Raw genomic sequence first — 126,566 nt, 5'->3', positions numbered from 1 at the left:
TATTGCTTAGCTACAATATTAGATCCTAGGATTAGGAAAGATGGTCTAGATATTTTACTTGAAACATATTGTAAAAATATGAATATTGAAATTGGAAATAAAAAAAGAAGAAATTAATAGTTTATTATTTGAAATGTACAATTTATATGAATTTGAAGTAATAGGAAGTAATTCTACAAGTTGTATAGTTGCATCTTCCACTTCTGAACTTGAACCCTGTAGTAGATGAGAAAAACTTTTTTATTTAATAAGTATATGACATAAATATACTTCAACAACAAGTTCATCTACTGAACTTAATTTTTATTTACAAGTAGGAGTGGAAATTTTTCACACAATCCACTGAACCCACCCAACCAGCCCATTTACTTAGTGGGTTGTGTGATCAACCCATCACCCAACCCGCCCATTTAAATGGGTTGGATTGTGGATAACCATTGGATTAACCATTAGAAACATAAGTATTAATTCCTTAGCCTTTTTTTTTATTTTCTTCATTTGAATTAAGTAATTTATAATTAATGTGTTAATTTTCTATTAATTATTGACTAAATTTAGTTTTGTCTTGAATCAACACACTTCATCCAACATAAATGCAAATCAATTTGACCCGAGTCTGGACCAGTTCAACGTGATCTAACTCGATCTAGCATATACTGATCTAGATCGACCCAAATCCAAAATAAACGTCGAGGTGGAATGGTTCGGTATTGCTTGCTTTGCTCAGTTTGGGTCGTTCGGTCCATCCATCATTCACACAGCCCGACCAGGTACAAACCAATCTGGGTCAACCTGACCGGAATCCAGACAAGCCCGATTTACTTACATTGGTCCACTTCGATTACTTGGATCGGTCCCAAATCCGTGCACAAACCTGATTTGGTCTGGTCCAAGTCAATCCACCATTGACTGAACCGATTTCTGATCGGACTAATCCGGACCTAAACGGTTCAACCACTTTATTGTGATTAGCTCAAAGATAATTCAATTAGATAGTTCAAGTTGGTCTGACCGGTTTGAACCTAAGTGGTTCGATCAAACCCAAAATCCGAACATAATCAAATGGCTTCACCACTTATATAAAAATAACATGCATGTAATGTGATTTGAACATTCACTACTTGTGTAAATAGTAACTACAATTACCACCAAGCTATGACTAACTTATTTGTTAAGAAAGAGTTAGTTTGTTTTTTAAGTCCATAAATATAAGATTAATGGGTTTGGGCGGGTTGGATTGGGTTAAAGCAGGTTTGGGTTGAATCCAACCCATTTAATTTTATATAACTGGGTCATTAATGGGTTGGTGGATTAGATGGGTTGGGTTGAAGCTCAACCCAAACCAAATACAACCCAACCCTCCCAATTGCCACCACTGTTAACAAGCAAATTTTTTCTATTTCAGGTGAGGGAACAAATAATTTTGATATTTAGTCTAGTGGAGTGAATATTCAAAAAATTATCCAATTCTCATCGCCATGGCACATGATCTACTAACCCCTCTGGTGTTTACAATTCCATTGGAGTCTTGTTTTAGTGCAAATACTAGGGTGTTGTATGATAAGAGAAGTTGTATGAATGATGAAAGTATAGAGATGTGCATCTGCTTTAAAGATTGGCTGGATGCTGAAGACAAATTACAAGACAAAGGAGGGCATGACACTACACTCGATACTTCACCTATGCAGATGATGAAAGTCATGAACAATAGGAGAAAGTCAGAAAATGATGAAATCAATATTTTTTCTATACTCACTCAATAGTCGTATAGCATTTTTTCAAATTATTGTAATTTTTTTATTTTTTTAATTTATTTGCTATTTTTTAACAATGTAATTTTGTATTTTCAATTTGTAACTATATTATATTTTTTATATTTTATTAATTTATTTCATTTTCGAATTTTCATATTTCATTCATCCAAGTATCCAACCATTGTATGCTTCGTAATTTGTATAATTTAAATTTAAATAAAATAAAATCCCTATTTTTCTTCCAATTTTTTATTCCATTCTTATTTGGTTAAGTATTTTTTTTCATTTATTTGTTAGATTTATCATTTCTTATTTTTTCAAATAGTTCCCAAAACCTAAATGAAAGTTAAATAATTTTAGTTTTACACTTTTACTTAGAAAATAAATAAAAAATAAAAATGTCAAAAAAACAAAAAAAGGTAAAAAACTAGTCTGGCCCAGTTTGACCCACTTTCAAGGCCTGGCCAGTGGCCTAGCCCGGCATGGCCCAGGCCCATGGCGTGGCCTGCAGCTTGCTTGGCCTAGGCCTATGGCACGACATAGGCCCACATGGGCTTGGGCCGTATCGGGCTGACCCCCCAAGTTATCCTAGGGGTGGGTGGCACGTTTGTGCAGGCCACCTGTGGGCCATGTCGTGCCAGCCCGGCATGGTCCAATTTACACCTCTCATGGGATTATTGTGGGCAGGAGATCTGAATCCTAATAAAACTCTCAACGCTGTCCCATAGGGCACTGAAAGATGCTCCCAATGCATGGCTGCAATGGTTTGTTGAGATGTTGTTAGGGTATGTGTTGGTAGCTGATTTGAATTCCTGAAACCCAATAGAAATATGCACATACGATAACTGTTCAAAACACAAATTTATCGATTAGATCATAAAGCTCATTGTGTGCATTTTTGGGAGGGCTTAACTAATCTTAGCATGCAACTTGTAAATAGTTATTTTGGTGATGTTGTTTTACATATATAAAAACCGATGCAGGAACTGACCTGTTTTTCTCTCTCTGTTGTGGGTCAGTGGTTCAACTGTCCAGATCGAATGAATTGACCCATGAGGTTCACCAGGGTCAGTGAATTGCTAACCAAGTCAATGGGTTTTTCATGTTTTTCCGGTTTTTAAGTTAACCAAGGCAAGAATCATGACCGGTTGAAAACACTATTAAAAGGGGTTTCAAACACAATTTTGTCTCTAATGGTTTTTTACCAAACTAGTAAGTGTGCATGTGCTTTATACGTGGTAATTGTTTTATGATGATTGTGATATTAAATAATATGTTTCCAAAGTTTTTGTACAATTTTTATATACTTATGCATATAAAAATTATATTTATTTATCACACATTTTTGTTTAGTATGACAAAAATACAATATTAGAGATGTGTCTAAATGTTTCTACATTTTGTTTTGTATTTTTTTGTACTTTTGTGTGTTTTCATCTTTTTTATTTTTTATTGTTATTCAATTATGACATCTAGAGTTGACACATTTGATCTAAAAAGTTGAATGGTTGACTTGCCATTTTTGCATTAATTTTAAAATTATATTTTATTTCTATCTTCAATAAACAATTGTCTAGTCTCACTTATTTTTCTTTAATATATGGTTAATTAATATAAATTCCAATGAAGAACGAAAGTTAAATACCCTAAATATAAGACTTAATGAAAGGGTAATTTAATAAGGAGAAAAGTAGTAGTTAAAATTACATTTTGTAGTCTCACAATTAGAGAGTGGCCAAATTCAGAAATAGGGTATTCTAGTTAAGAATAGGATTTCATGAATATTAATGGGAAATTGGGAATTCATACCATAAATATAAAACTTAATGAGAAGGATTTGAATGAGGAAAAAAGTGATTGTTCATATTATATTTTTGTCTATATATATGATATTTATAAGTGGCCCCCCATCCCATAAAAAGAAGAACCACACCATGAAAACCTTCCCAAATGGGTCATTCACTCTTTGAGGAGGGCCTTGACGTAGTGGGCGTGGCTTCTTGCTTTAGGAGGTACGCCGCACCTGAAGTCCTGAACAGCCTAAAAACAGTATTGGTGAAAACCCTATATATTCCAAAATAGCTATCTTATAGCCAAAAAATATGGCTTTATATTGAGAGTTCATTTAAAATTGAACCATTTGGAAGGAGATTGATTCAGTCCTCACAAGATCATGTTCACACCATCCTCACAGTCACTTGCAAACGTGTATCCACACTATATATTTTTATTCATAGAATTCCCAATATACAGCTACAATTGGCTGTGAGGATGGTATGAGCATGGTCTTGTGAGGATTGAATCCGAGTTCATTTGGGTGGAGTTTCCCACGGCGGTTCATGAATTTACAAGGTGGGCCAGCTAGGGGTGCTCGTCCGAAACCACAAACCGAACTGCAACCGACAATTCAAATGGAAAAAATCTGATTGTGTTTTTTTTTTCCACAATTTTGGCTTTTTGGTTCAGTTTCACAAATATGAAAAAACCGAAAGGTTCGGTTTGATTTTAAAATTATGCACATGGTTGGATTAACTTAACCGTGAGCACCCCTACCCTGACAGCCTATAACACTGTTTATTAAAAGCAGTTCCAATTCGCTGTCCTTCAATCAAAAAATGATTTTTCTGTTGAAACTTCTCTGACTAATATAACTGATATTCTTTAATATCTAAATAAATTAGAAAGAAAAATGATTTAAAATAAAAAAAAATTTGGAGTAAACAGCTTATTTATAAATTATTTTACTTTGGGTTAATGACATTAAGACCTCAACTTTCATATCTATTAATGATATGTTTGGTTTGAAGGAAAATGTAGGGAAAAGAAGGAAAAGAGGTAGGGAAACCTTAACAAATCTTGTATTGATTTTCCTATCTTTCCCTTCCTTTCCCTACTTTTTCCTTCAAACCAAACATAACCTAATATCTACTAGTTAAATAATTGTGAATAAAAACTTGATTCTCAAACGGGCCCTTAGAACTTAAAAGTAAAAAATAATTAGAAGATTTAGATTTAATTAGAGGGAAGTGCCAAGACCACATCCCTCTCTATAAGTGATAGCACACCACGTGCTAGAGGGAAATGAGTGGATCCCATGTGTCTCTAAGGCTGCATTTGGCATCCCTTGTTTTAAGGGCTTTTCTCCTTTTAGAGTTAAAATGTCCCTATATTGAGTTTTTAACAGCAAAGTCCTTAAAACAAGGAATGCCAAATACAGCCTAAAGTTTTTCTTTTTCTTCTTTTGTAGGGGTAGAAAGAAAGAGATCTAAAATGTTTAGGAATTAATGATTTTCTGCTCAATCAGTCCGCTGCTCCCGAAGGAATGTTAAGTTTATGATAAGTATGGGAGATATTCTCAATGCATGCTGAGATGTGCATGTGGGGTGTGCTCTATGGGGCACCAATCTAAACTCTAGGTTTACAGCCCTAAAGCATTTTGCCCATTAGATGCCTAAAACCTAGCGAATGGCTTGTATGCAAAGGGCAATACAACTACAAGATGGCTATTGCAAGTGTTGGTTACCTCCAAAATCAAAAGACAAATAATACACAAAGAAAAGAGATCGAGAAAGTCTTGTTTCAAAATCTGCACGAATAAGATTTTTCTACCTTCCATGTGAAGGTGAGTCTTGGTGCAATGGTTGGGTTGCTCCATTGTGACCCAAGTGATTAGGATTTAAAGTTTGGAAAGAGCCTCTTTGTGTTTCTATAGGCGTAAGGTTGCATACATCTGTCCCTCCCTAAACCCCGCTTCCGAGGGAATCTCGTGCACTAAGGGTAGCTACCCTTTTAGATAGATAGATGGATGAATATAAATAAATACATAGTAAAGCCTCTTAAAATTAATATATTTTTTTTAAATGGATAGCCCCTATGATCTAACAAAATTTTGAGGAAGCAACTTAGTTCCAAAGATTATAATTAATATTCTCTAATATCTACTAAATAATGATTTTTAAGAAATCTCGTGTATATTTGAATGTATACTACTTATATATATATATATATATATATATATATATATATTTATGGTAAATAAATGTAGTTAATTTGTCTTTATATATAACATTGACTTAATCTAAGAATAGTAAATTAGGATAAGTTCCTTGAGGAACTTATTCTTTATATAAAACTAGTGTGAGGGCACATTCTATGTAGGTAACAATATATTATCAAATTTAGGCGGTGTTTGGCATTGATGCCGTTGCTCTAGAAAACGGTGATACATCAGCACCACGTTGGAAAAATCGGTGTTCTAGAAAATGATACCATGTTTGCAACCGTTTTTCCATAAAAAACAATGCTCCAGACTACGCATTGGAAATCGATAAAGTGTGTCCTGGGAAAATGCCAAATTTGACATTTTCTCAATTTGGAGCTAGTTGTTGCCAATGAGAACATGATGTGGCAGTGACGTTGACTTCTTATAATGGGTACCAGTGCTGAAAACATATATGGAGCACTAGTACCAGATAGAAGGTGTTGTTGTTGCCCTAGAAAATGTCCTATCTGACAGCATTGTTTCCAAACAAAAAAAAAAGACATCATTTGCTTCCAACCCACACATATACAGCACCATTTTCTCACCATTGATGATCCAAACGAAGGCATGTGTCTACTTTATAATAGGATATACTAACATTTATTTATTTTGAAAATTGACATCATAAAAGAATAAAAGAAGTTGGAAAAAATTAACCCATTTATCTTATGTTGCTTTGTCATCTCAATTGAGAATAAGTAAAGAAAAGAGGCAAAAATATTTCTACTTCCAAGACCTACCAACTGACCCACTATATCCTACTTTTACCCTTTAATTTGTTCTTTGTTCATCATTTCAGTTGTTTTTTTGCTGCTATTAATTTATATTATTTTGATTTATGTATATCTATGATACTACAAAAAAAGTGAGAATGAAGTAGTCTTAGATTAATTTCTGAACTTTTCCTTGATTGAAATATTCTATTTCCTTTTATTATGTCTCATATTTAAGGTATTAATTTTTGTTCCATGGCATTGAATCCTATATTTATTAAGGTATTTTTGTTTCTCATCATTAAATTTCACTAATTAAATACATATAGGCGGCAAGTAAGCAGTTAGATCATTTGGGTTAAATGGGTTTAAATAATACAAATTTAAAATAGATAAAAAAATCACAAATATATAGAAAATAAAGAAATGTTAAAGAAAACAATGGATACATTTCTAGTATTGTATAATTGTTATATTAAACAAAAAATAAGTATGATAAACAATAAATATTTTTATGAAGACAGAATTTAAAACTCACTAGAAAATCATATCATTATTTTTTTTGTCTAGTCAATGGTTTAACCATTCAACTGAAAATGGGTCAACATGACAACATAGTAAATTTTTTGAAAGCAAAAAAGTATAAAGAATTATAAAAAATAGGTATTTTTACAAAAAAAATTAATAAAGTTTCATGAATTTGCAAATTTTGATACATTTTGAAATATATTAGGAAAATGGTAAGCGAGACTTTTTTTGACCAAATTGCCCCTTTTCATTGAATTGATGAAAAGGAAGGCAGAACTTACTATTCATCTTCTTCCTCCTCATGAACTGATCTTAGTACTTTTTTATACCTAATCGAGAACAGAGGTGGATGAAAAGTCATTTTTCGTTTGTTTCGATCTACAGAAAAATCCATTTAATAGGAAATCGAATCCCAAGCTTAATTCCGGTTCCGATGAGAGAGAGAGAGAGATAACTGGTTCTGATTGGGAAGTCGAATCCAAATCGAGGGTATGATTGCACCTTTAATATGGGGGCTCCCTTTCTCAGAGCTTGGTGAGAGAGAGAGATTGTCTTCCTAAATGAATCTGAACTTTGAACTAAAACTGTATATCTGTACACAAGAACTTTTAAGTCCTTTATAGTAACGGTTACACGGGCTTTATCAGCTTCTCTTGGCGATGGATTCACAGGAACCAGTTCCTCTCTCTTACTTGCAATTTCTTTTCTTCTGTTCGACTTGAACTTAAGACCAGACTTGAACTCGGAACCAAACTCGAAGTGAACTCTTGTCTCTTGCTTCTTCCCTTCTACCATTCTCCCTGACTTTCCCAACTGATGATACTGATGCATTCATCTCTCATGATTCCTTATCCCCACTGCCACTGACCGGAAACTCGGCTAGCAATTTGGGGTCCATCTCCCAATGGGTCTGTGGACTAATCTTTTAGTTGGGGGTATTTTAGTCTAGAAAAAAAAGCAAAACTGCTCCTGCTCATTGTTTTGGTTGTTTTTTTGAAAGCATATATGATTTTTCTAAATGACTAAACTTCATAATTTTTTATGTAAAAAACCCTAAAAATTGCAAAATATTCATCTAAATATTTGGGCAGGTTTATCATTGTAGAAACCCCATTTTAACCCTCCTTTGGCCCTTGCATGTACTGTCTCTTAGGGACATTTGAAATACGTTGTCTAACAACATCGTGGTCAACGTTAACACATTTAGATGGAGGAAGTTTGGAACCACTTTGGCCACAAATTGTGTCAACAGTTCAATCACCCAAGTTAAACAATTCAAACCTTTGAATTTGAGTTACCTTTATTTTATACTCAACATTTTAGGTCAAATGGGTCAATCCAAGAGGTCAAGGAATGGCAATAGGGTGGGTCAGGGCTTCGGAACCACACCCCATCCCTACCAACTAGATCATGGACTTCCCCATCCCTATCCCCGCAGGGATTCCCACTCCCTACTAGGGGTGGCCACAAGCCGAGCTGATCACGATCTATTCGAGCTTGGCTTGCTCTAAACCAAGCTTCGAGCCGAACTCAAGCCTAATATATAGGCTCGTTTGATAATCAGCTGAGCTCAAGCTTAATAAAGCTTGACTCGTGAGGCTCATGAGCCTATGTCACCTCGTCTTGACACCACGACCACTGAGGGTGACCTCGACTCAACACCTTGACAACTAAGGGAGACCTTAGCTTGGCACCTTGACAACTAAGGGAGACCTAGCTTGGCACCTTGGCTGCTAGGGAAACCTTAACTCGATACTCAGTAGTTGAGGGAGACCTCGGCTTGTCACCTCGACTGCTAGGGGGACCTTGGCTACTAGGGTGACCTCAGTGTGGCACTTTGATAGCTAAGGGAGACCTTCAATCAAAGGTAGCCGAGCTTGAGCTGAGCCGACCTCAAGCTCAAATCTCTAATTCAAATCAAGCTCGAGCTCGAGCCTGATAGTTTATGAGCGAGCCGAGCTCAAATAGCCAGATATTCAGCCCGGCTCGACTCAAATCCACCCCTACTCCCTACCATTTTCTATGATGGAAAATTAACTTTCTCTTTTATTTTTTACTTCATTATTTTTAAATAAAATAATTACAATTTACAATCCTATAAAAATAGATTCAAGTGTATTTAAACATATTCAACCATATTTTGCAAGGTGCCAACCAAATAGTTGGTAAGGTCTCCTACTGATTGTAGTGGAAACTTGGGATTGAATCCCGCCTGCACCTGGGTTGGGGGATGGGCTACCCCCCATTGTGTAGCCCTTTAAAAGGTATCGGTAAAAAAAGATATCAGAAACCATATTTTTAAAGATATTAACACAAATTCATTAGCTAGTTCATAAGAAAAACACAAATACTCAACACAAATCCCAATATTTTGGAACTCAAAGCCTTAAACCCATTTATCAACAATTCTTGTGGGGTGGGGAGTTCTCTCCCCGTCACTACTAACATGAATGGAAATTTCCCCATCCTTATCCTTATGGGTGAAAAATCATCCCCATCCCACCCCATTCGAGGTTGATCCTATAGAAATATAAAAGTTTAAAAAATATATAGGAACACAAAAAGTTATAAAAATAGAGTTTAGGCACATCTCTAATATTATATTTGTCATATAAAAAAGTGAGTCTAATGTGTGACCCATTGACTGGGTCAACAAGTTAAATCGTTCAATTAGCTAGGTCACTATGTTGTTAACCAAGTTAATTTCTTTTGGAAGCAATTTTCTGATAAATGGACTTAGAATCCTAGTTGAGAGTTAATTAAGTTGACAAGTCCAATTAGTTGATTTGACCATGGATAAAAAACACTAACAAAAACCCACGCTATTAAAATCAAACAAGCTAACTTGAGAGGTTATAAATTAAACAGTAGAAATATAGAAATTTTGAGTATTACATTCATCAGATTAGGCAAAAGTGTGATAGAAGGGACTTATTGTTGTTAATGATGGTAATGGCTGAAAATAAAATAAAAAAGGAGAATTAATGTCTTGCTTATGGCCCAATGTCTTTGTAAAATGGATCAACGGTTTAGCTAATAAGGTCATTTGGTTCTTAACCAAGTCAATAGTTTCTTGTAACAAAGTGGTTTGGGATGAAACATACTAAAACATTTTTCTAGTTAACAGGTTAACCAATTTAGCTGTCTAATTCAACCATAATTTGAAAAGGTTGATATAAACCACACGTACGAATATTTGAAGCGAGGTCTTTGGACTGAAAAGCAACAAATCCACTAGTAGACTATGCTTTGATTACTTGGCTTTGTTACATGGGTTCCAATGAGACAACTAAAATTATTTTCATAATCATCATCAATTGTAATTGCCATCTACAATGAACGTGTCATTTACTAGTTAATTGTATGGAAAAGTACGGACAGGCCTAATGCAGATTTCTGAATTCCTTTGCAAATCTATAAACATTCAAAAGGTCAAAAATCCACACTCTATGCACCCATACACCCACCCATGAATTGGCATCAATTCCGAACTGGCACCTACCCCAACTGTACTTTGGGCAGATGAATTCTAACCCTGGGCTGAACGGTCATTCTCCCTTAATTCTAAGAGAGAGAGAGAGTATGGTCTTCCTTACTTTTGGACTGGATTATAGCATTGAGTCAATTTGTAATAAGATATGCCCTATGTTGGGTGTATTTTATTGTATCTTTTGTTCAATGGTACACCTATTTTAGGGCATTTTAGGGAACTCTTTGTTTTAATAAGTAAATAATAGACCTGGCAAAAAATTGACCCAACCCACGAATCCGACCCAACCCAACCCGAAAAAATAGGGTTAGGGTCTCATATTTAGCTACTTGAATGTAAGAATGACCTGACCCGACCCGACCCAGAAAAACTGGGTTGGGTTGGGTCATGGGTCAACCTGCTGACCCGATTGTCAAGTATAATTGGGACTATTTATGCAGTTTTAGAAATTTCCACTCTTTAATTTTTTCTATTTAGTCTTTACTCTTTATTGTTTACTCTTTAAATTGTTAGATGTTCAAGTTTTTTTATTTTATATTTGGAATTTTAAGGTTTAATTCCTTTAATCTTGGCATTTTTCATGTAGTTTTTCTTTATTTTTTTGGATGACCCGAATTGACCCATGGGTCAACCCTAACCCGAACATTTAGGGTTAGGGTCTAGCATTAAATAACCCAACCCGAATTCCACCTGTTCCGAAATCAACCCGTGTCTAGACCCAACCCGAACCCGACCCACCCAACCCAATTGCGAGGTCTAGTAAATAACATAAAATGGCCCTATAATGAAATTTTGAAAAAAAAAACTAAAAAAAATAAAAGTATGAGATTCAAAGTAGTGATACACCCCTTACTAAAAAAATCAATAGTATAATAGCAAGAGCTATAGGGTTAATAGTTAACGGGTATAGAACAATAAAACCAAATAACTTTTAATAAGAAGATAGCAACTAAAATAAAATATAACAATTAAATGTATAGCTTGCTATCATGTTAATGGATATAGAACAATAAAGTCAAACAACTTCTAATGAGAAGATAGAAAATGAAATAAAATATAACAATCAAATGTATAGCCTGTGTGTTAGTGGTAATGTCAGGGAAATTGTTTAAAACTCACCATGAGTTTTCAGCATTCCTCTTAAACACACCACAATTTTTCAAAATGTCTAAAACTCACCATGTCACTAACTTGACATTAAAAAGACTAACGGTGTTAATATATTATCATTTTAATATTTAGACATGAAAAAAGAAAAAGTTCAAAAAAATATTTTCAAATATAAAATACATAAAAACATAGAAATTACAAAAAATATAAAAAAATGCAAACAAAATAGAAAATTATTTTCAAATTATAGAAACTATAGAAATTGAAAAACAAAATCAGAAAATAAAAATTGTAGAAAAAACACCAAAAATTATAGAAAAACACAAAAATTGCAATTAAATAACAAAAAATACAGAAAATTTTATAGATTGTAGAAAATATAAAAATGTAAAACAAAAAGAAATTATAAAAAAACATTGGAAATTATAACAAAACACTAAAAATGCAAAAAAAAACAAGAAAATTGAAAACTGAAAAAGATCATTTTTCCTCTAACTCACCATTCAAGGGTAATTTGGTAATGAAAATTGTTATTTATGCTGACATGGACACCTCTATTAAAAAGCATTAACAGTGCACTAACGGAAGGTGAGCTTTAGAAAATAAAACTTATTGACATGGTGAGTTTTAGACATTTTGAAAAGTTGTGGTGAGTTTAAGAGAAATGTTGAAAATGCATGGTGAGTTTTAGACAGTTTTCCTTAAATAAATAATAACTATTGAAAGTAAATAACTACAAAATATAAAGGGCAGGTGAAAGTAAATAGACATAAATGTAATGGCAGTTGTAGAAATGATGTGTGCCTAAATTAGTAGCTAGAGAGAGAGGATCAACTACTTATAGGTAATTAAGAAAAGGACCAGTTACAAGAAAGTAGTTATGAAAATTAAGGATCAACTACTCAAGTGATATCAACTTGAAGTTCAAGTAGTTGTTAGACTGATACCAAAATCTAAAGGACAAATTTAATTGTAAAAGTTAAATGATACAATTGAATAATAAATGAACAATAAAGATAAGAAATTGTAAATATAAATGTAAAAGTAAAGCAATTTGAATAAATGGTTAGTAGTTGGAAATGTTAGTAAGCTATAAAGTCCAAACTAGTAAACCACTGAGTTAGTGCAATTAGTAAAGTTAGTAATACAAGAACTGCACTATGAAATCTATATCTTTCATATGTAAAGAAATTAAACAAAATAAAGTGCAAATTCTATAAGATAACTAGATGTTCAAGTTTTGCAATTGCAAAGATGTTAGTAAGGGACACAAGATTTATAGAGGTTTGATTGACCATGACTATGTCCTCTACCTAATACCATCACTAAGGATTTCCACTAACCAATTAGACTTCCCAAGTGCCACCAAAGCATTTACAATTAACAAGACTTTTGGGTGCTTATAATACCTTAACCAATTGGACTTCATGGGTGCTAATAAGACATTACCGACAAGACTTTTGAGTGCTTGCAAGATCTTGTAATTGAGCTTAACAAAAGTGGCAAAAAGACCTTAATGGTATTCAAACTTGAATACCTCCCTACCTACTTGTAAGATGTTACAAATATAGCAAAGTAGCAAGTTTACAAAAAGAGACCTCTCAGTAGGTAGATATTACAAAACAAACTTAAATTATTTTAGTTGCAAGAGTTTCTCAAAAGATGCTCAACCTAGTGAAAAGATCTACAATAGACGAGTGAGATTATACAAGTTCAAAGGCTTTCAACTTTTCTCACATCTAAAACTATTGAGGCTTAGGAATCTCTTCTATGTACAAGGAAAACACAGGTTGTTTTTCCCTTGATCATCTTACTTGCTTATAATTAAGTTGAGCTCCTCTATTTATAGAGTATTTGAGAGCAAGTGTCCATTTTCTAGTCATTGGATTCTATTCTTGATAATGATTTAAAATTGCTCCAACTTGGTAGAAGGCTTTTCAAAGAAGGTAGTAGCCATTAGAGCCTTCAAATGGTTAATTTTTCTTAGAAGTTGTTGATTATCAAAAGGGCAAATTTCTTAAACTACCTCTAATACTTAGCTAATTGACAAACGGTACCCTTACTGTTTACATATTGTCTTAAAGTACCCTTACATATTGTCTATTAGTGTTTCATCAAAATCCATATACACGTGACACTACTTGACGCATAATTTAAAAAAAAACCAATATTACCCTTCATCCCTCTCCTGTAAGTTGGCAATCCCTCCGTATCTCATGGCTTGTCTGCTGAAGAAAACAACTTCATGAAAACCAACGTAGATGTGGTGGTCGCCAATCGTGACGGCTTGTCCAGAATTAGGCTTTAGGGTTTCGGCGTTGCCATTGAGGATGATGTGGATGATTTCCTTTACGAGCTTCGATTCATCTTTGGTGAGCTTCGGTTCCTCTTTAAGGGTTGCAATTTGCCCATCAGGCTTTGAAGGAGACTGTCGAAGTTGTAATTGTGAGAAGCCATCTTCTGTGTGTTGTTTTTCGGTTCATAAGGGAATATGTAGAAATGGGAAGTTGGGAACTGGTGATGGGCAATTGAGAGAGGAGGGTTTTAACAAGGGTTTAGTACTGTTGCAAGGCTGGTGGTGAAAGAAGAGGAATTGGTTCCAGGCATGGCAATTATAGAAGGAGAGTAGAGGGATGGCTGGCTGGAATTATAGAAACAGAGGAGGATTTACGAACAGGGTTCACTTCTGTCATTTCTACTTGTTTTTGTTGGGGATTTTGAAGCTATCTGCAGGTCTTTGCACCTTGGTCCAGCAAGTTTGCTAGATTGTAGTAGTAAAGGAAAACCATGGGCGAGACTGGATGTTGGTACCCCAATAAACATCAAAGTCTCCTTCAGTGGCAACGGACTACATGAACACTTCTGGAAACTCTAGCCGTGAGCGGATAGAGAAGCTATCCGCTGATCGATATGCAGATCCACGCGAAACACTTGGCCATGAGTGGATAGAGAAGTTATTCTCTGTTCTAACAACTCTGGTTGATGCTGTTGAAGTAGTTCATGTGCAGACCCAGGTTGTTCTGCGCCAAGCATGGATAGAGAAGCTAATCGGTTGTAGAGGATTGTTCATGAAGCTATTCTCTGTTCTAGTAACACAACAAGCTACACTATTTTAGGCATCGATCTGTCAGAGACACTACAGTAAACCCCTCTGTTCTGGTCACACTTTATCGGAGTGAAGTCCATCAAAATCAACGGCAAGTCTCGATCAACAATAGAGAAGGCATTGGAGGTTTGCGTTGACGCAACTGTCAGAGGGCCGAGGCATCCGGGATTGAACAAACTGGTAGCGGGCTCAGCCCGCACAACCTTGTCTCTGTCGCTTTTGGCACTACGATCACTGTCTCTGTCATTTCCGACACGACGAGCAGGTGGTCGACACTCCTACCATCCCTCCTCACAAATTCCCACTCCCTACAACTACTCCAATTCAGGTCCTGTTACAATCCCTTTGATTTCCTTCCTCAAACATGTACAAGAGACGCTCTTTGTTCTTTGGTGACTCAAACTTCATTCCAGGGAGGCTCTCCGCTCCTTCTCCCTAGTAGATCGATGGCATCATCGGTCACGTAATCGTAGGTCAAGCAATAACCATGCTCATGAGTCCTGGTGAGCATAGTAGAGGTGAAATCGCTGTGGGGTTTGACACCGGACAGAGATCCAAAAGATCCTCAACAATGACTTCGTTCAAATTTTTATTAATTGGGTTTTATTTTGAAATTTTGAGAAATAGTGGAGGGAAAATAAAACATTTTATTTTTTCCATTAATACTTAACAATCATATCGATCGTTTAGAAATAGTAAGAGTACTTTAAGACAATATGTAAATAGTAAGAATACAGTTTGTTAAGTAGGGATAATTTAAGAATTTTTCCTTATCAAAATGACTAATTGTCTACTTGATGAAGGGAGGTATCTTTTTTAAGTCAAACAAAACCTAAGAACCAAACCTATTCTAGCCATTGGTCTCTCAGGTTGCCTAACCCGAGTTCAGTTTTGTTGAGCATCAAAGAGTGTAGTTGTTACATCAAGTTCCTAAAGAGATTGATACAATTAAAGCATGACTTGTGCAGTCTTCCTCGTTGTAGCGGATAGTCAGTTATAGCACTCCAATTGGAGCTTTTTTAGTTGAAGAGATTTGGTGGTGGTGATGAAATCATGAGGCTTAGGTAGTTGACTCAACAAAGCTTCCATTTCTTCATCTTTGTTAGCATACTTACTTTAATTCAATTTAGGGACTAGAGAAGCTTTCTTAAAATAGATGCATACTTGGTCACACCATTAATATTCTCAATGAATTTGTTATTACAAAAACGTATAGGGCCTACACTAACATGCATATTTATATAGAGTTACACATACTTGGTCACACCATTAATATCCTCTTTAAATCTACTCTTAATTTGAGCTACAATTCTGGCCTATTGATTCCTTTCTTAGGGAGCTACCTACCCCTCTTGCCTTATTAACCTCATTGATACATTGTTTGATAAAGAATATCAACATTTCTTTGTTTCTCCAACAAGCTCAACTACAGTCTTCACATGGCATTCCTAATATGCAAACCAACAACAACTAACATGTATATCATATTTATATTGTATGTATTTATATTTATACTTTTATTTATTTAATACTTATTAGTTTTATTTTATAGTAATAAATTAATATTATAATTTGTATTAACAATTTACATTCACTTTTATTTTTTATTCTTACATTTTAGTAGTATACTTTATTAAATAAATGTTATATGTTATTTATGTAATTATTATTTTATAATAATTATTACTTTGTACTTAATTGTTATTATTATGTTTATATTTGTATTTTTATATAAGCATTTGGCATATATAATATAATATGTGTGAGGAGGTGGTTATGAACCCTGATGCCAAATGACTGAAGACAATCTTTAAGGTTTGACTTGATTGTAGGGATTTACAAACAAACAAATACTTCACTTTAAACCCATTGTAGTTTCTGGGGCATACCTTCAATCCATTGCTATAAGATGTGGTAAAAAATGGCCCAAATTCTACCTTTGTCTGCCATTAACCTTCCAATAAACAGGAAAAAGCATTGGACTTAGGGGGAACAAAGGGAGGCAGAAAAAACAGCCCAGATCTCTACTTAGAATGCAGATCTACTTTTGTTCATCAGCCAGTCAACATCCATAGGTTGCTTTGCCCAATGCAGCGTAGCCACTGAAAGTGGAGATGGGTAGGGTCCACCAAATGTAATGTCCTTTTATATCATGAGGGGTAATCTAAAGGAAATAGGGGGAAGGTTTGAGGGCAAAATGGATATTCAAAAAATTAGTTAAAAGACATAAGAGGTGCGTTAAGAGGGTGTCATTGACCCGGATGGTTGAACTGTTACATCTGGGAATTGACCATCATTTAAGAAAAAAAACGATTGATCTGGTCTAATTGTCTAATTATTCCACCTAGACAGCAATTTGTGATTTGATGGCAAGCGTTGACGGTTGGTTGGGGAGGGAAAAAGAGAGAGGGCAGACGAGGAGAGAGATCTGATCAGGTGCTCACTTCTTTTTCTTTTACTTTCTTTCTCAGACAGTTTTTGGGAACTCAGTCTCTCTTATCTAATAATTCATATATATGACCCATATATCTAAGTAACCTAACCCTATATTTTAATCTAATGGTTAGGATGCAATTTAGACCGCAAACTGAACTTAAATGTTTTAACCTAGTCGATTCATATGGTTGAATTGTTTAATTAGGTATTAAGGAAAAAACTGGGTCAGTTTTCAAAATATTGATTCAGTTAGGGTTATTCATAAGAAGATCCAATCCGACCAAATCAATCAATCCGGGCCGACTTAACCTGAGTCGACCGGGTTTTCTTTAGCATTGGTTGGTTTTGGGTTGTAAAAAATTATAAATTGATAGTTCGGGTTGGTTTTGGTTTTTACATATGAAAATCGAAACCAAATTGAATCAAATCGACTTAGTAGTTAGTAGTTAATTCCTAGTTAGTAATTACAACCTACTTAGTTCCTACTTAACTAAGTTATCTCTATCGTAGTTACAACCTAACTTAATTTCTAGTCTTCTAGTTAGGAATGACATTAATGGCAAGTATTGTAAGACAACTAGACAAGGAATTTTTTTGGAAAAGTTTAAAGAAAAAAATCAAATGATCCTAGTATTTGTGGTCTTTTACACCAAATAGGCAACCAACTACAATTAGAATTATGTGTCATTTTTTACTTAGATTAGAAGGTTTCTTGAAATATACAAATTTCAGTCTTTTTTTCTCTAATACATTTTGACTTTCTATTTTCTTGATAACTTCTATTCTAACTTGGTCCGCCCCCTACCAATTTCAGTCTTCTTTCTCTAATAGAATTAGGTGTCATTTTTTACATTAAATTTCAGTCTTCTTTTTCCAATCTACCAATTTATTACCATGTTGAACTTAGAGCCAAAACTGACCCAATCTGACCAACCAGGTCAGTTTTGCTTAACACAGGGTCGATTTTGGTTTCAATTTCAGGTAATCCGACCAGGTCGGGTCGGTTGGAAAAATCTCAGTAAACCGACCCGACCTGACCCGTAAACAGCCCTAAATTCAGTATTAAGAGATCCGTTGGTTTAATTTAATAAATCATTTTTTACCAAAAAAAATGATAAAACAGATGCCTTAGACAATTTGCCCAAGAATTTTCTTGTTGTGAAATTCAATAATAAATCAAAACCATTTGTTTAAGAAATTGGTTATTGAAATGAAAACAAAGAGAGCATTAGAAAACATATTGTTGATTGTAGATTGTATATATGTTTTCATCTTATGATCCTATATCATGTTTCATAACACATGATATCCATTTTCCACAATTTGTCTTTGTTTTAAAACTATTATTGGATTCAAAAACATGAAAACGTTTTTTTCTTTGAAACAAAACCAACTTATTTTTACGCTGTGATTCAAGAATGTATTTCAATTTTTTTACCAGCAGTTTTAAAATCAAAATGAGAGGAAAAGCATTCATTTGGTTGAACGCCCCATTAATTTGTGGAAATTTCCATTAAATTCATTATAAATAGAATAATAAAATCACTCCAAAATTTTATCAAATAAGAGAAGGGTAAAGTGCTCCTCTTTTGAATAGGTTAAGGGGGTGTTCTCTAATGTGAATAAAAAACAGGTAACCAGCTAGTTTGAAAACAAATTGGTTCTTGAAACAAAAACACAGAAAACATGTTCTTTGATATACATGTCTTTTGCTTTCAAAATGGAAACAAATAATGTGTTATTGAATTTCTGGTTTATAGAATATGTTTTCTTCTGGTTATTTAATACCATGTTCCGTAAATCACAAAATTGTGTTAATTTTGTAAATCATTGTTTTGATGGTCCCAAAAGACTCAAAAATGTGTTTTGTGTTTTTTATTTTTTCTGATATGATAATTTCAAAAACAAATGAAAACAAAAACATTCATGCATATTTTATAAAAGATAGCACAAACAATATGAGATAGAAGTTGGGAGAACTTTCAGCGCACACTCGATCAGGTTTTAGTCAAATTGGATGGGGTTAATTCCACATCCAATCTGATTATTAATTAGATGCAAGTTCTAACATCCATATCTGCAGTAATTGGATTGAATGCCAAATCACATATCAGATTTTTTGAGTTCATTAACAGCCTTAGATTTAGAGTCCTTTGTGTAATAATAACAAGCAATAGTTTATTTATTTATTTATTTTATATAATACTTACCACCTAGGTGCCTATATATGTAAACTTGGTGACTATACACCCCGGCCCATGTAACCCAAAACTAGCTGGGGTGAGCAAATGGGTCAATTCTACCCAGAACCAATTGAAATCGGCCTTGGTAAAACTGGTTTCAATTGGTTCTTGGGTAGGGTCCAGTTCTAAATTCTTGAAATCGACCCCCATCTAGACCAGTTCTAGGGTTTGGGGGTTTATCCTACTCAAACTCACCCAAAAAATTGGTCTTCATTGGCTTTGGTGGAACTAGTTTTGATTGGCCTTGTTTGGGTTGATTGAGAAGTGTGTTCTTTTTTTGTACTAAGATTGCATTTAACTAAATTGTTGAATGTGTGTGAAGTTGAATTATGGATTAATAATGATTATGTGATATTATATAGGATAAATTATAAAGACCCCTTATACCTTTTTTTTTTGTGACAAAGACCCCCTTGAACATTTATGTTGCAACAAATACTTCCTTGGTCATTAAGTTAGATGATGATAATGTTAAATTATCAAAATACCCCACTAAAGTTTCTCTATTTTTTTTTTTTTGTCATTCTCTCTTAAAACCTAATTAACCCATAAATACCTTTAATCGTAGTTGGAAAAGAAAAACCTAACATACTCATCTATCAAAACCACCATGGTCCAATCCAGCTCAAGCTCTTACCTTCACTCCTTTTCATCCTTCCACTCTTCTTCTTCTTCCTGATTAGTGGCTTTTTGGGTAAGAAGTGCCCACCATTTAAATCAGTATGTGTGAAATTGTGAATGGCGTCACTGCCCACTGCCACCATTTAATTTGGTCCCCCTACTAGTGCTAGATGTCCTACCCATTGAATGGTTGTGAACAAGGTTCAAAATTTCGTCACGTATCAGTCAGTACGTATCATTTTTTTGGGTTTTTGGTACGGAAAACGGTTCTAAATCAATGGTACCATTTCTTTTCGTCGTGCCGAAGGCGTGTATCGACCCTGTATCATCCACGTATTGGAATGTTTCGATGAGTTTTGGACGCGTATCGTTCGATATGCTACTGATACGGTAGCTTATCGGTCGATTTTATTGTTACTGGAACATAAATAAAAATGACTTTGAAAGAGAGTTTCTAAACCCATTTTAGAGGCCCTCTTTATTTCTCCAACCCTACAGAAAGCTTTTTAACCTTCCTAGCGAATCAAATCTAGCAAAAATCCATAAAACATTTACAAAATTGAAAGATTCAACAAGTTTTTCAAGGTTGTGAAAAAAGGAGAAAAAATAGGTATGTTTTTTCAAAATTTTTTACATTTGCAGTCAATGTTTTTGGGTTTTTTTTTAGTTTGGATACTTGGTGCAAAAAATATCACTTATTTTGCTATTATATGTAGATAGGGGTGTAAATGGATCGAATTCAAATCGAATTAGGCAATATCCGAATTCAAATCCGATTAAATATTCGAATATTCGATTCGATTAATTAATTATTTTAAATAATTAATAAATATAAAAATAAATATTTTATTGATATAAAGTATATAAATATATAAATTATTTATATAACTTAATTATTATATAAATTGTATAAATATTTTGTATATTATATATAAGAATTAAATAATCGGTCGAATTCAGATATTTATCGAATCAAAATAGGTCATATCCAAATTCGAATCCGATTAACTATTCGGTAAGAATAGGATATTCGAATTATCTGAATTTGATTCGATTATGTCGAATATCGAATTCGAAATCAGATTTTCGAATACCGTTGACACCCCTATATGTAGATCTTTGAGAATATTTGAAGAAATTTCAGAATAGTAAAAAATTTGAAAAAAAAATGAAAGTTTTAGGTTTTTCTTGTGATCTACCTCTAGAAATTGATTATGTTGTAGATGTATGGATGATCTACCATGTCTTTAGATTTTTTTAATTTTTGAAATAATATATATATATATGTATATGTATATATATAATTCTTTAATTTTATGTGACCTAACCCTATAGGCTAAGTATGTTGTAGAGATAAAGCAGATCTAACATGGTTCATAATTCATACATCAATATATTCAAATATCATGTGAAAATTTTAATTTGTTTTTTTTTTTAATTTTTAATTTTTAGATTATAAATATTTATTTATTTCTCTAATTTTTTGCTATGATCTAAATTTTACTAATAAATATTTACAGTAAATATATGGATGATCTATTATGTCCATATTCCATAAACCCATTCTAATTTTTTGTTACATATTTACTTTTTTAATTTTAGTTTAATTTTTAGAATAAAACATGCAAAATAATTATTTGAATAAAAATAAATAATTATTTAGTTTGTAGAAAATTAGAATGAAACATGCAAAATAATACTTGATCTATTATGTTCATAAATCCATTCAATTTTTCTGTTACATATTTACTTTTCTTAATTTTAATTTAATTTTTAGAATAAAACATACAAAACAATTATTTAAAAAAAATAATTATTTAGCTTTTTAGAAAATTAGAATAAAACATGCAAAATAATCACTTGATCTATTATGTCCATAACTCCATTCAATTTTAGAAAATTAGAATGGAACTTGGAAGATTGGAGTTGAATTAAGTACTTTATTAGATAATATGTTTCTATTCTCGTATATTGATTATAATATGTTTTCTTTTCATAAAACCCACTAAAACGTGTTTTTCTATGCATGAATGGCTCATTCATGTCTTATATTTAGTGATATTGATGTTTACTTAGGATTTATTGAAATATTTATAGCATATCCATGTGTATCTTAATTTTTTTTAGTATTCATGAATATCCAAAACGTATCCTGATATGTCTCTTAAATTTGTCTTTCTGATACATATAACATTTCCGATACTTTGAATCTTCCCTGTGAGCATTCGATGCGCGATAGTATATGACAGAAAGGAAGAAAAATAGAAAACAGTCTATAATTAATAAAAGATTTCTTCAGAATTTAAAGATTTGACATAATTTTCTTCAGAATTTAAAGGTTTTCTTTGAAAAACAGTCTGTAATTATAGAAAGCTGTGTTTTCTTAATTAAGAAATCTTAGCTCGGCAAGAAGTTTTCTTATATGTAATTAGGAAAACTTAGCTGGGATCAATTCATTTACTGATCAGGGGTTAAAGGCTTGGCAAGAAGAAGATTTCTTCAGAATTTAAAAGAAACCTTTACCATGAAATAAAATGTGTAATATATGCATATGTTTTGCACGTTTTCAATCAAGCACAATTCATTGTATGCAAGACCCAGAAATCATTGTTATGCTGCGAAGGTTATTTTATATGGATTTTTAAACTGTACTTCCCTCAGAATTCTGATTTGAACTCTAGAGCTACAATAATTTAAATTTATAAACAGTCCCACCTATAACACTCATACCCGTTCATGAATTGGCATCAATTTCGAATTGGCATCTATCCTGAATTGTACAGTTGAGTTAGAATTTCTGGGGTGGATTGAACGGTAAAAACCCTTATTTTATATATCAAAGAGTTAAAGCAGCAAACCTCAGAGATTCCCGAACTCAAACTATTTCCTTCCAAGACCGACGAGATCACTGTATTCCTGGGTGATTTTTCTGGTACACGGAGGGGTTTTTGTCTAACGACCAAAGTTCAGGAACATATTTATCACAGAAAGAAAGTATAGGAGGTCTTTGTGTATTATTTTCTTTGAAGTCGAATGACTACATGGATTGAAATATAGAATGTTTATGATAGATTGTCATCTAAGGTCAAACCTTTGAAAGGAAAAAATAAAAAAAAAAACAGTATATTATTTTATTTATTTAAACAACAGATTTCATAAATAAATTTTAAAACCGACCTCCAAACCACCAGGCCCAGAATCAATCTTGGATCCAATCTTGATAAGGTAAGTTCTGGTTCTAAAAACTTGAAATTGGCTCCTGTAAGACACGTTTCAAGTTTTGTGCCTTGGAATCGAACGAAAGTGACCCATGCCCTACCCAAAATCAACAAAGACGCCTTGACAACTATAGATTGAGAGTGAGTGGACCCACCCTAGAGTCTTTTTTGTTCTCTACTTTGAACCCGCCCAAACTGCAGCCCTATCTGATACTCATGGAATTAGTATTTAGTTACTAACCGACATTGTGACACTAAATGTCATGGTTTTTAAAAACGAACCGGTGACCAAAGCGGTCAGGGGTCCGGTTATTGGTTTGAACGGTCTGACTGTTTGATTGATAAAAAAAATTAAAAAATTAAAAAAACGATTAAAACCGTTCAAATGGTTAACCGGCTGGTTCAGCTGTTTGCTGACCAAAATCAATGGTTTCGAGGGGAAAAGCGGTTTTGGAGAAAAACAGAACCAGCCAGGTGATCGGTTCCCAGTTTTTCCGGTCCAGTCCGGTCCGGTTTTAAAAACAGTGCTAAATGTTCAACAGGGGTTCCATCGTTATAGGTTGACTGGTTTATTGCTATATATCATTCGAGTCCGAATCTTCTGCCCACGTCTACCCACATAACATCACAACCACACATGGAGAACATCTCATCCTCTTACATATGATGTTGGATTTTAATCTCATAAGAGATTAAATCCAATGGGTTTGATTGGTCAATTATATGAGAAATTGCACCTATACACTTGATTGAAAAATTAGTTTTTCTCTTGCAAAAGTTTTGAACTTGTCCCACATTGAAAAATTATAAGCTTTGTTTTCAGTATTTTAATAGGAGTTGATTTACACTCCTTAGAAATAGTAGAGGAGAGTATGGGGGTTTGACACCGCGCAATGCGCGCACATGCGTGTGTGCAGCACAATGAGGCGCTTTAGAGGCGCGCTTTGCTCGCACCCGCGTGATTCGCGAAGGGCGGCTTTAGTTTTGGTGCGATGTTGACCGTTGATCTCATCAACGGTCACGATTCAATCGGGTGTGATCAAGAGGCACAATTCAAAGTTAACAGTCATTAACTGTTAATTACTTTTTAAACAGTCACAATATTTGAATTTGTGATTGTTCAAGGTGCCTTTTCTGAACCAGCACCTACCTTTTCTTCATACCTCTTCATAAACTATTTAATGAGTATGAATCAGATTTCAAAAACATACATTTTCGAAATTCACTCTCTCTCTCTCTCTCTCTCCCAGTCTAGTCTGCTACAGTCTCACAAAAGGTTTCTCCGGAGATTCTTCAACTTTGCTGATTGCAGATTCTCGCCCAAGGCTCTGTTATATCCTAGAAACGGATTTACCTGTAACCCAACAGCAAACTTAGTAAAACTGAGTGGGGGCAAATAACGTTCTAAAGATAGTATCTTCAGACCCGCCTTAGAGTTTCTCCTCCAAATTTACAATGACCCAATTTTCTAACATATGATGTTAATGATGTTCCCGAGTAGTATTCTGTGGGTAGACGTGAACAGAGTAATCGTGGGCAATGATAATAAGGGAAAGGGTTGGAAAGGACTCAAAAACTCGAAAGCAAGGTATTATCCCGGTCATATGGGGCAGTAGTTCTTTCATACGAAAGGACGAGGGTCATAAATGATTTTGGACTTTAGGGACCCTTTGTCTGGAACAAATTGTGGTATCTAGATGATCATTGAACGTCTCTGGTATTGCTGAATGCTGACCAAACAAATTATTAAGTACATTCGCAAGAGAATAAGGACTTTTTTTTGCATGATTTCGTTGTCTAAAAACTAAAACATGGTAGCGGAAAAAAGTTGTTTAAAAGGATTTATTATTTTTATTGTCGTTATCTTATAAGGTCTGAGGTTCATATCATGCTGGAATAGCACGACAAAACAGGGAGGGTGATCCGACACTTTATTTTTCATGAAGGAAAAAAAATATATATGTAGGCTATGCCAGAGGACAATTTGGTGCTCACACTGTTCGAGCAGCCCTTGCAATCTTTTGGGAATATCTCCCATGAAATAAATCATACAAGTATAAAGATATTTCTAATATAAGACTGTAAAAGTTGTTGGAACAGGCTTTATCCTGACTAAAGCCGGACTCACCCTGCCATGGACTGTGTAGCCTGTGGGTCTCAATTTGAGCCCAGCCCAGCTTGGGGGTGTGGGCATGCCGGTCCACTTTTACAATATAGGGCATGCCCGGATGCATTGACCAAGAATTTTAGGGTCTGTTTGGTTTATAGTTAGAATTGGAATCGGAATCAGAATGAGAATCTTTTGAAATCAGAATCGAAATGGTCTGTTCACATAGTCTGTTTGGTTCAGACAAGAAAGGAAATAAGAATTGGAATGAGCAGGAATGAGATTTCATTCCCAAGAGAGAGGTAGAGAATGACTATTTCCTCAAATGGGGAATACCATTCCCACAAGAATGGGAATGAGATTCCAATTCTACCCAACCAAACAGTTGGATATTCCGATTCTGATTCAAACCCCTATTCCCACAAACCAAACGGGGCCTTAATAATGAAGTTCAGAGTTTAGACCTACATTATTAATTTCGTTCTATCTTCTTGCTTCTTTATGTTGGTTGATTTTCTTCTTTCATCTCTGTGATCAGCCTTAAAAAGCTATTGCCCAATGTTGGTTTTTTTAATAGTTTTCAGTGAAAATGGGATTTGCTTTTCATAGAGTGTACCTATACTGATCTCACAGCCCCATTCCATCATGTAGTGCAAATAAAATCTTCCCATAAATAACAATACAAAACATGGAAGATATTCCCAATATATGGCTGAGACGCATCGTGAGATTGGTGTGAGGAGTATATCCAGACTCATCTCCAAGTCCGAAGCGGGATAGAGATGTTGGTGGGTCAGTTTATGCTCTGATCTGCTTGACCTGATCTCTCTCTAGTCATTCTGGCGTACGCATTGAATGTTGGGACAGGTGAGGCTGTGCTTGGGGGTGCAATGGTAAAACTACAGACCGACAAGTGTCAGAAGACTCAGAACACAAATTCCAACTTGTGTGGCCGCTTGTGTAAAAATGCCAAATGACAGGTCACGAAGAGAGGAAAGAGCACGGGTGCAAATAAGTATTAATCAATTCCATTTAACTAAAATCCCAAATCAATCATTAAATTTATAAGGTTTTGATAAACGAGCCCAGTTAAGATGAGTTGGATATTTGAAAATTGTCGCAAAATTTGTCATTTATATATTATATGATATTTGGATTTAATTTTTATGACTTAATTTATAGAATGCAATTGATTGGAATCATTTTGAAGTTCTAGATGAAGCAGGAGTTTGTGGTGAGTTGCTCTTCATACAGGGCCCTTCACACCGATTTCGCATATACATTCTACCATGCATTGAGAACATCTCCCGTACTTATAAATTGTTATTCATGTATGAAGAATAAATCTCGGTTTCGTTAGAATTTCTTGACTCTTCTATTTTTCTATAATTAGACCTATTCACAGACTGAGCTCCTTCAGATTTTGGCAAAATCTCAGTGTGAAAGAGACCTTTAGTAAAGAGATTTACTATTTGATCATCAATGTGGATATGCCAAATTTGTAGTTGGCCAAATGTGACCCTTTATTGCTCATGAAATGAAAAATTGAAAATCAATCTCTCCATGCTTGATACTTCTATGATATACGGGATTAGCGGTCAGATACGTTGCACTAACATTAGGCTATTTGATAATCTTATGCATCAATACATGGTTTTAGCCCTACACTAAAATTATGTCATAGCAGAAATGAACTCGAAAACAAATTGATGTGGTCCCCACTTTAATTATATGAGAGAGAATTAACGTAGGAACAAAATGATGCAATTTTTACATTTTTTATAATAAAGGGAAAAAAAATTTGCATCAGTTTTTAAATGTAAACTTTGCATTGTCAATGAGTGCAAATGAGACAAAAAGTGCAAATTTTGCATCTGATGTAAGTGTAAAACATAATTGAACCGAGTCAAGATTTGCATCTAGTTCGGATTTGCTTTGCAAACAAATGAAGCCTAAGGCTCAGTATGGAAGGAGTACACAAATACAAATTTGTAGAGTACAAAACCATATATTTTATGTTATTTTGTATGTATTTGTACTGTACATATTTGTATTTGTACTCCTTCCAAATTGAGCCCAATAAACAAATTCTTTGTTTTTTTTTTTGAAATTCATGACATATAATTTATAGGTCAAATGAATAAATAAAGAATAGCTATTTGGTGTGTAATTTAGGGTTGAGGCCTAAGGGGAATATAATAAGGGTGCAGGTTGGGCATGCTGGCCAGGTTTTAGTTCAACCCAAGTCCAATCCTAAGAATTAAGCCTAAAGCTCGAGCCCGAGGTCAAGTTCAAATTATTTAGCCCGATATAGCCCCACTAAACTTCGATGCACTTGATTTGGGCTCGGGCCTGGGCCAAAATAGGGTTGGGCGATCAATTAGCCCACATTAAAAATTGATATATATATATATATATGTGTGTATGTGTGTATGCATATTATGTATAATTTATTTAAAAAATATACATATATACATATAAATGCAAATATGTGTCTATATATGCATATATACATGTATATAATCGAGCAAGTTCGCATTGGGATAGGATTGGACTAGGTTCAGACTTCCTCAAGGCTAAGCATGAACCCAATTTAAAAAAATTAAAAACCCAAAACTTTTGAACCCAAACCTAACCCGAGAACCGGACATTTAAGTCCAACCCATATAAAATTGTGTATTGCATCACTGCAGGCTTGGGTTGCCAAGTTGCACCCTTGCAATGTAAAACTACAAATTTGGATCACTGAATGGATGAACAGTTGATTTGTCATTTCAGCCCTCAACATAGTTCAAAGCCCGTGAATGTGGGGATGGTACTCTTTTGCCTTTTCCTTTTGACAGTTCTTTGCAATTTCTGAAGGAATCCTGACAATATAATAGCCATGAAAAGTAGGTAGTAGAGATCCTGACAATGGTAACTTTGTTTTATTCATATAAAAGTAAGCTCATCTTGGGAAGAGTGCAAATGTAAATATGTACAGTACAAATACAAGATTTTTTACTTTGTATTTACACTCTTTTTGGGTCCTACTTGTTTCAGCTTAATGAATGGTTTTAGTAACAGCAGCTGTACCATTAAAAGGCTTCTAGTTATATCTGCAACCTAAACCCCTAAACTAATTGTTTCTTGTCTATACTCACTTGTTATATTATAAAGATAACCAGCTAACTGATTGGTTTGTTGTGATTGATGAACCATCCAAAATCTCCAAAATTCTTTTCCTTTTTTTTTTGGGTTTACTCTTAATACAATGAAGCTAAATTCGTGTTTGATTGCAATGCAATTTTATTTGTATGGGAGTGTAAATAAAAAAAATGCAAAATTTGATTTAATTTTGTTTTGGATTTTTACTTTATTCTGTTTTAGGTTTTATTTTACTTCATCTGTACTATAACCAAACAAAATAAGGTAAAATTTGAAACAAAATTTAATCAAAATTTACACCGAAAACATTTGCACTGCCATAGTTTTGCATCAGTGCAAATAAGCTTGCACTGCAATCAAACACAGCATAAGCAATGGACTGTGGAAATAGACAAAAGATGTCAAATGGAGATTAACAACTAATAACTGCTACAAATCTCAGAAAATATGAGAAAAAGAAAACGAGAGAATGGACAAGAAAAAGAAAATATTTACGACTAGAACGATTCCCCTTGTCCCCAATTATAGCAAATTAGCAACAATACCAGCCTGGCCAATAATGGCGCCATCTCATTCTGGGTTAGGATGGAGGCACAGAGCCCATTTTCAGCAGATAACCCAACAACCGGCCAATCAATGTAAACAAATAGATCGATTTTAGCCTTGCAAGTGTTTGAAGTTGTTTCCAAATACTCATCTTAACATCTTCAATCTAGTCCTTTTCTACTAAACTTAACCTGAACCAATGGATCATATCAAGTAAGGTTTTTAAAATCGGACTGGATATGAAACCGTTTTAGGGATCGGTTCTTGGGTCAAACAGCCCAACCATTTGGTTTGAACAGACGGTCCTTTTTGATTTAAGAAAAAATAAAAATAAAAAATGGTCAAAAACCATTATCTGGGTCAACAGTTCGATCGCTCAGGTCTGTGGGTTGCTGACCAAACCAACGGTTTTTTTTTTTTATCCAAAAAGTGGTTTTAAAGTAAAATAGAACTGGTTACCTGATTGGTTCTCGGGTTTTCCAGTCCGACCATCCGGTCTGATCTGGTTTTCAAAACCATGCTATCAGGTATTAATAGCAGAATGGGATAGTAGCGGTGATCCGCCTGTCCCAGAAATTCCAACCAGCTTTGGCCATACATCTGTCCCTCCCCAGATCCCACATCTGCAGAAACCTTGTAAACACACATACATGGTTTTGAAAACTGGACCAAAAATAAAACTGTTTTGGCCACTGATTTCTGGGTTAAATGGTCTGACTGTCCAGTCCATAAGCCCAGCCCGATTGAACGGTTTTGGGGTCTAAAACGAGACCTGGAGCCATGAAATCAGGGCTGGGCCTATATTTTCAAGCCTAGAACTAGACCCTAGGTTATAATCCATATCACATGTGCAAATCCCGGCCCAGCCCGGCTCATGCTCACTCCTTACCAGTACTTACCACAAAAAGTTATTATTGCCAAGGTCCTGTAATTAAGCCCAATAACCAACTTTCTCGGCCCAAGAGCTAAAATAAAAAGTGAGCTTGGCGAAAAGTTCATTAGATGAGTCCGACCCATTAACCTCTTTGCCAATTAACTGCCGTCATTTTGTTGTTTCAGACAGTATTTTCAACTCGTTGGTTCGGATACTTGAACCCTTGACTCATCTGACCCGTTCAATGGGTTGTCGTTTTTTTTGTATTGTTTTATTTTTGAATTTTTATATATGATCAAATTATAAAATTGCCTTAAGTGGATCAGACTCAAATACGAATTTGGACAACTGTATATCACTTTTTATCAGTATTTTTCATCTTTTTTCATTTAATTTTTTTCCATTTGATATTTTCACCTGATGCAATCAATAGGTTATCGGTTTTTTGTATTATTAGTATAAATTTATATATATCATAGTTAAGATAGAAATTCAAAATTAATAAAAGTAACAATATGATTAAAAATAAACTTAAATATTTATACTAAATGTGCACTTGCACAAATTTTAAATTACAATAATAATAACAATTATTATTATTAAAATAAAAATTACTACTACTACTACTACTACTACTAAATTTTGTATTCCATTTTTGTTTTAAATCAAAATAATTTTATTTTAATAATTATTTTTATTTAATATGATGACTATACAACATTAGAAAAGTTCCAAAATTTATTTGACAAAACTCTGTACTTTTTTATTTTTTGTGTTTTATCTTTTTTTAAATATTTATTATTCATTTATGACATCATGGATTTTTTTGAAAAGTTAACAAAATAGCTTTGCTTTTAGATCAGTTCAATTTCAAATTGTATATTTCATCAACATTCTATAAATAATTTTTACTTATCACACTTAGTTTTTGTTTGACATAATTAATATATAATTTTAATATATTCTTTTGATTACATTATATCTTATGTATAGTATTTATTTTTGTGATTCTTTGTGTTTTCTATTTTTAAAAATTTTATTATCATTTCTAGGTTGATTTTAATTTTGACATTCCATTTTAATCATTTTTAAAAATACTTCTTACATTTCATACTTATTTTTATTCAATATAATGAATATACAATATTAGTGGTGTGCCCAGTTCTTTTTATTTTTTATTTTTTGTATTACATGTTTTATTTATTTTAATTTTTTATTATTTAATTATGACATTATTTATTAACGCATTTGACCCCAAATGGTTGAATTGCTTACCCATCACTGAGAGGGAAGAAAATGGTTTTGTTTTTTAAATTATTTTTCAAAATATTTATTTTTATATTATTAAAACTAATGTTGTCGATTTAATTAGTAGAATTTCATGATGAGAAAAATATATCTTAAATATAGGATTTAATAAGATAATATACATTAGATATGGGATTTAATGAGAGATAATAGGAAAATAGTTCTACTTCCAAATTCCAATTGGTTTTTAAATTTTCAATCCATTTCCATCATTAATAAAAACATTAAAACTTCTGGTAGTCAGAACTTTGCACTTTGCTTTCCGATTGGTGATTGTAGTACTCTTTTTTTTTTAGTAACTTTTCAAGATCTATACGTCCCAAAGGCCTTAGGTGCCTTGCTTTGCTATTTTTGTGAAAACCCCCTTTTTTTGGCTTAAATTGCAAATTTTAATATTTTTATAAATAAAAAATAAAAAACTGAATTAAAAAAAAATAAACAAGTGTAACACAATACATATATTATATGTAATTAATATATGTAAAACATAATTATACTATTTATTGATAAAATATGTATTTTTACACACATGCACACGCACATAGTGTTGATATAGAGCGGTTTGACTCGTTTGACTTTAATAGTCAAACCAATGACCTATGACCCGAAGGCAAAAATGGGTCAGCCTTCGGGTCGGTTTTTAATACATTGTTTAATATGTCAAATATATGATGTTAAAAACATTCCCATTTTTTTTTAATTTCTATATTTTTTGTATTTTATATATTTTTAAATTTTAGTATTTAATTGTGTCAACATGGATTGGCCCATTTGACCCAAATGGTTTAATTTCTTACCACTACCTAGATGAAAACACTATTTTTTCCAGGTGGATTTCTACTCTTCATGAGATATTTCCACCACCTCAGTTGTTTGCTAAATAGCCAACAGGTTACACAAAGATACAAGAAAACATATTGTCGCTTCTCTTGTTTTAATAAACTTTAATGCATTATTTCCATTGATAGATGCCACTTCACATACATAAAACATAAAATTAGAGTATAGAAATGGATCAATAATAGTGGTTTTTTTTTTGGGGGGTTGTTATCATATTAATTGTACAGATAAGCGTTCACGTGTGAGGCTTTCCAGATCAGCAGTGATTTTGAATAGAAATTGGAGGTTTCTGAGTCATCCCAAGCAGGACTATCTTGGTTTTCTCTCTCAAAAAAGTAATGGAAACTCAACTCTGATTCTTTGTTTCTACGTCAGCATTGATTTTCAATTAATTGAAGCCAGATGTTCATCACTAATAATTTGAAACTAGGAATACTTTTATCCGGGATTCCAGTGAAAGGTAGTGATGGAGACTGAGATTAGTTTATGTGATTAAGGAAAATTTCCTTGGTCTCATCCTTGGACATCTAGCTCATTCTATAGTTTTTAGATTGGCAGAAAAGATAATAGGTGTATTCTCTTGCCAGAAGAGTTCCAGGACAGGTGAATATATATGCCTATATGATATTTTTATTAATCTATTATTGTGCAAATTCCATACTATGGATACACTTCAACATTTTGTAGAAAATGATTTAGTAGGTCGGTTTAAGCGGTAAATCCATCTTGACCCAAGTAGGGGTGTAAACGGATCGAATTCGAATAGAATTAGACAATTTATGAATTCGAATCGAATAAGGAAATATTTGAATTCAAATCTGATTATAAAATTCAATATTTAAATTCGATTTGATATCCGATGGATATTAAAAAATAGTATTCGAATTTGAATTCAATTAAATATTCGAATATTTGATTATTTAGTTATTTTAGGTAATTAATAAATATATATAATAAATATTTTACTTATATAAAGAGTGTGTGTATATATAAATTATATAAAACATTTAAATATCTTATATAAGAATTAAATAATTGGTTGATTTCGGATATTTATAGAATCGAATTAGGTCATATCTAAATTTAACTGATTAGATAATGGAATTATCCGAATTCGATTTGACTATGTCAAATATTGAATTCAAAATCGGATTTTCAAATACTGTTAGACCCAAGGATCAAAGTATTGGTATCGTGCATAGTATTGGTAAGCTTGGATACAAATACAGATACACTTTGAAAATACATGGAAATGGTGGAAAGATATAGATACACTTAGAGACATTAGAGAAATTGCAATAAATCCTACAGATACATGAATAACACTAAATTTAAGGTTGAAATAATCACAAATAAGGTATAAATACATAAGAAATGTATTTTTTAATGATACGTATAAGAAATACATTACAATTAACATAGCGGGATAAGCATATAACATTCTGTTTTATTAATAAAACATTAAATTTCAACTATTTTATAATCAATATTTTTATTTTCTTTTTAAATTACAAATATGTTGTAATTAAAATATTATGTATTCATTCAACCATAAAAATATATAATCTTAACTTTAAAATATATCAATTCCTTTAAGATTTCTAAAATACATTTCATATGAAAATTCATAAATTTTAATTACTAAAATAATTATTTTTATTCCTATAGTTTTTGAGTTTGAAAATATATTTTTTTTATATAAATGTGGATTTAATAGATTATTCATTTCACTAACATTTGTAAAATACTAGCTTTGAAGATTATTCTTTTTAATTTTTAGTTGAACATAATTATACATTATTATTTGTTTGGGTTACATCTAGACACTAAATTAAATTAAATTTATTTTATTTCAATTGTTAGCATGAGAGGGTAAGTTGGTCTAACTAGTTGAACATAGTTATAGATTATTATTTATTTTATTTTATTTCAATTTGTTTTTTTAAATAGAGTTATGGTACACAATTTGAAATTCAAATGTAAAGTTTGAAATTTCAATTGTGTATCGTCACTATGTTATGAAGGGAAGGGATATCCATCACATGGATGCCCAAGTCTTGTGGAATGGACTGGGCGAATTTCAAAAAAAAAAATTCTCCCATCTTTGCAGAGAATCGGATTCCCTATTTTAGAAAACAAATTTTCAAAGATCAATCTTGAACCATGAACCAAATCAGATCTGAACTAAAAGGAGTAGGAGGGAGGATGTACCTAATACGGAGAAACAATATCTCCCAATGAAGGTTTTCACGACCAAGGAAGGATCCAAAATCTGCTCCCACTGAAGATGGCACAGTGCAGGATGGAGCAGAATCAGCAATGTTCTTCCAAAAGAACTTGACCCTTTGCAAGAATCAACTGGATGGCTGGTGAGTACAGCTCCAACCAATCTTTTGGAAAAAGATTGGAATCAAGATCAGATCTTGATTTCTCCCAAGAACTGGAGATCGAACTGAAGGTGATGGTGGCGGCAGGAAGGAGGCGGCAAGAGAGAATTTGCAGGGTGCAGAAATCTCTCTTCTTGTGATTTTCAGCTCTGAAGAGAATTGAACATCAATCACTAACTGTCTCGCCCCTTTCTTTCTTTCATAATCTTAAAGGGATCAGCTCCTAATCCCATTAGGAGTTGCTAATCCAAATCATATTTGGATTAGAAGTCCCTTTAAGTGATAAGGAATAACTCTTATCTTATATGCAGATCAGATCAGCCATCTCCTAATCTAATTAGGAGGCTTCAAGATCTAAATCTCATTTAGATCTTGGGCTCTCTAAGTGGATAGGGTCTAGACCCAATCCTATCAGTTGATCCATATTAGAATTCGCCCCTTTTAATTGACTGATCGAATCAATCGAGTTCGAAATGGGCTTAAGGCCCATTAAAGGTTATGTACTCACTTAGCCTTCCAAACTACTACCCAGTTGGACTTTCTTGTATGGCGTGGGACCCAAACATTGATCTACACATCAGCCACATGGGTTCAGCCCAGCCTTTGTTACAAGGCCTGGCCGAATACACTGTTATGGACAGTGCACCCCCTGAAACCCATCTTATAGGCTCTATGGGCCCAACACTTACCCTAAGTGGTCCCTGGGCCAAGCCACCTTATAACACCCAGGGACTGTGAGCAGATGCAAGATTAACCCATCAGGTATTATCCTCAATGGTCTTACACTTAACCTCTCAGCCCATAATGATCAAACACTGCCCGACAAGGGAGGACCTCTCTCTCGACTGCAAGGAACAGTGTTGCACTCTCTGCTTACATGGATCCCGGGAATTAAAACCTTTTGCAAATCATTTCGAAATCATAATATATATATATATATATATATATATATATATATATATATATCTTTATATATAAATATATTTTGCAAAACAAAATCTCAATTGAAATCGGTTGCCGGCAGTCTTGGTTTCGATAAGAGAGAGTGCATCCCCGATCATTACCTTTGTTCGACAAAGGGGCTGATCCTGTCACTATGATTACCCACTTAGATGAATTCTTGGATTGTCCCAACATACCCAGGTTTTGACCCCCGCTAAGGATCTCACTGATTGGTACATCAAAGACAGCCCAATCCAACACCTAGTGCAGTATCATAATCGAGTCTAGGGGTCAGGTGTAACTTTCTAATTCTGCCCATCTATCTCCAAGGTCCAGGGCAATACTGGAAATCTGGCCCGGTTCAAAGGTTCTATTAATCCTACACTGCATGTGCTTCGTGTTTCACCCTGGTAGCTGAGACAAGTCACCCCAACAGTTGGCCGCACATCAGTGTTAGCTTTGGTAGGAAAAATCTCCCCAGACTTACCCAATGGCTGTGAACATTCTAAACTAACACAAATCTCATTAAGTGTCTAGTTTAAGGGTATTACATAGAAACACACCACAAGAACATGAATCAAATGAGTACTTTATTCATTTACAATAAATTCATAATGTACATAATTCTGATTGAAGCTAAGGGCATACAACTGTCTAACAGCTCCCACTTGCACTTAGGTCCAATCTGGTATAAGCCGGAGCCCATACTTTTCACGTGTTTCTCGAACACTTTCTGTGTTAGTGGCTTAGTCAATGGGTCTGCTACATTCTCTGCTGATGCTACCTTCTGAATCAAGATATCCCCTCTACCAACAATCTCCCGGAGTGCACAACATGGCATACATGATGCTCCCTACGGCTGAGGCATAGGGAACGTCTTTCATGCTCTCGATCTCCTCAGAGGTCTTTGGAGACATCTTCTTGGAGAGATTGACTCCATGCCTGAAAGGAACATTTCATTTCTTGGAGTTTTCCATGTTGTATCTCTTGACTATTTTGTCAATATAAGCAGATTGAGATAATCCTATTATCCGCTTCGATCTATCTCTATATAGTCGAAGACCCAGTATATCTCCAAGGTCTTTCATTGATAATTGCTGTGATAGCCATACTTTTATCGTAGTTAACATTCCTACATCATTCCCAATGAGCAGAATGTCATCTACATACAGAACTAGAAACGTAACCTTGTCACCACTGGTCTTCCTGTAAACACAGGGTTCATCCGGATTTTGCTCAAAATCAAACCTTTTGACCGTAGAGTCAAATCGGATGTTCCAACTTCTAGAAGCTTTCTTGAGTCCATATATGGATCTATTCAACTTACAGACCATGTGTTCCTGACCCGCAGCTATAAAACCTTGCGGTTGCTGCGTATAGATATCTTCAGTAAGATCTCCATTCAGGAACGCAGTTTTGACATCCATCTGCCAAATCTCATAGTCATAGTAAGCTGCTACAGATAGCATGATCCTAATGGATTTAAGCATGGCCACGGGCGAAAAGGTTTCCTCATAATCGATGCCTTCTTTCTGAGTGTATCTTTTCACCACCAGATGAGCTTTGTAAGTCTCAACCCTGCCATCGGGGCCCTTCTTCCTCTTGTAGATCCATTTGCAACCAATTGCTTTTACCCCGGAGGGCGGATCCACTAGAGTCCAAACTCCATTGGTCTCCATTGAGTCCATCTCAGCTTTCATGACATCTACCCATTTAAGGGAGTCTATGTCCAACATAGCTTCCGTATAAGTTACAGGATCCTCTTCATTAGTCAAGGTTTCGACCAGGTAACTATCCTGATCGTAGCCAAAATGGACCGGTGGTCTGGACACCCGGGTAGATCTTCTAGGTTGGTCACTACCTGGAACTTGTAGGACACCTCCCACTACATCTGAGCTCTCCTCATTAAGAACAATTTCCTGATGAAGATTGTCCAGGATGTAGTCATTTTCCAAGAATTGCGCATTCCGACTGCAGAACACCTTCTGCTCACTTGGATCATAGAATAGGTAGCTCACTGAGCCCTTTGGGTAGCCTACGAATAGGCAACGACTGGTCTTGGATTCCAATTTGTTTGGATTAGTTCTTTTAACGTGAGCCAGACAACCCCAAATCTTCAAGTGTCGTACACTTGGTTTCTTTCTGGTCCAAAGTTCATAGGGAGTCTTAGGAACCGATTTGGTTGGAACCCTGTTCAGCACGTATATCGCAATCTCTAATGCGTATCCCTAAAAGGATGTGGGTAACTCTGAATGGATGAGAAGTGACCGGACCATATCTAATAGGGTCCTATTCCTCCTCTCTAAAACACCGTTAAGTTGTGGTGTAACAGGAGGAGCTAACTGTGTTACTATCCCGTTTTCCTTCAAGTAGTCCCTGAATTCGTTAGAGAGATATTCGCTGCCTCGATCTGATCGAAGGGACTTAATTTCTCTCCCTAACTGTTTCTCGACCTCTTGTCTGAACTCTTTGAACTTTTCAAAGGATTCAGACTTATGTCTCATTAGGTACACGCAACCATACCGAGAATAGTCATCGGTGAATGTAATGAAATACACATGTTGGTTACGGGTCCTAACACTCAGGGGACCACATACATCAGTATGTATAAGGTCAAGCGTGCCTGTACATCTTTCAGGCTTACCGATAAATGGCCTTTTTGTCATCTTACCCCGAAGGCAATGCTCACAAGTGGGAAGATCTTCTACAGTTAGAAAATCCAAAGGACCATCCTTTACCAGTCTTGTGATTCGGTCAATACTGATATGGCCAAGTCGGTAATGCCATAGGCACGTGGAATTAACTATATCACGTGCTCTTTTCTTGGGGATTTCGGCCGACGTAGTTTCGACTATGTTAGTTTCTAGAGAAGGATGTAGAACATAGAGACCGTTCTCCAGTTCCCCATATGCGATGAATTTATTGTTTCTTTTAATAGTAATCGTATTATTGAAAAAGACAGAATATCTATCCGCACATAGTTTTGAGACAGAAATTAAATTTCTTCTTAGATTTTGCACAAAAAGACAATCTTTAAGTACAATATTTCCTTCTCTAAATTTTAATTCTACGGTGCCTATTGCCGTAGCTGCAACGCTTGCAGAAGTCCCCAAGTAGAGCATCACTTCTCCATCATTTAGCCTTCTGCTTACCTTGAACCCCTGCAGTGAGTTACACACATGAGTTGAAGCCCCGGAGTCAATACACCAGGACGCAGAAGCCACCAATAAGTTAGTTTCTATGACACAAGATTCGAAATTACCTTTCTTGGATTCCAGGTACTGAGGACAGTTCCTCTTCCAGTGGCTGGTTTGTTTGTAGAAGTGACATGCATCTGCTGTCCTATCCTTCTTTTGCTTCTTAGGCTTGGTAGTCTTCTTCTGAGGCTTCTTTGCCTTCCTCTTTTTCTTGCCCGTTTTGTTAGCTTCAACAAGCTTCACCACAGGCTCATCCTTCTTAAGTAAGTCATCGGCCCTTTGCAACATATTGCTCAGTTCTTGGACGCTGACATTCAGCTTGTTCATATTGTAGTTTAATATGAACCCATTGAAGGAAGAGGGCAAGGAGTTCAGAATGGCATCTACTTGAGTGCCAAGATCTAGCCCGGATCCAAGGGCTTCCAGCTCGTTAATGTATCCCATCATCCGAAGACAATGGTCATGAACTTTCTGCCCCTTGGACATCTGAGCGGTCATGAACATTTTCAAGACCTTCTGCCGAGTAGAACGGTTCTGCTCTTCGTACATTGTTTTCAGACTGTCCAATATGTCCTTAGCGAGTTTGATCTGATCAAACTGCCTCTGTATTGAGTTGTCCAAAGAAGCAACAACATAGCAGCGGGCTAGGGAGTTTTTATCCTCCCAATCTTGGAATTCTTTCCTACGGGCTTTAGAAGCCCTATCACCCGGATGTTCCGGGGCAGGAGACTTGACTACCTTGTCCAATTTTTTAGATGTTAAAACCAGCATTAGGTTACGGTACCAGTCGGCATAGTTTGGGCCCTTAAGGTTGTTGTCGTCAAGAAGCTTTGCAAATTGTCCGTTTGCTATTTTCTGATAAAACAACAAATATCAGTCCACAACCATATTTGATTCATGTTCAAATCATAGACATGGATTTTAATCTATGTTCTATTCCCATTTGTTCATCTCTGAGTTTTTCCTCCTGCTCAGGGATGGAGACAGCGACTTGTTTCTAGAAATGTGGGAAACCACGTAGGGTGCATGGAGCCAACTGTTTCAACTGCAAAACCCCACCACCTTTCTGTGAAGGATCATATGCACTCATCATATGAGTTTTCCCTTTGGCCTCTGTCAGACAAGGTTCAGAGCTGTTTTCAGGTAAACCTTTCTGTCTAGTGAGTGCTCACCCATCATATTCGTGAATGCCAAGGTATCGTGAGAGATTTCCCATTTTCTGGTGAAGCCCCTCTCACATCGGTCTATGACGCCCCTATCATCTTATGAAACACTTAGACAAGCTCAACAGCAATTGGATAGCCCATTTTCTAGTGCGTTTCCTCATTACTGAAGGACCCATCCTCATGCTAATGATGGAAGGCCTTTAGAGAGTTCATCACATGAATCTCCCTATCACGTGCACTCATATTTACTGGAGGAACAAGAATTACGCCCTAGTTTATTTTAGGTCAAACCAAAGTGTCTCCCACTAACTTTCATAAAGCCAGATTTCGGTGGGCCTAAATCGGCTAGGGTTTCGCACGTAACCTCTTCAGGAGGTGTGGGGCCCACCATTGAGGGAGGTCATCCAATGACCAAGAGGGACACCATGGCAATGATGTGCATTCAGCCATGGTGTGCGCAAGAGCCACTATCGAATCTGCATGGGCCAAGCACTTATGGCCTATGAACGTAGCACATCACACATCCATACATCACATGTAGGGAGGAATTGATCCAATCAATTAATTATCTGTAAAAGCCCATTTGAAGCCCATTTTAATCCATAATATTAACAATTAATATCATCTAGGTATATGGGCTGAATTAGGGTTACCAAGTTCGGCCCATATAGCTTGTTCTTTTAAAGTGGGCTTTTGGAAGTTTTAACAATTTAAAATTGGGCCTTACAGGTTGAGCCGAATTAAATATCCAATTAATTATCAATCCTTAGGCCCATTTGAACAAAAATTGGGGCTGATATACAACCTTAATCGAACCCTAGATTCGGTTCAAACAATTTGGACCAATCTTGGTTCGAATGGGTCTAGGGTTTGATTTTTAATTAAATCTTTAATTCAAGAAAATAATCTGAAATTAAAGAACTGATAAAAGAAAACAAGAATCAGTCAATCCAGGGCTGTTCGTACAATCCATCCTGCAAAACAGAGGTTAGATCACAAAATGCAGTTTCACAAACTGCAAATCGCAGGTAGCGAATGTCCCATCTGCAAAATCTCCTTCCTTGCGCCGCCATCTTCGATCCAAAAATAAAATAAATAGAAAACCTAATTTCTATTATATTTACATCAGATCGAATACCTAATACATTGAGTGTAAAAATAAAAAAATTATTTACAGACCAAATGTAATGAATAAATCAAGAAACTGCAAATCTTGCAGGTTCCCTGCGCAAACCTAGAATTCGATCTCTTGTACGAATAGCCCATAAATCAAGAAAATCATAAAGAACTATTCTAAACAATAATCAGATTTATATAAAATTAATTTCAGATTATTCGCCCATTAATTTTGGGAACAAATTTCCCAAAACCCATATCTGCGCAAATGGGTAGAACTTATACCCATTTGCGTAGGTTCAGATCTGAATTAAATTGATTCAAGATTTGAACCAGGCTCTAATACCACTGAAGGGATGGGATATCCATCACATGGACGCCCAAGTCTTGCAGAATGGATTGCAAGGAACAGTGTTGCACTCTCCTTTTACATGGATCCCGGGAATTAAAACCTTTTGCAAATCATTTCGAAACCATAACATATGTATATCTTTATATATAAATATATTTTGCAAAACAAAATCTCAACAATTGAAATCGGTTGCCGGCAGTCTTGGTTTCCATCAGAGAGAGTGCATCCCTGATCATTATCTTTGTCTGACAAAGGGGTTGATCCTGTCACTATGATCACCCACTCAGATGAATTCTCGGACTGTCCCAACATACCCAGGTTTTGACCCCCGCTAAGGATCTCACTGATTGGTACATCAAAGACAACCCAATCCAACACCTAGTGTAGTATCATAATCGAGTCTAGGGGTCAGGTGTAACTTTCCAGTTTTGCCCATCTATCTCCAAGGTCCAGGGCAATACTAGAAATCTGGTCCGGTTCAGAGGTTCTATTAATCCTACACTGCATGTGCTTCGGGTCTCACCCTGGTAGCTGAGACAAGCCACCCCAAAAGTTGGCCGCACATCAGTGTCAGCCTTGGCAGGATAAATCTCCCCAGACTTACCCAATGGCTGTGAACATTCTAAACTAACACAAGTCTCATTAAGTGTCCAGTTTAAGGGTATTACACAGAAACACACCACAAGAACATGAATCAATTGAGTACTTTATTCATTTACAATAAATTCATAATGTACATAATTCTGATTGAAGCTAAGGGCATACAATTGTCTAACATGTTATTGGTTCCATATGCATCAATACAATGCAAAATAGGTCAATGCATGCTATGAAAAGGCAGAAGCATGCCGGGCGTAGCGTTTTGGGTTTTGGGTCAGGTTGAGATTGAGATAGGTCTATGCCAATACCAACCTGTAGCCTTCCTTTAGAACAGGGGCACTTTTCATGAGATTTAGTGGGTTGGATTCCACATCTCATTTTATTTAGTCGGATCAGGTTAGGGTTAGGGTTAGGGATGGCACTTTTTCTCATATTGGTTGGAATGGTTTCATTGGGTTTGGGTTGAACAAATCCCATAACAAACCCGACCCACTTGCATCCCTACCCTTAAATGAGGTTTTGGTTGACTGGTTAATGTGGTTTAGTGATTTAGTCTTTTCGCTAGGGATGTACCCATTTAATCAAAACTAGGAATTGCTTTAGCCACTCATCTCTTTATTCAAAAAGGAAGATCAACTCATCCCTATTCTTCTATGTGAGGATTTGTTACCATGACCATAAGCCTGGTGAAGGTATTAGTGAAGAAGTTGATATTTTTGAGCATGGCATCCTATGGTTCAAGGACGTGTGGCACATTCTCATATTACGCGAATGGTGCGTGCGTGAACTCTTGCCCTAATAGATGTCGGACTCCCCTTGAACCGGTCAAAACTCCGATACACTCTTTGTTGTGGCGTATCAGAATGCTCCTAATACGATACGTATTGGCCGATATGGGCCGAGACCCCTCCGATATGCCCCTACAATCGGTGTATTGGAGGTTTGACTGGTTTAGGGGTAGAGGAGACCTAAACCACCCCCTAAACCGGTTACAGAAAAAAAAGCAACCAAAATGTGTATTGATTCGCCCGATATGCCCCTATCGGCGTATTGGGTGTATCAATATTTTGAACCTTGATCGAAACTATAGTTGATAACACATGAAAATGCTTACAATCCAAGTGTCACAACCAACTTGAAAATAAACCACCTGAATAGTCTCTTGGTTAACAATTTGATTTTGAAAACCTTTAAACAAGATTCAAAGTATCGACATGCATCAGCCCGTATCAGCTGATACGTATCGTTCCGGGACCCCTCTGATACACTCCTACAGTGGGTGTATCGGGGGTCTGACCGGTTTAGGGGGTGGAGGAGTCCTAAACCGACCCCCCTAAACCGGTTTTGAAGAAAAAAGGCACCAAAATGCCCAACAGTCGATACGCCTTTACCGATGTATCGGGCGTATCAATATTTTAAACTTACCTTTAAAAGAAACAGATTTTGGTTGGTTCAAAAGTTTTGAGTTTGAGTAACCACTAACCACACTTATTTTGAAGTACACATTTATATGTGATGATCACATGAGTGCAAGTATCTATTACCAAGAAGAGAAAGTAAGACTTGGTAACCAATTCTACAAATATTTACAATAGAGAGATGCACTCTTGTGAACTATTTTTCCAAGTAACTTTAATTTGTCTTTCAATCTTTGTGCAATCATTCTTTTCCACCGAGTAATTGATTCGTCCTCAATTGGGTTTGGACAATGGCGATGAATTCCCATAAATATTTGCTTTTATGAAAATGCATTCATTTAAACTATGGAATTTCATCTTGTCTTTGTTCATCACATATATCACATCTTGTCTTTGACTTTCATACCTCCTCTAACGGCTTAAGTTCAAAATATCAGGACCATGTATTGTATTGATATGATGAGCTTGGAAATGGATATGCATCACAATAGGGCTCAGATCTGTTGCCCACGAGTTCCCACATCTCTACCCACAAAACATTACAGCTGTGCATTGGGAATATCTCCCTTGTCATCAATAGGAAAATGTTTCTAATACATGGCGGTAGTGTTATGTGGGTAGAGATGTAGGAACAATTTGTGGGTAACAGATCCGGAGTGACCACAATATGCTTTGGGTACATATGGAAAAATATGGGTATGCTTGAATACAGTAGGAATTGGTAAATCAAGGAACATTGCTAAAAGAAATTGAAAGAACTGTGTTTTTACGAAGAAGAAGAATAGAGAATGAGACAAGGAACAAAGAAGGAGAAGCAAAAATGTCTGATAGATGCCTCTTCCAATTCTACTTATATGTTATTCTTGCAATGCAAAAGACTTAGCAGCCCATAATAGGGCGGGTTTTAGCCCATAAACTAACTAAAAGAACAAATGAACATAAAAGAAAACTAGGCCCACAAAGCTGTCTGCCAACTAGCTGAACTGTCAATACTCCCCCTCAATTAGGGAGAAAATGTCAAATCATTCATAATTTGCATAAATCATGTTGTAGCTTGTTATTTGCAACTCCTTTAACAAAGACATCTGCTAACTGCAACTAATAAACTACAGAATCTAATAAATCCTACAAATACATTAATAGTACTAAACCTTAAAATAACTCTGAATAGAATATACATATTTCAATAGTTTATATGAAGAAATACATAGAACACAGAGATATCGAACACCTGTATTAATAATAATGCATCGATCAGGAGTCCACGATATTGGAAATGCGAAGAGTTGAATAGGGAACCACTTTAAGAGACATATTTGGATACACTTGGACATGGTTTTTAAAAATGAACCGGTGACCGAACTGGTCAGGGGTCCGGTTACTGGTTCGAACGGTCCGGTCGTTCCACCCAAATGGCCGGCCCATTCTGACAAAAAAAAAAAATGGAAAACAGTCAAAACCGTTCGAATAGTTCGAGCAGTTAACCGGCCGGTTCAGCAGTTTGCTGACCAAAATCAACGGTTTTGGGGGAAAATAGAACCGGTCAGATGACTGGTTCCCAATTTTTCCGGTCCGGTCCGGTTTTGAAAACCATGACTTTGGATATGCATGAGTATAGTGGAAAAATTAAGATTATATTAAGAAATTCAAATAAATCCTAAAATATATGAATTATAAACTATATAGGTACATGTATTTTGAATTTGGACAGGCGCTTTTGAGCATATATTATCCATAAGTTAAAATTTTCAATTTTGCATATTTTTGTACGTGCCATGTTAAGACAATGCCATAGCAGATCAGGTATCTGTAGCTACTCGTCTACAAAGGAAAACTTGTTTTGTACGAACATCCCTTCCCCTCATAGCAGAAATTTAATTTAGTTTGGGGGAAGCTTATAAGTAAGACATTAGTGCTCTCTTGTAATATTATATCGTTTTGATTAAAAAAAAAATCAAATACCAAGAGAAAAGATATAACATATCAGGGCTTTGATCAATCATGTACAGTAAAAGAAGCCTGGGTCTATCATATTTCATGGAAGAAACATATGAAATCTTACCAATATTCCACATAAGTTCGCTGAAAACCACCCTGCAATTTCTCCCTTTATGTATTGCAAGCCAAAAATATAGGAATAAATAAAGAACTGTGAATATATTTACAGACTGGCCAATGCTAATTAGCAAAAGAAACAATTATGAATGGACACCAATTAATTGACAAGAAAATGAATAAATCATACAAAAATTTGAGTAATATCTATAAATAAATTAAAAGAAAAACCTAACAAAGAAATGCTATTTGATTCCTTTTAATCTTCAAGTAGGTATCTGTTTCTTCTTGCGCCAAAAGCAAGTCTCTGGGCACAAACAAGAAAAATGAATGAAGAAGAAAAATATAAGTTTCCAGTACATTCAGAAGAAAAAGGATAAAGCTTGGTAAATTTATTCAAGGAAAGAAAAATACCGAAAACATGTAGTTGAAAACAACTTAACTGAAAATATCTGGGAGTAGGCTTTAAACCCAGTCAGGAAACGAATGTAAGTGGGCTTCATGGATCCATTGGTTGGGATGGATCTGATGCTTGGAACAAGATATTCAGCTACCTATATGAAGAACAATTAAAAACAGAACGTCATACACTTGGTTATAATTACATGCGTGTTCATTAGTTTGAGTCTCCCCATTAACATTCAATAATTGTGTATATTTGCATCTTTGATTCAAGTACTGAACATACAATAGTTTTGATGCATGAAAAGCCATGATAATAAAGCCCCACGCAGGAAGAATCCTCACAACTAGAATAAAATCTATATCTTCCACGCATTTATTTTATTCATGTAGGCAGTCTAATATAAAAAAGAAAGGCAGCCCAATGCATGAGGCTCCTGCCAATGCAGGGTTTGGGGAGGGACAGATGTACACAGCCTTACCCCTGGCACATACAGAGAGGCTGTTTCCAAGATTTGAACTCTGGTCACCCAGGTTGCAATGGAGCAACCCAACCATTGCGTCAAGGTCCATCCTCTAGGCAGTCTATTACAACTATAAACAAAAATGTGTTCCCAATCATCATATATTGTATTATAACATCATGAATATCAGGTTAGAAATTTTGGTTGTGGTCGTTCTAGATAGGGTCTCCAACAGAAAATTAGGTGCATATTGTGAAAATACAAGGAACATGGGCTTCAGGCTGGGCCCATTTGAAATTTGGCAAAAGCTCAGCCCGAGCCCAGTCCATGAACAGGTCTATTGATGAGCAAGGCAAAGTTTTTTTTAACATTGAGGTATAACATGCATTGTGACACTTTGTTGTAATGGATTATCGAACCAAATTAATAGAAGAGGCCAAATTGAGATATCCCTGGGTCTCCAATACTAAGTGCACCTTGATTTCCACTCCTATTATTATTAAATTTATATTGCATATATTCTTTTTAGTCCTTATTTTAAATTCTCTTGTTTCTAAGGTATATGTCCATAGATCCAATTTTGTAACTAATCCTTCTTTAGTTTGATCAATTAATACTGTCATCAGCAAATAACATACACGATAGGACCTCCTCTAAAATTTGTTCGGTCAATTCATCCATGACCAGAAAAAGGTCATTGCCCAGTACTGGTCCTAGGCTCCTAGCTTTCTGAAGGGTAGAGTGGATACAGTCATAACCTATGATTAGTGCAAATCGGCCTTGGTGAAGTCCCATCATGACTGGAAACTGTCCTGTGTCTTCCATAGGCGTTCTAACATTGGTTATTGATCCCTATTACCTGTCCTTACATAGGTCAACATACCTATTTGGTACTCTTTTCTTTTCCAAAATCCACCATATTACCTCTCTAAGAAATACCATATGAGATCTCTCCTCTTTGAACTTTCTATCAACAAGAAGATAGTTTCCATGGTTCATCTCCATGACATGAAACCAAATTGCTTTCTAGTATACTTGTTTCATGTTGTAACCTCTTCTCACTTTCTCAGTTACTCTCTTCCAAAGTTTGATAATGTAACTCATGAGTTAAATCCCATGATGATTACTAGAACTTTTATATCATCTACTTTTTTAACAATAACCACCATAGTGTCATTTCTCCCTTCATTTGGCATCTTTTTTGTTTTCATTATGTTATTAAATAGTTTAGTTAGCCATAACAGGCCTACCTAATGTAGAGGCTGGTAGATAGAAGACAAGGTTAATGAGTTACCTTGCTTCAAAATCTCACAAAGTAGGATCTCTAGGGAAAATCTAGAGAATAGTTGCTGGTTTTCTTCTAGCAGTAAAGAATACTAGTGCACCCTCTATTGTCACCTAACCAGTTCGTACTAGAGAGAACACAAGAAATCAGGGGTGTCTAGAGAATGAATCAACCCCCACCCCATAGAAGAAGAAGAAGAAGATATGTAGCATGTGAAGAATAAAACAAGGACTGCGGTAGTGCACCCTAAATCAGGGGTGTCTAAAGAATGAGTCAACCCCCACCCCAAAGAAGAAGGACTACGGTAATATAGTACAACATAAAAAATGTTGGCAATTTGCATATCTAAGGTGACATGAGGGAGAGAAATAGAACCAGCAAGAAAAGTTTCTAATAAAGTGGTAATCCACCTGAATATGCTTCAGCCTCTTATGAAAGGCAGGGTTAGAAGCAATCTTATAGCACTAGTGTTGTCTGCATATAGAGGGATAGGTGTAGAGGGAGGAAGACCAAGATCCTCAAATAGTGATCGAAGCCAAACAAACTCGTTGCACACAGATGACATTTCCCTATACCTTTGTAGATGACTTGGACACAGTTTGTTGTTTCTTGCATTTCCATGAGATGAGGGAATCACCCATGAAGACATACCTCTGAAATGCTGAGTGTCGAGGCAGCCTGCCCAATCTGCACCAACATAGGCCCTCAATTGGATAGGAGATAATGAAGTGAAGAATAGTCCTTGTGATAAAGTGCCACGAACATAGCAAATAATCCAGTGACAACATTCAAATGGGGTTGGCGAGGGGCAAAAACAAATTAACTAACGACCTAAACCACATGAGAAATGTTAGGACGAGTCATAGTGAGATAGATAAGAGACCCCACAAGTTGTCAATCCTTTGTGGTTAGGATTAATACCCCACAAAGGCTCACATAATAGATTGAGCAGAAAGTTTAGAATGCTCACGAGAAGGAAGATGCACAAAACATAAGCATCCATAAACATGAAGATTAGACAAATTTTGAGGAGTGTCTGGACAACTTCGTTGAACTTGTATTCCATGATTCTTCAAATAGGCTAGAAAATCTCCATCACAGTATTCTCCCCCTGAATCTGAGTGAAGGATCCATAAACTTGATTGAAACCAAACTTGAATTATAGCACGAAACAGTAGAAAGGTTGGAAAAACTTTTGACTTGTGTTTGAGAAAGTAGATCCAAGTGTACTTGGTATAATCATCAAGGAACAACACAAAATACTTGTATCCCAATTGTGACTGTTGAAATAATTTAGTTATTTGTGTTAGGGTATGTTTGGCTAGTTAAAGCCTTTTTTTTTATTTTCTGTTATTGTACTCACTTACAGCAGGGGCACAAGAGTCTTTTCCCTTCTTATTTCTGCCGCCCTATATAATATAATAGAAGCTGGTGCCACCAGAACTGTTCCATTGCTCCAAACCTTTTCTTCTTCCTTTCTTTCTTCTTCTCTTCTCTCTTCTTCCCTTCTCTTCTCTACTTCCTCATATTTCAATCGGATTTATTGCCAAGATGGTATTAGAACAAGGCTACTGAATCTGGGCGACCAAGTTTTCTCTTCAAGTTGCTGAATCTGGGCGGAACAGAGGATTGAATCTAGGCTGATCAAATCAGATCTGCAACTGGTACAACCCTAAAGTTTTTTTTCTTCTTTTATTTCTTTCCTTGGTCGTGTACCAAATGGAGAACAAATGAATCCAAACCACTGAATGTCGGCAGACTTTTGTAAGGGTTATACCTCTTTTATTTGTTGGATCGTGTGATCCTGTACCTGTGAAAAGGTGACTGTAGGTCATAAATGACCTGTTTTCTCTGCTCATTAGTCTGATTTCATGTGTGGTGGGATCTCTCTTATTGATTAATGCTGTGGTGGAACTTACTGGAAAACCAGTAGGCTGGGACTGTTCTTGTAGATCTGCAAATCAGTCTCGTCATAGTTCTTCTTTGGAAATTGGTGCTGTTTTTTGTGCTCAGATTAAGTCCAGAACTGAATTGTTGTGTGTGGAGCTTTTGTCGATATAAGGAGGGATCCTAAGTTGAGAGTTTAGATAAAAAAAACTGTGTTTACCATGCCATCTGAGAATTCTGCTACTTCAGAGATTTCAGGGAGCCACTATGGAGTGAGTGGGGGAATGGATATGAATTTCCCCATGGCTGTTATTCCCTTTGATGGTCTGAACTACCTTGAGTGGTCTAGGGGAATAAAACTCTATATCACTGCTAGTGGGAAAATAGGATACATCAATGGGAGAGTGAAGGAACCGAAGAACGGAAGTTCTGAATATGATAGGTGGAACCAAGAGAATAGTATGGTGATGTCATGGTTCTTGGTTTCCATGCTGCCATAGGTAAGGAAGACTTTTATGTGGGCTGAAACTGCTTGTGAGATATGGGAACAAGCAAAGTCCACCTATTCAGAGTAGAGACACTATGCCAAGATATACCAATTGCAAGCTGAATCCTCTACTTGCAAGCAGGGGGAGAGGAGTCTCTCGATGTACTATTCTGATTTGACATCGATATGGAAAGAACTTGATCACTATCAGAATGTGAATTGGAAGTGTGATAAAGATGCAAAGGCGTATAAGTCACTTGTATCTCAGCAACGGGTCTTTGCCTTCCTCCTAGGGCTGAATCTTTCATATGAGTCCATCAAGGTGCAGATCTTGGGTAGTAAAGACTTGCCATCAGTTCAGGAAGTGTATGCCTTAGTGCAGTCAGAAGAGAGTAGAAGAAGTGTGATGAATTGTGTAGAGGGGGAGTCAGTTGCCCTAGCTGTTTGGGGAAATTTAGATACAAATGTCGGAGGTGCTTTTAAGAAAGGTGACTCTCAGAAGAGAACAGATGATAAGAGTAAACTTTGGTGCACTTACTACCAAAAGACAAGACAAACCAGAGATACATGTTGGGATCTCCATGGAAAACCTAAATGGGCACAGGATTTGGGTAAGAAGTCAACACCTGATCAAGGCAAGAAACCAAGTCAGCAGAATCAGAAAAAGTATAACTTAGCTAATATGGCATCTCCAGAGACTGGTCCATTGGTAACTTAGGAGAGGCATTCCAGTTGTGACCCTAAGGAAGAAATTATCAATTCCTTTCGTGACCATTTGGAATTGTATGGTAGGTCTCTCTGCCAGATGGATTCTGGTCCTACTCCCTCTACCTCTTTCGTGTCTACATCGGGTAACGCTGCCACTACCTTCCATGTGTCATCTCATACCACTGATTCTCCTTGGGTTATTGACTCCGGAGCCTCAAACCACATGACCGGTAAGTCAAATTTATTTCAGACATATAACCTTCTCTCTTGAAGAGATAAGGTGAGACTAGCTGATGGTTCTTTCTCTACCATAACTGGCCAAGGTACCATACCTCTCCCACTCGGCCTTACCCTTTCTAATGTACTGCATGTTCCGAAATTACCTATAAATTTGCTGTCCATTAGTAGTATAACTCACTCATTGAACTGTTCAGTCACTTTCTTTTCGTCTTCATGTTTGTTTCAGGATTTGGCCTCGAGGAAGACGATTGGTAAGAGGAAGCATGGTGGATGGTCTCTATGTGTTGGAGAATAATGCTGGTCTTGTGGCTACAGAGTCCATGAGTTTGTCCAGTGAGAGTCAAGCTTATTTATGGCACAGTCATCTTAGTCATCTTTCTTTTGAGTCATTAAAAGTTATGTTCCCAAAGTTATTTGAGTCCTTGTCAGTGAGCCAGTTACAGTGTCAGACATGTCAATTGAGTAAACATTGTAGAAGTTTTTTTCCTTTGAGAAATAAAAGATCTGAATTTCCATTTCATATTGTTTATTCTGATGTTTGGGGCCCTGTTACTCTACCTACTGAGGCTGGATATAAGTACTTCATTACCTTGATTGATGATTACTCTAGATACACTTGGGTTTACCCTATGCGATCTAGAGATGAAGTGCCAAAAATTGTGAAAGACTTTCAACGCATGGTGTTCACTCAGTTCCAAACTGAAATCCATATCTTCCAGTCGGACAATGCAAAGGAATACTTCCATAGTGATCTCACGGAGTTTTTTGCTTCGAGTGGGTCACTTCAATGAAGCTCTTGTGCTAGGACACCCCAACAAAACGGTATTGCTGAACGAAAGAACCATCACCTTCTCGAAGTAGCTCGTGGCTTATTAATTCATATGAATGTGCCAAAACGTTTTTGGATGGATGCAGTTTTGTGTGCTACATACATCATCAACCGTATGCCATCTCGGTTACTAGAGTATAAGGCCCCACATCAGCTTCTGTTTCCTATAGCTCCGTTGTCCACCCTTCCGATGTGTGTTTTTGGGTGTCGTTGCTTTGTCCATAACTTGCCCCCTACTCGAGGTAAGCTTGATCCTCGGGCTATTCCTTGTGTTTTCCTTGTTTACCCTTTATCTCAAAAGGGGTATCGTTGCTATGATCCTACCTCTCGCAAGTACTATGTCTCCATTGATGTATCCTTCTTTGAGAATCAACCTTTCTTCCTGGTTTCTCCTCAGGGGGAGAGTAGGGTTGAGGAGAAACAAGCAGCTCAAACTCAACTACCTCCTTTACCCTATCCTCCTCCATTCCATGTCTTTCATCGTCGCCATAAAAGCCAGCAGAGTTCAAGAGCCGTGGAACCTGACACTATGCAACCAGCATCATCGGATTCGCCAGAGGTAGATCCTTCTCATCAGCCAGGTACACTTGCTTCTATTGATATGCCTGTTCCTCTCAATGTTGATTCCCCTGTCATCAATGATCTTGATGTTCCTATTACTAAGAGAAAGGGTGTTAGATCTTTTACCACTAATCATCCTATCTCTAATTTTGTGTCCTATGATCACATTTCACCTTCATTCCGTGCATTCCTCTCTTCTGTGGACAGTGTCCCCGTTCCTAAGAATGTGGCAGAAGCTTTATCTAAACCTGAATGGACAGATGCAATGCAGGAAGAAATTGATGCATTACACAAAAATGGCACTTGGGAGTTGGTGGATCTTCCTGAAGGGAATGAACCAGTGGGTTGCAAGTGGGTGTTCACAGTGAAACACAAGGCTGATGGAACTGTTGAAAGGTACAAGGCTAGACTGGTAGCAAGAGGTTTTACACAGGTATATGGAGTGGACTATGCAGAGACTTTTGCTCCAGTAGCCAAGATGAACTCTATCAGGATTCTTCTTTCATTGGCAGCAAATCTTGATTGGGAACTTCACCAATTGGACATAAAAAATTCTTTCTTGAATGGTGACTTAGAAGAGGAAGTGTACATGACCTAACCTCCAGGTTTTTGTGCCAAAGGCAGTGAACAAAAAGTGTGCAGGTTAAAAAAAATCTTTATATGGGTTGAAACAATCACCTTGGGCTTGGTTTAGTAAGTTCCACTTAGCAGTTCAACAGATGAGGTTCAAACAATGCCAATCAGATCACACTCTATTTGTGAAAAAAGATGAAGAGAAAATTGCAACTCTAATTGTGTATGTGGATGACATAGTGATCATAGGAGATTGGGAGGTTGAAATACGGAGACTAAAAAAATTCTTAGCCACTCAATTTGAGGTGAAAGATCTAGGCCCCTTACGTTATTTCCTTGGAATTGAAGTTGCCCTCTCTTACAAGGGCATCTTTATTTCCCAACGGAAATATGTACTAGATCTACTAGAAGATACAGGCAAGTTGGGGGTAAAACCAATTGACTCACCAATTGAATTTAATCATCAGCTGGGAGATAGTCAGGGAGAGTTTTTGAAAGATGTGAAGAAGTTCCAGAGACTCGTAGGGAGACTCTTGTATTTGTCTATGACCAGGCCTGATATTGCTTATGCAGTGGGTGTTCTTAGTCAGTTCATGCACAATTGTAGGACAACTCACTTTGAAACTGTAGAGAGGATCCTTAGATACCTCAAGAAGTTTCCCAGAGCTGGTTTGTTGTTCCAGAAACATGGACACTTAAAGGTGGAAGTATATACTGATGCTGATTGGGCAGGAGCAGTTGATGACCGAAAGTCTACCAGTGGGTATTGTGCCTTTGTACAAGGAAACCTGATCACATGGAGAAGTAAAAAACAAAGTGTGGTGGCTAGATCTAGTGCTGAAGCAGAACATAGAGTGACGTCTCATGGGGTTGCTGAAATCATGTGGATAAGAAATCTGTTAGGTGAACTGGGTTTTGTAGTGAGCAACCCTATGCCACTCTACTGTGACAATAAAGCTACCATCACTATTGCTGCTAATCGAATCCTACATGATAGGACGAAACACATTGAAGTGGACAAGCATTTTATTAGAGAGAAACTTGTAAATGGAGAAGTGTGTACTCCATATGTCAGCTCAGAAGAACAACTTGCAGATTTCTTCACCAAAGGTCTTCATCATGTGCGGCACAATGATTTGTGTGACAAGTTGGGCATGATTGACATCTATGCTCCAACTTGAGGGGGAGTGTTGAAATAATTTAGTTATTTGTGTTAGGGTCTGTTTGGCTAGTTAAAGCCTTTTTTTATTTTCTGTTATTGTACTCACTTACAACAGGGGCACAAGAGTCTTTTCCCTTCTTATTTCTGCCGCCCTATATAATATAATAGAAGCTGGCGCCGCCAGAACTGTTCCATTACTCCAAACCTTTTCTTCTTCCTTTCTTTCTTCTTCTCTTCTCTCTTCTTTCCTTCTCTTCTCTACTTCCTCATATTTCAATCGGATTTATTGCCAAGAGTGACATAGCAAATGAAGTCCATACATCACTATGTATAATTTCAAAAGGAGAGGTAGCAGTTTAGATGTGTAAGAAAATGGCAAAGTACAACTTTTACTCAAACAACAAATAACACAAGATGTATCAAAAGTTTGTAGAAAAAGGAATTTTATTTCTAATGAAACCGAAGTCAAACAAAAACTTTCAAAGTTGGAGTGACCCAAACGTATATGCCATAAATTCCAAACATTATTTCTTTGATTCTACTATTTGAGATTTCTCAAACTCCAGGGCAAACAAGCGGCCCAACATATGCCCTTTCCCTTTCACCTTCCTAGTGTATTGGTCCTGAATCAAACAACCTTTAGAAGTAAAAGTTAGAATGTGACCTTCATCAACCAGTTAAGCAACTGAAACAAGGTTAGTAGTAAGATTGGAAACAAAGAAGATTTTGGTAATGAAAAAGGAAGTCGAGGGTGAGAGCTTAAGGCATAAATCATTACTCCCAATGATATTTAGTTTCTTACCAATGACAATAACAATGTGTTTATGGTGGGGTCTCAGAAAATTTACTTGAAGGTTTAGGGTAGGCTCCAATCACATGACTGGTAGCCACAAAATCAATTATCCAAACACTGAGAGGGAGAAGTGCAGTAACCAAGAACTCACTAGATAAGCCAATAACAGAAAATGTAGATAAGCCAACTGTCGTATCTTTTCCTCATTCATAGAAGTAGAAGATTCACCTTTGGAAGTAGAGGCATCAATCATTTATCCCTCACTAACTTGATATGCTTGTGGCTGATTCTTTTTTGTAGTACCCTTTGATGGTCAAGCAGGGCAATCTGGAATAATATGACCATATTGTTTATTATCCAGGCAAAGGCTTCCACCCTTGGGGGGCACTGGTTTCCCCCACACTCCCCGAATTGAATTGGCTTCCACTAGATTTCTGATCAGTACATTGACTGTAAATTTCCCATCCTTGCATTCCTTCAACCATCTGATGTCAGCCACTACGGATTAATCTCCAAAGATTGCAGTTCTGAAGTCAATGGACTCTGAGGAGTCTGACAGATCAATATTTTCTTGATAAATTGGACTAATAGTAAACCTTCTTCAATTAGGTATATCTCATAGGCTATTCACATTCTTCTCATGGGTACAACAGTGTGAGATACAATTGAACACATTCTTCTCATCAGGTTTAGTAATTGTCCCATTCAAATAGCCTTCAAGCCCTTTTTCTTCAACAAAGAAATCAAAATGGAACTTCCCCATGCTGTAGTTGGTTCAATCAAATTTCATTGGAATAATATCAATCTTTTCAGCCATTCCAAATAAGAGATACAGTCCAGAGAACAAAATGGCAGCACTGAAATTGATTTTTCAAGGTTGTTAATCACTCAACTTGATAAAGAAACAGTCCAAATACTGAAATCAGTATCACAACACCCACACAAGGGGATTTCTCAAAAGGACTCTTGACAGCAAGGCCAAAATGATAATATAGAGAAATAGTATAGAGAAATCAAGTCCAAAAAAGTAATAAAATCAATCAACTTCAGTTCAAGAAGCCATAGATATGTTCCACCATAGAAAGAAATTGAAATCCTCCGGAAAAAAAAATATATCAAACCAACTACAACCAACTGATACTTAGTGTTGATAGTCTAAACCAGTAGGGTTTCGGGACTGTCGAACTAAGAAAAGGGATCAAAACCCTCTAGAACCAATCTAGAATCTCAACTAAGTCACTGAGGAGCAAGAAGACCCTAGGGCGACACCAAATTTAGGATCGCAAGAGGAAAGAAATAGCCGATTGAGAAAAAAAAAAGAGATTCACCAACCTGTTAGGTGATTATTCCAAGAAAACTGTGCTACTTTGTGCTGATTGAAACAGCCTTCAAATGACCTCCAAGGGCTTGAAGATAGATGTTGAAGGCCTAGTGAATACCCTTCAAACTGGAACAATAACCTGAGATTTAAGCTGATATCCATGACTTGCTCTGATACCATGTCACCTAACCAGTTGGTACTAGAGAGAACACAAGAAATCAGGGATGCTAAAGAATGAATTGACCCCCACCCTAAAGAAGAAGAAAACAAAGAAATAAAGAATATGTACCACGTCAAACATACAACAGGGATTACGGTAATTGGTGAGAACCCAGAGGCTGACCCAAGTCCAGCCCGCTATGCCAATGGACCACGACCACCAATCACAATGGTGTATACACGGAAGAGGAAACCCTGCCCAGTACCAGAGCAGCTCTAGGCCACACTCGATGGAATCTCAACTAATTCTATTATCATAACCGAGTTGGTTATTCTGCAGTGTAACGGCCAGCTACTACTTGTATAAGATGTGCCTTCTATCAATCGAAAATAAGAAGAATACTGAGTTCACTCTCTCTCTCACTCACTCACTCTCTCTCTCTCTCTCTCTCTCTCTCTCTCTCTGGAGGACAGTTCCCCTCAAAGGAACCCTGAGATAGGCAGTGACCTATCATCTGGTATCAGAGCCTCTTCGTTCACCATGCCTAACACACAATCAGCCTTTGTAGACAATTGGATGGATCGTCTGGAAATCGACATGCACCGGGTGACAGAGGAACTAAAGGAGTTGGAGGAGGTGCTGTCCGTGGTAGCTTCCCAGCAATGGGAGAAGTCGGTGGCGGCGAGCAGGGATAATGAATTGGAGGAGTCCAGCAGCAGCGGAGGAAGACGTCCGAGAATCTACGGGGGAAGATATGCTAAGCTTGACTTTTCAGCGTTTTTTGGAGGAGATCCCATTCCATGGATTTTCAAGGCAGAACAATACTTCGAGTATCATGAAACCCCTGGTCATCAGCGGGTGACTGTCGCCTCCTTCCATCTCGACGGTGACGCCATCCTTTGGTTCAAGTGGTTCCAGAGGTCACGCCCACAAATCTCATGGCAAGACTTCACCGATGCTCTCTGTGTATGCTTCGGACCGGCAGCCTACGATGACTGCGATGAGGTTCTTTCGAAGCTGAAACAGATGGGAACGGTTTGGGAGTACCAGGTCGAATTTGAGAGGCTCGCGACCCTGTTGACAGCTGGACAGAGAAGGCACTGGTTGGGAGCTTCGTCGGAGGGCTCAAAGAAGACATCAGGGTGGAAGTTAAAGTGTGGAGACCTTCGACCTTATTGGTAGTGGTCGGGTTAGCCCGTCTTCAGGAAGAACGCCTGGATCGGCCCAGGAGAGTAAATCGAGCCACTGGACCAATTCTTAAGCCTCCGCCCCCCAAGTCAGATGAGCTTTTTCCCCTGCCCAATAACGGGCTAGACACAGCCACCTCCCAACGGCCCAAAATGCCTTTTCGGTGCCTGTCCTGGGCTGAAATGCAGGCAATAGGAGAAGAGTTTGTGTTATAATTGTGAGGAAAAATTTGGACCAGGCCATAGATGCAAAGCCCAGTAGGTGTTCCTCTTGCAAACGGAAGATTCAGAAGGAGAAATGGAGGTTCCCGCCCCTGGTGAAGATGAGCCTGTGATTCCTGAAACAGAACCGGAGATCTCTCTCAATGCATTAAATGGTTCGGCATTGTTAAGATGTGCCGAATAGGGGTAGTTTAGTCTTCTTCTGTTTATTAAGTAACTTGCTTATGTGGCTGTGTTATTAGAGTTACTCTGCCCCACACTTAAGTAAGGGCATTTCTGTCTTTGTAAACATGATTAGAATCTAATATAGATTAAGGGGGTCAACTGGATGGGAAAACCATCAGATTTTCGACAGACCCTTCTTCTTCTCTTCCTCTTCTTCTTCTTCTTCTTCTTCTTCTTCTTCTTCTTCTTCTTCTTCTCCTCTTCCTGTTCGGACTACTGTAGCAGCAGTCGAAACATGGTATCAGAGCAAGGTTCCTGATCTAAGTCAGTTGGTAAAGCACCTCAGCATTGTTCGTGACTCTTCACCTTCGTTTCTGGTCAGTCGATGGAGAGGACTGGTTCGCCCTAGGTCAGAAACATTACAGCTTGTCTCTCTGCTGTGCATAACCCTCTTCAACAAGGAAAGTGACTTCAGCAGTGAATGAGTGATTGATATTCTCAAAGGAAGGTCGGTTCTCTCTTCTTCTAGTGTCACTTATATTTCTGGGTAGAAACCCTACAAGAAGCTGTTAGTATTGAGTAGAACCTAGAGAACTAGGTTCATTGTTGCCCTAGGAAGGGCTGTGTGTGCAGTAGCCGAATGGTGTAGGGCTGTTGTAAGTTGTTGAATGGTGTTAGGGCTGCTGTAAGTGGCTGAGTGGTGTAAGGTAGAATGCAGTGACCTTGCCGAACTCCTTGTGGTTGTGTAATGCCCTCTTAAGTGTGTTAAACAAGTCTGAACTGGGTGCAGCAGATTTGGCTGTGTTGTGGTGCTTGAGTGGTTGTAAGAGGGCCTCTACTTGTGATTAGTGAATGGTAAACTGATGCTTATGTGGGACGTAAGTGTGTGAAGTCAGCAGTAGTGTGAATAAGAACAAGTGTGTGCTTCCACTGTGGTGTTTAGAGACTGCAATAGGTGCTGAAATATCAAACTGTGAACAACATCAATCAGCTTGTAGCTGAGAAGTAAAGTTAGAGACAACTGTGAAAGAGTACAATGGCAACAATAGGAGATGGCTACAATGATCAGAAACCTAGTGTAGTAATTTCCTCCGACTACCTAGGGGTACAAATGACCTCTATTAAGCTAAATGGAGAGAACTATGTTCCATGGGCTAAATCAGTGGAAGTTTTTCTCAAAGCAAAGAAGAAAGTAAAGCATGTAAGAGATGAGAAGCCACCGGTTGACTCTCCAGGGTTTGATGATTGGGAACAAGAAGATGCTCAAATCATGACTTGGCTGTGGAATAGTATGGAACCCAAAATCAGTGCCAACTTCATGTTCCTTGATACGGCTAAGGATATATGGGAGCATGCTAAGAAGCTATATTCTGGACAAGACAACACAACAAGAGTATATCAGCTGTATCAGGAGTACTTTGATCTACAACAAGGAACCAAAACACTAGAAGAGTACTATGCCTGTATGAAGAATATAAGGAATGAACTCAATGTCTATCATCCCCTTACTCTAGATATTCAAGTTCAGCAATAGCAAAAGGAGCAACTTGATGTTACAAGATTTTTAGTGGGGCTGAAGTCAGAATATAAACCAGTTAGAGCTCAAATATTGGGGGGCTCTACTCTTCCTACACTTGAGGAAGTATTCTCAAGACTTCGTAGAATTTCTTTGGGCCAGACAGAGAACCCCACATAGTATGATAGATCAGCACTTGTGACAGCTAGAGGTGGTGGACATAGTACAAGAGGAGGAGGTCATTCCAGAGGGGGCCGTGGCAATTCCATGATTGGTCGGGGTGGCCGTGATTCAAGGGGAGGCCGTGGTAGAGAAAAAAATAACTCTACAAGGAAATGTACTCATTGTGGTAGGGATGGACACACAGTGAATTTCTGTTATACCTACATGGCCCTCCCTCTAAATGGGCTAATCATGCTGTAGCAGGCGAGGTTGCTATTAGTGACAGTAAACTGGCAGACCGAACACCTCCCACATCTACATCTACTTCTAGGAGGGAGATGGTGAGTGTTCCGCGTGATGAGTATGAACGGTTCCTTCAAACTACTTCACAGCATACCACTACCACATATGCCCAATCAGGTATTGCTTGCATGTCATCTAAAACTCCTTCCTGGATTATTGACTTTGGAGCCTCAGATCATATGACCGGGACTCCAGGTGTGTTCTCTTCTCTTTCTGAAACCTCCACATCACAAACTGTTACACTTGCCAATGGGTCCTCATCTCCCATTTGTGGTGTTGGTAATGTTGACTTGGTTTCTGTCCCCTTATCATCTGTTTTATATGTACCTAAGTTTCCATTCAATCTTATGTCTGTTAGTAAAATAACCAAAGCTCTTAACTGTTCTGTTACCTTCTTTCCTTCCACTTGTGTTTTTCAGGATCTCAAGACGGGGAAGAAGATTGGTGGGGGGCATGAAGCTGGTGGATTGTATTACCTTGACGGCGGTGGATCTTCAATTGCACTTCAGACCTCCCTTACTCCTCTACAATGGCATTGCCGACTGGGACATCCATCTCTCAAGGTTCTCAAGATGTTGGTTCCATCATTGCATCAGTTGTCAATTTTACAATGTGAGTCATGTCAGTTTGGTAAACACCGTCGTGTGTCCTTTAGTCCAAGAGTTGAGAGTCGCATGTTGAGTCCTTTTTCTTTGGTTCATTCAGATGTTTGGGGTCCAATCAAAATTGAGTCTTACAATGGGTACAACTATTTTGTCTCCTTTATTGATGATTGTTCAAGAATGACATGGATTTACTTAATGAAAGAAAGAAGTGAATTATTTTCCATTTTTCAAAAATTTCATGCTGAAATACGTACACAATTTGGTGTTCCAATCAAAGTTCTCCGTTCAGATAATGGTCGTGAATATTTTCTTACTGCATTTCAACAGTATTTAGAACAGCATGGCATTATTCATCAGACATCATGTGCTTTCACCCCTCAACAAAATGGGGTGGCTGAACGGAAGAATCGTCATCTTCTTGAAATTGCTCGGTCTATGCTTCACCACATGAATGTTCCTAAACGGTTTTGGAGTGATGCTGTACTCACTGCATGTTTTCTCATTAATCGGATACCCTCTTTTATTCTTCATGGTTGGTCCCCCTTCTCCATCTTGTTTCCCACTTTATCTCCGTTTCCATTAACTCCTCGTGTCTTTGGTTGTGTGTGCTTTGTTCATAATCTGAGTCCTGGAATAGACAAGCTAGATGCACGCTCAATTAAATGTGTCTTCCTTGGCTACTCTCGGACTCAAAAAAGGGTACAAGTGTTATAATCCCATTGCCCGAAAGTGCTATGTCTGCCCTGATGTCACCTTTTTTGAGTTTGTTCCCTTCTTCTCCCGTCCTGAAGCACCCTTGTCCTCATCCTTACCTCCTCTTCCTCTTCCTGTCAGTGATTCAGTTCTAGAGGCTGTTGTTGGAGTAGACTCATCTCCTCATCCAGTGCAGGTCACCACTGAACGATCACCGATCCGACAAGTGTATACACGTCGAACGACACCGGCCCCTCCTCCTACTTCTACCTCGTCTGCGGATCCTCTCATGGCTCCTATTGCTGAACCTTCAGATCTTGACCTACCCATTGCCTTACGGAAAGGTAAACGTAGTTCTACACTCCATCCCCTTTCCAATTTTGTTTCATTATCTCGTCTTTCTACCTCACATCGCCAGTTTGTTTCACTTTTGTCTTCTATTTTCATACCTAACAATGTTCAAGAAGCTCTTAGTTCACCTGGATGGCGGCGGGCAATGGAGGAGGAACTTTCTGCTCTTCAACATACTCAAACGTGGGAACTCACTACTCTCCCACTTGGGAAGCATGCTGTGGGCTGTAAATGGGTGTATACTGTGAAATACTTGCCAGATGGTAGTGTGGAGCGTCTGAAGGCCAGACTTGTTGCTAAAGGTTACTCACAGTTGTATGGTGTGGACTACATGGAGACATTCTCTCCGGTGGCTAAAATTGGTTCCGTTCGTGTCCTAGCTTCTTTGGCAGTTATGTATGATTGGCCTCTCCTTCAACTTGACATAAAGAATGCCTTCCTCCATGGTGATCTAGTGGAGGAAGTATATATGGAGCAACCACCTGGGTTTGTTGCTCAGGGGGAGGGTGGTAAGGTGTGCAAGCTGAAGAAAGCAATTTATGGGTTGAAACAATCTCCACGTGCTTGGTTTGGGAAGTTCAGTGAAGTGGTGAAGAGTTTTGGAATGAAGCAATGCCAAGTTGATCACTCAGTGTTCAACTATGACTCAGAAGCTGGGAAGATTTTATTAGTGGTCTATGTGGATGATATTGTCATCATTGGTAGTGATAAATTGGGGATTGGCAAACTAAAGGCATTTCTGCAAAATCATTTTCAAACAAAGGACCTTGGAACATTAAAGTATTTCTTGGGAATAGAGGTTGCCAAGTCAAAACAAGGTGTGAATCTGTGTCAAAGGAAATATGTCCTTGATCTATTGGAAGAAACAGGACTATTAGGTGCAAAACCGGCTGAGACCCCTATGGAACCAAATGTTAAGTTGAGCAGTGATACAGGAGAAGTATTTGAAGATCCTGGAAGGTATAGACGACTAGTGGGAAAGCTGAACTATCTGACTATCACGAGACCCGACATCTCCTTTGCAGTCAGTGTGGTGAGCCAATTCATGCAGAACCCTCATATACCTCACTGGGATGCAGTCCTTAGAATTGTGAGGTATCTGAAAGGAGCTCCAGGCCGTGGGCTATTGTATAAACCAGGAGGAAAACTTGAAGTAGTTGGGTATACAAATGCAGACTGGGCAGGCTCAGTGAGTGACAGAAGATCTACTACAGGCTATTGCACATTTCTGGGAGGAAACCTTGTGACATGGAAGAGTAAAAAGCAGACGGTTGTAGCCAGAAGCAGTGCTGAAGCCGAATATAGGGCCATGGCTCACACTACCTGTGAATTAGTGTGGCTGAGGAATCTTCTACAAGAAATTGGGTTTCACATGGATAAACCTATGAAATTGTACTGTGACAACCAAGCTGCACTCCATATCTCTTCCAATCCTGTCTTTCATGAGAGAACAAAGCACATAGAGGTTGATTGCCACTTTGTGAGAGAGAAGGTTCTTGCCGGAGAGATAAATACAGAACATGTGGGCTCCAATGACCAGTGGGCAGATTTGTTTACAAAAGCTCTAAGCTCAGGGAAAGTGAACTATCTATGTAACAAGCTGGGATTATATGACATATATTCTCCAGCTTGAGGGGGAGTGTTAAGATGTGCCGAATAGGGGTAGTTTAGTCTTCTTCTGTTTATTAAGTAACTTGCTTATGTGGCTGTGTTATTAGAGTTACTCTGCCCCACACTTAAGTAAGGGCATTTCTGTCTTTGTAAACATGATTAGAATCTAATATAGATTAAGGGGGTCGACTGGATGGGAAAACCATCAGATTTTCGACAGACCCTTCTTCTTCTCTTCCTCTTCTTCTTCTTCTTCTTCTTCTTCTCCTCTTCCTGTTCGGACTACTGTAGCAGCAGTCGAAACAGGCATCTACAGGGGTTATGAAGGTTACAGGACAACTTTGGGGGAATCCGTTGACTGTTCTAATAGACAGCGACAGCACCCTCAACTTTGTGGCTCGGATTCTAGCCCATCAACTAGGTATGGCTGTCCATTATTATCCTTCCTTTCCTGTTCATGTTGCGGACGGAAACAAAATAGTATGTGATGATATTTGTAGAAATGAGAAGTTGTTCATTCAGGGCCATCAATTTACCGTGGACCTCCACCCCCTAGAGTTTAGTGGGGAAGATGTTGTGTTAGGTGTTCAGTGGTTGTGCCAATTAGGCTCAGTAAGGAGTAACTGGGTCCAAATGACCATGGATTTTGAGATAGGGGGAACTCCCTACCATCTATAAGGCTTGGGACCCCCGACCCTTAAATCTGGTGATGCCCTAACCCTCTTAAAGCTGAGCCACGGGAAGGGGTGTCCGGCACTCATGCATATGGGTCATGAATCCCTAGGCCCAACTCTCAGCCTAGACCCAAATCAGCAACTCAACAATCAGGATGTGGCCCACTTGCAAGACCTTCTGAACCATTATATGGATGTGTTTGGGGAACCTGATCATCTACCCCTTGCCTGAGCACAAGACCACCGTATACCCTTACTACCAGGGGCAACACCCACTAATGTACGCCCCTACCGTTACCCCTACTACCAAAAGACAGAAATAGAAAAAAATTGTGAAGGAGTTGATGGAGAAGAAACACACACAGCCGAGCACCAGCCCATTCTCTTCTCCCGTGTTATTGGTTAAAAAGATGGATGGATCCTGGAGGTTTTGTGTGGATTACAAGGCCCTAAATAAAATTACCATCAAGGATCGGTTTCTGATTCCTATAATGGAAGAGCTTCTGGGTGAATTGGAAGGGGCCCAGATCTTCTCCAAAATGGACTTGCGGTCAGGATACCACCAGATAAGGGTCCACTTGGAAGACATACCCAAGACGGCTTTTCGTACCCACAGTGGCCATTATGAATTTCGAGTTATGCCATTTGGGCTAACCAATGCACCCTCTACTTTTCAGTCCATTATGAACGACATATTTAGGCCTTTCCTAAGGCATTTCATACTGGTATTCTTTGATAATATTCTGATTTACAGCCGTGATTGGCCCACACACTTGCAGCATCTTGAAAGAACCTTGGAGGTATTGCGAGAAAATGAGTTCTATGCCAAATTGTCTAAGTGCACATTTGGCCAGACTAGGGTCCATTATTTGGGCCATATAGTTATAGCAGGTCAGGTTGTGGCCGACCCAGGGAAGATCTCTTGTATTCAGGCCTGGCCCACCCCCATTTTAGTGAAGGCTCTCAGAGGGTTCCTTGGCCTCACAGGCTACTATAGGCGTTTTATTCCTGGATATGGGTCGATTGCAGCACCATTAACTCAGTTGTTGAAACGGGACTCCTTTATCTGGGGGCCCGAAGCCAAGTAGGCCTTTGAAAACCTAAAGAGAGCCATGTCCACACCGCCCATTCTGACGTTGCCAGATTTCAATGAGACCTTTGTGTTAGAATGCGATGCCTTGGGTATGGGCTTAGGTGCAGTTTTGATGCAAAAGGGAAGACCCCTGGCCTACTACAGTAAGGCCTTGAGAGCCTAGGCCCAAAGTTATTCTACTTATGTAAAGGAACTCATGGCTGTTGTTTTGGCCATCCAGAAATGGTAGGCTTATTTATTGGGCCGGCATTTCATCATTCAAACAGACCAGAAGAGTCTCAAGTTCTTGCTGGAGCAATGGGTCCACACCGAAGAACAACAAAAATGGATATCCAAGCTTCTTGGGTACGACTACTCCATTGAATACAAACCTGGGCCCACCAACAAGGCAGCAGATGTCCTCTCTAGGGTAATTGAGTTTCATCAGTTGACAGGCTCCCAACCCACTCACCCCTTATTTGAAGCAATCAGGTTGGGGGCTTGTGAGGCACCAGGATTGGCCCAGATACGGGCCCATTATCAGCAAGACCCCACCGCAGTGCCCGGATACAGCATGATGGGCCCAAATCTCCTATACAAGGGTCGGTACATGCTACCTCCCTCCTCACCTCACATACCTGCTCTCTTGCGACTATTTCATGATTCACCTCAAGGGGGGCAATCTGGTGTTTTACGAACTTATAAACGGCTGTCTTCACACTACTATTGGGATGGTATGAGAAGAAGGGTCCAACAATATGTGGTTGCTTGTACTATTTGTCAGCAGCATAATTATGATTCCCAGGCACCTCCCGGATTGATGCAACCTCTCAAAATACCCGCCCAGGTATGGGAAGAGATCTCAATGGACTTCATTACGGGGTTGCCCAAGTCCAACCGGTATTCAGTCATAATGGTGGTCGTCGATCGCCTGAGCAAATATGCACACTTCTCAGCAATTTCGCACCCTTACATTGTTGCAATGGTTGCTGAAGTTTTTATCAGAGATGTTGCTAAGTTACATGGAACTCCCAAGTCGATTGTCTCAGATTGAGATCCAACCTTCCTTAGACAGTTTTGGAGGGAGTATTTCTGATTTCAAGGAACTAAGCTATATCGGTCCACCAGCTATCATCCAGTCCGACGGCCAAACTAAGGTGGTAAATAGGTGCTTGGAGACATATTTGAGGTGTTTTACAGGGGACAGGCCACGGCAATGGGCTCAATGGTTACCTTGGACCGAGTATTGGTACAACTCTACATATCAAGGGGCTACAGCCATGACCCCCTTCAAGGCCGTATATGGAAGGGATCCTCCCACCAACTTGCCATATGAATTAGGGTCCACTAATGTGGCCGCAGTGGAGATGCAATTGATCAATCGAGATGAGATACTGCAGGAGCTTAAGTTCAACCTGAATCGAGCCCAACAAAGGATGAAGTTCTACTATGATAAGAAGCATCGTGAGGTAAAGTATTAGGTCGGGGACTATGTTTACCTGAAGTTGCAACCCTACCGTCAAGTCTCAGTCACAAAAAGGGCCTGGCCGAAATTTGGACCCTGTTACTTCGGTCCTTACAAGATCCTGGAGAGAATTGGTCCTGTTGCCTATAAGTTGGAGCTTCCCCCCTCTTCCCGCATTCACGCAGTCGTCCATGTGTCCTTGCTCAAGAAGTGCACCAGCGCCCAGGCCATCATCAGCCCAACAGTGCCCACATTCATTGATGACGGAGGCCTAGTTACTGAACCCAAGAGCATCGTGGATTTCAGGTGGGTTAAGAAAGGGAAACGGGTCATCCAGGAGGCTCTAGTTGAGTGGGAGGGACTACCTACAACAAACGCCACTTGAGAAACTTACTGGGAGTTGCAAAACCAGTTCCCAGATCTGAACCTTGAGGCCAAGGTCAATCTGAAGGGGGAAGGAGATGGTGAGAACCCAGAGGCTGACCCAAGCACAGCCTGCTATGCCAATGGACCACGACCACCAATCATGATGGTGAATACATGGAAGAGGAAACCCCGCCCAGTACCAGAGCAGCTCTAGGCCACATTCGATGGAATCTCAACTAATTCCATTATCATAACCAACTGAGTTGGTAATTCTGCAGTGTAATGGCCAGCCACTACATATATAAGTTGTGCCTTCTATCAATCGAAAATAAGAAGAATACAGAGTTCACTCTCTCTCTCTCTCTGGAGGACGGTTCCCCTCGAAGGAACCCTAAGATAGGCAGTAACCTATCAGTAATACAGTACAACATCAAGACTCTTCACATCTGTGACTTACTTCATACCAGTTTGGGGAAAACAGGTTCCTCCAAGGATTGGGGCTTTTTGCTGGGAAGTTTTCTTGGGAAGAATCAACATTTGTGACTTCAAAGAAGGAAGCCTTTTTGGTGCATATCTCCTAATAGGTGCATCATCTATAAAGCTAATAGTTAGTCTTGTTACCACTTATTAATCTCCTACCTCTTTGTTTCTTCTATATGGGATTGGTTTCTCTCTTTGTTTGGTTGCAAGTGGACTCCTCTGCTAAGCGTGCAAAGCCTCTTTCAATCCTCTGCTGGTGGATGGACAAAGAAAAGGGGTAGACTGTTATGGAGATGCACAAGAGCTGCAATTTGTTGGACAGTTTGGGAGGAAAGAAACCAGAGAACTTTTGCTGGTAAAGAAAGTTTTGGTGGTATTTGATGATATTCCTACGGTGGCTTTGATGAATAGCTGGAAGGAAGTTGTTAGATAGTTTTGTATGCCCTTAGCTTCAATTAGAATGATGTACTTTATGGGTTTATTGTAAATGAATAAAAGTGCATATTTGATTCATGTTCCCTTGGTATGTTTCTGTGTAATACCCTTAAACTGGACACTTAATGAGACTCATGTTAGTTTAGAATGTTCACAGCCAGTGGATCGGTCTAGGGAGACCTATCCTGACAAGGTTGACACTGTGGTGCCACCAAGTCGGTTGGGGTGGCCCGTCTCAGCTGCCAGGGTGAGACCCTAGGCACATACAGTGTAGGATTAATTGAATCTTTGAACTGGACCAGATTTCCAGTATTGCCCTGGACCTTGGAGATTGATGGCCAAAACTGGAAAGTTGCACCCGACCCCTACACTCGATTATGATACTGCACTGGGTGTCGGATTGGGCTGTCTTTGATGTACCATTCAGTGAGATCCTTAGCGGGGGTCAAAACATGGGTATGTTGGGATAGTTTGAGAATTCATCTGAGTGGGTGATCATAGTGACAGGATCAGCCCCTTTGTCAGACAAAGGTAATGGTCGGGGATGCACTCTCACTGATGGAAACCAAGACTGCCGGCAGCCGATTTCAACCGTTGAGATTTGTTTTGCAAAGTATATTTTATATGGTTTCTAAAATGTTTGCAAGAAGGTTTTAATTCCCGGGATCCATACAAGTAGAGGGTGCAACACTGTTCCTTGCAGCCGAGGGAGAGGTCCTCTCTTGTCGGGCAGTGTATGATCATTATGGGCTGAGAGGTTAAGTGTAAGACCATTGAGGATAATACCTGATGGGCTAATCTTACATCTGCCCACAGTCCCTGGGTGTTACAAGGTGGCTTGGCCCAGGGACCACTTAGAGTAAGTGTTGGGCCCATGGATTCCATTTGATGGATTTCAGGGGGTGCACTGTCCATAACAGTGTATTCGGCCAGGCCTTGTAACAAAGGCTGGGTCGAAACCATGTGGCTGATGTGTAGATCAATGCTTGGGTCCCACGCCATACAAGGAAGCCCAACTGGGCAGCAGTTAGGAAGGTTAAGTGAGCACATAAGCTTAATGGGCCTATAGCCCATTTCGAACTAGGCTATTTTATTAGTTAATAATGGGGCGAATTCTGAGATGGATTAGCAGATAGGATAGGGTCTTGACCCTATCCTCTCATAGAGTCTAGATCTGAATGTGATTCAGATCTAGAAACCTCCTAATGAGATTAGGAGAAAGCTAATCTAATCTGCAGATAAGATAAGGGTTTATCCCTATCACCTAAAAGGGGTCTTATCCAAATACGATTTGGATAAGCAGCTCCTAATTGGATTAGGAACTGATCTTTTAGGTTAACAAAAGGAGGGGGCGGCAGCCATTAGGAGACATACAATCAGATTTTCTTCAGTGCTGAAATCACAAGAAGAGAGAATTCTGCACCCTGCGAATTCTTTCTTGCCGCCTCCCTGTTTTGCCAGTTCGATCTCCAGTTGTGGGAGAAGTCAAGATTGGATCTTGACATCAGTTCTTTGAGAAAGGATTGAAAGGAAGCTATGCTCACGTACCATCCTGCTGATTCTTGCGAAGGACAGAGTTCTTGGAGAAGAACACTGCTGATTCTGCTCCATCCTGCACTGTGCCATCTTCAATGGGAGTAGTCTTTGGATCCTTCCTTGGGCATGAACACCTTCGTTGGGAGATACTACTTCTCCGTATTAGGTATAACCCTCTCCTACTCCTTCTGGTTCATATTTGGTTCAGTTCATGGTTCAAGGATGATCCTTGAAAATATGATTTTCTAAAATAGGGAATGCGATTCCCAGTTGAAGGGAGAGAAAAATTTTTGAAATTCGCCCCTTATTCCGCAATCTTTGGGCATCCATGGGATGGATTTCTCATCCCTTCAGTGGTATCAGAGCCATGGTTCAAATCTTGAACCAATTTGTTTCAGATCTGAACCTGTGCAAATGGGCAGAAGGCGTTCTACCCGATTTGTGCAGATATGGGTTTTGGGAAATCTGTTCCCAAAATTAATGGGCGAATAATCTGAAATTAATTTTATAGAAATCTGATTATTATTTAGAACTGTTCTTTATGATTTTCTTGATTTATGGGTTGTTCGTACAAGAGGAGATCGAATTCTTGGTTTGCGCAGGGAACTTGCAAGATTTGCAGTCTCTTGATTTATTCATTACATTTGATCTGTAAATAATTTTTTTTTTATTTTCTAGACTCAATGTATTAGGTATTCGATCTGATGTAATCATTAATAGAAATAAGATTTCTATTTATTTTATTTTGGATCGAAGATGGCGGCACAGAAAAGGAGATTTCGCAGAGAAGGAGATTTCGCAGATGGGAGAACTACAATCTGCGATTTGCAGTTTATGAAACTGCAAACTGTGATCTAACCTCTGTTTTGCAGGATGGATTGTGCGAACAGCCCTGATTGACTGATTCTTGATTTTCTTTTATCAGTATTTAATTTCAGATTATTTTCTTGAATTAAAGATTTAATTAAAGATCAAACCCTAGATCCATTCAAACCAAGATTGGTTCAAACTGTTTGGACCAAATCTAGGGTTTAATCAAGGCTGAAAGTCAGCCCTACTTTTCCCACTAATGGGCCTAAGGATTGATGTTTAATTAAATAGTTAATTCGGCCCAACCTGTAAAGGCCCAGTTTTAAATAGTTAAAACTGCTAAAAGCCCACTTAACATTTAAAGCTATATGGGCTGAACCATTCGACCCATATACCTAGATAATATTAATGGTTAATATTATGGATTTAAAATGGGCTTCAAATGGGCCTTACAGATGATTAATTGATTGGATCAATTTATCCCTGCATGTGATGTATGGATGTGTGATGTGCTGCGTACATAGGCCATAAGTACTTGGCCCATGCTCAATTGACAGTGGCTCTTGCGCACACCATGGCTGAATGCACATCATTGCCATGGTGTCCCTTTTGGTCATTGAATGACCTCCTTGAGTGGTGGGCCCCACACCTCATCAAGAGGTTACGTGCGGAACCCTAGCCGATTTAGGCCCACCGAAATCTGGCTTCATGAAAGTTAGTGGGAGCCACTTTGGTTTGACCTAAAATAAGAACTAGGGCGTAATTAAATGTTCCCTCCAGCTAATATGAGTGCATGTGATAGGGAGATTCATATGATGAACTCTCTAAAGGCCTTTCATCACTAGCATGAGGATGGGTCCTTCAGTAATGAGGAAACACACCAGAAAATGGGCTATCCATTTGTTGTTGGGCTTGTCTGAGTGTTTCATAAGATGATAGGGGCGTCATAGACCGATGTGGGAGGGGCTTCACCAGAAAATGGGAACTCTCTCACGGTACCTTGGCGTTCACGAATATGATGGGTAAGCACTCACTGGACAGAAAGGTTTACCTGAAAACGGCTCTGAACCTTGTCTGACAGAGGCCAAAGGGAAAGCTCATATGATGAGTGGATATGATCCTTCACAGAAAGGTGGTGAGGTTATGCAGCTGAAACAGTTGGCTCCATGCACCCTATGTGATTTCATACATTTACAGAGACAACCCATAGTCTCCGTCACTGAGAAAGGAGGGAAATCTCATAAATGAATAAATGGAAATGGAACGTAGATTAAAATCCATATCTATGAAATGAACATGAATCAAATTAGGTTGTGAACTGATGTTTGCTCTTTTATCAGAAAATGGCAAACGGATCATTTGCAAAATTGCTTGATGACAACAAGTTGAAGGGCCCAAACTATGCTGACTGGTACAGGAACCTTATGTTGGTCCTAGCTTCTGAAAAGCTAGACAAAGTGGCAAAGAATCCTGCCCCGGAGCGTCCAGGAGATAGGGCTTCTGAGGCCCGAAGGAGAGACTATCAGGAATGGGAGGAGAAAAACTCCCTTGCCTGGTGTTTCTTCATTGCCTCCTTGGACAACCCAATACAGAGGCAGTTCGATCAGATCGAACTTGCCAAGGACATATTGGACAGTCTCAGGACGATGTATGAAGAGCAAAATCGTTCTACTCGACAAAAGGTCTTGAAACAGTTCATGACCGCACAAATGACCAAGGGCCAACAAGTTCACGATCATTGTCTTCGGATGATGGGGTATATCAACGAACTGGAGGCTCTTGGATCCGGGCTGGACCTTGCGACCCAGATAGATGCTATCCTTAATTCTTTGCCTCCTTCCTTCAATCCGTTCATCATGAACTATAACATGAACAAGCTGAATGTCAGCTTGCAAGAGCTCAGCAATATGTTGCAAAGAGCTGAAGAACTGATTGAAAAGGATGAGCCCGTAGCTATGCTTGTTGAAGCTGGCAAGACAGGCAAGAGAAAGAGGAAGGCAAAGAAGCCTCAGAAGAAAGCCACTAAGGGCAAGAAGCAGAAGAAAGACAAAGCATCGGATGCCTGTCACTTCTGCAAGAAGACCGGCCACTGGAAAAGGAACTGTCCTGCCTACCTGGAACCCAAGAAAGGTAATTTCGAGACTTGTGTTATAGAAACCAATTTATTGGTAGCTTCTACGTCCTGGTGTATTGACTCCAGGGCTTCAACTCATGCGTGTAACTCACTGCAAGGGTTCAAGGTAAGCAAAAGGCTGAGTGAAGGAGAAGTCACACTCTACTTGGGGACTACTGCAACTGTTGCAGCCGCAGCCATAGGAACCGTGGAGTTACTTTTTAGAGAAGGAATAATTGTACTGAAAGATTGTCTTTATGTACAAAATTTAAGGAGAAATTTGATTTGTCTCAAAACTATGTGCAGATGGTTATTCTGTCTTCTTTAGTAATACGATTACTATTAAAAGAAACAACAGATTCATCGCATACGGGGAACTGGAGAACGGTCTCTATGTTCTACATCCTTCTCTAGAAACTAACATAACCGAAACTACGTCGGCTGAAATCCCCAAGAAGAGAGCCCGTGATACAGTTAATCCCACGTGTCTGTGGCATTACCGACTTGGCTACATCGGTGTTGACCGAATCACAAGGTTGGTAAAGGATGGTCCTTTGGATTTTCTAACTGTAGAAAATCTTCCCACTTGTGAGCCTTGCCTACAAGGCAAGATGACGAAACGGCCATTTAACGGTAAGCCTGAAAGATGTACAAGCACACTTGACCTAATACATACTGATGTATGTGGTCCCCTGAGTGTTAGGACACAAAATCAACACGTGTATTTCATCACCTTCACAGATGATTTTTCACGATACGGTTACATGTACCTAATGAGACACGAGTCTGAATCCTTTGAAAAGTTCAAAGAGTTTAGACAAGAGGTCGAGAAACAGTTAAGGAGAGAAATTAAAGCCCTTCGATCAGATCGAGGTGGCGAGTATCTTTCTGACGAATTCAGGGACTACTTAAAGGACAATGGGATAGTATCACAATTAGCTCCTCCTGCTACACCACAACTTAACGGTGTTTCAGAGAGGAGGAATAGGACCTTATTGGATATGGTCCGGTTGCTTCTCATACACTCAGAGTTACCCACATCCTTTTGGGATCACGCATTAGAGACTGCGATTTACGTGCTGAATTGGGTTCCAACCAAATCGGTTCCGAATACTCCATATGAACTTTGGACCGGAAAGAAACCAAGTGTTAGACACTTGAAGATTTGGGGTTGTCCAGCACACGTTAAAAGAACGAGTACAAACAAGTTGGAATCCAAGACCAGTCGTTGCCTATTTGTAGGCTACGCAAAAGGCTCTGTAGGTTATTTATTCTATGACCCAAGTGAGCAGAAAGTGTTCTGCAGTCGAAATGCGCAATTCTTGGAAACCGATTACATCCTGGACACCCATCGTCAGGAAATTGTTCTTGATGAGAGCTCAGGAGCAGTGGGAGATGTCCCACAAGTTCCAGGTAGTGACCAACCTAGAAGATCCACTCGGGTATCCAGGCCACCAGTCCGTTATAGTTATGACCAGGATAGTTACCTGGTGGATACCTTGACTAGTGAGGAGGATCCCGTGACTTACGCGGAAGCTATGTTGGACATAGATTCCCAGAAGTGGGTGGAGGCCATGAGGGTAGAGATGGACTCAATGGAGACCAATGGAGTCTGGACTCTAGTAGATCCGCCCTCCGGGGTAAAAGCAATCGGTTGCAAATGGATTTACAAGAGGAAGAAGGGCCCCGATGGTCGAGTTGAGACCTTCAAAGCTCGTCTGGTGGCGAAAGGGTACACCCAGAAAGAGGGCATCGATTATGAGGAAACCTTTTCGCCTGTGGCCATGCTTAAATCCATTAGAATCCTGCTAGCTGTAGCAGCATACCATGATTATGAGATTTGGCAGATGGATGTCAAAACTGCATTCCTGAATGGAGATCTTACTGAAGATATCTATATGCAGCAGCCGCAAGGCTTCATTGCTGCAGGTCAGGAAAACATGGTATGTAAACTTAACAGATCCATTTATGGACTTAAGCAAGCTTCTAGAAGTTGGAACATCTGTTTTGACTCTACTGTCAAATCGTTTGACTTCGAGCAGAATCCGGATGAACCCTGTGTCTACAGGAAGTACAGTGGAGATAAGGTTACCTTCTTGGTTCAGTATCTAGATGACATTCTACTCATTGGGAATGATGTAGGAATGTTAACTATGATGAAAGTATGGCTATCACAACAATTCTCCATGAAAGATCTTGGAGAAGCCTCCTATATACTGGGTCTTCGACTCTATAGAGATAGATCGAAGCGGATAATAGGATTATCCCAATCTGCTTACATTGACAAAATAGTCAAGAGAAACAACATGGAAAACTCCAAGAAAGGAAATGTTCCTTTTAGGCATGGAGTCACTCTCTCCAAGAAGATGTCTCCCAAGACTTCTGAGGAGATTGATGGCATGAAAGACATTCCCTATGCCTCTGCCGTAGGGAGCATCATGTATGCCATGCTGTGCACTCGTCCTGACATAGCTCAGGCAGTGAGTGTAGTAAGCAGATTTCAGGCCAACCCAGGGCAGGAGCATTGGACTGCTGTGAAAAACATACTTAAGTACTTTCGAAGGACAAAAGAGTTTTGTCTAGTATTCGACGGTAGCTCACTACAGATCCAAGGGTATACAGATGCAGATTTCCAGTCGGACCCAGATGATAGAAAGTCTACATCTGGATATGTTTTCACGATAGGATCATGTGCTGTTTGTTGAAAAAGCAGCAAACAGGGGTTCATTGCAGACTCCACGACCGAGGCCGAGTACATTGCCGCAAGTGAGGCTGCCAAAGAAGCCGTGTGGATGAAGAAGTTCGTTCACGATTTGGGAGTAGTTCCATCCAGCACATCACCCATCCCATTGTTGTGTGACAACAATGGAGCCATTGCTCAGGCTAAGGAGCCACGAGCCCACTCGAAGTCGAAGCACATCGAGAGGAAGTACCACATACTGCGGGAGATTGTTGGTAGAGGGGACGTCCTGATTCAGAAGGTAGCGTCAGCGAAAAATGTAGTAGACCCATTGAGGAAGCCACTATCACAGAAAGTGTTTGAGAAACACGTGGAAAGCATAGGACTCCGGCTAGTACCTGATCGGACCTAAGTGCAAGTGGGAGCTGTTAGACAGTTTTGTATGCCCTTAGCTTCAATCAGAATGATGTACTTTATGAGTTTATTGTAAATGAATAAAAGTGCATATTTGATTCATGTTCCCTTGGTATGTTCCTGTGTAATACCCTTAAACTGGACACTTAATGAGACTCGTGTTAGTTTAGAATGTTCACAGCCAGTGGATTGGTCTGGGGAAACCTATCCTGACAAGGTTGACACTGTGGTGCCACCAAGTTGGTTGGGGTGGCCTGTCTCAACTGCCAAGGTGAGACCCTAGGCACATACAGTGTAGGATTAATTGAATCTTTGAACTGGACCAGATTTCCAGTATTGTTCTGGACCTTGGAGATTGATGGGCAAAACTGGAAAGTTACACCTGACCCCTAGACTTGATTATGATACTGCACTGGGTGTCGGATTGGGCTGTCTTTGATGTACCATTCAGTGAGATCCTTAGCGGGGTCAAAACCTGGGTATGTTGGGACAGTTTGAGAATTCATCTGAGTGGGTGATCATAGTGACAGGATCAGCCCCTTTGTCAGACAAAGGTAATGGTCGGGGATGCACTCTCACCGATGGAAACCAAGATTGCCGGTAGCCGATTTCAACCGTTGAGATTTGTTTTGCAAAGTATATTTTATATGAGATATAAAAGTATATATGTTATGGTTTCTAAAATGTTTGCAAGAAGGTTTTAATTCCCGGGATCCATACAAGTAGAGAGTGCAACACTGTTCCTTGCAGCCGAGGGAGAGGTCCTCTCTTGTCGGGCAGTGTATGATCATTATGGGCTGAGAGGTTAAGTGTAAGACCATTGAGGATAATACCTGATGGGCTAATCTTACATCTGCCCACAGTCCCTGGGTGTTACAAGGTGGCTTGGCCCAGGGACCACTTAGAGTAAGTGTTGGGCCCATGGAGCCCATTTGATGGGTTTCAGGGGGTGCACTGTCCATAACAGTGTATTCGGCCAGGCCTTTTAACAAAGGCTGGGCCGAAACCATGTGGCTGATGTGTAGATCAATGCTTGGGTCCCACGCCATACAAGGAAGCCCAACTGGGCAGCAGTTAGGAAGGTTAAGTGAGCACATAAGCTTAATGGGCCTATAGCCCATTTCGAACTAGGCTATTTTATTAGTTAATAATGGGGCGAATTCTGAGATGGATTAGCAGATAGGATAGGGTCTTGACCCTATCCACTCATAGAGTCCAGATCTGAATGTGATTCAGATCTAGAAACCTCCTAATGAGATTAGGAGAAAGCTAATCTAATCTGCAGATAAGATAAGGGTTTATCCCTATCACCTAAAAGGGGTCTTATCCAAATACGATTTGGATAAGCAGCTCCTAATTGGATTAGGAGCTGATCTTTTAGGTTAACAAAAGGAGGGGGCGGCAGCCTTTAGGAGACATACAATCAGATTTTCTTCAGTGCTGAAATCACAAGAAGAGAGAATTCTGCACCCTGCGAATTCTTTCTTGCCGCCTCCTTGTTTTGCCAGTTCAATCTCCAGTTGTGGGAGAAGTCAAGATTGGATCTTGACATCAGTTCTTTGAGAAAGGATTGAAAGGAAGCTGTGCTCACGTACCATCCTGCTGATTCTTGCGAAGGACAGAGTTCTTGGAGAAGAACACTGCTGATTCTGCTCCATCCTGCACTGTGCCATCTTTAGTGGGAGCAGTCTTTGGATCCTTCCTTGGGCGTGAACACCTTCGTTGGGAGATACTACTTCTCCGTATCAGGTATAACCCTCTCCTACTCCTTCTGGTTCAGATTTGGTTCAGTTCATGGTTCAAGGATGATCCTTGAAAATATGATTTTCTAAAATAGGGAATGCGATTCCCAGTTGAAGGGAGAGAAAAATTTTTGAAATTCGCCCCTTATTCCGCAATCTTTGGGCGTCCATGGGATGGATCTCTCATCCCTTCAGAAGTAGCAGACTCAACTCCTACTAGAACTGTATCCTTCCTTTGTGGACCCCACCAGATGCAGGTTTCATAAAACTAAACTTTGATGGGAAAAGTGAAGGAAATCCTAGGACTACTGGGATTGGAGGATCTTAGTGAAGGAGGTGCTGTCACTGCCTTGTTTTCAGGCTCAATAGGAATAGGAGACTCTCTCCAAGCTGAAATAATGGCTGTATTGGAGGGTGCAGAAAGGGCTAAGGATCTTAACATAAACAGGTTGAGCATTGAAGGATACTCAAAAGTAGTAATAGGTTGGCTAAAAAAGGAGGATGTTGGTATGTGGCAGTACATTAATTAAAGAAGAAAATTCAAATGGTTGACTCAGGGTAAGGAAGTGAGAGTGAAATGGGTCAAAAGAAGCGCAAATTCCTTTGCGGATGCACTAGCTAAACAAGGGGTGGGAAGGGTTGAAATGTTTTGGACAATGATGTAATTGTTCTATTTTTACTGGGAAGAGTTAAGAGAGTTTACCTCTCCCTGCTGTAAACTGTTTTCTTTTCCTTATTAATAATGATTTGGTTATGTCATCGATAAAAAAAAAATACCAGAAAATATAGAAGAGAATAGAAGAAATTACATGTTTCTCCAACACTAGTTTCAAGAGGAAAAAGTAATTATATAAAAAACAAAAATTAACTCACTCAATTCTCATACAATTCTCCTTATCTGAATAGATTTACATGTATATATAGAACTCCTCAAAGCCTTGACTAAACAGAAACTTGGTAAACATTTCAACTGCCTGAGCTTTTATTTAAGCCTCATAAATAGATGCAAAAGTGTCTACCTGTAAGGCATCATACATAGAGGGCTTTAACCAAAGTATGTTGCAATCAATTGAATTTCTATTGTGTCTCGCCCAATTTTTTTATAGAAATTAATTTGCAGAACTCCCCAATAATATTGTGATTGATGGATGAAAATATTGGCCTCTTTGAATCTTCACAATTTGCCACCATGTACCTACTCAACCCCTTAGTCTTCCCCCCAAAACAACTTGCTTATTGGCTGGTACTTCTTTATACCAAAGTACCTCTTCCACCATAGTCATCCAATCAAGGAAATCATCAATTTCGTATTCTCCCATGAACTCTGGAATCTCTGATTTAATTCCAGCTTCCCACCAGTTGTCTTGTCAATTTGTTGGCTGAAATTGAGGCCTAGTGGGCTAGTAATAAGATTGAAATTGATTCCCAAAGCTAGTTTGCCTTACAAATTCTGGATGGCTAGAAAATTGTGGTTCTTGTGGTCGCATAATTTGATTAATGAGAGTGCTAAGCTACGAGATGATACCTTTAGTTTTTGTTGATGTCATAGCAGCTCTTGTTTGTATCTCTGTTCTTCTTGTTGTTTGTTGTCTTCTTAGTAACTATTCTTATTTCTTCAGTGGAACCAGGATTAAAGGCATTTTTAGGAGGCACCATAACTCTAATACCAACTAACATCGGGACTGGTAGATTGAAGGCAAGGTCGATGGGTGGCCTTGCTTCAAAATACTTGAAATAGGATCTGAATTTAGAGGATATCTAGAGAGTAGTTGTTAGTTTATTTCTAGTAGCAAAGAATTACTAGAAAATAACAGAGAGAAAAGAAGAATTAATGTGCTTCTTTAACACTATATCAAGAGAATAAGAAAATCAACTACAGAGAAGAACAAATATTAATTTAATTCTCTTGTTCTAGATGTGAGATGGAAATAAGCTTCAATTATATTTTCAGAGAAGGCAATAGAGTAGCAGATGCTCTAGAGATTCTGGCATGGACTGCTCAAAGATCCTCTATCGTTTGGATTACCATGACATCCCTTACTTGATTTGCCAACTTATATATGAAAACCAGCTTCAATTTCCTTGTTTTAAAGTTTAAACAGTGGCAATCAAGTGTGGAACAAACACAGTTGAAAAAAAAAAGTAACTAAAATCACCAAATTTTAAGGGCATATCTTCAAGACCCCACAAATAATCATCTACCAAGTACCACCAGCTGATTCACAAGGAAGACATCATAAAGGCCAAAGATCATACATGGTGGTAAAAATGATTCATAAAAAATTCAAGAATATTTAAATTGCATCAGAAAAAATATAAAACCACATACAATCAGTCAAAAAATTGTAAAAAAAAATGAAGGTTTCTGATGATCTTCAAAACATTACCAAAATTGAGTAAAAACATAAAACAACCAAAATATAGGGCTCCCTTAGTCTGCTCAACTTTGTCCATATGGCTACCGATGTCACCTATATGACATGAGGAGCAGAACACATGAAGGTTGGAGAGGAAAAGTGGATTTGCCTAATTATCCCACTTGATCAATAGTTATTAAGTTATATTTGTCACTTATGTTGCTTATTCCTAATATTAAATTTCTGTATATTCACTGGACATCAATCTTGATTTGAAACATTATTCATATTTCAGTTGATGTTCCTCTTTTCTTTCTTTATCCCTCGTAGAGGTTTCATGTTGTTTAGTTAGAGAAGAGAAATAAGTAGGCTAGCTTCTGAACTATGAAGCGGATGTTTTCAATTATGTCTCATAGTAGATCCTTATCCACGATGATCATTAGATCATTAATCCCATAAATTAGCTTTAAGGCAATGAGAAATATTGAACATGAAATACTATGGTACTAGGTTGCATGCATCCCATGAGTAGCTTCTCTATTACCACCAAACAGGTACAACATCTTACCACTTCTGCTGGTTCTGCCAAAACATTAATGAAAAATTTGGCCTGCATCAGAAGCCATCTGTTAGTATCCTATTAGGAAAAGCCATGGGAAAATGAAAAACGGCTATGCAATTTTGTAGTCGACCTGCTTGGTGTTAGCACCGGACATTAGAAGATCAGTTGTGACCATACCTGGCTGCAACCCACAAGAAAAGGCAAAACTAAATGAGGAGGCAAATCTTAAGATGCGGGACATCAAACAAGGTTAAATTGACAAGCCAACAGTCCTGCAAACACCTTCAATGCTATATTCTCGTTCAGAAAGGAGGGTATCTTGATAAACACAAACAAATTAAGGCCGATAGTAATAGGTAATTTAAACGTGAACAGGTATATGCTTGTTAATTTGACCATTGTTTTAGTGATTAACACACAAACTGGCATCATATATGAGAAACTTTTCACCAATATGACAGGAAAACTGTTCTATTGCTTTGGGAAATAACTCAACAACTATTATTATTGTAGTCAGATGGGTCAAGCATTTGTTATCACCCATATATATGAGCTACTGATAAATACAAACAAATTAAGGTCATAAGGGTTAATTTTTTCCGATAAGTTTCATAGGGGTTAATTTTAAATATGACATGTATATACTTGTTGATTTGACCATTATTCAAGTGATTAACACACCAACTAGTATCATAAATGAGCAAGTTCTAACCAATATGATAGTAAGGGAAGATTGTTGCCTTGGGAGGAAAAAACCTCCGAAGGTCCAAGGACTAGAAAAACTCAAAAACTATGATCATTGATGTCAGAAATGTCAAGCATCTAGTGGCATCCATATATATGAGCTGCATTGTATTAATGGTACATACATCCTTATATCTCATTAGTAACAAATGAGAAAAATAAAGCTTAAGGGCTAATAACAATTGAAGTGGCTGAACTGAATCACTTGCACCTGCCTACTTAATTCAAATGAAGAAGCAATACAAATAAACCAAAATTAAGTGTTTATATTAAGAAAATACAATTTATTTGTAACGTACTTATGTTAGAGAATGCTATAAATCAACCTATGATGACTGCACTTAAGAATTTCCTAGAGTGGTTGAAAATGGAGGAGAGATAAGAAAGAAAGAGGGAGAAGTAGTCAATAAAGAAAACAAGAGTTTGAGGCAAAAGATAATTGTGAAATAACTAGTTAATTGTGGGATATTGAAAAAGTGTACCATCACATGAAAACTTCACATTGAGTTTCATGGGGTCAATGAGATGAGCTAATTGAATAAGATCCATTGTATATTTCTATTTGTTTGCATCCTATGTGAAATCTAAAGATCAACTAGTTGACCTCTTCACCAAAGGCTTGAACCTTGCATGGATTTGGAGCTTTATGACATATATGGTCCAACTTGAGGTGGAGTATTAAATTACAGCATTTGTCTTTTTGTTATTTCTTTCTTTATTTATTTTTAATTGAGGGTAGTTGTGTAATTGCAGGTTTATTATAATAAAATAAAAGGTGGGGTGGAAGTTGAGGTCAATTAGCTCGATCTCTCTGCTTTCATCCCTCCTTCACCTCCTTGAACCAGGACAGATCAGATTTATTTTCTCCTCTTATTTGCTATTAAACACAGCTATTTCAGAGCAGATCACAACCATTTGTCTAAGTGTCTTCTTTACGTTGTCAAACATGCCGATTAAATAAGCATTGTAGAACCAATTTTCTTAAAGTAAGAAAAGATCTTCTGTTCCTTTTCATATTATTTATTTTGATGTTTGGGGCCCTACTTCTATTATTGCTGAGTGTGGTTATCAATATTTTATCAGTTTTATTGATGACTATCACTATATAGATGGATTTATCCTCTTTGTTCTAGAGAGGAGGCGCCTAAAACAATTCAAGATTTTCATCATATGATTTTTACTTTGTTCCATGTGGAGACTGGAGATTTAGATATTTCAGTGAAACAATGGAAGAGAATACTTTAAGAGAGATTAGGAGGTGTTTTTATTTTCTTCTAGAAGTTCTTTCTATCGAAGTTCATGTTCTAGAACACCATAGCAAAATGGTGTTTCTGAAATGAAGAATCACCATCTTCTTGAAGTTGCTTACAATTTACTACTACATATGGATGCTCTTAAGAAGTTTTGGGCTACTGTTGTACTAACTGCTACAACATACTTGATTAATTGGATGCCCTCTTGAGCATTACAATATTGGGCCCCACATCAGTTGTTGTTTCCCAAGTCCTTGATGCTTTCTTCACTTCAAATCTTTGGTTATCATAGTTTTGTTCACAACTTATCTCCTTTGTGTGGGAAGTTGAACTCTAAGTCTATTACTTGTGTCTTCCTTGGCCATCCTTGCTCTTGGAAGGGATATAAATACTTTGGTCCTTATTCTCAGAAGAATTTGTTTCTACGGATGTGTCCTTTTTCGAGAGTCAACCTTTCTTTTTATGCCTCTCCTCAAGGGGAGAACGATATTCTGGAGGAGAGGCAAGTCCAACTTCCTATGTCTATTTCCTGTGTCTACTCTTCATGTTTATTCTCATCGCCACAAGGATCATCAAAACTTACAAGATGTGGAGAGCCCTAAAGCTGTGAAACCAACATCATCAGACTCTTAAGAGGCAGATCAAGGTACTATTGTTCCTATTGATGCCCCCGCTGATATTGTTCCTATTGATGCTCCTATTCATAATGATGTTCCATTGCTATTGATGACCTTGATGTTCCTATGATTATTCGTAAGGGTGTAAGGTCCTTTTTTTGGTAAATGTAAGTGTAAGGTCATGTACTACCAAACATCCTATTGCTCATCTTACCTCTTGTAAACATTTGTCTCCATCTTGTCGTACCTTTCTAACTGTTGTGACTTGTGTCTAATGTCGTCATCCTAAGATTGTTATAGAAGCCCTAGCTTCGCCTGAATGGACAGATGGTATAAGAGAAAAAATGTGTGCATTGCACAGAAACAGTACATGGGAATCAGAGAATCTTCTTGAAGGGAAGAAAGCTATTGGATGTAAATGGGTATTTATAGCAAAGCATAGGGCTCATGACTCAATGAAGAGATACAAGGCCAAATTAATGGTAAAAGATTTTCTTACGTGCATGAAGTAGACTATGCTAAAAGCTTTGCTCCAGTTGCAAAATGAAGTTCATAAGGGTACTCTTGTCAATAGTAGATAATTTTGACTAAGATCTTCACCAAGTTGAAGTCAATAAGCCTTCCTCAACAGTGACTACCATTGTCAAATGGGCCCAATCACACAAAATTGGCCCAAGCTGTTCTAACCACTACACCCCTAAAACAGTGCTGGCCCCACTGAATTCCAGCGGGTGGAGGTCTACAAGGAAATTGTAGCCTGGATTTTTAATGTTAATTGGGTGCAAATCCCATCACATTTCAGTTGGTCAAAACAACTGAAATGTGATTTTTAATGTTAATTGGATTTTTAAAGTTAACCATCTTGGTCAAAACAACTCAGGATCAAGATTTAAGGGTGAATCAAAGGTAATATTTTAAAATCAAGAAGTCCTACTTCAACTAGGACTCTTCCTACTGTGAAAATTTGTGATTAACCCTCAAAATATTCAAATCAAATCATACAATTAATAACGTCAAGCATAATGAAATCAAGAGTCCTAGTTGCACTAGGACTTGTCAATTTAACAAGATGAGTTCATATGAAGCTTCATCAAATCAATCAAGTAGTTAGATTATATCAGATTTTGTCTGACGAAAGATACTACAAGAGTCTTGATCATACTAGGACTCTTCCAACTTAGACTCACTTCTTTTTTAATGATAAAACTTCCATAAGTTTTGACTCTAATTGCTTATTTGAGCCCTGCATGCCCATATCCTGGGCTCAAGGGGGCATTGTTGAAGGATTTTATTTTATTTTTTAAATCCAAACAATATTTAAATAATTTATAGCCCAAATAAGTGGGTTGGCTCGTCTGTTAACTAAATCATCAATACTAAAAGAAGGTGTCATGTTTGAGAGTTCTCTCTCTTTCAGTGGGAGGGGCAGGTGTCCTTCACCTAGGGGGAGGGGTAGTTGCATAACTACCCCACTCCCTATGTAAGCTCCTTAAGGGGAAGCTAGAGGCTCTCTCTTCTTCAGAGAAAATTGTGTCTCAAGAGGTTCTTAAGAAAAGCCAAGATAAAGAGAGAAGAAAAGAGAAGTTCTCGAGGGAAGATAGAGAAGGAAAAGAAATCTCACTAATACAGGTAGGAAAAGGAAAGTCATCTTTATTAATACTTCCTACATATGTCTTCTTCTATGTATCCTTCTTCCTCTCTCTTTTATTTTTACTTTTAAGCAAGGAAATGGAGGGAAATAAACCATCTATGACCAGGTGCTTTTACTTGATTGATTATGGTCCCTCTATCAAGATAAGTTAGGGATTAAACCATCTATAGTCTAATTCATAAGGACTGATTATGGTTCCCTTCAAATGAAAATGAAGAACAGAGGGATAAAAACCATCTACATATGTCTTTTTCTATGTATCCTTCTTCTTCTCTCTTTTATTTTTACTTTTAAGCAAGGAAATGGAGGGAAATAAACCATCTACGACCAGGTGATTTCACTTGATTGATTATGGTCCCTCTATCAAGATAAGTTAGGGATTAAACCATCTACAGTCTAATTCATAAGGATTGATTATGGTTCCCTTCAAATGAAAATGAAGAACAGAGGGATAAAAACCATCTACAATAAAATATTCAACTTGATTGACTACGGTTCCTTTCTTGCATACAAAATCTAGAGGATTAAGGATGTCTATAGTCAAAATTTCATCTGATTGAATACATTTTATTGTGAAGAAAGGAGTGAGAAGGAAATCTTCTTTGTATCAAAAAGAAAAGAAAGAAAGAAATGTATTGTTGTAGAGTTTATCAGTTGTATTTCTTTTTTTCTTCTCATTCTTGTACACGTTGTAAAAGAAATGCAAATGAAAAGTTCTTTTTTAAGAAGTACTCTATTGTTCTTTTCTTTTGTTCTATGCAATCATTTCTCTAGGTCAGAATCGAAAGGGGTTCTCTACTTTCTTGTGGAGATGTAATTAAGGGGAGCAATCTGTATGGTTCCCTGAATGGGCCTTACCCAAAATAATAAAAGCTCAATCACTTGATTGAGTGTATTATGTTGCATGAGAATTTATTAAAATTTTCACACCAACACTAGGCCATGGCAATTTATGCATATCCACGAGACAACATTTCCTGCTACCATAGCACAATAACCAAGTGTGGATCTCTTGTCATCTATACTGCCAGCCCAATCGGCATCTGTATAAGCCTCCAACTTCATATGTCCATGCATAGTATTAGGATTTGGCCTGCCCTTGAATCCTATTAAGCTGATAACAGTCAAAGAAAAAGGAAGAGAAAAAGAGAGAGAGAAAGGAGAAGAAGAGAAGAGAAGAAAGGGAGAGAAAGGTCTGGTTCGAATGAGAGAAAAAGTTCACTCTCCCATTTGGCCAGATTTGTTTTATATTACTAATACTGTGGAAAAGACACATGTGCTTAAGTTAGGGACATTAGATCTAACATAATCTTACACATCAGCAACCTAAACATAAGCACAAAGACAGAAATACCCCTACATACTCAACACTAACACTCCCCCTCAAGCTGGAGAGTATATATCATATAATCCCAGCTTGTTACATATGTAGTCCACTCTTCTCCGACTCAACCCTTTAGTAAACAAGTCTGCCCACTAGTTCGCTATGTTAACATATGCAGTATCTATCACTCCACTCAGCACCTTCTCTCTCACAAAGTGACAGTCAACCTCTATGTGCTTGATTCTCTCATGAAACACCGGATTAGAGGAAATATGAACTACAGCCTAATTGTCACAATAGAGCTTCATCGGAGTGTCAACAGTGTATCCCATCTCCTGTAGAAGGTTCCTTAGCCATACTAATTCACAAGTAGTATGTGCTATATCTCTATATTCTGCCTCTACATTGCTTCTTGCCACAACTGTCCGCTTCTTACTTTTCCATGTCACCAGATTACCCCCAAGAAAAGTGCAATAGCCTGTGGTAGATCTCCTATCAGATATAGAACCGGCCCAATCAGCATCAGTATATCCTTCTATTTCAAGTTTTCCACCACTTCTGCATATCAAACTGTAATCTTAGGAGTTGTACTCGAAGTAGTAAAGGAGAGAAGAGAAACTCTGAAATGCAGTGAATGTCGAACTGAACTGCTCAGTCGGCAGTACTATTAATTATATTATGATGTCCCCCGATTAGTGATGGGACACCCAGACAACTTAAAACATTAAACAGGATTAGGCCCATTAACATAGGCCCACTACAAGACAACTAAAACTTAAGTATAGGCTAATAAGAACTCTTATCAGCCAAATACTCATACATACAAAGACTTCAATCCAACACTCCCCCTCAAGCAAAGCATGGATATCAATCATGTTTAGCTTGCCAAGCATGTCCCTAAACTTTGCTGCTACCAGCCCTTTAGTCAGTACATCTGCAATTTGCATCTCAGATGGAGTATAAAGCACACAGAGTGCACCCGAGACAATTCTTTCTCTAACAAAGTGCCAATCAATCTCAATATTTTTTGTCCTGTCATGCTGCACGGGATTGTTGGCAATGTTGATGGCAACTTTATTGTCACAATACAGCCTGAGAGGACCTTCAGCCTTAATGCCAAGTTCATTAAGAAGAGTTCGGAGCCATAAGAGTTCAGCAACCCCGTGGGCCATAGCTCGATATTCTACTTCTGCACTTGATCTAGCCACTACATTCTGCTTCTTACTACGCCATGTGACCAGGTTTCCTCCCACAAATGTACAGTAACCCGAGGTTGACTTCCTGTCTCCAACAGACCCAGCCCAATCTGCATCAGTGTAGGCTTCAATTTCAATTCTATTGTTTTTCCTGAAGAGAATTCCCTTCCCTGGGCAAGTCTTCAAGTACCTGAGAATCCTTTCAACTGCTTTCATATGAGGGATCTTTGGAGAGTGCATAAATTGACTGACAACATGCACAGCATAAGCAATATCTGGCCGAGTGAGGGATAAGTATATCAGCTTCCCTACCAATTTTTGGTATCTCTCTCTATCACAGTAGTCCTCCCCTACTGATTCCTACAGGCCATGATTCTGTTCTATTGGAGTATCTGCTGGCCTGCACCCCATCATGCCTGTTTCCTCTAGGAGGTCAAGAACATACTTCTGCTGACATATGTAGATTCCCTCTCTTGACCTGGCAACTTCAATCCCAAGAAAATATCTCAAATGACCCAAGTCTTTGATCTCAAATTCCGAAGCTAGAAACTCCTTCAGTCTTTTTATCTCTTCCAAGTCATTCCTGGTAATTACCATATCATCCACATAAACAATGAGTGCAGTAAGTTTGCTATCATGTCTCCTTATGAACAAGGTATGGTCTGCACCACTCTGAGTGTACCCCACTTTCTTCATGACCCCACAAAGCCTCTCAAACCATGCACAGGGAGATTGCTTCAACCCATATAATGCTTTCCTCAGTTTGCACACCTTTCTACCAAAATCATAGCCTGGTGGTGGTCCCATAAATACCTCTTCGTGAAGGTCACCATTTAAGAAGGCATTCTTCACTCCAGCTGGTGAAGTTCCCATGGAAAATTTGCTGCTAGTGACAAAAGAACCCGAATTGTGTTGAGCTTTGCTACTGGGGCAAAGATTTCTTTGTAGTCAATCCCTTCTTTTTGAGTAAACCCCTTTGCCACAAGTCTGGCCTTGTACCTTTCAATAGACCCGTCCTCCCTGTGCTTTATAGTAAACACCGACTTGCATCCAACAGTGCTCTTCCCCTCTGGTAGATCCACTAATTCCCAAGTTCTTGCTTTCATTAGGACTTTCATTTCTTCATTCATAGCTTCTTTCCACCTTGGATCAGACATAGCCTCTGAGTACCTAGAAGGAACACGCACAGAGGAAAGAGCAGACACAAAGGAGTGATAGGCAGGAGATAAATGAGAGTAAGAAACAAAATCAGCAATGGGGTGTCGGGTGGTGCAAGAGAGAATAGGCTTACGGAGAGCAATAGGAAGATCCAAATCAGAAGTATGTGAGTTGGAATTACCTTGGATTGTAGAGACAGATTGATCCGAGTCCAACTGGTTGCTGTCATGAGATTGAGGGCCCCTTTTTCTTCTGTTGTATGTAAATATCTCTTTTTGTTGCCTACTGGAGCCTTTAGGAATATCTGCAGCATCAGAAGAGGTAACCGGTACGGTGGGAGCCTCACTGGGTTGACCTGGAATGTCACAACAAGGAGTAGGAGGAGAGGATGGAAGACCCGAGGTAGATAGGGGAACAAAAAATGAGGGAGAATGAGAATCCTCTTCCATCCCACTAGTCTCCCCCTGAAGAGGATTCTGAAAAGACTGAAAATAGGGTTGAGACTCAAAGAAGACCACATCTCTGGTGACATACTTTCTCTTGGAGACAGGGTCATAACACTTGTAACCCTTTTGTGTAGGAGAGTACCCCAGGAATATTCCCTTTGTAGCCTTAGGATCCAGCTTGGTCTTCTTTGGATCCTTCACATGTATGAAACATATACAACCAAAGACCCGAGGAGGAAGGGAAAAATCTGGAAGAGTGGGACACAAAACAGAGAAAGGGGCTTTCATACCCAACACCTTAGATGGCATCCGATTTATCAGATATGATGCAGTAAGAACCGCTTGAGACCAGTATTGCTTGGGAACTTTGTGCTGGAATAGTAAGGCTCGAGCTGTCTCCAATAGATGTCTATTCTTGCGCTCAGCAACCCCATTCTACTGAGGGGTATAAGCACAGGATGACTGATGTAGTATGCTAGCATTTTCCATGAATAAGTTCAAGGATTTTTCAAAGTATTCAGCAGCATTGTCTGACCTAAATTGCTTAATCTTCTTATTAAACTGAGTTTCAATCATCTTGCAAAATGCCATAGTTATCCGTGGTACTTCATCCCGTCCTTTTAACAGGTAAATCCATGTGCATCGAGAGTAGTGGTCAATAAAACTGATAAAGTACCGGAAGCCATCAAAAGAAACAATGGGTGAAGGGCCCCAGACATCATGAACCAAATCAAAAGGAGCACAAATTTCATTACTGGAAATTGGATACACAGTTCTACATTGTTTTGACACTTGACATACTTCACAGGTTAAACTCTGACTTGAAATGACCTTAAACAGTTCGGGAAACAACATTTCTAATGAAGAGAAAGACACATGACCTAGCCTAGCATGCCAAAGATGCAACTTAGCTTTTGACTCCACACTCTCCGGACTACTACCAGCAGATGCTTGTAAGGCTGAACTGATGTCTGCATCAAGATAGTAGAGTCCTCCATACTCATGACCGCACCCAATCGTTCTCCTTGTCAATCTGTCCTAGAAGACACAATGAGTAGGAAAAAGGTTATACTACAGTTCAAATTTTTGGTAAGTTTTGAAACAGACAAAAGATTTGAGGTGAGACTGGGAACATGTAAAACTGATTTAAGAGAGAGGTCCTTGCTTAGGTCAACCATTCCCTTTCCAGAGATAGTGGAGAAAGACCCGTCAGCAACTCTCATCTTATCCTGACCAGACAACAAATGATATGAAGAGAATAAGGAAGACATATGTGTCATGTGGTCAGTTGCACCGGAATCAATAACCCAAGAAGTAGCGTCAATAGATCCAGTGGCACTGAAGGAAGAGGCTGTACCTGATCTGGTAAGAGATGTAGAAGCAAAAGAATTATTCCTTAGATGGGCTAATGCCCTGCTAAGGCCCTCTACCTCACTAGCAATGAAGCCCAAAGCACCAGTTCCAGAGGAATCAGCAACCTGTCCCATAGGAGAAGAAGACCCTGTTGGAGTATTCTGTGAGTTGTCACCATTGTTGCTGGTGACAAGGTTCCCACTTGCCACAGGCCTGTTATCCCTAGAAGAAACTTCTCTGGAAATTGGAGACATCTTGATTGCAGCCGCTGTGAAGGTGACACTGATTAAGACTAGCCGAAGCAGTTCTGAAGGTTCTGAACCAGTTCTGGAGCAGGTTCTGATTAGCCGAAATGATCACAGCAGGTTCTGAAGTAGGTTCTGATTTGCCGAAGTGATTACAGCAGGTTCTGACAGCACTCGACACAGTTTCAGACTTGCCGAGACTGTCACAGTTCTGAAGCAGTTCAGTTCAGTTACAGCAGCAAGCAAGGAGTTCTGGGCTGGTAACCGATCTGAAACTAAGGGTTCTCAACTATTGTGCTATGCAGACTCCACTTGAACTTCGAGTACTGCAACTGTAAGGAGAGTGTCCCTCCTTCCGACCAATACTAGGACTGCTGACATCAGTCCTCAACTAGGGTTCACAGTGCTGGACAATCTGGAGCTGGCAGCTCCCTAGGTAATCTTCACTTGAGCTGAAGCAGTTTGGACACAGTAGCAAGTAAAAGTTCGAGGCTGCAACTGTGCAGTGTAAGTCTTTACCACTGTGCTGTGCAGGGCTAAAGTAAGGCTGGTAACCGACCTGAAAATAGGGCTATTTACCACTGTTCTGTAAGAGTCTTGCTGGAGCACCGAAGCTGCAACTGTAGAAGAGGCTAAGTCTTTACCACTGTTCTGCGCAAGTCTTGCTGGAGCACCGAAGCTGCAACTGTAGAGGAAGCTCTTCCCCTTTCGGCTACTCTTAGCTACTTCTACAACATGTTGGTTTTTCCTCTCTGGTACTCCATTGTTTTGGAGTATGGGCACAAGAACTCTAATGAACAACCCCAAAATTCTCAAGGTAAGAAGTGAGGTCTTTCTCAAAATATTCTTTAGCATTGTCTGAGTGGAATATTTTGAATCTTTGGTGCAGGTGTCAAACTATGTGAGTACAAATTTATGGAAACGCTTTACAAGATTCGATACTTCAACACAAGAGCACATAAGATAAAGCTAGGTATAACGGGGAAATCATCAACAAACAAAATAAAGTATTTATAGCCACCCAAGCAAGGTAAATGGTAAGGCTCCCACACATCAGAGTGAACAAAATGAAAAAGAGATGTGGATCTTTTATTGCTTATTCAATAAGAGTTTTTACAATACTTTGACAACTCACAAGACTCACAAGGTAAACTATACAAATTTATTCCATTAAATAATGTTGGAAACAAGAGACTCAATGAAGAAAAAGAAAGATGACCCAAATGATAATGACACATTATGACTTGACCAAGTGACTACAAAACATGCGACCTAAAGGTAACTTTCTAAGGAGGTACTTGACTTTGCTCAAGCATGTCCAGCAAGTATATCCCATTCGCCTCATCACCATTCCAATCACCTTTTGAGATATGATGTTTTGAAAAACACAATATGAAGGGAAAAAGGTTACACTACAATTCAAATATTTTGTTAAATTAATTGAGAAAAGGTTGGTATTAAGCTTAGGTACATGAAAAACTGAAGACAAGGTAAGGGAATCTGAGGTCTTGATGTCTCCCTTGCCTAAGATAGAGCAAGAGAGCCATCAACAAGGGAAATTTTGTCTCGACCAGCTAAAATCTGATAGGTAGTAAATAAATGGGACATATGCTAAAGAGGAGTTGTTGCCTGAGACAGAAGCATGATTCATAGTGGCACGAATACCTGAGTGGGCATATGCTGAAGAGGGGTTGTTGCCTGAAGGAGTAGGAGTTGTGATAGTAGACTCAAAGTGGCTGGTGATTCAGCCATACCTCTCATACTCTTGCTCTACCGGTTTCAAGATGATCCCCTATAAACTTTTCACCACCAAGCTCCTTTTCATTCTAAGAGGAGGTGGCTACGTTAACATTGTTGCCTCTTCCACTCCCATTTTCTTCTTACCATTGTTATTGTTCTTGAATCTAGCAGGTACTAGCTCTGGATACAAATTCCAACAAGTGTCCTTTGCGTGTTTTGGTTTATTACAATATTCCTACACATCCTTCTTTTTAGCAGTAACCTTTGGTTTCATACCAACATTGGAAAATTTATCAATTGGAGCTTCCACAATCTGAACCTATCTCCTACTCTCCTCACTACTAACCAGGGCATAAGCTTGAGATATGGTCACCTTATCTTTTGGTAGGATATTCCACCTAACAATATCATATTTGGGATCAAGCCCGGTAAGGAACTCAAATACCCAATTCCTCTCTACTACCAACTTTCAATGAGTCTTACCATCTTTAGTGCATTGTCATACAACAGTTTCCATCACTCAATCTCCTGGAATAGTGATTTCATGATTGATAAATACACTACTAGAGACTTCTCCCCTTGTCTCAGATTATTCACCGCATTTTTGAGTTTATAGGCTCTAGCTACATTCAGAGTATTCACCCTCAAATTTTTCCAACTGGCTGAATGGAAACAAACATAAATAAAAAATGTGCTACTAGCCATGAAACTAATTCAAAGCCAAAACACCTCTTCCATTACCTTAATCTAGGATTTCACAAAAACCTACAACCTGAGAGAAAGAGAGATGTGGTCACTCCTACGAACACCAAACACTCTTCAAACCTCAAACAATCTCAATAAGGATCACTAACCTTCCTTTCAAGCCCCAAACGCCAGTTTGAATGAGTCCCTAGACCCCTTAACCTGTTTTCTCTAGTTGGCTAGGGTTTTCAAGGGGGACTCCTAGAACCTGTCTTGGGCCTCAACATGAATGCGCAAACCTCTCCAGAAAAATCCCCCAACTAGGCGACATAAGCCTCCAGTCGATCAGCAACTTAATTCTCCATACACACTATGTATAAGCCTAAAAGAAGCATGAAATGGTGACCTGCTCCGAGACCAAGTTGAAAATAAACCAGCAACAAATCTGAGTTTATGTTAAGAGAAAAGAAAAAAAAAAAAAAAAAAAAAGAGAAGGAAAAGGAAGTCCATAAGGAAGAAGAAGAAAGTGGGAATTAGAGGGAGAAAGAAAAGAACTAACCGGTCCTCTTTCATTCCCCTAAACACATTTTATCAAAACTGATTATAATTCAGGTACAATTACAAGGATGCCCTTAGTGAGGCAGCTAACTTGATAAGGAGAGTAAAAAGGAATAAAAGTGGCCCATAACTAAGATTCATTAACTTAACATAATACACTCTTAGCAACAGAAACAAAATAAAAAGATTAAGGCCCATTTGACTGATAATCTCTACAATTTCAACAAGGATGTATTTTGATAATCATGCATAATCATGAAGTTTCATTCTTTGACATCACAATATAAACAAATGAGAACAAAACAGAGAAAAGGGAAAGAAAAGAAACATACCGACAGGTTATGCACTATTACATTTCTTACATCTTGCATCTGTAATTCAGCCTGTGAACATATCAGAGAACAACTTGTATCAATTTATAACTTCATTGGACTCATGGTTTGGCATCATCCTCGAAATAAATTGCATTAAGATTTAAGAGCTTACTGTTTAAAAATAGGCAAGGAAGGCATTTAAAATGCTTGTTCTACAATATATCTAAAGTTGGAAAAGTCTTTGCTTATTCCAAACTCCAAATATGTACTAGAATAAAACTCAAATTCTTGTCATTAAAGGGAATATCAGGACACTTAGCACACAAGAAGGTAGGTGCATGGACATTTATTTAGCATCCAGAGTACTATGATAGATAGTGGTTCTGAAACCCCACCCTATTGATTATTGACCTAACTGGTCACCTAGGTCAGAACATCGATAGTTAGTTCTGAACCATTACATCTTTGCCACATGGACTGCAAGAAGTTAGAGAATGCAACTATCATATACAATATTTAGACTACAAATTCAACCAACATATTAAATTGACATATACAGATACCAAAACACAACTTTTACAACTTCCCATAGCAATTTTGGATACGTACTTGCAATGACTTTGTTAGATGCACCACACTACGTTTTGTCGCTCCATATGCTGCAAATCTACAGGACAAAAAGGAAGAACTATCACCCTCCAAATATAGTTCTAAGAAAAAATAAAAACAAATCTACATGAAATTAAAGGAGCTTCAAAGAGTAAAGGATATACATTCCAGCTGATAAATCCATGGGACAATGTTATAAATGAGCTTTTACTTTTAAAAAGGAAATATAATGTAAGACAAACTAGATCATGAAATTTCTGAATAAACTTTGTGTAAGACAATCCACAAGTAGCCTTTTCATTGATCAATGAAAAGAATATAGACACTATAAAGCAAGTATGGACAACTTGTAAGTCCCATGTATCTTCTTAAACTGGAATTAGAGTCTGACTAGTCCAAGAACAAGGCCCACATTTGGGTCAAACGGGATGCAAATAGGATGGTGAATACCCTAGCAAAACAAGGGGCAAATAGATCTTCCTTGTACTGGGCAGAATTGTAACTAATTACTGGAGATTGCAGTCGGTCCCTCTGCAATCTTTATCTATTGTAACTTAATTTCTCAGTTATTAATGAAAGTTTTTTTGCTGATAAAAAAAAAAAAAAAGAACAAGGCCCGCATATTACCTGTAATGAAACCTGTAAGGCTCGAAACCCTGCACGAAGACTTAAGAACTCATAGCTTAGGACCCGCAAATGAAGCCAGTCTATCAAGCCACCTTGTCATGAAACCTGTAAGGCTCGAAACCATGGATCCGCCAGCTCTTGGCTTTGCCAACCCATTACGGAACCTGCAAAGCCACAAGCCTTGGACTCGCTACCCCTCTGATCTCAGCAGGCCAGCAAGAAGCTTGCAAGGCCTGATCTCACTGACCCGGCTTCGGCCAAAAGCCTCCCCCATAGCCTCGCTTCCCTCTCGACCTCAATCTTGTCAAAGTCACACTGCAACTCACTCAGCGAGAGATACCATGCATACTCAAATAGGCCTCAACCCCAAGGTTGTGCAACGTGGTGAGACCTGGAGAAGGGTGTCAAGGAAAGCCAGCACAGGCTACTACCTGGTCCCCCACTCCACACATGTCCCCATCAAAGCAATCTAGGATCTGGTGTCCTAGGTAACTAGGAATGGCCAAGGAATATCCCAAAAGGCTGCATGTAAGTTAACTGGGAATGGCTGAGGAATTCCCCAAAAGACTGCACATATCTGCATAGCCAGATTTTCCCCTACAAACGTGGGATTTGGTTGCTCTCCAAAACAACAAGCCCCTGAATGGTTTGTCATACTTAAGAGCTTAACTTCCCCACACAACTCTCCAAGAGAGACATTCAACAATAAAAAAACAAAAAGCAAAAAAGAAAGAAAAGAAAGAAGGTATTGGTTGCACTTTCCTAACCATTGCCAAAAAATGATAGCTGGTATGGTTGAAGAGTTTGGGTCAAGTATAATTGCAGCATAGGAGATTCCTCTTAAGGGATTGTAGCATTAAACACACTAAATATGGGTTACATCCTGCATCCCTCTTATCAGTGGGATGAGTGGAACCTCCTGCAGTCTAGTATTTTAAATTTCCTCATAAGAAAAAGAAAAATTATACAAAGATGCACACAAGTTGCAATTGTCATCACTCTGAACCTGTCTGAAAAATACAGTACCTTGGGGTTGGTCTCCCATCTGAGCCAGCTCCATCAATGTTGAAAATATGACCTCCTCGACTTTGGTTCAGCATCATCTTTATTGCCTACAAAACTCATAATCATAAGTGGAAGTAGACCCAAAATTACACACTTAAGAGAAATTTGGGATCTTTTTTCACCTCTCGGCAGCATATCATCAAGCCAAGAGTGTTTGTCGTAACAACTTCACTGCCAAAGAAACAATACCTATGAGTTGGAATGATTGCATAGAATAGAGAATAGATTTGCATGAAGGAATCTTACATGAGATCATCATCTGATGTCTCTGCCAATGGTTTGAAGCTGTATGCATTTGATCCCGCATTATTGATCTGCATTCTTTCTCAAAATAGGATCTAATGAAAATGCAAAGTTGAGACCTAACATTAATAGTTCAAATACAGAGGTTATGCAGAAAAGCTGATAAAATGATCAATATGAGTGCTTTTATGTGATACAACTCAAGATTTTTTTTTCTTTTTTGATAAATCTTACACCCAAAATTACCTAACCGAAGACAAGAAAAGCTATGTAACCTGCAAGTAAAGGATAAAAACAACAAACTAGCTTGTATCCTGCAAGAGCAGTACAACCAATGTAATAAAAACAGGATCAGAACAGACAACCAAATCTAGAAAGAAACCAACTGATGGTGGCTCATTTGGTAGGATCTCTAACTCGTGGGAGCAGAGATCTGGGATCAAATCCCGCAGCCACCAGGGTTGGTAGGGTTAAGGGAGGGGGGTGGGCTACCCCCCGTTGTATATCCCCATGAAGAAAAAAAAAAACAAATCTAGAAAGAAGTTTAATGCAGCACATAATATTACTCACCAGCCTAGTGAAGAAAATTAGTAACAATTAACTCCTATACCCCTAGATCACTTCTCTAGTTCTGGATCCAAGGATGATCTACTTTGTTCAATGCATAAGCAGCCTGAAAAGTATAGCTATGTACTTGGACAATTAGATGGTTCTTTTCACATTCCCTCTACATCTTATGTTGTTGGCTCAAGTAACCAGGCTAATGCCAATTGGGAGGTCAGGATTAGAGTAGTTAGATATTTGAAGGGAACTCCTGGTCGTGACCTACTATACAAGGCAAAATGGTCATTTGGAGGTTGAGGGTTACACTAATACCAATTGGGCAGGTTCTATCGGTGATAAAAGTTCTACTACTGGGCATTGTACATTTGTTGGCGGCAATCTTGTTACTTGGAAGAATAAGAAGCAATGTGTAGTAGCACAATGTAGTGCAAATGCAGAGTATGAGGTTATGGTGCATACTACATGTGAAATAGTTTGGATTCAGCATCTTCTTCAAGAGCTTGAGTATTGTGTTCCAACTCCTATGAAGCTGAAATGCAATAACTAGGTCGCTATTCATGTTGCTTCCAACCCAGTCTTCCATAAAAGGGAAAAATATATAGAGTTGAATTGTCACTTTGTTCAAGAAAAATTACTTTGTGGTGTGTAGTTGAAATGCATACTTGGAGGTTATTCATATTGCTTGTAACCCAGTCTTCCATGCAAGGACAGTAATTGCTTGTTCCAATGTAGAGGGTTGATAAAGTTCAGATCTGTAAACCTGTAGCCTTCAGATTAATCAAGGAAGAAAAAGAAAAAGAAGGAAGAAGAGAAAAGAGAGAAAAGAAAGAGGAAGAATGAGGGGAGAAAACCTGGTTCGAACTGAAGAGAGAAAAACTGTTCTCTTCATTCGACCAGGATGTATTAGCCTTTCTAATTTACATACAAATGACCATTCTACCCATATTTAGTCGACACTAACACTCCCCCTCAAGCTGGAGAGTATATATCATATAGTCCTAGCTTGTTACATATGTAATCCACTCTTGTCCAACTCAACCCTTTGGTGAATAGATCTGCCCATTGGCTTCCTGTGTTAACATAAGCTGTACTTATTACACCACTAAGAACCTTCTCTCTCAAAAAGTGACAATCAACTTCTATATGTTTTGTTCTCTCATGAAAGACTGGATTGGAGGAAATGTGGACAGAAGCTTGGTTGTCACAATAAAGCTTCATCAGTGTACCAATTGAGTACCCCATCTCCTGTAGAAGGTTCTTCAACCACACCAGTTCACAAGTTGTATGTGCCATAGCTCTGTATTCAGCTTCTGCAGTACTTCTTGCCACCATTGTTTGTTTCTTATTCTTCCATGTCACCAAGTTACCCCCAAGAAAGGTACAATAACCTGTAGTCAACCTCCTGTCAGATACAGAACCAGCCCAATCAGCATCGGTGTACCCTTCTATCTCAAGTTTTCCTCCACTCTTGTATAGCAAACCACGACCCAGAGCACCTTTCAAGTACCTTACAATCCTTAGAATTGTATCCCAATGAGGGATCCGAGGATTCCGCATAAACTGACTCACCACACCAACTGCAAATGAAATATCTGGTCGAGTGATAGTTAGGTAGTTTATCTTACCCACTAACCTACTATACCTTCCTGGATCTTCAAACTCCTCACCCGTATCACTACTCAACTTAACATTCAATTCCATAGGTGCTTCAACTAGTTTGGCACCCAACAACCCTGTCTCCTCCAGTAGATCAAGGACATACTTCCTCTAGCACAAATTAATACCATGTTTGGACCTTGCAACCTCTATCCCTAAGAAATATTTTAGTTTGCCAAGACCCTTTGTCTGAAAGTGATCATGCAAAAAGATCTTCAACCTATCAATCCCAACCTGTCACTGCCAGTAATAACAATATCATCCACATATACCACCAACGAAATCTTCCCAGCATCAAAATCATAACTAAATACAGAATGGTCAACTTGACACTACTTCATGCCAAACTTTTTCACTACTTCACTGAACCATCCAAACCATGCATGAGGAGACTGTTTAAGTCCATAAATAGCTTTCTTGAGCTTACACACTTTACCATCCTCCCCTTGAGCAACAAACCAAGGTGGTTGCTCCATATATACCTCCTCAAGAAGATCACCATGCAAGAAAGCATTCTTGATATCAAGCTGAAACAACGGCCAATCATACATAGCAGCAAGGGAGATCAAAACACAAACAGAACCAATCTTGGCAACAGAAGAGAAGGTCTCTGTGTAGTCAATACCATATAACTATGAATAACCCTTGGCAACCAACCGAGCTTTCAATCTCTCAATACTACCATCAGGCAAATACTTGATTGTGTAAACCCACTTACATCCTACAACATGCTTACCAAGGGGAAGAGTAGTGAGATCCCACGTATGATTATGAGCCAGAGCAGAGAGTTCGTCTTCCATTGCTTGATGCCACCCTGGAGAGATAAGGGCTTCCTGGACATCCTTAGAAACAAAGCTAGAAAATAACAACGAAATGAACTGTCGATGGGAAGGAGAGAGGTGAGAAACGAAAACATAATTGGAGATAGGATGAAAGGTACAACTGCGTTTACTCTTTCCATAGGGCAATGGGAAGGTCAAGATCAGACACTAGGTGTGAGGGTGCTGCGGAAACTCTTGTTGGATTCGTTGACGGTGAAGAAGCTGGAGGGGCCGGTGCATGTCGATGCATATACACTTGATGGATAGGTGGTCATGTTGGAACAAGTGGCACTAGGGCGTCCTTGATACCCCTTAGTTCACCCTCCATCTGATTGACTCTTTCCTCCTACAATTGGTTGCTAGTGGTAGGCATGGTGGATCGAGGGGCTCTGATACCAATTGATAGACTCTCCATCAACAAAGCTTCTTTAAGGGAGCTCCTTCCTCCATAAAAATGAAACAAAACCAGAGAAGAGGGAGAGGAGAGTAAGAAATAGAAAAAGAGAGTTAGTTATGGTTCTTCACATATTCTTCATTGCCCATTGGCCTTATATAGGCTTTCTTACCTATCAATTCATCATTACCAATGAACTATGCATGTGGGGTGTCTTGACGTGGACTACGGGTGTAGACAAAATGCAGGGGAGGCTTGTAAGGCTTTGGGTTGGCCACTTTTAGTGCTGCATGGGCTTCCTGACCTGCATGGGCCTGATAACCTGAAGTCGGGTTACCTGCCTGGGATCTATCACAAACCCTTTTCTTTTTTGAATTCCTTCCATGATAGTCAATATTTAGCCCTCAAAGCATCACCCACCCCAATTGGATTGGAGAATAGAGCAATAATTCTTCCTTCCTCATTTCTGAATACTTCCAATACCTAAAGGACCTATATTTCCTTCACTACTACCATCAAAATTAAGCTTTATGAAGCCACTGATGGGTAGGGACCAATCTGGCCTAAGATTCTCCTTGAGAGGAGCAGAATCAACTACTTACCCCCACTTTCTCATTAAATCACCAATTGGAATGTCCTCAAACAGCTTCAAGGTCATCACCCAATGAACCAATCTGATAGTAATGGCTTCAATTATTGCCTCCCTATTCCTTTACTGAAAAAAAAAATATTTGATTTCTTTCTTCCCAAAGTGTTCAACAAAGAGCCGCCCTTGTACACCTCCAATAAAGATCCTTCTAATCATCACTGTTGACCTTACAGAGAGGACATTAGTAAGGGGAAAGACACCAATAAGGTCTTTTTCTTTGCTGTAAATCATAGTGTTAATTCTTTCCAGATACACTTTCCAACGAAAAACACCAATCCTAGGTGGAATAGGTTTGCTCCAAACCTCATTTACAGGAAAAGGCACTTCCAAACTGACACTTGATTGTATTAGATGGAGAAAGAATGAGGCACAAGTAAAGAAACCAACGAATGAAACAGTCTAAATTCAACTATCCCCTTTTGAGGGATCTAGTACCAATCTATCAAGATCTTGAAGCAAGGCCGATAAACTACTTATTTCACTCTCATGAAGGCTTCTTCTAAAGATCAAATCCCAATCAAAACCAAATCTAAAATTAGGAGCCATGAAGGAGGAAATGGGCTCCTCCCTACAGATAGAAAGGGCATAAAGAGAATGAAATTGTTCACTTAAAGGTGAATTTCCCAACCAAATATGTTCCAAACTTTGACCAAATTTCTAGAGCAGGAATTATACCGGATGAATGACAAGGAAGGTAGGATGGCATGAATGGATTTCCAATGGAGAATTCTTGTAAACCTTACCAAAATTCCAGATCCCACTGTCCCACTCATCAGACGTAATCCCATAAATACTAATGGCCACCTTTTTCCACAATTTATCCTTGTCCAACAACAGTCTCCACAGCCACTTCCCTAACAAAGCAATGTTCCTCTCCTAAATGTTCCCAAGACCTAATCCATCAAACTTCTTACTTCTACACACCACTTCCCATCTAACGGTCTAAAACTATGATCCTTCGTCTCCTCTCCTAGCTTGCATAAGACATCCCTCATCAACTTCTCAAGCCTTCTACTTACCCCCACCGGAATCCTAAACACATATATAAAATGCATGGGCTAATGGGCTAGTATGGACCTAATCAAGGTAATCCTATCTCCCAAAGATAAATTACTCTTCCTCCAAGACGCTAATCTTTTTGTAAATCTTTCAATCATAGGGTTCCAAAAATTACTACCTATCGGATTATCCCCCAAAGGCAACCCCAAATAAGTCAAAGGCCATTGGGAAACCATACAGCCCAAGATTTTTGCTCCCTTTATGTGAGAGTGGGAAAACTACTCACTTGGGGCTGATTCGAAGTCGCCACCCATAGGCCAAGTGAAGTAGAGGTGATGGAACCTCCAAGAATTGTATCAAAAATCATCTTTTGATTTATTGTGACTCCAAACCTAAGGCACCGGATGAACCAATCCAGGTAAGAAGACTCAGATGGGAAAGGGAAGGGGTTAGTAAGGGTGAAAATGGATTGGATCATGATACAATCCGATCCGAAGCCTGATCCTATTTTGTTAGGTTTGGATATCCCCATTTCAGATTTTCAGATCAGATTGGATCGGTTTCGGATCACCCCTATCAGATCCAATATATGTTATCTATTTATTTATAAATATGCTATTCATATTGCATTTTTGTACATTTTTTATATTGTTTATTTATTTTTATAAAAAACATGTATATATATGATGAAAATAGTTGGAAAAATACTTGTATTTTTTGTTTATTCATTTAAACAATTATATTTTCTTTACCTTTTAATAGTTTATTAATATTTTTAAAAACTAAATTGGATCGGATCAGATTTGGATATCCAACATCCTTATCGGATTCAAATTCAAATTAATATTTATGAGATCGGATCGGATCGGATCTTTGGATCGAATCTACAATTCATCAGATCGGATTTGGATATACCCTGATTCGAATCCGATCCAATCCGTTTGCATCCCTAGGGGTTAGGCACCCCTCTCCCATTTCCAATAGGCAGGGGCCACATAAGGGTTCCAAAGAAGCACAAGCATAGATGCATAATTCTTAATCAACAAAGAATAAAACAAAAGAATAAAACCATAACCAGATAACAAGCAACTCTATGCAAACAAAAACAGCAATAATAAATCATCATCATCATCTAAGCCTTACCCCATCTCAGCATAATTTCTGATATACTCATTTTTTGGAGCTACTCCTACACTCCCACGCGTGCACGCACACACACACATTTGTATATATATGTCTGTATGACTGAAGTTTTAAAGACAACTAAAATATGACGGCAAATCAAATTATTAGACTTCATTCCACAGAATATGCAAAATGACCAAAATGGCCCTCCTGCCAGAAATTCAAAAATACATGGAAAGTCAGAAAATTCAATATCAGACCAGTTGGTTCCTGCACAAGCAATCTGTTTTATTTATGGATCTCATACTGTTTTTTTTTTCAATCAGTAACAGAATCTCATACTGTTTTTTGCAACTCAATCCACATGACACTTGGAAAGAAAGTCGGATGGTAGTGACATGCTTACATACATACCCATATATCAATGTATTTGAGCTTGTCTTGGGCAAATGCAACTAAATCCCTGACATCCTTACCCTCTCTGACATCACAAATGGTACCCTGCAAGAATAAAATGCTTTAGAGTTGGAAAAATGTAACTACATACAATTCTCCAACCCAACCAAAAAGAAGTAGGGGTAAAGCCATGTAGTGGGTACCCACACATGCTGCTCCCCAAATTCTCCTTTCAAGTTGCGAACTGCAGATTCCACCCGTTCAGCTGCAGAGAATTAGCTGACACATTAAGCATTAAACAAATATATTTCAAGAGACAATTTCTCCTAACATTTCCTTCTATTTTGACAATCAATTTTTTCAACTTCGGGTGAAATCTCTATAAGTAGCTTTGAGAAGAGAAATGTCTAAAGATTTCATAATATTCATAGGATTTACTCTTATCCAGTACAAACTGAATCTCCATCTCTCTGGTTTTGTTTAATTGGGAGCATGATCATTTGGTGCAACCACATCTTCAAGGAAATGCAACAAGGTATCAGACCAAAAGTTCCCAGAGCAACCATCATTTAATAGGAAATCCTTGATAAATTCTTTACACACATCATCCAAGATAAACCTATCCAGAATAAGATAGTAAATTTATTTTTCAATATTAAGTGTATTTCTGAGTAAGTTTACCTCTAAAATAGCATATCCCTACAATTTCCGGAATGTCTTTTAAGTTTGGGTTCCTTGTAAACAATGCCACATACTAATTCCAAATTAAGAATTTGTTAACACACAAAGTTGTAAACCACAAGGAAAGATCACGTCCAAGCATACGATGTCATCTCACAGGAGAGGATCAGTATGGACTGTCACCATCACCTGTACAGATTGCTGACATCATCCGGCGGCGGTCTGACATCAGCAGGTCATCTTTCAGGAGAGAATCAGTAGATGTGTTCCTAAGAGTCTCTACCTCACTCTGATACCAAGTTGTAGTTCTAGGGTTTGTTGAAGAAGAACAGAAAGAAGAATGTATCGGAGAGAGGAGTGTTACTGTTCACACCCTCAAAAATGTTATTTATACTTTGAAGAAAAATTACAAGAAAGCCCATACATGGACTCCCAAATACAAAAGATGATGAAAAGACTAAAACACCATTGTCCAAGCATTCTCAACAGAATATCATCTACCATCACATCATTGAAATCTTCCAAGCAGTTTGCAGCATTGCTAACATATACTTCTTCCTCAAGAAAATTGGAGAAAGGAAGGGGAAGGAAGGGGGTGTTTTCAATCTCGATCTGCTTTCAGATGGTGGAAGGAGTGGAAGCAGGGTCTTACAAATGTGTATGGGCCAAATGAAGAAGGGGCAAGGGTGGAATTCTGGGAGGAAGTAGAGGGGGTTAGGCAGGATTGGGGGGTCCTTGGTGTTTGGGGAGAGACTTCAACTTGGTGAGAAGGCTGGGGGAGATGAAGGGAGGAAGGGATCGGAGAGAAAGTCTAGGGATGAGAAGGTTCAGCAAATTCATGAGGAATGATCTAATTGATCCCCCTTTGAGTGGCTATAGATTTACCTGGTCAAATGGGCAATAATTCCCTCCTATCTTAAGAAGATTGGATAGGTTTTCTTATTCAAGAGACTGGGAAGAGTATGTAGGCGCCTAGGCAGCATGGTGCAAGAAACTTTTCTATTCTTTATGTCAGACCATAAGCCAATTGTGCTTAGGCAATTTTTGGTGATGGTTGGCCCAAAACCTTTTAAGTTTGAAAACATGTGGCTTGATCATCCAAGTTTTCCATAGTGGGTGGAAGAGAAGTGGGGTGGATTGCAAGTAGAAGGGTCTACAGGATTCAGGCTGGTCAGGAAGTTGTAACTGTTGAAGGGGGAGATCAAGGTGTGGAGCAAAAACGTTTAGGGGGATGTGGGGAACAGGTAGAAGGAGATTCTGGAAAATATTACTTTTCTGGACAGATTGGAGGAGGAAGGAGCAGTTACTAGGGAGGAAAAGATGGAAAGAGAAGATCTAGAATCTGAATTGAAGAGGCTAATTCTTAGAGAAGAGGATAGTTGGGGACAAAAGTCAAGAGTGTCATGGATGAAAGCAGGCAACAAAAGCACAGATTTCTTTCAGGCCTACACAAATGCTTGGAGGAATCTGATTTCAAAAATTCAGGTGGGTGAGGAAGTGGTGGAGACATGGAATGAAATTCAGGAGAGGGTGGTAGGATACTACAAGAACTTATATACCTCAAGAGTATGGAATTGGATGTCCCTTGGGGAGTTGGTGCCTAAGAAGATAAGCGAATTTTCAGCAAATTGGATTGAAAGGGAGTTTGAGATGGAGGAAATTGCCCCACGTCCAGATGGCTTTAATTTTTCTTTTATTAAGGCTTGCTGGAATATACTGGAAGGAGAGTTTGACCTGATGTTTATGGAGTTCCATAGGTAGAGAAGGTTGGAGAAAATGGCCAATGCCACTTTTATATCTCTGAATTCCATAGAAGGAGGGTGCTATGAAGTTGAAGGATTTCAGACCAATAAGTAGGGGTGGCCACAAGCTATTCGAGCTTGGCTCGTGAGAAGCTCGATTTGGCTCGGTTTAAACCAAGCTTCTAGTCGAGCTTGAACTTAATATATAGGCTCCTTTGCTAATCGAGTCAAGCTTGAACCCAACAAAGCTCGGCTCGTGAGGCTCGCAAGCCTAATCGAGCTTTTACATATAGAGTATATATGTACATACATACAAACATATATAATACATATAAAAAATAATAAATATAAAAATATTATATAATATTTTTATTTTATATATATAATAATAACTAATTTTTATAATTCTTAATTTCTTATATATCAAATAAAAAATAATTTTTTATATGTATAAATTTTATTTTTATAAAATGCTTCGCTCACAGTCGAGCTCAAGCCAAGCCGAGCTTGAACTTGCAAGCTTTTGACTCGAGCCAAATTCAAGCTCAAGTCTCTAGCTTGAATCGAGCTCGAGCTTGAGTCTAATGGTTTATTGGTGAGTCGAGCTTGAATAGCTAGATATTTGGCTCCACTCAACTGGAATCCACCCTTACCAGTAAGCTTAATCAGTAGTCCTTACAAATTATTAGCCAAGGTATTATCAGAGGCTCAGAAAAGTGTTGCATGAGGTAGTGGGAGAAACCCAAATGGCTTTTGTGGAAGTTAGACAGATTTTGGATGGAGTTATAGTGGCAAGTGAATGTATTGATTCTAGGCTGAGGAGTGGAAGAGTGGTTGGTTTGTAACTGGGATATCTACGGGCGGTTAATGAGGTTTGTAAATGTATTGATTCTAGGCCAAGGTATTATCAAAGGTTAATGGGGTTTGGAGAGAAGTGGAAAAGTTGGATATTTGCTTGTGTATCTTCAGTTTTACCAAGCTTCAAGGGGGTTGAGACAGGGGGATCCAACTTCTCCCATGCTTTTTGTATTGGTTACGAAGATGCTGAATATGCTGTTGAGTGTTCAGTTGGGTCTGTTAGAAGGTTTCAAGGTGGGTAGAGATGGTCGTTGTATCTCTCATCTGTAGTATGCAGATGATACTTTGATTTTACTAGCCTTGGTCCAGCAGGTTTTAAATTTGAGAGCAATTCTGGCCAACTTTTAACTGTTAACAGGTCTAAAAGTGAATCTGTCCAAGAGTGTGATGATTGGGGTTGGGGAAGTTGGGAGGGAAGTATTAGTAGAATGTGCTGAAGCCTTTGAATGCAGAATGGGGGTGCTTCCATTTACTTATCTGGGGCTGCTGATAAACAGACCGCAAAAAATCTGGGACGAGGAAGGGGTGAGGAAATTTTCTATGCAGAGGAAGAGTAAGGGGAAGGAAGTGGGGGAGTCAGGTAGAAGGGGGAGTACAATGAAGCTGTTATCCTGGGATGTCCAAGGCCTGAAGGAGGAGAGAAGGAGAAAGCTGGTTAGGAATTTGATTAGGAACACAATCCAGAGGTGGCTTTATTACAGGAAAACAATTTAGAAGCTTTTGACATGGTGGTGGCCTCAGTTGGAAAGTTTGATTCAAGCTAGGTCTCGACTCTCCCACAGAATTTGAGCAGTTTATCAGTGTAGATCTAGCAGAAAATTTCTGGAGTTTCTTGAGGTCCCAGTCTATAATGTAACTTGTTTTCCTAGTGATCTGATGTTTAGGTGTCACCTTGACACTCAATAAGTTTGTTTCTTTCTTTTTTTATCTTTTTAATAAAATGTTCTTCTTTACTCCTCAAGAAAAAAAAAAAAAACTTTGAACTCAAGTGTGGTTTGGAATCTAATTGTGGAGAGGATTGAAAAAAGATTGGATGGTTGGAAAGCTAAATATCCTTCTTTAGGGGGGAGAATAACTTTAATTACAAGTGTTCTCTCAAACTTACAAACTTACTACATGTCTTTACTGAAGGTTCCATCACGGGTGGCTGAAAGAGTGGAGAAGCTATAGAGGGATTTCTTATGGAAGGGTGTGGAAAGGGAAGGATTAAGGAGGGGGTAAGAAGTTTCAGCTGGTAAATTGGGCAAAAGTATGCAGGCCGAAGGAGAGGGGAGGTTTGGGGTTTAGAAGAATGAAGGTTTTCAATAAGGATTTGGTGGGGCAGTGGTTATGGAGGTTTGATTTGGAGAGGGAGGAAAATTCGCTTTGGAGAAGGATGGTGGTGGGGAAATATGGGGTGGTGAGGTTTGGGTGGGAGTCAAGGGAGGTGAGGGATTCTTATGGGGTGAGTGTAGGGAAAGAGATCATGAAGTTCAATCAGGAATTCAAAAATATGACAAGCATTTTAGTAGGAGATGGAGCCAGAATCAGGTTTTGGGAGGATGATTGGAGTGGGGTAGGCAAATTGAGTGAGCTGTGTCCAAGGCTGTATAGGCTTCTGGATGAACCTGAAGTATCTATCAGTCGCTATTATGAAAGGAGGGAGGATCAACTGGTTTGGTGCCCAAATTTTAGAAGACCTTTGTTGAATAGAGAGGTTGAAGAATGCATTACATTACTGGATAAATTGGAGGAGATGAAAGTTTCAGCCCAGTCAAGGGATGAACTATGGTGCAAGCTCAAATGGGAATTTTCTGTATAAGTCTTACTATCTTTCTCTTTGTAGGGATCTTTCAGATTCAAGTCACACTGTTGGTGTGTGGGGAAATCTAATCCCTCCCAGGGTTGAAGCATTTGCATGGCTTGTGGCCATGGATAGTATCTTGATTGTGGATCATCTGAAATCTAGGGGATTCAATATGGCTAATATGTGATTCCTGTGCAAAGAGCAGGAGGAAAATGTTAGACATTGATTTTTCTCGTGCAAGATCTTGGCTTTTATGGAGGTTGTTTGCTGCCATGTTTGGAGTAAGAGACTTTCTTCCAGCTTCTACTGCTGAGATCTTTTCTTCATGGCCAAAGATAAGAGGAAGCAAGAAAGCAAAGGTGATCTGGAGCTGCATTCCATTTGTAATCTGCTGGAATATATGGAAGGAAAGAAACAGAAGAGTTTTTGAAGACAAATCATGGAGTTTGGATAAAATTGTGGAAGCTGTCAGAAAATCTGCCGCAGACTGGGTGTTAATATTAACAGAATTTAGACAAATCACAATGGAGGATCTTGGGGATAAGCTTGGGAAAGTTCTGGACTTTCAAATGTGTAATGTGGAAATTTTATGTTGAATGCTTTTTGTAGTTTCTTGATGATGTACGCAGTCATACCTTATCACCTATCAGGTTGTAATTTTTTCTTTCTTTTAATGAAATTTTATTTTTACCTTCAAAAAAATTAATATATATATATACTTCCACAAAGTGGTCTGTTTCCATGGGTTCCCAAGTCTATTACTTCCGATAGAGATTCCAAATTTCTTTCCCATTTCTAGCATAATTATGGAAAAAAATGGAACTGAATAGCAATATGGTTCTCACCGGTCACCATCCCCAAACTGATTGTCCAACAAAAATGGCAAATAGGAGTTTGGGAAACCTCTTGCAATGTTTGGTAGGAGAGTAAACGAACCAATGGGAAGCTAAATCTCATTTTTTCAGGCTAGTCTCAAATGTCATCTAGTCAAATTTCAATACTTTGTACCACCATCTATATAGTTGGTAGCCTTTACAACTTGCTAAGACCAAATAATCTCTGACAATGAGAAAATAATAAGAATGTATCAAGAGAAATAAACAATAGCATCTTAATAAGTTAAGCCCTTACTTGATCTCGAGCAAATTATAACATTGTCACCTGCTTTTAGAAATTCTTTAGCTAGAGCATATCCTATCCCTGCAGACAATAAAGAATATAACCAAGTTAGGAGATTATAAACCTTCAGATTTAAACAAAAAGGTTCATGCCAATAGGCCAAGTATAGGTGACATGTAGACTCCATTCAATTGTTAACAGAAGTTATCAACATAAGAATACATTTACTTAATCTTTTTCTTTATTTTTATAAGTGACAGAATTTATTAATTATGAACAGAAAATATGTACCAGTCAAGCATCCCAAGGAGAGGTTTATATAACTACCCCTCCCACAAAATATTAGTTACAACTCATCCCTATTGACCCCTTGCTTGGCTAGTGTATCAGCCAACCCATTTGCAACTCTTTGTACTGACTGTATTCTAATCTGCATATTCCTTGTTATCCATTAAATCTTCTTTAGCACATCTCTATGAGACCATACTTTTTACTCATCATCCTCTAGCCAGCCAACCACCATCATGGAATCTCCTTCAATGATTAGCCTATCCAAAATTCAGTTCTTGTGCTCTTTGTACTCCACAAAAAGCAGCATAAAGTTCAGACCTTGTTGAATCCCCAAAGCAAATAGGAGCTGAAAACATAGCTATGATATAGCCTTCTTTATCCCTAAAAACCCTTCCCATTCCTGAAGGGTCAAGGTTAATATAGCTGCTCTCTTCAATGTTTAGCTTTATGAAGCTATCCATAGGTGGTTGCCAGTTCCCACACCTTTCAAACTATACTCTTTTTTGAAGAAGTTGCAACCACTTCCCTCCACCTTCTCTGAATATCATCATATGACATGAGTAAGGTGGGAAAATGTCCAAAGTTTTGTCCCAGTGAATCACTCTAGCCATGATGCATTCTAAAACCGCCTCCTCTCCTTTTTGTTGAATCATTTTTTCCAAAAAATTAAGTTGCTTGTGAAATGACAGTTGTAAATATTTAACAGTAATAGGTTTAGGGTCAACTAAAGAGAAGAAATGAGAAAAAAAATAAGATAGAAGATTTGGAAGAATAAGGGAATAGACCTAGACATCTATCTATTTCTAATCTTATACAATTAAGAAGAGTACAGTGACTATAATATCCCTCACTATGTTAATGCAGTATTTTTGCTAATTCTACCAACACTCCCCCTCAAGATGGCATATAGCAGCTATCACACACCAAGCTCAGTAAGTACATTAGAAAATGGTGACTTTCCAACAGCCTTGGTAAGATCATCAACCAGTTGGACCTTTGTTCTTAGTAGAAAATCTCTATGGAAGCTACTTTTTCCTGAACGAAATCCCTATCAATTTCAATATGATTATACTAATCATATTGCACTCGATTATGGACAATACTAACCACAGCCTTGTTGTCACAATAAAGATTTACTGCTCCTTCAACTAGATATCCCAACTCTTGGAGTAAAGTCTTCAGCCAAAGTAATTCACATGCCCCATGTACCATTGCCCTATACTCTAGTTTTGCATTGACCTTGCAACAACTGCTTGATTTTTTTTATTGATGTATAACAATTGATTGCTTTTTACCCCTTCATGTAACAAGATTCCCCCCAATAAGGTACAATACCCTAAGGTGATGTAACAAGAAACATCACCGGACCCCAAGAAAAACGGAGTAGACTCAAAGAAGGAAACATTAGCACACACAAAGGAACGTTGAGAGCTAGGATGATAACATTTATACCCTTTCTAAGTCCGGGAATAGCCAAGAAATATGCACTTAATAGATCGTGCATCTAACTTGTCCCTTCCTAGCCCCAAATTATGGAGAAAGCAGACACACCCAAAAACCCGAGGAGATAGAGGAAACGGAGACAAGGTAGGAAACAAAGTGGTGAATGGAGAATGACCATCAAGGATAGACATGGGCATCTGGTTAATCAAGAAGCAAGAAGTAAGCACTGCATCACTCCAAAAGGGTTTGGGGACATTCATGTGATGCATGAGAGATCGAGTTGTTTCCAAAAGATGATGATTCTTTCTCTCAGCCACTCCATTTTGTTGTGGGGTGTAGGTACATGAAGTCTGATGGATAATGCCATGTTGGTCCAAGTATTCTTGAAATGATGAAGAAAAATATTCATGGCCATTATTGGAACGAAAAATTTTAATGCGAACACCAAATTGGTTGCGAATCTCAGCATAAAATTTTTGGAAAATAGTAAACAATTCACTCATTTCTTTCATTAAATAGAGCCACGTCATCCTTGAATAATCATCAACAAAAATGACAAAATATCTATTTCCATTGTATGACATCACTTTATAAGGACCCCAAACATCTGAATGAACCAAAGAAATGGATTCGACACACGGTTATCAACCCTACGACTAAAGGGAACACGATGATGTTTCCCCAACTGACACGACTCACAATCTAAAACAAAAAGTTGAATCAACGAAGGAAGCAAAGACTTCAAAACTTCCAACGAAGGATGACCAAATCGACAGTGCCACTGGAGAGGAGAGAGAGATGATTGGAGAGTTGTTGATGTTCTTCCACCACCATCAAGATAATACAATCCACCAGCTTCATCCCCGTCTCGAGATCCTGAAAAACACACGAAGAAGGGTAAAAAGTAATAGAGCAATTAAGTAACTTGGTCAACTTACTAACAGACATAAGGTTAAACGGAAATTTTGGAACATACAAAACTGAGGATAAAGGTAAGCGGTCATGTTAATACTGCCAACACCACAAATGAAGGATATGGAACCATTAGCAAGGGTAACAGATTGTGATGTTGAGCAATGAGAGAGGGAAAAAACACACCTGGAGTTTCAGTCATGTGATCGGAGGCTCCAGAGTCAATAATCCAGGGATTGGGTGTGGATGCCAGACAAGCCATACTTGAATGTGCGAGAGTGGCCGTGTTCTGTTGAGATGTGGCCTGAACAAACCTCTCATACTCATCACGGGGAACACTCATCATCTCCTTCCCGGGAACATCTGTGATGTAGGAAGCATCTGATTAGCTGAATGACTCTCCTGTCTGAAGCTACTGTCACTAGTCATAGCATGATTGGTCCAAGTTGAAGGTGGACCATGCAAGTCATAGCAATAATTAATGGTATGTTCATCCATACCACAGTGTGTACACCTCCTCGGACCCGAACTACGTCCTCAGCCATGGGCTCCCCCTGAATTTCTACCTCCATTACAACCACCACCACGGTTATAGGTAGGTCCACCACCACCACTCCGGCCATATACCGATCCACTGCTACCACTACGGCCAGACTGACCTCCCTGAGCTCCACCTCTAACACCATGGCCAGACCGACCTCCCTGAGCTCCACCTCTAACACCACGACCCCTCGATACTACAAAGGTTGATCTATCGTAAACACTAGTGTTCTCAGTAGATCCAATGGAAATCCTCCTAAGTCGAGCAAACACTTCTTCTAAGGAAGGGAGAGTTGATCCTCCTAGTATCTAGGCCCGCACTGGTTCATACTCAGACTTCAGCCCCACCAAAAATCAAGTTACATCAAGTTGTTCTCTCTGCTGTTGCTGAATTTTGACATCAGAAGTGAGGGGGTGATAAACATTATGGATGTTTCTCATACTGGCATAGTACTCCTCAAGACTCTGATTACCCTGTTGTAGATTAAAGTATTCCTGATACAGCTGATATACTCTGGTTGTATTGTCTTGACCCAAATACAACTTCTTAGCATGATCCCACACTTCTTTGGCAGTGTCAAGAAACATGAAGTTTACACTAATCTTGTGTTCCATACTGTTCCATAACCATGTGATAATCTGTGCATCTTCTTGTTCCCAATCATCATACTCATGAGAATCGGTGGAGGGTTTTTCTTCTCTCATGTGTTTCACCTTCTTCTTTGCCTTTAGAAAAACTTCTACAGATTTAGCCCAGGGTACATAATTTTCTCCATTCAGTTTAATGGAGGTCATTTGAACATTTAAGTAGTCAGTAGGAACCATCACATTAGTTTTGCTATCACTGCTACCTTCCATAGCTGAATTCTGATATTGCTGAATTCGGCACACTGCACACTAGACCACACCACACACTGAACACACTGGTTTCAGCACTTAGTACTACTGAAAATTGCACTCTTTACACCACAAACCCTACCCCACAACTACTTGAACACTCACCACACTGTTTGAGGACCACTCCCCTTTCGAATCATATTGAAAGAAAACATAAACCCTAGCACACTACAATCTGAAATCCCACCATACAATCTGAAACAGACTTATGATTTGATTCACAACACGAAATTGCATAGAAATCTCTTACCTAATCACCCAAAAATCAGACCACACAAGACATCCACTGCACCACACGAACCAGCCCTATTCTCTTCATCGATTAGGGGAGGGCTTCTTAGAAACGACGGCAACCAACCACAAACAGCACAACTGAAGGCATAGAGACCTCCAAGGGAAAAGGGCGACCACTCCTTTTCAGCCCTTTCCCTTATCTCCAACAGATGGCAAAGAAACCAAGAGAAAACCCTAGACTGGGTGCGTAGAGAACAGAATTCTGGGCAGGTCTGATTTGCTCAGTTTTGCTCTGATACCATATTAGGATTCAGCCTGCCTTTGAATCCTATTAAGCTGATAACAGTCAAGAAGGAAGAGAAAGAGAGAGAGAGAGAGAGAGAGAGAGAAAGAAGAAGAAGAGAAGAGAAGAAAGGGAGAGAAAGAACTGGTTCAAATGAGAGAAAAAGATCACTCTCCCATTCAGCCAGAATTGACTTATATTACTTATATTGTGGAAAAGACACATGTGCCCCTACTTAAGTAAGGGACACTAAATCTAACATAATCTTACACATCAGCATATAAACATAAGTATAAAGACAGAACTACCCCTACATATTCAACACTAACATTCTCCACATTACCCTACCCCTTTTCCTTGGTTGTCGGAAGAAGCTAGAGTCAAAAAGGTTCAGCACACCCAAGGTGGGGTTCCATTTGAAACCAAACAAAGAAGAGTACCAATCCCACAAATAATAAGCAAAAGAACAAGAAATCAAAAGATGAGTTGTCGTCTCACCATTTCTTAAGCAAAGAAAACAGACATGTGGGGAAAGGCTCCAGTCTGGCCTTTTTCTTTGAAATACATCTATAGTATTGATCTTTTGAAGAGCCACTTCCCAGCAAAAAGCCCTAACCTTTGGCGGCACAGGAGAATACCGGATTTCTTTAGTAAGAAAAGAGACAGACCCAGAAGAAGACTGAACTAAGGCATTGAAAAAAGATGAACAAGAGAAAGTCCCTGAAGAGGGCTCCTTCCAAATTCTACTATCTGGGCAGGAAAGATCTAGGAAAACTGAATTCAACACAGTGAATAACTCATTTGCAAAAGCCAATTCTGAATCCCTCAACCCTCTTCTCAAACCCAAATCCCAAGTCCCCTCAGACACACGAAGTGAGGAGATAGTTTTGAATTTATTTAGGGAAAGAGAATACATTACCGGGAAACTATCCTTATGGGGAGTGTTCCCAATCCAAAGGTCCTCCCAAAACAAAATTTTATTACCTGAGCACACATCAAATCTGATGAAAGGCTGAAAGGAAGACAAGACTCCAGCAATTGCTTTCCATGGGGAGAAATGAGAAGCCCTAGGGTCGACGCCATCATCCCATCAGTAGAAATCACTGATTGTAGATTTAGTTGAATTTCTTGTGAAAGGAAAGGGGAGGAAGATAAAGATTTCAGTAGTAGAGAAGAAAAGAGAGGGAGAAAAGAGTAGGAAGTCAACCAGGATTCTTGAATTAACCCTAGCCGCAACCCCTCATTATATTTATACTTAACTTAAAGGATGAGGTATTACAAGGATGCCCTTAGTAGGGTGGCTACTAATGTAGCTGAACAGTCACAACTTAAAAACATAAACTAATGGGCCTAAAGCCCAACAACTTCCTAACTAAATAGCTTAAAATAAGAATAAAAAACAACTAGGCCCAACTCAGCACTCCCCCTCAAGTTGGGAGTAAATGTCACACATTCCCAACTTGCGTAGATCATGCTCCAACTTGTTCTTTGCAACACCTTTTGTGAGAACATCCGTGAGCTGCAGATCAGAAGCAATGTATGGAAGACAAACTTCTCCAAAAGTTACTCTTTCTCTGATAAAATGTTTATCCACTTCAATGTGCTTAGTTCGGTCATGCTAGACTGGGTTATGGGCAATGTTAATTGCTGCCAGGTTATCATAGTATAACATCATAGGTTCTTCTGCCTGTACACCAATTTCTCTAATAGGGAACGGATCCAGAGAAGTTCTAAAACTCCATGTGCCATGGCCCTCTATTCAGTTTCAACACTTGATCTTGCCACCACTATTTGTTTCTTACTCTTCCACGAGACAAGGTTACCCCCAACAAGGGTGCACACTCCTGAAGTTGATCTCCTGTCATCAAGGCATCATTCCCAATCTGCATCTGTATAAGTCTCTAATTTCAACTGTCCATGATCAGTAAACAATATGCCTCTGCCCGGGTGTCCCTTCAAATAAGCAAGAATCCTATCAACTGCCTCCCAATGTTGGACTTGTGGAGCATGCATGTATTGACTTACCACACTTACTACATAGGAAATGTCTAGTCTTGTCATACACAAGTATAGCAGCCGACCCACAAGTCTCTGATATCTCCCAATGTCCTTTACTAGTTCACCTTCTGATGCATTGATTCTATGGTTCTGATCAATAGGGGTACTGATTGCCTTCGTTCCAAGCTTCCCTGTCTCTTGAAGAAGATCCAAGACATACTTCCTTTGAGAGATAAAAATTCCATGTTTTGATCTTGCAACTTCAATGCCTAAGAAGTATCTCAGTTCTCCAAGATCCTTAATTTCAAATTCTTTATGTAGATTCATTTTCAGACAATCGATCTCACTTAGGTCATTCCCCGTAACAACAATATCATCCACATAAAGAATTAGGACTGACACCAAAGATCCCCTTCGCTTCACAAACAAGGTATGAACGGATTGAGTCTGAGTGTAGCCAAAAGCAATCAAAGCCTTTCTGAATTTGTCAAACCATGCTCTGGGAGATTGTTTCAAGCCATAAAGTGATTTCTTAAGCCTGCATACCTTTCCCTTTTCAGTATCACTGTAAAAGCCAGTAGGAAGATTCATATACACTTCCTCTTGCAGATCCCCATTTAGGAAAGCAATCTTCACATCAAGTTGAAACAAGAGCCAAGAGTATGAGGCAGCAAGAGAAAGAAGGTATCCGAACAGAGGTCATCTTTGCAACTAGTGCAAAGGTCTCTAAGTAATCAATACCATAGGTCTATGTGTACCCTTTTGCAACAAGTCTTGCCTTGTACCTTTCTATACTTCCATCTGCCTTATATTTTATTGTGTAAACCCATCCGCATCCAACTGTCTCCTTTCCTTCTGGTAGATCCACAATGTCCCATGTCTGATTCTTAATCAAAGCTGCCATCTCTTCCTGCATAGCTGTCTTCCACTCAGGTTTGGAGAGTGCCTCACTAACACCATTGGGTATAGAAGCTGAGTCAAGGGAGGAAAGAAAAACACGGTGGGAAGGAGAAAGTCCACTGTAGGATAAGTACTGTGAAATACAATGATCAGTACACTTTCTCTTCCCTTTTCTGAGAGCAATAGGAAGATCAAGGTTATCTGTAACAAGGTTAGTAGAATCAATGGGAACTGAAATAGTAGCGGGACCAAAAGGAATACCTGAATCCATGTCAGCCGAATCTGGAGTCTCCAAGGAATCGACAAGAAGTGATGTGAGTTCTGCTGCAGTGGAATCAACCTCCTTGTGTAGTCTTTGTCGAAAGTAATGCTGAGAAGCAAGACGCAAAGGAGGTGGTAAGGTAGGATGGTCAAGCATAGGAGTAGACACAAGATGGTCAAGCACAGGAGTAGACACAAGGACTGGAACAGGGAGAGGAATAAACCATTGACTCACTTCCCCAAAACACTCCCCCTGAGAAGGATACTTTGAAAAGAAGTATGTGGATTCAAAAAAAGTGACATCCATGCTAACATACTGGCTCCTAGAGACTGGATCATAGCAGCAGTACCCTTTCTGATTTTCTGCATAACCAAGGAAGACACACTTCTTTGCCTTGGGATCAAGCTTTGAGCAGTGAGGACCAAGGATATGTGCAAAGCAGACACACCCAAACACCCTGAGAGGAATATGAAACATCTCCCCCTCAAGGAAAAGGAGACTGAATGGGGTGTTGAATCCAAGTATACGAGAGGGCACCCTGTTAATCAGATATACTGCTGTGAGAACTGCATCACCCCAAAACCGAACTGGAACTGTAGATGTGCTCATCATGCTTCTTGCAATCTCAACGATGTGTCTGTTCTTCCTTTCTACAACACCATTCTATTGTGGGCTGTAGGGACAACTGCTCTGATGGACAACACCATATTCTAACACATATGAGGCAAGGTGTTTTTCAAAATATTCCCTAGCATTATCTGATCTGAACACCTTTATTCTTGTTCCAAACTGTGTTAGCACCATCTGATGAAATTGCCTCACCAAGGATGGTACTTCATCGCAGGATCTCATCAGGTAAATCCAAGAGTATCGTGAGAAATCATCCACAAATAAGAGAAAATATCGATAGCCTCCCATAGAAGGAACATGGTAAGGTCCCCACACATCCAAATGAATAACATCAAAAGAAGAAGAACACCTTTTATTACTAGGTTTAAATGAATGTATACAATGCTTTCAAAGTTGACAACCTTCACACTCCAGACTTGACAAACTAATAGACTCAAGAAGTTTTGGAAACAAAAGACTCAAAGAAGAAAAAGGTAAACGGCCAAAACGATTATGCCAAAGCATAATTTGACCCACAGACCCTGACTCACTATCCCTACTGACATAATGACTCTGATGAGGAGGAAGAACATCCAGGAGGTAGATCCCATTCACTTCACGACTACTCCCAATCGTCCTCTTTGAATCTAGATCCTGCAAAATACAATGACCAAGAGAAAAAATTACTGAGTAGTTCAGGTTCTTAATCAAACTACTAACAGATAACAAATTAGTGCTCAGTCTAGGAACATGAAGGATTGAGGGTAAAGAAATAGAATCACTAATCTTGACAGATCCCTTCCCAACAATAGGAACATGGGATCCATCAGTTGTGGAGACCCTATCTCTGCCAGAACAAAGTTGGTAAGAAGAAAAAAAAGTAGAGCTATGAGTCATGTGCTCTGAGGCTCCCGAATCTATAATCCAAGGAGGTCCCTCCTTACCCGAAGTAGAAACATAATTTGCATTTACGTGTGAACTACCTGTGTGAGCAAAGGAAGTAGAGTGGACACCACCAGTGCCACCTGTACCTTGTTGTCCGCTTGCTGCTGAACTAGAACTGGCTGTATCCCGTTGGTTCAAAAGTTGCCCATACCTCTCAAGTTCGGCCCTTACTACAACAGCTGCAACAGACTCCAGAGCAGCTATAGTAGGAGGGGCCGGAATGCCACCAATAACTGCCATGTGTGCATTTCCCTTCTTATTTTTCAGTCTAGTCGGCACAAGATGTGGGTGAAGCTTCTAGCAAGTTTCTCTTGTGTGTTTAGGCTTCTTACAGTAGTCACAGATCATATCTCTTTTATCTTCCTTCTTGATTTCACTACCACCCCGATCTCCACTTTGTTTAGGTTTCACAGTACTCACCATGGCAGACTGATCAGAAACAGGATTTTTCATCATCACATCTCTCCTGCTCTCCTCCCCTGACACAAAGGCATATGCTTGGGAGAGGGTAACACTGTCCCTGGAAAGAAGATGTTGTCTTGCAATATCATACTCGGGATTAAGGCCAGCAAGAAATTCAAACACCCTATACTTCTCTAGATGTTTCTGATAGGTAGTCGTATCCTTAGTGGTTTCCCAAGCAAATGTCTCTAAATGGTCAATCTCCTGCTACAAGGTTTTAAGGGCTGAAAAATAGGCTGCAACGGGTCTATCTCCCTGCCTTGTTGAAATAATCTGATTTCTCAACTGATAAGCCTTAGCAACATTCTCCCTCTATGAATAGGTTTCTGCAACCCCATCCCATATTTCCTTAGTTGTATTTTCCCATAAAAAATTTTTACTTGTATGGGGCAACATGGAATTACACAACCAAGTCATCACCATATAATTCTCCTATACCCACCGGGAGTTGCTAGTTTCGGGTTTCACTTCCTCACCAGTGATATACCCTAATTTCCCACGAGCACCAATGGCCATCTTTGCAGATTGTGACCATTCTAAGTAATTTGCACCATCCAACCTAACTGTAGTAATGGTCCCAGTCCTGAAAAGGTCTCCAGCACCTCCTCCCACTGGTCTCATTTCACTCCTAGGCTTATTTTCAACTCTGTGACCCTCCATGCTTCTCAAAAAATGTAAAGAAAATAACCGAAATATGTAACAAGATCAAACGAAACACTTCTGGAACCAACAACACCTTTCTAGTGTCCTAGATTGTCTTCCCACAAAAGATTCCTTTTCTGTGGGATGGGAGAAGAGAGAGAAGAGGCAGCCGCTCTCTCTAGAAGCCTCCAAATCAGGTAGGACTTGAACCGCCCCTTACAGAAAACTCAAAGGAATCCTAAAAAATTAGGACGCCACTTCCTAGGTCAAAATTGAAGAGTCCAATAGAAACAGGACTTCTCCCCTTTCTCCAGTTTTTCCTGATTTTGGTGAGAAACCCTAGACCAGCTACAGGGCACACAGATCCACCGAAAAATCCAAAAACTGGGCGTACCTGAGAACTTCGATCAGCCTCTTAAATCACCATGCAGTCGGCCGATCTAGGGCTGCATGAGGAAACAACTCAAGGAACCTTTGGCTGGCTCTGATACCAAGTAAAAACCACTAATTGTAGATTTAGTTGAATTTCTTGTGAAAGGAAAGGGGAGGAAGATAAAGATTTTAGTAGTAGAGAAGAAAAGAGAGGGAGAAAAGAGTAGGAAGTCAACCAGGATTCTTGAATTAACCCTAGCCGCCAACCCCTCATTATATTTATACTTAACTTAAAGGATGAGGTATTACAAGGATGCCTTTAGTAGGGCGGCTACTAATGTAGCTGAACAGTCACAACTTAAAAACATAAACTAATGGGCCTAAAGCCCAACAACATCCTAAATAAATAGCTTAAAATAAGAATAAAAAACAACTAGACCCAACTCAACACCATCCATTAGCTGCCATCCCATGAATACTTTCCACCCACCAAGTGCCACAAACTGTCTTGCTCCAAAGGAAATCTCCACAACTACTTTCCTAACAAAGCTATATTTCTTAATCTGATATTGCCAATGCCTGGACCCCATGTTTCCTTTTTCCTAGAAACTACTTCCCATTTCACTAAATGGTCCTTTTTTTAGTCACCCGATTCCCACAGAAAATCTCTCATGAGCTTTTCTAACTTATTGGCAACCTTGGCAGGAAACTTAAAGGTAGACAGAAAATACACCGAAAGGTTGGCCAGAGTTGACTTGATTAAAGTGATTCTACCCCCTAGTGAGATATAATTTCTCTTCCACCCTGCTGGCTTCTTAGTGAATCTTTCTAAAACTGGGTACCAAAAGTTTTCTATTTTAGGATTTCCCCCAGAGGCAGACCTAAATATACCAAAGGCCAACCACTTACCTCACAACCTAAAGCCCTAGCCACCAACTGCATTTCATCATCCTGTAAATTCACCCCCACTACACAACTCTTGTTCCAATTGATTTTCAGATTGGAGACTCTCAAAATGCATCACCACCAATCTCAAATTATCCATCTCCTCAATTTCCCCTTCACAAAAGAGAATGATATCACCCGCAAATTGTAGGTGAGTGACAATCACTTGTTGCCTCCCAAAACTCCAACCTTTCAGTAGATTTCTTGAATCAGCCCTAAAAATCAAAACACTTAGGACATCCACTACTAAGGTGAAGAGGAAAGGTGACAAAGGGTCTCCTTGTCTAAGGCCCCTCTTTGCAGGAAAGAAGTCCCTAGCTACTCCATTCACTAAGATTGAGAAGTGACAAGAGATAATACAACCCTTCATCCACTTACACCATCTCTCCCCAAAGCCTCTATTCTTCAACACTTTTAGCAAGAAATCCCAATCCACCAAATCATAAGCCTTTTCTAAGTCAAGTTTACAGATCATACCCTTTTCTCCTTTTCTTTTTTTGTAATCCACACATTCATTGGCTATTAAAATCTGATCAATAATTTGTCTCCCTTTCACAAAGGCCCCTTGATTCGATGAGATTAAGGAATGAAGGACTTTCTTGAGCCTTAGTGCAAGAACTTTAGAAATGATTTTATATAGACTCCCAGTCAAACTGATCGGTCTAAAGTCCTTGGGCTGAACTGTAGGCACCCTCGTAGGGATCAAAGCTATGAAAGTAGCATTTGCACCCGCATTTATTTTTCCTCTTTCAAAGAATTCCAAGAAGACCTCTACTAGGTCATCACCTAAGATGTCCCAACAGTCTTGATAAAAAGCCATAGTGAATCCATCCAGACCCGAGGCTTTTGATCTTTCCATAGAGAAAACTGCCTTCTTTATTTCTTGAACCTCAAATGGTCTTTCCAGGGGTTCCAACAATTCATTTTCTCCAACATGCCACTCAAAGTCAGTTAGAGTCTCTCTTACTCTACTGGGACTGTCATAAATGGATTTAAAACCACAAAAGCTTTTGCAATCTCTTCCTCTCTTGTCAGCATTGCCCCATTCCATTCCAAACTTTCCACTATGTTCTTCCTCTTTCTTCCACTTGCCAAGCTATGGAAAAATCTTGTATTACCATCTCCTTCCTTCAACCACTTGCATCTTAATTTTTGTCTCCAGCTTATCTCTTCTTTTCAGAGAATTTCCTCCAAATCTTGTTTCAACTTCCATCTCTCTTCCCTTTCTTCACACCTCAATCCTCTCTCTGCCTCAACAACATCAAGTTTTTGAATCCTTTTACTAATAGCCTCCTTTCTGTCTTCTTCTACCAAACTCTTCTTTGTTCTAAGCTTTGATCCTAGCTTTTAGCTTTTGTAGCTTCTTATAAAATCTATATCCCTTCCATCTAAACTCCACCTGATCCTCTTTCCACCACTCTTTCACTTTCTTTTGAAAGTCTGGATGTCACAGCCACATATTTTCAAATCTGAAGGGGCAAGGCCCACCTCCTAGTCTTTCTTGAGATAGCCTAACTGGACAATGATCCGACGTAGGTCTAGGTAGTGCCCTCATCACCAAACCACCCCATACTTCCTCCCAATTTGAAGAGAATAAAAATCTGTCTAGTTTGCAACAAAGTGGTTTTTCCTGAAAATTAAACCAGGTAAAATCAGCTTGCACCAACAGTAGCTCCCTTGATTCAAAAGAATCCACAAAGTGGTTGAACTTTCTCATACTTGAGGTGATCCTATGGTTAGGGTTATTTGTTTCCGTTATAAACCTGATGACATTAAAATCCCCTCCCAAGCACCACGGACCCTCCCACAGTCCCCTTATAGCTACTAATTCCTCCCAAAACTCCTCCCTTTCTCTGTACGAATTTGGCCCATAAACATTTGTTAAAAGCTCATAAACCTAACTTATGAGCAACCCTAGAGACCACCTTTTGCTAACCCGACTACCTTCCTTTTCTCCCATAACACCCCTTGTCATAGTCTACTTCACACCTCAATCTCTCAACTTCACTCAATTTCTTCTTCCTCCTTTTAGGTGTCCCTCCTTCAAGCTTTTTCTTTGATTTATCTTGTTCTTCCTCTCTTTTCTTTTCTTTTTTTTTTGACTTTTCTTCCCATTTCTTCTCTTTGTTGTTTTTTTGCCCATTTTTACCCTTTCTAGCTCCCTTCCCCTTACCTGGGAACTAGGAACAGGAATGTCACCTTCTTGTTCCTATTCAAAATTCTCCCCTATCTCCTCCTCTACCAAGAGTCTAAAGGTCTGCAAGATTAATCCCCAAATCCTTTCCCATTCATCCACAGTGTCATTCAGAGCCTCTACATCCTCTAACAACTCTGTTACCTTAAGTGAATCACTAGGACAGTCAACTTTTAGAAGAGAGTCGCTAGGGTAGGCAACTTTTGGATGAGTGTCAGCTTCACCTACGGGCTGAGATAAAACAACAACTGGGGAAGGGGGCAGATTAGTATCAAAAACTTGAGGAATACAAGAATCAAGACAAAAACTATAAACATCAAAACCTGATATGTCACCAGTTCTGCCTAGGTTCTGAGGGAGTTTGCTGGGAGAAATCTCCTCAGGATCAACCTGTGTTGCACTAACAGGGGAGCAGGGATTGCCTATTTCTTTGTCATTTGACTTGGGAGAGAACATACTCGAACTGTTGACACCTTGACCTTGATCTAGGTGCTGAACAGGTTCTTCTCTGAATTTGGCCAAGACATTCACCTCCCTCGAGGTACCACCCCCCATTCCCAAGCTCTTCGACAGCTCCAAAGAGTTTGCAGGCTCAGGGATAAAATCTTCTCCAAACAGAAGTGTTTTTCCGAGGTCAACACCCGCTATAGAATACTATACTCTATGAAAATCTCTCTTTTCCTCCCTAAACTTTTCTATCAATTGCCTCAAGAAAAAGGAAGATAACTTCCATGGTTGATCTTCCTAGCATAAAATCAAATTAGTTAGGAGACTTGAGATAGCCCTGTTTGCAACACCTAACCCTAAACACTTCATCCTATCAAAAAGAGATTTTTTTCACTATAAATTCCCAATCCCTTGGGTCCTGTAATTACAGTAAATTTCTACCTATCCCGCATTGTCTTCAATTTCTTTTTTTTTTTTAGTAGGCAATGTAGCTTTATTGCATTTGGGATCAACTGCACTATGCAAACCCCTCAAACCAGTATCATGTCAATACAGAAGCAAAGGTGGATTCTATCCACAACAGGGGATCCTGGCATCACAGTTGCTCAAACAGAGTTCCCACTATGGGCGAAGGTGCCTTAATGATTGGTTTGCAGTGGCAATAGCATTATGATCAGATTGAGTCATTTAAATGAAAGATCAAATTATGTCTCTAAAGCTAAGTTAGCTCCATAACAAACTGTTTTACTAGACACTTCTATGTCCGACTCTTCATAATACATGGGTCATGACCGGCTTCCGCTTAGAGGGCCTACAGGTTCAAAATATACGGAACGGATAAAGAAAACCATCCTATATTCCAATGACTACACCTACTTCACTGCCCACCAAATTTCTATGCGCCATTTCCCCAACAGAACCAACATGACCCCAATTCAAAACTATGTTGATTGAACATGATTCAGAACTCAAGGAACATAAAGTGTTATGGAATTAGAAATCAAACCAGGAAATCAAATTAAGAACAAATTACCAGCATTCAAAAACAGTAGTAAATGAGATTAGCTCCATGCACTGACCTTTAGTCGAACCAGTGATCAAGACATTGTAAGGAGGGACCATGGGTTCTCTCTTCACCGAAGACTCCGCTCTAATTCCTGGAACTTTCAGGAATTTGCGGCGAGAAGTTACCGTCGAGAAAAGATACAGGTCGGAGCGGCGATATGAAGCGAGTTGTCCGGTGAAGGGAGAGATGAGAAGGGCTTGATTATTAGCGGGAAGAGGGGAGATGGAGATGGCGGGAAGCTGAAGGGAAGCCATTGGTAGAAGTAGAACCATGGAGGAGAATCCACCAACGGATAAAATACTGGAGGCCATTCGATGCTGTCATGCTAGCGAGTGTGATACTATCATACATACTACTACAGTACTTGCGTCATTACGTGAATACTGAAGAATAGCCCAGTCCTCCGTCTGGGCCTCAGGCTCCTGCCTCGTAGAAAGATCTGTACAACGCGTCGGACTCAGTTTCCAGTTGGGTCAATTATGGATCCACCCCCGGTGTGCAACTTGGGCGGATCCAACCCGATCCAATTTTTTATTTTATGCGGGCTGAGCTGAGCTTAGATCTTGGATCCTTACATTGTGTTGGGGTTCAAAAGTTTGATTTAGATAGCCCAAATCTGGCCCAAGCCCAACCTAACTATACTATACATACAAATACGCATTTAGAGACTCATATCTTGCATGAATGCATGCATATATACACACATTCATTTATATCAATTATTAGTATGAACTGTTTGACCAATTCGAATTTGACTAAGGCCCAAAGGCCCAAAACCCTACCTGAGGGCATCAAATTTTAGTGCAAGTTGGACTTGGGTTGGACAATTTAAGCTTGACCTTGGGCTTAGGCCTTAGGCCCCAATTCTTAAAATTGGGCTTGATTGAACTTAAAGGCCCAGCCTACCCGACTTGCACCCCTGTTCAAGAATCATAGATTCAAGTCTCATAAACATTATTTTAAGTGATTTATATATGATATCAAGTAATTTCTAGTTATTTTATAAATAGTATATAATATTTTAAACATTTTTAGCTTAATTTATTTATTCATACACCATCCATTTTAAATCTGACTAACAGAATTATTAACTAAACAATGGATGAGTCCAAACACTATAGCCACCGGGTCCATGTTTCAAGCATGAAGGCTAACCATTGCATGAGTTGCAAGCACTAGGTCACTTGGACCAAAACCAGATTTAATTTAATTGTGGATAAAACATTCTTTTACACTTCAAGGAAATGGGTTTAAAATTCAAATAATTTTTAAGTGGTAGGTCCTTATTCTTAAAATATTGAATAGGTGAGCAGGTGGCATATTTGGGACCTCACACCGTAGTTTGGGTGGAGCTTAGGTTAAGCTTTTGTTAAAGTAAAAAGGGGTATAATAGAAGTATATACTCACCAAAGTTCATTCTTATAGACCGATCTAATCCTATTATTGTTAAATGTAGATAGGAATTTAAAACGAATCTCATTTGTTCTAACCCATATAGAACACTAGATAGTAATTGGGTCATTTATTCTAATCCAATTATAAATAATGTTGATCCTAAACCCATGAATGTTGGTTCTAACTCATTAGACCATTAGTTTAATTATTAAAGAGCCATTTGATAATAGTTAAAGACTTAAACCTCCCCTAGTGTTTCTTGTAAATATTAAAATTTCCCCTCTTTTTTTTAAATTGGACCAAGTCCTCCCCTATCAAATTTATGTCTAATGAAATTATTAAAAAGTCTCTTTTACCCTTGTTACATCTTCAAATTTTCAAAATAATGGGATGCCTCCACATGCATGCCCACACCACCACTGCCGCCTCATCCCGGGATACCTCCTCCATCAGGTGGCATTCCTGTCTTTGGTGGTACCTTGCCTTGGTATGCCACCACCACTAAATCCTCAGCAACAACAGAATCAACAACAACAATAATGATTTGGTTTATCCTTAAAGTTTAAAGGTCGTGAAGGGGTTTTAGTTACACTTCTTTGTGTCGTTCATTGCTCAGTTTCTAGTATTTCCTGATTTTCCAAGGTGGAGACTTGAGATTGGTGTATGGAATTACTCATTTAGGTTTTTGTGATATATTGAATGGGGTTTTAGTGTGTGTTCCAGTAGCAGTTAGGTAACCTTGCAAGTCTGGTGTGTTAACCAAGGTTAAATAGATAAAGAAAAAATTCTCCCTATTATCTGTTCAGATATTTGTTTTCTGGATATGGTAATTTGTCATTGCCAAACGATTATAAAGGGGCAAAGTCGGGTTTTAGGAAAATTTAATGCCACGATTTATACGGATCTTAACACATTACTAATGGAGGTGAGGTTTTAGTCCAATTTTAAAAGTGAAGGGAAGTTTCTGTATTTACAGTAAATACCAAGGGAGGTTTAAGTCTTTTTATCCTATATAGTAGTTATAAAAGTGTGAATGTAGTGTAGAAATTTGTTATATTTCATTGGTGTTCTTGTGTGCATTTAATTTGTGCTTATTGTTATATTTCATTATTTATCTTGCAATACAACAATTACATTTTCTCACACACTCAAGGGTGTCAATGGACTGATTTTGGATTTACCCCATCTAGTCCAAAATCAATTTGGACGGATTGGACGGAACAAGAAGACATTGGATTGGATCAATCTGATCCAAAATATTTATTAGATTGGCTTGGATCTGGTCCGTTCGTAACAAATTTATATTGGATTGGGTTGGATTAAGCATCTAGTCCATTTGATATAAGATAAGAATATATGTGTCAATGGACCAGATTTGGGTTGAAACTAATCTAAATCAAAAT

The 126,566-nt window shown here is 38.7% G+C and overlaps 1 protein-coding gene across 1 annotated transcript; it reads right to left on the bottom strand.

Moving 5' to 3' along the window:
* Positions 1–45,339: 45,339 nt before the first annotated feature.
* Positions 45,340–124,136, bottom strand: NOL (NYC1-like protein). The gene is made up of 13 exons (XM_010268382.3): positions 123,782–124,136; positions 108,339–108,407; positions 102,344–102,405; positions 102,159–102,245; positions 95,540–95,607; positions 95,416–95,464; positions 95,255–95,340; positions 93,602–93,659; positions 93,011–93,061; positions 79,840–79,890; positions 79,716–79,757; positions 45,760–45,870; positions 45,340–45,623 (listed from the first exon to the last, which is right to left on the bottom strand). The coding sequence occupies exons 1-13, from the start codon at positions 124,077–124,079 to the stop codon at positions 45,576–45,578; spliced, it is 1,080 nt and encodes a 359-aa protein (XP_010266684.1). The 5' UTR covers positions 124,080–124,136; the 3' UTR covers positions 45,340–45,575.
* Between the last annotated feature and the right edge of the window lie 2,430 nt (positions 124,137–126,566).

This window comes from Nelumbo nucifera, chromosome 2 (assembly GCF_055504915.1).
Source record: "Nelumbo nucifera cultivar China Antique chromosome 2, China Antique-T2T, whole genome shotgun sequence".
NCBI lineage: Eukaryota > Viridiplantae > Streptophyta > Magnoliopsida > Proteales > Nelumbonaceae > Nelumbo > Nelumbo nucifera.
This window is presented reverse-complemented; position numbering and strand designations above follow the sequence as displayed.

Excerpts from the sequence above, each read along its gene's own strand:
- NOL (XM_010268382.3), bottom strand. The coding sequence starts at position 124,079 with ATGGCCTCCAGTATTTTATCCGTTGGTGGATTCTCCTCCATGGTTCTA. Across the intron at positions 93,062-93,601 it reads ATCTAACAAAGTCATTGCAA|GCTGAATTACAGATGCAAGA; the intron begins GTACGTATCCAA and ends ATATGTTCACAG. Across the intron at positions 79,758-79,839 it reads CCGGTGCTAACACCAAGCAG|GCCAAATTTTTCATTAATGT; the intron begins GTCGACTACAAA and ends CTTCTGATGCAG.